Source organism: Pangasianodon hypophthalmus, chromosome 4 (assembly GCF_027358585.1).
Source record: "Pangasianodon hypophthalmus isolate fPanHyp1 chromosome 4, fPanHyp1.pri, whole genome shotgun sequence".
Taxonomy (NCBI): Eukaryota; Metazoa; Chordata; class Actinopteri; order Siluriformes; family Pangasiidae; genus Pangasianodon; species Pangasianodon hypophthalmus.
In genome coordinates this window covers 17783591-17924733 of record NC_069713.1, presented here as the reverse complement: position 1 = coordinate 17924733, position 141143 = coordinate 17783591, and the positions used below count along the sequence as shown (strand labels likewise).

The 141143-nt window shown below is 39.0% G+C and overlaps 3 protein-coding genes across 12 annotated transcripts in view; 1 reads left to right on the top strand and 2 right to left on the bottom strand.

The window, feature by feature from the left end:
- si:ch73-211e3.1 (mastermind-like domain-containing protein 1) overlaps positions 1-34091 on the bottom strand; it is a 67512-nt gene extending 33421 nt beyond the window's left edge. The window contains exon 1 of the mRNA XM_026936021.3: positions 33716-34091. Within this exon, the coding sequence (XP_026791822.1) occupies positions 33716-33763 (48 nt within the window). The 5' untranslated portion in view covers positions 33764-34091. The remainder of the gene's footprint in view (positions 1-33715) is intronic.
- Positions 34092-51964: 17873 nt separating this feature from the next.
- On the bottom strand, positions 51965-57931 carry LOC113539921 (E3 ubiquitin/ISG15 ligase TRIM25). Its single transcript, XM_026936043.3, has 6 exons — positions 57411-57931; positions 56558-57147; positions 54920-55015; positions 54587-54820; positions 54339-54486; positions 51965-54184 (listed from the first exon to the last, which is right to left on the bottom strand). The coding sequence occupies exons 2-6, from the start codon at positions 57143-57145 to the stop codon at positions 53814-53816; spliced, it is 1437 nt and encodes a 478-aa protein (XP_026791844.3). The 5' UTR covers positions 57146-57147; positions 57411-57931; the 3' UTR covers positions 51965-53813.
- A 5111-nt stretch (positions 57932-63042) lies between these two features.
- On the top strand, positions 63043-140674 carry dysf (dysferlin, limb girdle muscular dystrophy 2B (autosomal recessive)). Of its 10 annotated transcripts, none has more exons than XM_053233143.1 (58): positions 63043-63364; positions 69244-69299; positions 69515-69606; positions 74234-74339; positions 77119-77233; positions 77894-78111; positions 79424-79552; positions 79727-79789; positions 80743-80793; positions 80993-81023; positions 81224-81339; positions 81455-81578; positions 81676-81779; positions 82317-82385; positions 82479-82522; positions 82650-82732; positions 84764-84796; positions 85015-85130; positions 85405-85518; positions 85678-85855; positions 86745-86869; positions 87016-87122; positions 87707-87902; positions 88664-88810; positions 88902-89033; positions 91156-91322; positions 91569-91683; positions 91855-91960; positions 92181-92323; positions 93177-93350; positions 95940-96027; positions 96111-96188; positions 101595-101776; positions 102198-102338; positions 104287-104316; positions 105918-105953; positions 106108-106149; positions 107797-107898; positions 108014-108175; positions 109110-109275; positions 109365-109438; positions 116377-116440; positions 117897-117904; positions 123053-123151; positions 125157-125288; positions 125641-125796; positions 128969-129060; positions 129523-129693; positions 130247-130389; positions 131904-132043; positions 132439-132527; positions 132624-132719; positions 132957-133098; positions 135563-135662; positions 136356-136528; positions 137707-137816; positions 138003-138150; positions 138735-140674. In XM_053233143.1, exons 1-58 carry the CDS (start codon positions 63277-63279, stop codon positions 138792-138794), a joined length of 6366 nt encoding a protein of 2121 aa, XP_053089118.1. In that variant the 5' UTR covers positions 63043-63276; the 3' UTR covers positions 138795-140674. The 10 variants fall into 10 exon arrangements, 9 of the variants coding, with proteins under 9 accessions (XP_053089118.1, XP_053089116.1, XP_026792844.2 ...); XM_026937034.3 differs by lacking the exons at positions 63043-63364; positions 117897-117904 and adding exons at positions 65429-65794; positions 122926-122937 and having other exon boundaries at positions 116377-116436; XM_053233141.1 differs by lacking the exons at positions 116377-116440; positions 117897-117904 and having other exon boundaries at positions 131901-132043.
- Positions 140675-141143: the final 469 nt, after the last annotated feature.

Sequence of the window (141143 nt, the reverse complement as noted above, 5' to 3'; positions counted from 1 at the left end):
GGGATGTGTAGTGTTTAGATAAGTTCACTGCTCTTACTTTGACTCAGCTTTGTGTTTCTGTTCTCGTCAAGTACTCTCACGCGTGTGTTTGTGTGGGAGTGGATTTTGGGTTTTTTTCCGGTTTGATTTCAGGAACTGACATTTCCCAGGTAAGAGAAAGAGATCTAAACAGAGGGGATCTCCTGCACGAGTGTATATACACACACACACGCACGCACACACGCTATGTACACTCAATTCAGAAAGAATGAGTGTGCTTCATGTGCACATGTTAGTATAGTGCCTGAGAAAAACAGATAGAGAAACCCTTGCACACATAAAGACCACTACACACACACACACACACACTAACACATACAAACCCACCCACAACCACACACACACACAAACACAGTGCTTATGGGTGCAGAGTGCCGGAAGGTCTGAATCTCTAAGCACTGTGTTCAATGAATGTCAATGAATTTGCAAAGAAAGAGAGAGAGAGAGAGAGAGAGAGAACGGATGTGTGGCCTTTTCATAACAGTCAATAAATGTAGGACAAAGACAAAAGAAGAAATGAAATGGATGACAACATGGGCCTGTGTGGCTTTGTATGTCTGTGTGGGTTTGTGTGTAGGTATGTGTGTGTCTGCATAGATGGTAAAAGTCCATTCATGTTTTCACCCCTCATTTCCTGCACTGCTTTAACATTGCAATTAGTTGGTCTGTTTGTTAGTCAACTTGACTGGACACTGCAATCTCACTAGCTTTTTAACAGACACATTGACATTTTTATAAATAAGTCTGTTCTGTGTGTGTGTGTGTGTGTCTATATATAAGAACAGCTGCAGGCTAGATCTAATTTAGCAGCTCCGGTAGTCTCACTGGACAGTCCAGCTGCGTCAAAGAGCCAGTGAGTCAGTCACACACACACACACACACACACACAGATGAACTTTACTTTCATGCTCAGGCTGAGAATGATGAGACTGGAGATGAAGGTCAAAAGGAAAACTGTTGTCTCATCAGCAAAGTGAATGAGACACCAGCTGTACACTATAACATGCACTTTAACTGTTAACAGGCAGCATCACAGTGACATGTTTAATGCTATTATCACTGCTACATCATATTTTGGTTTGCTAACAGAGCAAGAGCAAAACACAAAATCTGTGGGAAAAAAACCTACAAAAATAAATGAAACATTCTGCACAAAAACACATTTTAGCAGCTTATTAAATACCCGTTATTATGATTTGAAGCTGATGCAATTTATTTGTTTACTGGAGGAAAATGCATTTGATTTAGTGTGCAGGGGGTCCATCATCTAAAAAGCAGTACCTTTTTTTCAGAATAAAAAAATGTAATTATTTTCACAGATATCTAAAAATGGCAAGTAGTATTTCCAAAGATGACTTTTCAGTTATTTTAATGTTAGAGTCAGACCATGTGTAAATATCATTATTGAATAGACTCGATTTTGGAGCACAGAAAAGAAATTGTGATGAATTCCATCTGCTCATTCGAGAGCTTAATCTGGGCCGGTTATAGAGTTTGCATGTCAGTATGACTGATATCTGAAATGCTCACACACCAAATTAGAAAACAATACACAAACCACATGTAAAAGTTTAACTGAAAGTCATGTGATTGTAAATTTAAATGTTCAACTCATACAAAAAAAATGCAGAATTCATTTTAAAAATAACGCACTGTGTCAGAACTGCATTTTTTCGGTGTGGTATTGTGTGTTTATGTACAAATAACTGTAGTGCAATTTTTTATTGTTCCTGATAGAGCCTATGTGCTTTGGCCTTAGAGCTGATAGAGATGTTACAGGTATCATCATTATGTTTATACCTTTTCCATGTAAAATAGTTTATATTTGTAGGCAGTGAATAACATCTTCACAGCATGGTTTGCCTGTACTTTGTTACCAAACCTATATATTGTGATACAGATTGTGTATTCTGAAAATTGTGTATAGTGAGATATAATATTTTTGGTTTTTTTGATTACTGATTTTTTTCCCTCTTTCACTAGTAGGTACTACAATCATAAATCTCTCATAATTAGATCCTCATTAAAGTCTGTGTATTTCCCGCCTGTTCAACGCTAAAAGAAGCTATGCACTTTTTCTGAACCTCTGACACGGTGACCTCTGACCTCATGATAAGCCCTGAGCTGTCTCTCCCTCACATTGTACATGTGCAAAGCAGAGGGGCAAACCCGAGAAAAGGCACTTAAAAGACACACACGATCTTCTAAACTGAGAGGGACAGAGCGCTGATGAGAGTGAGTGAGAGAGAGACGGAGAGAGAGAGAGAGAGAGAGATTGGAAACGGCTGAACTGAGCTATACAGACTGGCTGGATGTAAATGAAAAAAAAAACAGAGAGAGTGAAACAGAGAAGCCAGACACACACACAGACACACACACACACACACCCAGAACAGACACCGTATTCATTTCACACTTGTCAGCTGCAAGAATCAATATGAAGCACAGACTGAATGAGGAAAGACAGACAATAGAAAAAGCGAGAGAGACAGAGAGAGCGAGAGAGAGAGAGAGAGAGAGAGCGAGAGAGAGAGAGAGAGAGAGAGAGAGAGTGTAGACGAGAGACAGGGATGGTGAGAAAGAGAAAAAGGAAAGAGGTTTTTCTGTCTCAGGAGGAAAAAGACTCCAACTGTTTAAAATGAGCAACTTACAGAGCTTCTTTGAATAATACACATAAGCTTTGAGTTTAATTCTAGTGTTTTTCATTGTTAGACTGAAAAGTGAAATAGTTTCATTAAACAGAGCTTAAATGCCTGGTTTAAATACAACAGAAAACAAACAATATAACGTGTATATATAATGCTCAGGGAAAAAAAAAACACTTGTTTAATCAATATGTTTCCAATTATATTGACCTATTAGTGGACCGTTTAAGCTCACACTCAGCCTGGGCCTGGGCCACCTTCTATAACTACACACCTTTCCTGTTAGCTCATTCATTCATTCATCTTCACTTACTGCTTTATCTGGTCAGGGGTGTGGTGGTCCCGGAGCCTATCCCTGGAGAACACTGGGAGTGAAGTGGGAATGCGTCCTCTATTACAGGACACCATGCATACACACATTAACACCTCGGGGCCATTAGTGTAGCCATTTCACCTACCAGCGTGTTTTTGGACAGTAGGAGGAAAGCAGAGAACTGAGAAGAAACCCATGTGGACAGAATGGAGAAAAAATCCCACACAGACAGTAACCTGAGCTCAGGATCAAACCCTGGAGCTGTGAGTTGGCACTGCTAACTGCATGCCACACTTTCCTATTAGTGTCACTGAGTAAAGCAAAAATTCACAGTAGTTAATGCTTAATGAGTAATATGCTTTAAGATGAATAACAGAATACTAATGGATAACTAGCAACAACTGCATTATGATACATCAGTGACCGGTAACATTTTTTTTTTAGAATGCACAGATTTGGCAGACAGTTTTTTCATTCATAAAAGGTTTTGCTCTAATACACATTAACTACAATCTGTGAGTCAGTCCAGACACTTCCTGTCACATGTACTAACCAACAGTAGCTGCTGCAATGCCATCAATGAGTAATCAGCTTATACTGTTTTACTGTTCAGAGAGCATGTGGTGTATGTGTTCATGTGTGTCTCTTTACTGTAAGCCCTTCCCCAAAGGGTGGAGCCGTACATGTGCCTGTTCCCTCCTTCCATCTCTCTCTCTCTCTCTCTCGCTCTCTCTCCACGCTGTAATGGTTTAATGGCAGATTACTGTGCCACTGCAGGCTCGTTGGGAGAGTAATAAAATAAATAGGTTTGTGACCTCCTCCAACACAGCAATACTGTACTGTCTAAAAGTAACTAATCAGCGGCCATCAAACCAGTTCTCCCAACTTCTCTCCATGCCATACATCTAAAACAGGGGTTAGTGAACTTTTTACAGCCAGGGTAGCCTTTAGTATAGCAAAATACAGAACTATAATTGCAGCACGGAAAAACAAAATTACAAACATCCATTTAAATTAGAAGCACATTAGGTAAATATGGACCCTTATATTTATTTACTACTGAGCTTTTCACTCACAGAACCCATTTTGACTCACATTAGAAGCACGGTTCTTAGTTTTTCCACAGTCAAGTAGACATTATTTATCCTTGTTTGTAAGGATCAAATTCTTACAAGAAACACCTTTTTGCTGACATAATTTTAAACCCCTTCAATTCAAATGACCCTTCATTCAGCCTTATAAGTATAATACCCCCCGAGCCAAGGATTTAGAGTACACCTGAGCAACCCTTATGATATCTGTATGGATGAATGCACACCTGAGCTACAAGAGCTGTAAAACCAGAACAGGACAAAAGTAAATAAGACTTAGTGGCTGGAAAAGCAGCTTCATGCATGGTGGAGGAAAGCTCATGTTTGCCTTTACGCTCCCACACTTCTGCTGCTGCAACAATGGAAACTGGCTATAAAAGTAGAGAAATAAATCATCACGCAATAACTGCAAGCTGTCCTTATTACCAGAAACCCCCTTCAAGCCTGCACACACACGCACACACACAGGCGCACACGCGCACACACGCACACAAGCCAAAGAAAACAGTTGGTATTATTGTTCTTTTGTAGTTCCCATTTGAGGAAGTATGTGCTGCATCGTTGATGACACATTGATTATCTTGCTATGAGGACAATGAGAATATTGAACACTGAAGTGTCTCTGTGGAGGGATCTTTTCTTTTTGGATGGATGGGTGGGTGGGGTGGGGGGTATATTCCATAAGACTCGGGGCAGGGCAGGTCGTCTTGGACCTGAGGAAATTCCCCTTTATAAAGGTCTCATTCATGCCACAGTAACACTATATGCCTCAGGGTCTGTGTGTGTTTGCATGTGTATGTGTGTGTGTAAGATCTTCCATAGCCAACAGAAACAGTAACAGGTACACAAATACAAACACACACTCTAACACATACACACAGACCCTGCTCGTCCTTGCAAACATTTGCAGGCAGTGTAAATACGAATGTGCAAGTTCTTATACCTTTACCAAACTATGACTCATACCTGCTGTACATGGGAGTAGAAAGTTCTACACGGTACTCAGCTAAATGTCTACGTGTGACACACTATATTACATTTCTGTTCGGTAATGATGAGTGCATAACTTTTAACCTATGTAAATAGAGAGTCCTTCCTCTGACCCCTTAAATATGGATCTGTAGAAACTGGTATTTATTGGTCAGAAGGTGTCAAGTAATTTTCTATAACAACACAGCTTTGATAATAGCTTTGGCTGCAATGTTTTAACAATGTATTAATGTGCTGGTTATTGTTTCTAACCTAACAGCTCACACAGAGGCTTGTGTGGAAAACATTCCACACAAACAGATTAAAAAATGTGGAATTTATTTAGCATTACTGAAAGGAGTCTCCAGTATCAGAGCTTAACAGTCAGAGGTAAAGCTACTTTTTTGTGTTATTCAATTCATGAGAGAAAAAAACTGTTGCTGAGGGAACAGTTGTTTATAGCTCCTTTAACATAAGGGACAACATGAACTAGCTTGTTTTTTAGACATATAAAACCATTAAATTAATATAATAATAATAATAATAAGTACATATAAACAAAATGTATGACTTGCCATTTATTAATTAACAGAAAATTGTAATCACTGGCAAATTGCTGTTGCACAAAAAGGAATAAAACAGTTCAGGATGTGCTGTTACAGGAAAACAATTAAATCAAGCTAGTCGAGTTATTGAGGCATCTAACCGCATGTAAATCACGTTGCCTGTCGATGCAGATTGTTTTTAAAGGGGTCTGGATTTAGAGGAAACTCCAAACCCAGGGCCTTTTCCTGTTTGAATGCTGAATTTCAGCTATCTTTAAGCAAATTCCTGTAAAATCACAGACTATACCTTTAAAAGAATAATTAATTGACTTTGCTAATTAACCATATCGATTTCCAAATGAGGCATATTTGATGTGAAAAAGCACAATGAAAATACAGTCAGTGAAAGATTGAATCTTTTGGGCAGTATATACCTTGAACAAGTTACCGTTAGCTACCAGAATGACGACTCTCAATGTAAATACACTCACGTTCTCAGCGTAAAGAGAATCACAAGTCCAATGCTAGGTTTTCACTCATAATGATAAGGGGTTATTTGCTGTCCAAACAAGATAGCCCACTCATTCCCATTGTATAATGAATCCTTTTTCAGTACATGCCTTTATTTTTCTGCTTAGCCCCTAAATGCCTATGATTAGATAGATGAAAATAGCCCTCTGACAGTGACGCTATATATTATAACCTAGAATTTGAGGCTAAGTATGCATTGGCCTTGCTTCACTCATGATAGCGGTTGACATGAAAAGACAGAAAGAAAAAACTTGGCTTAAGCTGTATTATGAAAGTTCTGTTTTGCAGAGTGCAAGAGGAACAGCGCTGCTGCTCACCCACCGCCGTTACATAAACATGCTAACCTGATTTCATCTGAACTGTAGCCAAGATCATTAGTGTCAGCATGCCTATTGTATGTGTGTGTGTGTGTGTGTCTGTCTGTCTGTCTGCTGATCTGCCTTAATCTCACCATCACTGCACCAACAAGATCAGTAAACAGAGCTTTATAAGAGGTGAAGAAGCTTGCTACACCATTTCTCTCTCTCTCTCTCTGAGGGCACATCAGGTAAAGCTCAAACTCATTTGCTGCATGACTGAAAAGACACAGAGATATTGCCAACTATCTAAAAAAGCACACACACATACACAGAGAGAGTGTGAGAGAGAGAAAGAGAGAGAGACTGAGTCTCTATTGTTTGTCCCACCTGCAGCTCTGAGGCCATTGAGAGCTCGAGGCAGCTGCTCTCTCCTCTTCCTCCTCCACTCCTCCTATCAGTCTATCATCCCTCATTCCTTTCCTCAATTCGAACACACTCCTCACATTGTACACCATATCCCTTAACCCTCACCTTAACCCCCCCAATCTTCACAGCAAACAGCCCTGTGCTGAATTAACTCCTCAGATAAGTCCAGCTGAGCACAAATGGGTGCTGCTGGAGTTTATTTCACACTGTAGGTGTTAATTAAGTACTGTGTGTGTTTGTTCAACAGTGGAATTTTGCTGGGGTTTGTCTCTTTCATTCATAATATGATAATATAAATGAAAGTAAGGGAAGATGGGAAAGGCATGAGCCAATAATGAGAAATTTTAGGGCATCGTTTGTGCTTCTGAGATAAAGTCTGTCCATTTTGGAAAGAGAGAATATGAACAGCTTGTCACCTTAGGCTTATTATTTTGGTCATATTTGATGGAGGCATTGTATGGGTCCTATGGGTCAAAGTGTGAAAACATGTCAGAAAAAACTGTTGCTTCAACAGAAAAATGTTTTATAATGTAGTATTTCTAAAATGCAATACTATGCACATATTGTAAACAATTGCTACAGTATGAAAATGTAATATTAGCATGTGCCCACACTGGTTTAAACACTGCATTAACCACCACATGTTAAAAAGAAAATCATTCCAGCCAAGTGTGCATTTCTCTTCTAGTGGCTCAGATTCCGGGTCAAATAAGCAAAGGCCCAATTATTATTTCATTTCCCAAATCAATATACACAGATGAACGGGAACAAAAGAAAGACTGTAAACAGAAATGAAAAGCTATAATTAGCTATAATACTGGAGGTGACTTTTTTGTGGCAGGTGGGCTAGGCGGCCTGTCACGCCGCCCTCCTGAGGAACAGTGACGCAGGCGAACTTGCTGGTGCGTCAAGCGTACCGGGACACTTCACAAACGGACAAATCAGCAGTCTACCCTGACCTTTACATGAGCCTGAGGCCTGGGAGCTGCACGGCTTTGTGTTTTGTGTGTGTGTGCTTGTGAGGCAAGGTCTTCAAGAGACGTCACTGTGACAGAATTAAACGTCACGGAAATCGCAAAATTAATACCAAAACACACACACACACACACAACTTATCATTACTAGTTACCATTATGGAGATTTTCCACTGACCTACATATTACTATTGCTAAAATTCTTTGCCTAGTAACCTTTGGTTCAGTGACAAAATCATTTTTGCTTTTCCAGTCAAAGCAGCAAAAATCCTCATGGAGATATAATAAAACTCATGGAGATATAATAAAACTCATGGAGATATAATAAAACATCTCTACAAAGAGACCAAAACTGTACTCACCTGTATGACAATATTACATTATGATATATCACAATAATTACCTTTTATTACTGTTCATAATATTATCATGAGGTTGCATTAAGAAAGCTAATTACTATGCGTTTATCTGTAGTAAACTAACTGAATGTTTTTTTTTCATAACATGTATAAACATTCCTACAATGCTGAGGCAACAGATTTTAGTTTTAGTTAGATTTTAGGTTTCATCTGTAACAAATTTACATAATGTTGTGTTAGCAGCATACTCAAGACATGGTAAAGCAAACCGTTCACTGCAGGAATGTTAATTTTATAACATGATAATATAATGTTTCTTTTCAAAATAGTTTTTTTTTTTTTCAGAAAAAAAGTTTCCCAGTAGCCAGAGTGTTTTTGTGCTGATATGTATAACCCTAACCCTAACAACACTCCTACCTGCCCTAGCTAGTCACACTGAACTAACTAGCCGAGCTTGCTAGGTTTATTATTTTCAGTAATAAAGATTGCTTTAACTCTGTTAATTTGGAAGATCACATTGAGTACCAGTGCATGTCCCACAAATAGTTGTTATTTTCCATTGTATTGCAATAGTAGAATACTGGTGATGAAATATTTTCACTCATTAACACAAGATTAAAATTTCACAACCACTTTGTCCTTTGTTTTGTCCTGCTGATTTGGCAGAAGGTCAAAACAATACTCGGCGTCACTATGCTTTTCTGAAAACTTTTTGAAACTTTGGAAGTAATGTAGCCACTTTAAAGTAAAACATGCGCTGACATTTAAGAATAAACGCCCTAACCTTGTTAGCACCTGTGAACATTCTCTGCTAGCTGGGAAGGCTTGTGTTTTTTTATGTTTCTCCATATGGGTCTTTCATAAACAGAATAGCAGTATTGTCTTTACATTCGATGCTCTTTGAAATCTGTCCATAGGAAGAGATCTTAGAAGATTTCCAAATGTGATGGCCTTTATCAGTGGAGCTCCAAACCTCAGGCAGACCTCTCCTGAATGAAACCCGCAGTGGGAGGGACCACATTTATCAAAATCCATGATAATATTATTGAACATTATGATATATCATGTAACAAGTCATCGGCACAATAACACACACGCACACACACACACACACACACACACACACACACAGATGTACATTGCTTACTGAACATTATTCATTTGTCTTTAAACTGCACTAGACATTGATATTGAGGAGTATAGACACTCCATGTTCCCTTACAGTCTGGGGCCAACATGTGTCTTAAGATCCCATTACACTTGTGTGTGTGTGTGTGTGCATGTGTGTGTTTGTGTGTAAGACTCTACTTGTGCCAGGTTACTGACAATGAGGTTCTCGTGTTCTTTGTCCTTTGTCCCAGCTTTTTCCACTTCAGTGGGCAAATGCATGCAAACACACACACATACACACACACACACACACTTACCCTTATAGCACAGAAAGCTGAAACACTATGCAGAATACATGCAACCCTGAAATGGAATGCAAGTGTGTGTGTGTGTGTGTGTGTCACAGTCACAATCACAAAAATGAAAAACTGTAACTTTGTTAATACACACAAACCTACACACAGATACATACTCACTATACAAACATATATGCTACACACATATGTACAATTCACGCATAAGTACATCAGGAATTACGCATGAGTTTGCAGATGTATGTGTCAGTGAATGTATGTCTGATTTCCCATGACATGCAGACAAGTTGAGGGGTGTGTGTGTGTGTTTGTGATGGGGGTGGAGGAGAATGTGGAAATAGGTTAGCCCAGACCAGGTTTAGTGGCACAAACCCAGCACAGACAGAACAGAGCCTAGGGGCACCTGCACCCACACACACACACACACACACACACACACACATATGGACATAAAAAGACTCACACAGCAATAACACCCAGCAGCACAATAAGAAGTGAATCAATAAACAACATACAAACGGCAAGATTCCAGGTTTATCATCATACGCAACAAAACCTGTCATCGGTGTCGGTGTTTCATATACAGCAGATAAAGCACCTCAGGCCATAATCAAAAACCTACAATTAAATGAAAACTGATATTTACTTGCATCTTCACATCTTCTCATGTTTTAAAGATAATTAAAATAGATCTGAACTCTTTCTTTAAAGACCCAAGGAAAATGCAAATACAGTATATAATATTCTATTACACATGTATACAGTTAAACCGGATTCACCAGAACCGGTTTTACATTTAATGTTATTGAAACATTTCCAGTCTTAAGTATTTGAATAGAGTCGGTCTGAATTCAGGTTAGAAAAAATCAAGCAGAACAAAATTTATCAGGCACATTATAATCATGTGGTGATGAAAATTCAGGTTATATAAAAAAAATCAAGTTGTGGAATTTCAGGGAAGACTAGAGGGAAATCCTCAAATAACTCTATGTAAAGGTTTTATTTAATGTCACGGTTGTAAGAAAACCTCTAATTTCTTGAAAATGTAAAAATGAAACAGACCAAATTACAGTTATTTCTCGAGTTAGTTACATACAGCACTAGACTGGGATGGACTGGCCAAGAATAATCATGGTCCTACCCTCAACATGAAAGCAGATTCTGCAGTCCAATTGCCTCAGACAGCAGTGTGTAAATATGCTACTGGCAACAACACTAATTCATGATACTGACAGCAAAATGTTCAGCTGTGATCATGTTTCTGATCAGCGTCAGAAGCTATAAATATCTAACTATACAGATTGAGTCTGAGGAAAATGGATCCATAAGGACAATGTTAGCTGGAGGAGGCCAAAGAAATCTGTCAGTATTGTACATCTACAGTAAACTTGAATCAAAATGATCTATCATGAATGAAAAACAGTCCATTCAGATATTTCAATAGACAAACTGAGATGCAGGATGCAGATTTTATTCTCTTTCTGTGAATATAAACAATGTGAAAGATTCTGAGTTTTGACGTGTGAGTAGTGTCCTTATAGACAGCACGTTTGATAAACACATTTCATATCCAATGGACATGATCATTTCTATAATCATTTCTATTGCCGAAAATTCTACACAATGTTGCTGTGGCATTTCTGTTTTTGCCAAGATCAATTTTATTTACGAAAATGAGGCAACAGAACTACAACTGCACGCTCAGAAACATGTTTATAAGCACATGACCTCACAGATGTGGTGCGACTGGCCAGGAATGAGTTTGATTAATGTGGGTTCATTTTCCTTTCTGAGAAGCTCAAACATCTTCCATTTGTTTTCGTGGCCTGAACTTTTAGAACTACGTTAACATAAATCGGCAAATATTCGACGTTCAGATTTTTGTCACTTAAATCTGAACAGATTGTTCAGATTTAAACTTAAATTAGTATTTTTTTTATCATGACAATTTCTTGTAATTCAAACATCATGAATTTCGTTGATGTTCTGAGGAATGTGACTTAACTTCTACAACTATAGATGAAACTACTCACAGTCTGGACACACACACACACACACAAACACACACACAAGCACACACAGAAACATACACACACAAACATACACACACAACCTAATTAAAAACACAGTTTGTCTTCTCCTGGCAAAGAAAACAAGCTTTTGAGCTTCATATTAATGAGCACCACCTCATTATATTTTAAACACACACGCACACTGCTGTATTCCCATTGCACACACACACACACACACACACACACACAGACACACACCTTCATAAACACACTGTCATAAACACACACCAGTGTGCACATGCATTCACTGAAATTCTCTGCAAACATTTACCAAACTGGCACACGCAGACTCACACACACACACACACACACACACACACACAAACAGAAAACTATTGGAATGCATATATTTAGGGAGAGGCTTGCATGTGTGTCTTTTGGAGAGAGAGTGTGAGAGAAGAAGGGACATGGACAGGACAGGAGAGAAACAGATAGAAATATGATGGATGAAAGGAGGTGGTGAAGGATGGAGAGAAAAATGATGAAGGGCTGGTTTCTCTTGTACAGTACTGCCCTCAACCCATTACTGAGGGGATCTCCCTAAGGACACACACACACATATACTCTCAGTGAGAAAGAGTCAAACAAAGGACAAAATGGAGAGGTAGGAAGTGTAAAAACAGAGAGAGAACTACCAAAAGCTATGATCCAACCTGCAAATAACTATATTTCACTGGATTAAACACAGTTAAGAAAAATGTGCTGTAATCCCCTTTAATCAACACAAAGAGCAAAGAAGTCAGTCATGAAATATTAATTAAGGAAGTGGTCAAGGTGTGTGTCATGAACCTTTACACCACCTTCGCAGCCAAGACGAGACGGTGCAGGAGAGAAAGATAAAAATCGTGTGTTTGTTTTATGAAAGCTGAAAATGTGGAGAGAGGTTACAAAGCCAAGGTTTCTCAAAATCCTCAAAGCAACAAACAGTGAGAGAGCACGTTAATTACTCGAATGTGTACTGAGCAACACACACACACACACACACACACACACACACAGATGAATACGCACAGATACACGCTTGCTGGGCTCTGCGTCTTGTACTGGTTGTTAAAGCGGTATAAATATTCATGTGGAGGGCTGCTGCTGTCAGAGAGGCAGTTTTAAATGAATCACTCGACCTTGCTCCAGTCCACCAGCTCTCTCCTTCCTCAGGAACTGTACTTCAAGGCTGGCCTCCCTCTATTTATCGTTCTCTTTCTCTCTTTCCGTTACTTTCTCTTTTCTCACCCCACCTAAAATCCCCTCCTTACTGATTATAGAGACCCCCTAAGAGCCAGACTCTCTCTCTCTGTGTGTGTGTATGTGTGTATGTGTGTGTGTGTGTGTGTGTGAGACTTCACTCACAGACATGCAAAGATCCCCTTTGATAAAGACGACTTTTCGGAATGAGACGACAAGGGAATCTGCCTACCTTGAACCCCCTGGATCACCCCCCCAAACTGTCTCAGTCTTCGTCTCTAATTAGAGCTTTTGTTTATTATGTGGGTGAGAGAAGGATATGTGATATGCGATGCGAGGTGGGAAGAAAAATCACTTTTCCTCTCCGGCATGCTGCGTCTAAAAGCCCTCTTTTAGATAAGCATGGGTTCATAACTGCCTACGCTTTGTACCTTTGTTTAATCTCGTACACAACACTGAGCTCTCCTTCCTTCTCCCTTTTCCTTTTGACTCTCCCTCATACACATCGCACTTATCTTCATTCATACTCACTGTTTCTATCTCTGTTTAACACCATCCTTCATCTCTCTCTCTCTCTCTCTCTCTCTCTCTCTGCTAATAAATCTCAGCACTGCCACTTTCTCACCCAGTAGCGTTTTCCCCAACACGTCACAGCAATTAAAGCTCTCATAAAATGGCGCCATGTAGACCCAAAGTGTGCGTGTGTGTGTGTGCGTGTGTTTGTGTCTGTGTGTATTAACACGTCCTTGAGGGGGCAAAAGAGGAGCTAGTTATTGATTGCAGGTCCCTGTACAACACACACTGCAGGCTGTTGATTTCTCCAGCCCACTGCAATCTCCCCACTCTCTCTCTCCTCTCCACCTCCGCTGAACGCCTTTTCATTGAACCAATATCACTCTTCGCTTGTCCTCAAACTCGGGATAACCTGAAGCCATGTTTAAAGAACACTAGATTAGGGTATAAGTGGCGTTAAAGTGCACTTCAGTGAGAATGTATACAGTATACACCAGTGATATTTGCAGTTAATGAAATAACGAGAGCAGGACGCAGCACTCCATCTTAAGTGCAGAACATACCACTCAGGTCTGCTTGTACAGAGCAAAATACCCGAGGGGGTTCTCTCTTAAAGGGGCTTGTTAGAGTGTGTGTCAAGCACCAGGTGTATGCAGGCCCCGCTCTTACAGCAGTAAAACCTGGACTCACACAGATGTGTGTATAAAGGAGTGCAGGTTTACATGCATATTTATATTATTTACACAGCTGTCATTCACATGTGCCATTTACTATTGTGATTTATCCCACTGAGATTCACAAGCCTCAGCACTCGGTTCAGTGTAACATACCTGTGTACGTGAGTGTTGTCATTATGAAGATGTATGAAGCTTGAAGGTTACAGCTTTTAAACTGGAACAGGCATATAAAAGGCATTCAGCTCTTAAACTCTTAGTTCCTCTAAACATGGAGCTTTAAATATAATTAAAAATAACCTGTGAAGAATAATAAATTGTTTAATATGTTTTCAAAGCCCAGTCTCACAGAAACAAACTTTGCCTGCAACTTATTTGCAGCACTTTCTGTACATTGAATATCAATGTATCCTGGCACAAGCGTATCTTGCATAGCTTAACATATCAAACCTTCAATCGAATGCCCTGTAGGAGATATTCTGCACAAGTGTATTTTAATCAAGCCCACCTCTACCACTACGCTTTTTGAATTAGATCGATATGTAATAAATAATTTCACCGCTTTCACCACAGTTTGTGAAATGTTTGTGCTTTTCACAACATATGATTAGATGGGTAATTTTCAAAATGCAAAAAATTCTCTGTACTCTCAGTATCCTAAAGAATTTACAAGGTAAAAACTCCGCATTTTATAACTACCTGCATTGCCGTACTGCATTACCAGGTTAATTGCAAGTCTGAGTGTGTTTGCAGAGAAGGGGAGAATGGGCCCGGTAAGTCTAATCATATGTCTTTAAAAGCACAAACTTTACGCATGAAATGGGCAATGCTCAATATCTTAAAAAAGAGATAAAATTTTTTATTACATATTGATCGTATTTAAATAGCGTAGTGGTAGAGGTTATCTTGGTTAGAACACGTTGATTCAGAATGTGTCATACAGAGCGAAGTTTAATGCGTTTCTATGGAACGTATACTTGTGCCAACACGCTGATATTTAACATATAGAAGGTGCTGCAAATAAGTTGCATGTGTGTGTGTGTGTGTGTGTGTGTGTGTGTGCGCTTGCATTCTGTGAGACTGGTTGTTCAAAGCCCAAGAAACAACTAAAATTGAAGCATCTCTACAACTTTTTTTTTAGAACCGCTAGCTTCTAGCTAACTGTTTGAACTTGTCCCAGTTAGTCAAGAGTGAGGTTTCAGTTTCAGACATCAGCGATAATGATTTTGTTTAGCACTAACATTATGTAGCTATGTTTGCAAACTAGCTTCACAGGCACACTTTTGTGGTTAATAGTTTCCAGGTATCATGTTGTCCTCATAACAAATTTAAGCCACATCTTCTGAGCTCAAAAACTGAGCTCATAGGTAATATTTTCGGAATTCTTTTACAAAAGAACTGATAAGGAAAAAAAATAATTGTTTTAAATATATACATGTGAAATCAGAACCCACATTTAAGAGTTCAGGATTGCACTGATGAACATTATACAGTGAAAATATCTCACAAATTCATCCAGGCAGGCAGGCTGAAAAATCAGCTGCTCTCTTTTACATGTTAATAACATGGCCCACCCTCTCAGCCTCCACGTACACACATGTATGTACACATGACTGAACCTCCAAAATAATAATCTTCTTAGTTACAGAGGAGTCAAATAATCTGGATGAAGGGGGATTTGATGGTCTGAATTAATGCATGAAGACCCTGGGTACAGGCGTCACAGTATCTGCATAGCAATGCAGGCAGAAATGCATCTACGGCGCACTACGCTGCCAACGTGCCAAATGTTAATAATCTGCCAAGGGAGAATCGAGCCTTATGTTCATTAGTCATTAAAAAGGAATATTTTAACAGCAGACGCTGAAGTGCTTGAGTGTCATAACAATTTAAAAGAGAGCGAGAGACACTGAGAGAGAGCTAGAGGGAGTGAGAGAGTGAATGTGATACTTATTATCCATGTAGGCAGCCTGTCTTGAAAGGGAGTTGGCTAAGGAGATCAATGCTATATCACACACACACACACACACACACACAAAACCCAATCCACTGGATTTTGCTCTGTCTTGTCTTATGTCCTCTGCGCATTGAACAAAGCGTTAGAAGACTTAGCCATCAGCACTGCTGTGTGTATTTACGTAGCTCTTTTTGGGGACCCCCATGGCAGTTTTCCATGAAGAAGTTTTTTTCTGATTTTTGTACTTTTCCTCACAGTTCTCACACACTAGCTCACTCACCCCATTGCATGATAGTCACTGATATGATGAGGGCAATGGTTGCATTCCATTGTACTTTAAACTGTTGAAACTGTACAGTGGAATGGTCAGAATTCCCACTGGGATATTTGAGAAGGTGGTGTACATAATAACTGAAGGATACACAATATCTATTTGTATTTTAAATTGAGTGATTATGCACAACAACAATAGATGCTACATTGCTGATAATGATGGTGCTCTGTGATGTATTGGAGTCCCATCTAGAGTGTATTCCCGCCTTGCTCATAGTGTTCCCTGGCTAGGCTTTGGATTCACTGAACAGGATGAAGCGGCTGGTAAAGATGAAAAAATGCATAATCATACTCATGAACGCCCAATAAAAGGGTGAATGTTTAACTAGTTGCACCACACACAAGCCCAGGAATTGTTAACTGAGATTTGGAAAACAGAAAAAGAAGCAAATATGTTTTGAGGTTAAGGTTGTGTATCATTTATTTTCCAACTATAGTAATATATAAGTCAGTGGAAATACACAAAGAAGGCAAAAAAAGAAGGCAAAGAAAGACTACATGTGTGTGTGTGTGTGTGTGTGTGTGTGTGTGTGTGTGTGTGCGCATGGCCTACTCTCAACTAATCACTAAAGGACTTTTTGAAGATGTATATTCCTGCTTGTACACACACACACACACACACACACACACACACACACATACACATTGAGTGAAGTCATTTCAGCAGCTGCACAAACATGTGGAGAGAAATCATTGTGCTGTGTGTGTGTGCGCGCGTGTGTGTGTGCCATGTTTATTAGCTCCTAATGTGGTTGGAGGGAGAAGCACAGCTGGGCTGAGAGAGCAGGAGCGTGAGGATGAAAACGGACATGACTGCCATTCCTGTTTTTTTACCTCCCACACTCACCGGCTAGTTTTCTGCTCTCTCTCTCTCTCTCTCTCTCTCTCTCTCTCTCACTCACTCTCTCTCTCCATCATGTGAACATCACCTGGAAAAACACTGTCAGTTCTCTCTTTCTTTCTCTCTCTGCCGATACTCCCTTTTTTCAAACAGATGTTTAGTTAGGAATAGTGGATGTTTATGTGTAGCGTGTGCTTTATGCAGAGTTTATCAGCTTCTCTCATGTGCTCTGAAAGATCAGTGGAGTAAAGATTTCAATTTCTCAGATGTTTGGTTCTTTTCAGGAGTCGTGTGTGAGTGTGTGTAGTGTTTTGTGGGCCGACAACAACATGCACTGAACTATGCTCTTTTGGATGAACAGATACCAAACAAGAGCACATCTGTTCTAAGGGCCAACCGCTAACAAACATCTGTCTGAGTAGCAGGAGGCAGAGAGAGAGAGAGAGAGAGAGAGAGAGAGAGAAAGAGAGAGAGTAAAAAAGTAAAGAACTAGGCAAAAAGAAAAAAAGAGTCAGACAAATTGCTGTTGTTACTGTTTTATAATAATAATAATTAGTATTATTATTAGAATTCAGTTGTAATTACCTTAACCTTTAAAATAGTTGTGCAGACTAAGATCACTAACTAACCCTGACCTCAAAAACTGATTTTGAAATGGTTAACTCCTCTCAGCTTTCTGATTCCTTATAATGCATATGCCATGACATGCTGTCTTATGCTATGGGAAATATAGGCAAAATCATAGGCAAATATGTTAGCATGGAATCCAACTAACATTTTTCCATTTAAAACAGAGCTTTTTGTCAGAACGTCTGAAAAAAAAAAAGATTCACTGATGTATAATTTCATTAAATAATGTCTACATTATTAGATTTGATAATCAGAAACTTTTCTCCACAGAAACTGAGTGCTAAGCTAGTTGACTAGCTAGCTAGCTAACTCAGCCAGTGTTAGTGATTAACAAAATAGTTTTGATTCTTATTGAATATTAACAGTTTATCTACGGTTAAGTAACTAATTGAGAGAATGTTGATGCAAATTAAGACTCTTACACTGAAATTCTACTTGTTTTGATAAATGTGTGCTTTTCTACTAGCAGTTAGCTTGATTGCTAGGTATTAGAGATAACATGTTTTCAGTTAGCATGATATATATATATATATATATATATATATATATATATATATATATATATATATATATATATATATTCATCAAATGGGGGGAAAAAGGGGAAAGATGTTCCTCAGACATTAACTGACTACTCAACACAGATTATTTTAATGATCTAAAATGACATGTTCAGGGGAATTTAAACCTGAAACTAGAGAAAGAGAGGGAATTGGACAGAGTGAGACAGAGTAATGGTGAGGCAGACAGAGAGAGGGAGACAGATTCCTTGGCTGTGTGGATGCTGTGGAATTTTGGGTCTAGTGGAGAGGAGCTCAAGTCCTGGCCATGTTTGTTTTGGACGCTTGTGTAAGGGAGAAATATGTTCCTCCTCCCTTCCAGCCTTCGCTCTGTTGCAACAGCAAACAATCCAGTGAGGCGCTACAGCGGCACTATCACACACCATGAGCCAGCAGCTTCTCTCCCCCACCGCAGCCAACAGCTCATCTCAAAGCCAATTATTATCGGATTATCACCGCAGAGCACAGCAAAGTGAATCTTTATGATCCTGTGACAATGACTTTATTTTTTTCAGTCACAGAATTTCACCTGAGATAATCATCTCCAAGCTTACTACCTACAGTAATGCGAATTAGTCTACTTTGTAACAACGCTCTAACCCGGAGATGAGTGACTGTGGTTAATTTGACTTAGATTGACAAGATACTTGTCTCTCTGACACACAAGACACGAATCAGAATAAACAAGCTTGTGACAAATGTGTCAAATTGATAGCTGATAACGTGACTGTTGCCTCAGCATGTCAGCAAGGAATGAAAAAATGATTACTGTGCTTCAACGGCTCACAGTGACACTGACAGAGGATTCATTTTGAAGTAAGCTTTATCACAAATGCACAAAGGAAAATCCACTCTTTTGAAGCCCCCTATTTTTGTGGTCTTAAGCTATTTTAATTCATTTTAGAGCTCTCCAGGGTTTAGTGAATCTGGGCCAATTAAAACTGTTAGAGTACTAACACATACAAAAGCAGGTCTGATGCCTGGTACAAAAATGAGTGACTGACATGGAAGCAAGATTGTTAGAAAAAAAGCACTAATACAGGAAGTGCTGTTCTCCATCCACTACAGCATATGGCTACATCTTTACATGAGGGGATTATAAGATATGCTTAACCAAACATACTAACATGACTAACAATAGCCAGAATCTAGTAGCCACCAAATACTCAGATCTTACTTATCTAGTACTTATTCACCTTAAATCATATTATTCATTAATTCAGGACGACTAATAGCAAATAGTGATGAGAGTAAGAAAAGTGAGCCTGGGATTAAAGGGGTTAAAAAGCATGTAATTTGCTTATTGAGACTAATTCCACTGTTAGCACCATCAGCTTTATAAACAAACTGCTCTAATTGTGCAATAATGTTTAAGCTTTTATTTTCAACAATTTGTACACCTTTACCACATTAAATTACTCTGTTAAAGTGGCGGGGTGCACTATTATTTCGACTTCTCTCAACATAAAGTCGGAAACTGTGATGCCGTGTGGATATAATCCAGTGGAAATGTACACTAGGGCATTGGCAAGCTCGGCTTTACCTAATGACCCCTTTCTCAATTACATCATCAGCAGTTTGTAGGACTCCCGAGACTAAAGGTAAAGATACTTAGCCTGTAGCAAACTGCTTCTCTATTTGCCACCTGCGCACACACACACACACACACACACATGCATATTTTCCCTTTGAGTGAAATTTTACAGTTATTGTACCAGTCCAAGTATGAGCTACATAGTGATGAATGTTGGAGGTTTCATGGAGTGCCTCCGAAAACAAATGCTTCAATATTCCAGTAACAGCTTAAGAATGTAACAGAGAGGAGTGGAGATACAGATGTGTGTGACTGCCTTATAAATGATTAAACATTTTTTCTCTTTCTCTCTAAAGCAGACATCCTTTTCTTCGAGAAAAACACACAAAAACACATTGTGCCTGTCTCTTTGTTTCCAGTGCTCCATGAGGACTGTATCAGTGGCATGCACTTGAGCATATATCTCTGCCAAAATGAGCGTTCCCCACTCGCTATTCCCATGTTCTCTAAAAATAAAACAGTGCAGAAAAAAAACACAAGAGCTGCAATTATCCTAATGTGGAGATATCTGGTCAGCATAACTCATACGCTTTGTAAACTGTGGCTTAAGTCAGTAGCAGGGAGGACTTGTGAATGTTTTGTATTCACTAAATAGTCTCTGGTTTTTATATTAGCTCTAAATGGCTGATTTGTCCATTGTGTTATCAAAGCTGCTTGTCAAAAGTGAAGTGATGCCAGAGAACCGGCTTCATCCAGAGGTGGACAAATGACTACCCCAGGCACCTGGGAAAGCAGCTTATGTATCCAGGCTAGCAGTTATTCATTCACAGTTGCCCGACGGCTGTTGATATAATGGTAACTAGTGTTTTTTTTTGTCACTCATCACTCATCCATTGACTTTTGCAGAAGAAAACACTGGATTTGATATGTTTGTTTCAACATAACATGCTAATTGGTTCATGTATTTCTCAGTATTGCAAAGCACCTGGATGCTATGGTGCATGCTACTCTTTACCGATTCCCAATGCCTGCTGTATTACACACATTAACTAACTATATTCATCATCTAGAACACCTGTACACCTGGTCAATTACGCAGTGATCCAATCAGCACAATGCATAAAATCATGCAGATACAGGTCAAGAGCTTCAGTTAATATTCACATCAAACATCAGAATGGGGGAAAAAGTCTGATCTCTGTGACTTTGATCGTGGCACGGATGCTGGTACCCAAATAGCTGGTTTGAGTATTTCAGAAACTGCTGGTCTCCTGGGAATTTCACACACAACAATCTCTGGAGTTTACACAGAATGGTGCGAAAAAACAAAAAACATTAAGTGAGCGACAGCTCTGTGGGTGGAAGAGCCTTGGTGATAAGAAAGATCAGAGGAGAATGACCAGATTGGATCGAGCTGCCAGGAAGGATATAGTAACTCATATAATCACTCTTTACAACTGTGGTGAGCAGAAAAGCATCTCAGAACGTCCAAAACGTCGAACCTTGATGTGGATGGGCTACAACAGCAGAAGACCACATCAGGTTCCACTCCTGTCAGCCAAGAACAGAAATCTGAGACTATCATGGGCACAGACTCACTGAAACTGGACAGTTTAAGACTGGAAAAAGACCAGGTGATTTTTTTTCAAATCTTCAACTGTCCAGTTTTGATGAGCTATTAGATAACTGCATAAATGAGCAGGTGTACAGGTGTTACTGTTAAAGTGGAGTGAGTGTATGTTGTCTGGCTGTTGGTAGGAACTATTTTTACTATGCATATTAATTAGCTTAAAGAAATGCTAGACATTTTTTTTTTCAGATTTAGGAAAAGAGATGTGTAAACAGTGTCTAACTGAGCAAAATACAGTACAGTGTAGCACAAATATATAATGTATAACTCAAATGCTAGCAAAGCATGCAGTCACCTCACACTTTATTCAAAATTGAAACTTAAATATCATCTTTACATGTGATGAGAAAACAGCACAGCTCTTAGCCAAAATGTTAGGCAAAGACTTTCTGACTTTTGGTCAAAGGCACAAACATGATGTTTCATCAGCAGAGACATTATCAGGACTGGATACAAAAACATGGCTATATAAAGTCAGTCTCTCTCAGGAATTCTACACTCTACATTCTACACTAGAGTTTTGCCCAGTGGGAAAGCTGATGAATTTATTTATTTGACCATCAGTCGACCGCTTTAAAATCTTTTAAAACTCCTTAGATTCAAAATTCAAGATTCTTTTATTACCACACAACAGCAGTGGTATATGGGTTTGGACCAGCTCAAAAATCAATAACTCCTAATAAACTAAGCAACAAAGTGCACGACTCCACCACAGGTGCTAAACGCTATCTGCTATATGAGTGCTATTTTTCTAAACATAAAGCAAGAATTCTAAGTGAAACAGCAAAGAATGACTACAGTGAGTCAGAGAGTGCAAATTTGGCAGACTGTTGCAGGAAGGTGTGTGCAAATGTTGAAACAGTGCAGGAAAACTGAAACCAGTAGCAGCAGTAGTGACTGAAGGTGTGTAGGTGTGTAACAGTAATGACTGTACACTAATTCTATCGGTGTTAAGGAGTGCACACTGAACAGAGTGATGAAGTATAGTCAGTGTAAACATTACAGCAGTTCAAACTGAAAGAAGCAGGAGTATTCAGCAGCCTTGCCAGACTTCTAGTGGTCAAAATATGTTTTCTTGTTTCAGACAAAACCCTGTTCCATCTGCCTTTCTATTTATTTTCTGTGGTCAAAGCCATTTGTGAACCACTCTCAACTGAACACCTCCACAGTCAGACAGGAAACGGTGAATATTCCCACAATGTCTTATTTGGACTTCAGCATGTGAATTCCACATGTTTGTCTCAGCAACAGTCACATCACAGACATGTTTTTACCCAATTACAGCAATACCCAACGATGCAGTGCATCACGGCAACAGGATGAGTCAGTAATTATGGTTATTTATCTGAGAAGCTCCCGAGTCGATGCCTGAATGAAAATGCTATTAGGGCTGAACATCTATTAATCAGTTATAGCAATTACACCGTCTCCACCCTTCTAGTGACCCGGGGTCACGATGGGTCAGATGGTCAGTGCTCAACGAATGGTGTCGGATATGGGAAGGCTGTGCGTGTGCGATTGTAACCAGAGTCAGTCTCTAACCGTGGTGCACAGAGCACAACATTAGGGCCCTATCAGGTTACTCAGAGAACCCTGTGCCACAATCTGTTAGTGTGGATGTGCAAACAGACACCCTGTTCCGCTAAGCACGCTATTACCATAGCGATACTCTAGCTGACCTAGCACACAAACACACACAACCGCAAGAAAAAACAAATCGCAGCGCCAGAGCGAGAGCCAGTGTGAGTAAGTATGTGAATAAATAAGACAGTGTGAGAAAGAGAAAGAAATTATAGGGATCATATGCAAAAAAAGGAGGGTGGGTGGAAGTAAGGGAGGAAGGAAGGAAGGGAAAGAGGAGAGAAATGAGAAAGAAAGGAAAATGCGCACACATGTGTAGCTGATGAGTGACTGAGAAACAATGGAAAAGTTCAATGGAAAAACCTCCATAAAGTGCAGCCTGGTGTAACAGTAAGTCAGGTTTGGGGTAAAAAATGGCTACACAAGCAAAGCGCACAAAAAGTTCATGGACAAACAAGAACACTTCATGGACACCTTTAGGTACAAAACAACAGATAACTGTTGGCCTCTGATATTGCCATTTACGCTTCACACACACACACACACACACACACACACACACACACACACGGTTAATGGATGACACGAGGGAACTTGGGAGGTGGGGAGTGACCTAGAATACCACATTCAGCCAAGACAACAAGACAACAATGTAAAAGGCAGCTCTGTAATATTTCCTAATACAAGATCATTAGCAGACGGATCTTTATCACTCTTTCTCACACGCAAACACATTCTTGTAATTCTAGACTACATTCTGTATAGCTTTTCTTCTCGAACCAAATAAACTTATAGACAAAATGTCTGTCTTTGTGTATGAATAAATAAACACATTCCCCTACCATTTCTGCTAATTAATAATTTACATTCAATTCCATTTGTATCACTCAGATAGCAGAAGAGGGGAAAAAAGATCACAACTTGTGAAAAGCTGCCAAGGTTACTACGACAGCTGCTTCTGGGAATCAGTGCATTATGTCGGGCCAGGAATTCTGGGTAATGCTACTTTGGACCACAGATGAAAGCCGAGTTGTCTGTGCATGTGTGTGTGTGTGTGTGTGTGTGTGTGTGTGTGTGTGTGTGTGTGTGTGTGTGTAAATGTGAGTTTGAGTGCTTCAGTAGAATACACTGTCCTGCAAGTTCATCTAACACAAAGGTGTTTATCAGATTAAACTTATGTCTGACTTCAGAGCTTCTGAGGTTTGTACAGCAGAATAATAAGCAGAGATTGTTTTTAGTTACTGGATTAGTTTTGTACTTTCAGTTTTAGTAGTCAGGTTTACATTTATAGTAAATGATTTGATGGTCAGAGACTTATAACTACTAGAAGAGAAAGCTATAAACTAAGCTATTCAGCTAAAAATGGGCAAAAATGGGCATGCTCTTATGATACAACGAAGAATATTTAGTGTGTTTGGTTTCACAAATGTTACTTTATTAACAAAAATGGTTAAATATTGTACGTTATGCTATAAATAGTGGAAAAAAAACAAAATGATATCATTTCCCTTTCTCATGTAATATAAAAATTCTCAAATATCCTGTGTGAATGACCTTTGCATTTGTAACTTCCTCCAATCCTCTGAGCAGCTTTTGGATCCTCTCAGTTCTCATATTCACCCTTCTCATTTTTCCTCACATCTCTGGTCTCACTCTGAGAAACTGCTTGGCCATTATAATAAAAAAATAAAAATCTGAATAAAACTTCTTCCTCTTCCTTATGTTGTGGGTTGTCTTGTTGCAGGATACACCCATATGCTTGGAATTCTTTTTTGTTGTAGATAAATTATAAAGAATAGGTAGTGTTTCCTTGTTTGATACAGAAATTATCAGGGATGCAAACTTTGCTCTTAATGGTAAATATCTGAGAGAAATATATAGACATATATATATGTGTGTATGTGTGTGTATATATATATATATATATATATATATATATATATATATATATATATATATATATATATATATATATATATCTCACACACACACACGGGCACACACACACAGACCAAAGCCATTTCGTATCCCTTTCCCCTTGGTTACACTCAATTTCATCACAATATCTGTCTCCCTCTCACCCAGTGCAAAATTACACAAAGTTCTCTGCTACCTACAGCATTGCCACCTAATTCGCCTGTGTGTGTATGTGTGTGTGTGTGTGTGTGTGTGTGTGTGTATATGATGATGCAAGGTGGAAATCACAACAAAGGTCTGCAGTACATGTTGCATGACAATGATGCAACGCATCTTCATAGAGGGGAGAGAGAGAGAGAGAGAAGGATAGAAAGGGATGGGATGGGATGGGATGGGATGGGGGGAGGGGGGGGGATTCAGGCTCCGCATGTGACCCAAATCACAGCAGGGTTTATTTGATGACTGACGGTTTTACCACAGTACAGCACAAGACAAGAAGGATACGTGAATTCCAACAATCCGTAATCACTTAAAACCTGGGAATTCCATTGCATTTTCATGTTAACGAGCCTGTCATTTTATACAGCAACAGTGTGTTCATATCACATAAAGTCAGATTTTTCAGTAATGCTTTCTTGTTGCTAATACTTAACAACATTTTGCATTTCTTACACTACCTGAGATCTGTGTAAAAAAAAAAATCTAACATCTTCAACTCATTTTACACACTTAGGCTCAATATCAAACGGCATCCTTTTCGTTATACAGTATACACTACATAGAGCAAAACATAATGTCATTATACAATCTACCACGTAGAACTTGATTTGAGAATCTGGCGCAGAAAAACTGATTCAGATAAATGTCTGTTAGTAATTGTTAAGAACTTCTAGGACAGGTCATTCTTTTCATATCGGAAAATAAATATTAAAACATTTACGTTTGGATTATCTGTCTTTTAATATTTCAGTAATATAAAGATGTTCATTCTCAGCTGCTTCCAAATCCAAGCTTATGTGAATCAGCTCTTAAGGAGAGTGAGAATCATTCTGATAGAGAAAATGTAATTTAAGACTGACTTCCTGTGTGCAGTCTCAAAGACACACGCAAAGATCTAGACAGGAGATAACATACTTTATAAAAACTGAGACAAGATTCTATAATAATTTTTTTTTAATCACAAAAGTCACCAGACAAGATACAGGCTAGAGAAATGTAGATCACATTCTGACTGCCTAAAGATCCATTGGATTAAAGCCTCCACTGCAATTAAATGAATCTGTGAAATTAATATGTGGGTGATGTTTCAGACGTAGAATGTTCCTTTAGGCAATGAGGCACAGCAGATGTTCGGCTCATATGGCGCTTCGTACTCGATGGATGATTGGAGGCTAAAGATCAGCAACAAAGGAATAATTCCTGTTTTGATGCCTCTCCACACTAATCTAATCACATCTAATCCACATCTAATCACACCGTGCTTCTGTGATACCACTTTATATTGCGTTAAAAAAAAAAAAAAGGCTAGCATTCCTCACTGTGAGTTGATACAGGTGGATGCACAAAATAGATGAAGCCAGTGTTACTTCTCTCATTTTTTTCCCAGAAGGAAAGTACAAGGTTTCCTGAGTACGGATTGATGAAATAGACATGTGAAGCTGTTCGCTGTGCTATCTTTGTTTTCCCTTTCTCTCCTGCTTATCTAAAGCAAGCTTTAAAAGCTGATAAGCTGCCTCCTGAGCAGCTAGCAACAAGACTGAATGCACACTCAGTGTCAGTAGTAAGAGGTGCGTTTGTGTCAGAGTCAGCACTGAGGTTGGGTTCAGCTCAGAGTCAGTGAGGGTGGGTTTGGTTTAGACGCCGCTCTTTTTGGTCCCCGGTTTTCGGCAAAGTCATAGAGTCAGGAAAGGAAAACACACAATCTTATATTTGGTATGTGACTCCTGTTTGTTTTTCATCCCTAGGCAACACTGTTATTTCCTGGTGAGGGTTGCCTGATAGTCACACTGACGCACTCACACACTTTCACTCACTCTCGGTCTCTTTCTCTCTCTCTCTCTCTCTCTCTCTCTCTCTCATGCTCACACACTCTCTCCATCTCTCTCTCCCCCTCTTTCTCCCTCTCACTCACTTGCACACACGTTCCCTCTGATGGAAAGTTGGGTTGGCAATCCAGAATGATAGCAGGAAAACATGAGCATCTTACTCCGTAGGTTAACAGCCATTTTCTTTTTCCTTTTCGTCTTCCTCTACTGTTCATCTAAAGACTGAACTGTGTATTTCTGGTCTACTAGACTGCTCAGGTGCCGTTTTTTTCTGTGTTCATTCCAAAGAAACTGTGAATGCTAATTATCTCAAGTAATATAGTGTAACAAGTCAGACAGCACTCTTACACGCTTATCACACACCATCGTGTTTGCTTTTCTATGAATGATTACTAGGCTTTTATAAATATGAAAAATCCAGGAAGTAACTGCAGTCTACTTCAGTGTAATAGAATAAAAGGTTTCCAGAGAAACCGGACATTTTGGACAGAAGTGAAAGCAAAGTGCTTCTCGGGCTACTAGGGGTGAAACCAGTAGATGTTCAAAATGGCTGATGATGTAACAGCTGTTGTCAAAATGTGACTTTTATTCCATGGGGTTCAAGAGTTCTGACAGTGTAGGTGAGCTCCTTCTCTGCGTTTGCTCACTTCATGGCTCCCGTAAGAACGATTAGCAATGTAAACAGAGATGTCATTAACGATAAGGCCGTCGCTCTTTAAGTGTCTCGTCACTGGAAAGAAGAAATCCTTCATTCTAATGGTGCTTTGCAAAATGATCAGACAGAAGCTGAAGTCTGGAAGTGTAGCCTCTTGAGAGAGGTAAACATAATGGAGGTCAATCATCACTCTGATTGTGCAGACTTGGAACGCAAGTTTACTTTTTCCACATAGTAGACTACTAGACATTGTGCCACTACATTAGTTTCAATATTGAATTCCTCAACTGGAAATAGACCACGTGAAGTTTAAAAAACCCCTTAAATATAATTTCCTGGCTGTCTTGTGCAAGATGACCAATGGACGTTCCTTTCTTTCACCCAGCAGTTGGCCTTTGTAACATAATTATTCAAGGTCAAATCACTCGCTTTTTTTCTCTCTTCTCTCCTTCTCTTCATCATGTCCTTACCCCCTGCTATCCCTCCTTCTCCCTCTCCCAAGCATGCAGCATATGGTTCTCCGCTGCACATCAGCACAATCTCATTCTCTTCTTTTCCTGAAGCAAAAAAAAAAAAAAAAAAGGGAGGAGAGTGGGAAAGTGATCCAAAGTCGTCACTCAGACTGACAGCGTTAAACTGGAGGACGGAGGAGCGTGGACTGTTTTGTTCTGGATGCTCCAGGCTTTGAAGATTTTCGTGCTTTTGATTTGGGTTATGGCGGCGTCTTTGAAAGAAAGCGTCGCATTCCTAACCTCTCGCTGATCTCATGCTTTAAGACTGCCGGCGAGACCAAAGTTTGCACGCCGTTGTTGTTTTCAATTCCGATGCAACTTTGAGGTGGATCCAAGTGTATGCGCAAAGGCATTAGTACGGCCGCTCTCCCGTTACGGTGACGGCTGTGCTGCCGGTGTCAGAGAGCTCTGAAAGGGATCTAAGCACTGCACCGCCGAGAACTCCAGCGCATTTTTTCCCCCTTCAGCTGCGACTTCAAAGTGCTCTGAACTCATTTGGCCAGAGATCAGTTCAAGTCGACAAGAGCAGAAAGATCCGGTGGGGGGAAAACTTACCGTGGGTGTAGTGTAGGGTGTAGTTCAACAGAAAACAGACACTACATTGTATTTATATGAACTTTCAAACTGGCTTTGGAAAGCTTTAAATAACAATAATAATAATAATAATAATAATAATAATAATAATAATAATAATAATAATAATAATAATAAAAATCACTCACAGTAATCATCTTCAGTAATCACTTTATCCTGATCAGGGTGACGGTGGATCTACAACCTATCCTGAGAACACTGGGGCACACTCTCACACACTCATTCACACCTAGGAACGATTTAGTGCATGTTTTTGGACCTTAGGAGGAAACTGGAGAACCCAGAGGAAACCCACACAAACACCACAACAACATGTGAAACTCAACACAGACAGTAACCGAGCTCAGGATCAAACCAATGCCAACAATAATAATAATAACAATTATAATAATAATATAGTAATTATGTTGTGCCTCATTAGTATGTGGCTTGCAAGTGCAATCACCTTTTTAATGTTTACTTCTACAAGCCAGCTTTGCTTTCTAGTCTCTTCGATTATGAATCATTGCCTTCTTTAATTTGCTGGTTTTCAGCTGTTTGTAGGCTTTTATAGGTCTCGATGGATAAAAATGTCTGCCAAATAATTAAATGTAAATGCAAGGTAGAATCGTCAAACACCACCTTCAACTCCCCGAAGCCACAGCTAAGCTCAGATCAGCCCGAAAGGTTAATTAATTTACAACAATCCACTACACAGTGGTTTACCAGCACCACACACCCTTCAGCTATACAAGCCTTATTCAGACAACATTTTGTTAAAATGGAGCGCAGGTATAATTATTTCCTTTTCCCGTTCTGTGATTTTTATTTCTGTCTGAAGCTGTATTTCTCTCCATTCAAAAAATCCCAGCCCAAAATACCTGCTGTTTCTGACAAACTGACTCTGCTGTCTGATTAATTTAGCGCTTAATCTATGTGATTTTACAAGCAGATGTTGCCTCCTGTGTTGAAAAACATTTCTGACCACTGCTTTTTAAATTGGCTGCCTCCGGCAAACACAAAAACGATGCATGCTTAAGATGGTTGGATACCATAATGAGGGCTATAAATATACATCACAAAATCATACGACTTTGTGACAAACATTACACTGATCTTTCTTTTTTTTTTTTAACTGCGAGATAAACTGATGAAATCAGGTTTATTTGTTGGAAAGTTTACAATTTTACAGGAACTTACCAAGTAATGATTGCTCACAGTGGCAGTGAAAGTTACCAGTCATTTAAGATGATGTAAGTGATGTTAGCTATTCTATGAGTCTTCTTGAGTCTCCCCCCCTTACAATCCCACACCCTCTAACCCTCCAACCAAACCTCCATCCAAAGATGGTTTAGAAGCTTAATTCACTGTCAGCAAAGAAATGACTTATACTGGAACTTCCAGGCAAACGTCAGCCTTCTTTTCCATTGTTTCCATAAGATACATCAATAACTCTGCCATAATCATAGGTCTATCCCCTACTCCATCAAGCTAATACCTTACTTCCAGTTCATTTATAGCTTTGGTTAATACAACCAGATTGTGTTGAATTATTAGTAGCCTTTACAGATCCAAGATATCGGGATGTCAAATCATTTTAACCAAAATGTTCTTAAAAATTGCTTACAGAAGCTTTAAAGTCTCCAAAAACTACCTTAGACCACAGAGAGATATTATACAAAATAGCTATGAATACATTGACTGGAGACTGTTGGCAACTGGTGGTGATCGTGTTTAATTATTATTATTATTATTATTATTAGTTTTTATTTTCTTACAGATCCTAGGACAGTCAGAAAGCATCTCTTCTGGTGACAGCTTTTAGCTGAAGTGTTCTTACGAATTGCTTACAGGAAATTTAAACTAACTCAGAACAGAGGGATCACAGAGCATCTCTTTTAGTCCCAGCTTTAAGCCATGAGCCAAAGTGCTCTTTAAAATTGCTTCCATAGGCTTTAAAGTCTCTAGCACCTCTCAGAACAAATGGTTATTATACAGAATGGTTATGAATGTACTGACCTTAAAGACTGCCTTAAAGACTGTTGGTCATTGCTGGTGTTGTAACCAATTTTAACATTATTAACATTACAGCTTAAATCTCAGAAGACACCTTCAGTGCACCCTGGTAGTGTCATTAACCCTTTCATGCATAGTGCCCACACTTATGGACAGTCAATTTAAACCTCTGTTATATTTTAGGAAAATACGATGTAAATAACTTCCAAATCACTTGAGAGCATTACTGGAAATTAACGTAAACTTCAGTAGCTCTCTAGGCTACTTGTCATTCTCAAACTTTACTAGCTTTCCACAATAAATAAATAACAAAAAGTTAAGTTAAAAAAATGTGTCCGAATCCACTGAATGCCTTTTTGTTTGTTTGTTTGTTTGGGTTGTTGTATTTTTTTTACCTGCTTGTGTGATGCAACAATCCTCAACAGCCCTAAAATGTTCAGAAACACTACATACTGTCTTGAATGTTGTTGTTGTTGTTATTATTATATTATTATTATATTATTATATAGCCTTTTTTTTAATCATGGACAATCCATTTACTTTTAAGTGATATTTAGAATCAAAATTCATACATCATGCAATTTTAAGTAAAAATCTAAAGAATCTGGATATACATATACATAAGTTCTGCTTGAAAGGGTTAAAAAAAAACAACCCAAAATGCTGATTTGTGTGTTGTAGACACTGTAGCCCTGGGTTGCTATAACAAACACAGCACACTCTTTCTTAAAGAAAATCTGCATGACTGTTCACTTTCTGACAAAGCAATTATTCTTCCATTTTGAAAAACCAGTGGAATTCCCCTTCAATAACCGCTGCAAGCATTTTTATCACAGCAGCGGAGACATGCATACAGTCATCACCTTAAAAACTACTTCTGTCCCAGCGGGGCAATACACAGATATCATATAGTTACGGAAAAAGTACCGGATGTTGGTTTCACGTCTTTGTGGCAGACCAGAAAGTGATTGAACACAGCCTACATCATGCTCTCCACTTAGGTTAATGACCAGAGAGCTCTTCATCACTCATTACACACCATAAGCCAGGGTGGAGAAGGGTCAGAGAGCTTATGAATATTCATGAATATTAATAAAAGGCCAGTTTCAGAACACAGGCTTCAATAGAAAAATCATTAGGCTACCACTGAAAGATCATCAACAGCTCATGTCAACTTATAAAGGAAGTAGAACTGATGTTGTTTTAGAAAAAAAAGAAGAGGCTGTACACTACTCAAGATCCCACGCACTCAGCTACTGGTCAAGTGTTTGTGAAAGTCCAACTGCATTAATCATCTCCAATAATCACATCCTGTCCGGTCTGTTCCAGCACTGTGTGCTAAAATGATAAGCACTAGGAGTTTCTTCAGTTGCACTGAAAACAGCAAACAGATTCAAGAGATTAAAGAGGAAAGTCTGTAATCTACTGTCACTGTCCATAAAGCTTAAGTGATTTCAGAGATGTGTTAGTCAAAGTCACAATAACAAAGCAAAGGGGGCGTTTCCCACAGCACTGACGCTGAGCATTCCTCCTAGTTAATTGGCTGAGATTACTGAGTGACAGACGCAGTCCCCACCTCCACCTCATTCTCTCTCTCTCTCTCTCTCTCTCTCTCTCTCTCAAGATTCAAGGAGCTTTATTGGCATGGTAAAAGGCTTTACACTGCCAAAGCATTGGTAACATTCAATTACAGACATACACATTTACACACATTTACACACAATCTAAAACAAATAAATAAATAAATCATTAAAAAATAAAAAAGATGGAGTAATGATTTGTTTTATTACCCAAATGTTTCTGAAAATTTTCTGCATGATTAGAGTGTTACAGTGTTGATGTTATTGTGCTCTCTCTCTCTCTCTCTCTCTCTCTCACACACACACACACACGCGCGCGCACGCGCGCACACGCGTACATTTAACCCATTTAAGAGCAGCTGATTTTTTTTGTGCTTGAGATGCAGATGCTTGTTCTTATGCCGCGTGCTTTAATCCCATCAGGTCTTCTAGTAGGCTATAGCTTAGCCGGACACACTGACAGCCCTGTGCTATTTCAGCCTCTTTCTCTTATCCCTCAGCAATCCACATGAATGTGTTAAGCGTTTTGGCCACCGGTGCGACAGCGGCAGGCTCGCGCTGCTGCTCACACTGAGATGATTTTCGTGCTGACCCCAGTGCCCAGGCGCGCTTTTGTTACCGTGCGCGCCCCCGCTGCGCGCCCATTCCTCCTCCAATAAACCCCCCAACACACACACACACACACACACACACCACAGCGCTGCTTAACCAGTGCGTGGGGTTTCAGTCTCGCAATCAAACCCCGAGGTGATCCACAACACGGTGCTCCGACTCCAGGGCATTCTTTAAGCATCTACATGACACATCTCTCAGGATCAGGAAGCTGGGTCTCGGAAATAAGAGGCTTTGATTCCACGCTGATGTTAAATCGCCTAGCACGTCGCTGATCACTGCATTAGGGCTTAATAACGTGTGCGGAAGGTGCGTGAGACGGCGCGGGTTAATCTTTAATGCACCGTCCCAGCCTTATCTAGCACACACACACACACACACACACACCAACCCTGGTGATTTCTCACTTCAAGTTTTCAACCATCATGACAGCAATGCTGAATGATTGACTTCATGTCAAAGTTTAATTCCATAGCCAGTGTGTGAGAAGCACAGGATGGAAGGACAGAGGCAATCACAGCAGCAGCAGCAGCAGGGGAAGTTTTAATAGCTTTAAATGAGCCTTCTCGCTTGTCATGACTCTCCCTCACACCACACACACACACACACACACACACACACATCACATCACATCAGGAGAAAGCTGGTGCTCAACAACAGCAATGACAAACTCAGGCACTTACTAATGGGTCCATGCGAGGTGAATCTAGCCGCTGGGAGACCAGGAGCATCTTGGAGGGATGGGATACTCAGCCACGATTAAATCCACTTTTGTTTCAATGTGTCAAGCGTCACAATAGAAAAAAAACATATTCAAGATCAAGCTAAAAGAAAAGGAAACACTTAAAGGTCGGGAATTGAGACTAAAATCGCTTCCTTGCTGGCTGCGTGAAAACGGAACGACATTTAGTCCAAAAAGACAAGCTAATTTGACATTCCGTCCAGGTATCAGGCAAGTTGATGAGACTGAACGGCAGCGGCAGACGGGAACAGCTCGAGCGTGTGTGTAGTCTGTCTCCCTCTCACAGCGCTGCTCTCACCGGCTTCCTCAATCAGGGGCGGGGACACCAGGCACAGCCACGCCCACACAGTCACAGAGGCGGAGACGCAGAGTTCACACGCTCGCCGTTTCTTAAAGACACAGAACCCCTTTTCCTAGGGGACATGTCCAGCAGAGATACTAGAGATATGAGCTAGGAGAGACAGATCTGCTGGCCCTAGTGGTCAAATGGTATAAAATCCATTAAGCATGCTTACTCACAGGCTTAGTTTCAAAAGTAGGACTAGGCACTTATTTGTCCAAGTGACACATCAATGTCATTCATTCATTCCCTTTCAGTAACACTTTATCCTGGTCAGGGTTGCCAAGAACCTGGAGACTATACCAGGAGCGCTGAGTGAGAATCGAACATACGCTGTGGCTGGGATAACAGTCCATTGCCTGTACCACACACACACATTTGCAAGCACATTTACGCATAGGGGCTATTTTGAGTAGCCAATCCACCCACCAGTATTTTTTTAGAAGGAGGGAGAGAAACCAGAGAACCTGGAGGAAACCCTTGCAAACATGGGGAGAACATGCAAAACTCCACACAGACAGTAACCCAAACTCAGGATCGAACCAGGGACCCTGGAAGTGTGAGACAGCAACGCAACCTGCTGTGCCACTGTTCCACCAGTCAATGTGTTTTATTACAGTAATTATTTTTTCCAGTGATTGTTTACTGTACAGTTTCCCTCGGTGTGTAAACAGCAGTTAATCAGATTAACAGTGAATGCAAACCAGAGTCCTTGGCAAGCTGACGTGGCAATCTAGTGGGACAAAACCTAATAGTCTACAATTTTTGAGAAGTTTTTGGAGATCCTTTGTAAATAAATGGCAATATGTTACCAGAAATAAGGAAGTCAACCTAATAACTATTTATCTAATGCCATGTTGGCACTCATTGAAGTGGCTGGTTTAAAACATATCAGAGTGAGACGACAACAGAAAGAATGTTAACAAAGATTAACAGGTGAAATGTGTGGAAATTGGACCAATTCAGAAATAAGCAATACAGAAATCTCTTGTAACGCACACTAAAATCAATGGATTTGATGAGATTTTCACTTCAACCAGTTAGAATTGCATGTTTGTCTTCGCTCTGCATGATGCTTTATAAAGCACACTGTGTCACCTTTGTACCTTATTAGAATATAATCTAATATTATATATCACATATAAATCATATAGACACTGAGCAGCCAATCAGACACAATAAGTTTGCAGTTTATTGGGTATGCCTACATACACTCTTTAGTCATTTTAGCAGGTAAATCTACCATATAGGTGCACTTTTGATTACCATACAATTTAAGTCAAAGTTATTGTCTATTGCAGACACAGACGTACCACGTATAACAGGCATAAATAAATAGTAGTTCATTTGTCGTTTCTACTCATGGTTCTCAAACAGGGATCCATGAGTCAAGCCAGTGGGTCCTTGATTAAAAAAACGATTAAAGAGATCACAATCAGTCACTATCAAAGTTGATATAATTGTTGTAGTGTAATTAGCATTTATTTATTATAGTTATTATTATATGTTTAAATAATTCACTTTATCTGTAATTTTATGACTAGGAAAAGTCCTGGTTATATGATACAAAATGATTTGTATCTACTTTTTAATCTGTTGTATGCATGTAGGCTGCATGTTGGTAGGGACACATGAAAGGGAAGCTACAAACAAAAGAGTCTATATGGATAATTTAGAAAAACAAACATCCATCCGTTTAAAATGTGATTTAAATATGAAAAGGCTGTACATGTATGTTTGCTAATGGTCAGCCACCACGTACATATGCAAATTAGCGTGCAACAACACACACACACACACTACCACTGACACTCCATCCATCGCAGTCCCCTCCGAAAATGTTGGAACAACACGGCCAATTCTTTTGTTTTTGCTATACATTGAAGGCATTTGGATTTGAGATCAAAAATGAATATGAGGCAAAAGATCAGAATTTCAGCTTTCATTTCCTGATATTTATTTACATCTATGTGATGTGTTAAACAACTTAGAACATGGCACCTTTGGCGGCAGACCACCCAAGTTTTAGGTGAGCAAAAGTATTTGAACAGATAGTCTTAAAATAAATTAAAGTAAATAACATTGGTTGCATATCCCTTGCTTGCAATAACTGCATCAAGCCAGTGACCCACTGAAATCACCTAACTGTGATAAGATGGTACACCTGGGCAACAAGAAACAACTGTCAGTCACATGTTTGATTGATGATTTTTAATCACTTGAAAAATGGGTGGGTTCAAAAAAAGGTGCCATGGTCTAAGGTGTTTAACACATCTAGATGTAAAAATCAGGAAATGAAAGCTGAAATTCTGATCTATCATCTCATATTCATCTTTTGATCTCAAACCCAAATGACTTCAGTGTATAGCAAAATAATAAAAAAAGAATTCCCCTTGCCTTTCCAATACTTTCAGAGGGGACTGTATCTAAAAAAGTATCTACATAGACTCAATACTAATAGCTAGCTAGGCGATTCCCGCCTCCACCCTGCGTGCGTGGAGTTTGCATGCTCTCCCTGTGCTTCGGCGGTTTCCTCAAGGTACTGTACATGGTTTCCTCCTTCAGTCCAAAGACATGCGCTGTAGGCTGACTGGCATTTCCAAATTGTCCGTAGGGTGTGAATGTGTGTGATTGTGCACTGTGATGGGTTGGCACCCTGTCCAGGGTGTCCCCTGCCTTGTGCCCAGAGTCCCCTGGGATAGGCTCCAGGCTCCCCCATGACCCTGTGTAGGATAAGCAGTACAGAAAATGGAGGGATCATGTATCATGTAACAATGATGCTCAAACTAGAGGTGTATGCAAGACTAAATCCCACTTCTGCCTGCTCCTACAGAAAGTCTGACCAGTAATGCCTGCCCTGAAGTTCTTATTTTTGTCTGTACTTTCTCACAATAGTTTCAATATTTCCCAAAATATAAACAAATTAGTAATTTAAACCACCATGACTAAAGAAGCTATTGAAGATAAATGAATAAATGCCATAAACATGCTACACAGTGCCACAAATGTATCTAGTACGCTCCCACATTAACATGGCCATTCTTTGTCCAGTGAGTTTCATATATGATCACCCATTCCAGTGACTTTTTTGTTTGTTAAGCAGTTAAAACCAGATACTAACCTAGAAGAGCCGTTTGCTGAGTCTGGCTGAAGCATGTGATGACACCTAAGAGACTGAGGCAAATCTATTGACTGTTTTACTCCCCATTAAAAGCCCAAATGTTGGTAGGGACATTTCGGCTATCAGGAAAGTTGCCCACTCCAAAACAGAAATTAACAAGGTAACATGGTAAAACATCTTAAACATATAGAAGGCACATGTTTATAACTTCGTGTTTAGTTTTCTTTACATGCAGATTCACAGTATTTGCAGTGCATTGCTCAAGCCTGCTGTGCATCATGCACTTAGAATTAACATAAATCTTAGCCAAGATCAGTGGTGTGTAAAATAGCGCACAGTGATGTGAGAGTTAGAAGACAATCAACTGTTTACATGAATATGAATAGATTTTGGTAACACTTTACAGTAACAGTAAATTAATAATCATGCACTAATACCTGAATTAATACTTACTTAAATATGAACTAATGATGAGGCATGTACTAATCACGAACTTATGAATTCATAGAATTGACATAGATGCAGTAAAGCAGTCATAATAAACACAGCAACATCTAAGACTAAAACACCAGAAAATAATCTTATAGTACACTGGTTTTAAATGTGAATAGATAATAGCATCTGCTAAATGAATAAATGTTACTGTATTAATTTCACCCTTGTGGGCAAAGGAGCAGTGCCCCAGGCCCTAGCCATCCAGAGCACGTACTAGTACTACAGTGGGATTTGAAGAGAAATGGATGAAGAAGGATGCAAAACGAGTTGAGATGAAATTATCTGTGTTTATTATTAGTGTGTATTTCTATGTTTGATGAGGAGGATCAATGTAAATTATGGAAGTAATCCAGCGCCATCCAATGATGTTTGTGTACGCAGCTGCATATGGCAAATTAAATAAACAATTTGAAATTTGCACATTTAATTTGTATTCTTTCTTATAGAGCATGTTTGATTTAGTTTACCCCTATGTGTTAATACATTAACTAACAAACATGTACTAACATGTATTTAAGGTGGTCGTTATTCACGCATGAATTCATAAGACTCACGTTGTAGTTAAGGTTAGCTCTTCATTAGTTCATGATTAGCACATGCCTTAACTCATCATTAGTTCATATGTAAATAAGTGAGTATTAATTCAGGTATTAGTGCATGATTATTCATGTACTGTTATTATAAAGTGTTACGTTCCATATCACCACTCATCTGTTCACTTAGATTCAGAGACAGTCGGCTTGTTTACAGTGTGATGTGTAGAGTAGGCAATTCAAATGAAAAGAACTTCACTGCAAAATACATTATAACCAAAGCAAGCAGTCAATAAGCACTGATGATTAATATGTGGGCACATATAGCACCAACATAAACTCTATACACATACACATAGTCTATATCCATCCACTTACATAACCAAGACATGAAACAATACAGAGAAATAAAAACCACAATAGGAAGAGCTAATATTCAAGGTGAGTATGGGTAGGACATTTGGTCCATCAGCAGTCCTCAGGCTATGATATTCTACAACAACTCCGGATGCAGAGACTGCAGGGTGTCTCTCTCAAGAAGCCAGGTTTAGACTGAGCAAATATAGTCTTTTGGGATTAGTGCTTGTCACACTCTCTGTGATGATCTCATTAAAACCCTGGCTGAATTCTATAACAGAGTATGCAGTAATGTGTTCTTCATGTCAGGTTTTACGATGAAGATCCTCTAAAGATAGACCTACAATTAAAGAAAATGACTATGTTCTGCTTACAACATGAATCAGCACAATGATGCCGCATGGGTTTGTAGCTCTTCACCTGGGAAGTATGAAATAGCTTCATGTTGGTATAATGGTAATTGAATTTTAATGCAGTTTGCTTTCTAATTAACTAATTATTCAATTAGAACAGCATTCTAATTGTTTTATTCATCCCTTTTTGTCTTGTCATGACAGAATTGTGAGGAGACATTAAAGATCTTCATAGCAGCAGTCACAAACATTGATATTTCTGACTCTGCTAGAACTATGTTGTTGGCTGTCTTTGGTTGCATGTCACATGATGTGTTGTAAGACCATCAATCCCAACTCATGACCATAGAATTCTTTTATGATATTTGTCTGTGACAGGAAAATCAGGCCGAAGAACATGCATTGTAAAGCCAGGTTTGCTGTCGCAGACAGGCCTAATCATGTCTTAACTACACAGTGTGTAAGGTGGCTGATAAATGTGTTCCACAGAGCTGTCGGAGGTCATGTTGAACATTGTAGTAGCTCTGTACAATATTCACATGCTGAGGATGCACATGGCGAGTTTCCAGCTTGTTTCATAAATTTGGTCCACCGGCAAACTTGTTACTTAGAGGGAAAAAAGATTACAAAAGCAGTGTGGTGATGGAAGCGACACTAACTGAACAGTGGAAACAGGGTGCTATGTGTCTGTATTCTTTGGCCTCTCCTTTTCTGTTGAAATGTCAGTGCATTAAAGTGTGCAAAAACTGAGCGCTGCATGACTTTCAACATTTTCAGACGGGGGTGATGGATGACATTGTGACAGTTGCGCAGTCTGAATGCCTGCATCATGAGGTATCGTACACTGTGAGCACTCCTGTGATGTCAGTTTCAGAAATTGTGACGAGGGATAGAGTCAGCAGTCAAATGACTAACTTTCTCTCATTGTACATTGTACACAGTGTCTCATCTCTTGCCAGTCAAGATCTTCTGTGCCAGTCTCTGCTTTAAAGCCTATTTCTGTGAATAGATTGAAGAGAGTGAAGAGATGCACTGCCAATTCATTGTTTCTTTTAAGGGCACAATGGCTCAGTGGTTAAGACTGATCGGAAGGTTGTGAGTTCAAGTCCCAGCACTGTGTATGCTGCCATTGTTGGGTCCTTGAGCAAGGCCTTTAACCCTCAACTTCTCGGTTGTATCCTTCTTTGGATAAAAGTGTCAGACAAATGAACAAATGCAAGTGAGCTTTGGTGCTGGTGTCCCAATTTTTCAAATAGGCATTTGTCTGTCTTGTAATTTGGTTTACTTTGATTAGACTTTGGTGAGCCCTGATGGCCTGAGGCAGCTGTAGGTTAAAGGTTAATGGGTTAATGAGTCTCGGGACCAGAGGGGATTGGCTTTATGCCTGAGCGCTTGTGTTTTTAGTGCCTCATACTACATTGGGGTTTCATTCATTGATTTGTAGTGTTCTCAATTTTAGAACTTTTGTATAGGAGGTGGCATGGTGGTCTAGCAGGTAGCATTGCTACCTCACAGGGTTCGGAGTTGGACCTCAGCTATGTTTACTATCTGTTTGGAGTTTTCCATGTTCTCCCTGTCTGTGTTGCTTTCTTTAGGGTACTCTGTTATTCCGCGACTTCCCCAAAACATGAGGTGGCTTGCCCCTAGCTATAAGTGAGAGTGTGCATGTGTGTGTTGCCCTGTGCTATACTAATGTCTCGTCCTGGGTGTATTCTTGCCTTGCATGCAGGGTTCCTGGGACAGGCTCTGGATCAACCATGACCTGATCGCGATAAAGCAGTTCATGTCGATGAATAAAAGAACGAATGAATAATCAATTGGTATTAATTCAACAAAATGAATACTGCCCTGCATGCACTGAATAGTTTATTTCGGCAGAATACTAGATGCAGGATTTTGTATGTGGGATGCTTGTCCCACGTTGTTGCTCTTCTTCATCAACACAGACATACACACAATGTTTTTAGCTGGCACAAGAAGTGGATGGGAGTGAGTAAGAATGGTAGAGTGAAAGCCCAGTGGAGGGAGCGTGCTGCAGATCTGGCACGAACACAAAGACAGATAGAGAGAGAGAGCAATGATCCCCTACTGCACCTGGAGTCAGAAGAGTTTAGGTTACACAGCACAATGCTCTGGCTCTCTCTCTCTCTCTCTCTCTCTCACACACACACACACGCACACACACACACACACACACACACGCACCTTTTGGCTCAGTTACGCAGTTCTATACACATATGATTTATGCACACTTCTCTCTCTCCCTCTCTCTCTCTCTCTCTCACACACACACACACACACACACAAACACACACACACACACAGGGGAGAGCATAAACCAGTATAGGAGATGGACAGCAGATCAGTGTTTTTTTTTTTTTCACACTATTACTTATACCCTCAAACACAGCTATAATGTTACAATTGTGGGATTTATATGCCACAACATGTAGAACCACTTTTAGAAACAATAACCCTAAGTAAATGTTTACTGTAGGAGTTTATGAGTCTCTCATATTATTTTGACTTTTGGAATTGTCAATTTTTAGTTTAATTTCATAAAAGATAGAACCTTATAATTCCAAGGTCTAGATTTCTTAATGCTATGCTTTTGAATTCTGCATATAACTCAAATATAACTGCATATAACAACACAAAAACATTTGTGCTGGACTATCTAATGCACACACACAAACACACACACACACACACCGTAATTTCACACTGATAACAATCTCAAGCATTCAGACACTCCCTGCTACTCCTCCACACGCATCAGGTTACATATGCAAAACCATTTAGAGGTGGAGTTGCATAAGGGAGTCTCTCTCTCTCTCTTTTTATCATAGCATGATGGTTTGTGTTCATGAACTTACACAGAACAATGTTACAATTGTAAGACCAGGGTGCAAATAAGAAACAAAGAAGAAGAAACAGAAATAATGACAAACAGGAATGGGCAAGCAAAGACAGAGAAAGAGACTCTCGAGTATCTGCTTAGGAGGATGTTACAGCAATGTTGCCGCAGTATGAAACTTGACAAGTACTCCCCCTCCAGCGGAAAGACTGAGAGAGAGAGTGACAGAGAGAGAGAGAGAGAGAGAGAGAGAGAGAGAGAGAGACTCCAGAAAAATCAAAACACAGCACTTATTCCACTCACATCGTGTTTATACAGTGATGTCACTCATACCAGAGAGGTTACCATGCATTTACTGTCCACCTCTCTCAACTGGTTCATAGTTTGTCTCATTACACCTTATGTTAAGCTTCATTCCAGCGAAGAATTATATTTGAAAAGGTCACAAAAGTTTAGTCATGATACAGATACTAACACAGACATACTGTATACTGTATAATCACACACTGGTAACACACTTAAGAGACAAAATGCTCACATATTGATTCAATCAGTGTCTTGCTTATTTTATATAGCCTATATCTCTTGTGCTGGCAGTTTTGGCTGGTGCGCACACACACACTCACACACACACACACAGTTTGTTAACAATGAGGGAACATTACTCTATCAAATTCAATAAAAATATCTTTCCATACAATAACAGGCCTACTGTGTGAAGACAGATTTGATTTAGCTAGCAAGCGCAGAGATGACAGGTTCATCGAAGAAGGCCACATAGCTAATGTTATCTGTGCGACAGAACACTTTGGGATTACTTTAAATGTCATAGCATGAAAAAAATATACAACAGTAATAATCCAGGGAGCCAAGGCATCATTACATAATTTATGTAGTGAATTGAAGTATTATGAAACTTCCATTTCATAGAAAGAAAGTGATTAGATTTTACAAAGAAAAAATGTATATCTAATTAATTATCTTTATCTAATTAATTTAATCTAATAATCCATAATATGTAATAAAGGTGCCTGAGCTTGGTTCCTATGTGCTTCCTTCTGATTTACCCCTAACATTTGGTTTATGTATATACATACATACATACATATATATATATATATATATATATATATATATATATATATATATATATATATATATATATATATATATATATGTATATACACACACACACACACACAATCTGAAAGATATATTCAATTTAGCAAATGTCTGCTTATATACATTCACTCGAGACCATGTGTTTGGGTTTGCGTACGCATGTTTATATGTGTCAGGGGCTAAATAATTAATGCTTTGACTACAGTTTGGCTTTCCATTTCCCCTCTGGTTTTGGCAGTGAAATGGAGTGTTAAGCCCTCAAGCACCCACCATCACCACCAAAAGGATCCTCTTGTAGCATCAAGAGCAGAGTAAATAAGAAAGACAAAAGACAGACAGACAGACAGACAGAGAGAAAAGGAAAAAACGCATCATAAATTTCTTCCGAGTTAGTTTGGCAGCACTGCTCGGGAACATTGTGTTAATGATTAATATGAAGTCAGAAGAATTCCATGCCTGGCAGCTTCTCAGCAACCAACCCCCCCACCCCCTCCTTTTCCCCTACACCCCCCACCCAAAATCTCATGCAGACACACACCAAAACCCTGAGAGCCTCTCCCCCATCCTCCCTCTCCTTTCTCTCTCTCCCTATCTCTCCTTCTCCCTTAAGCCAAGAAAGAGTCAAAATCAGCATGGACAGTTGTCAAGGTAACCTCAGTTCAATCTATTTGCCCACCTCTCGTATCCCGAGGTCAGCACTCGCTTTCTTTTGGCAGCGTTTTGTTCGGGGAACAACGGGGTAGGAGACCCTTCAAAACCCAGAACCGAAAAGGACTGAAAAAAGAACAAGAACCCAACTTCTCCAAGCCACCAGCCCAACGCTGCATTCATGCTTCTACTAGACCTTTCCCCCCCCAACACACACACACACACACACACACGCACACACACACACACACACACACAAGAAGCCCCTCTCTTTAAGCATAGAGAGATTAGTGAACATAAAGACCCCCTGCTAGGAGGCAGCTCTCAAAGTGAAATAAATGCAGCGTGTGAAAAGAGAGCGAATATTAAACGGAACAAGAGGACAAAATGAATGAGGGCATTTTGCAAACCAAGTGCATGTCTGATTTGGCTTTGTCTTTTTCTTCATAAACCACTTAGTTATCTTGATTTATGATGTGTCCATGCAATGATGATCCTGTGCTATTACTCCATGTCTGTTTCTGGCGGCTCTTTCTAAAACAAGAGCTAAAAAAAGATTTAATGTGAACTAAAAAGTGTATAATGTGACAGAGTGACAGATGGATTACATAGTAATGTGAGTCGAAATTGGCAAAAAAATCATTTGCATGATTTCACTTTGAGTGATAATTAGTCAATTAGTTTTCAACTGAGTTGATATTAATGTTAAATCATCTGACTATACTGACAACTATTCAGAACAAAGTTAAACTTTCCCACTAGTTACACATGAGAGATCCCATACTGTGTATCTGGAGTGTAACTGTGTGTGCGTGTGTGTGTTTGCCAAATGATTTTACAGACAAAGCATTGTCATGATCTTACACTTCCAGCAATGATCCTCCATCAAAATATATTCAGTTTTAGGAACAGATTTAGTCTGGAAAAACAAAAATCCTTAAGCAAACAAAAACAAACAAACAAACAAACAAATAATGTTGACACATATTTTGGCTTCTTTTATTCAGTGTCTGTCCATGTATCAGATCTAAGGACTGCTGCCAATTAATAGACTAGTAAATAATAATAATAATCATAATAATAATAATAATAATAGATAATAGATAATAGTGACATAAAACAACATTCAGTATATGAAATTCACAGCGTGTTCGTTGTACAGGATGTAGTATTGGTTGACAGTTATTCCAATGTCATTCATGCATTCAAACTGTCAGCCAGCGTTTCACAGTTTATGTAGAATATTTGCTAGCTAGCAGGCATGCAAATCTTTAGGGACCTCACGATTTATGCATCTTGACTTTTAATTTCTACTGCCTACATTATGATTTGTGTTTCCAAGGTGACAACTTGCAGCTTTTAAAACATAATATTGCCATTTTCATCTATCACTGGGTTTATTGTAGTTCCATTTCCATTAGGGATGTCAGAAAAAAAGTCACTGTTCCCATACTATTAGTATGTATTTTCATAATATTTACATATAGGATGGTAAATAGGTGAGTCAAATTAATTTTTTTAAAAAAACTTTAATTTGCATTGTTTCTTGCTAATAGGTGTCACTAATGTGTTCCAGGTTTAAGGGAGCAGTAAAAGGGGCTATTGAGAACAATGAACCAGTAGTACATTTTCACTTTTCCAGCTACAAATATTATGTACTGTTTCTCTAATCACACTTTTAAGGTTTTCATTTGAGTCCCCCTTGTAAATCAATCAAAACATATCTCCTACACTTTTACCTGAGCCTTGTGTGACACAGATAAAGGCCTTTAAATTAATGGCACAACTTCATTCATTCATCTTCAGAAACCGCTTTCCTTTAGTCAGGGTCGTGGCAAATCCAGAGCTTATCACACTGAGTGTGAGGTGGGAATACACCCTAGATGGGATGCCATGCACACACACACACACACTGTAGGCTGTCCGCTTACCTGCATGTTTTTGGGAGGTGGGAGGAAACCAGAGAACTCAGAGAAAACCCATATGGACACAGGGAGAACATGTGAACCTCCACACAGACAGTAAGCAGGATTTACGTGGGGACCCAGGAGCTGTGAGGTGGCAACACTACCAACTGATGGCACAACTTATTTTCACTTTTTAAAAATAAAATCTCTGATAATCATTATTGCAGTCACTGTTTTCTGTGGCTGAATGTTCTGTTGACCATATATTGCACTAAGTTGGTTCTGTGCCATTGTGTTATGTAGTGAGCATATACAGTATAGTGAATAGGATGTCAGTTGAGACTGTGCGAAGAGGAGATTTTTTTAATATCTGCGACAAGAAAGCAATGGGTCGATAATTTAAAATTGATCTGTAACATTAAAGTTTATTTTAAAAATATGATATTGCCTCCATCTGATTTTAATTGCTTTATATATTGTATGCTATACAGCATGTAGAGAAAGGTTTCCCAAACCTTTTAGGCAAATGACCCCAAACGGACATTATACATTTTCTGTGACCCCAAGCCTTGACCACCCTACATTTTTTTTTTTAATTTCCAGATTTATAGTGTAGGACTACTGTTACAATTGAACATTTTATTATGTGAGTAACATATGCGTGTGTAACGTAAGTGACTAAAAAAAAAGGAATTAAAAAAATAAACAAAAGGAAAAAACAAAGGAATATTGCTTGCATTGATTTATCAGTCTAGTGGGAAGGCTTGTGTTGTTATAGGAAAGTAATTAACCCCAGGATGTTGTGATACAGTCCGATGTGAAGCAGAGGAACCTGGTTTATACTTGGTGCATGACTTTACATGCACGGGCAGAAGCAGCAGTAACACGAGCAGCATTGTTCACACACTTGCCTGCATATCTTATGTATCTCTGGAAGATTTAAAAGCAACATTCACTGGATGGCATGTCAGTACCAAAACTTCCCTGTCTGTCAGGTTTCCAAGTCTAACTGTAAAATGTTTAGCGATTTCATGCACAGTGACATTAAACATACTGACAAGTTCTGTCTCCCTTAAAACTTTCCGCTGTCATCATGATTGCTGTCATGACCAGCGGCTCAATCTAAAATTCTGACCTTACATTCAAAATTATTTATTAATCTACAGGTACACAAGCCTGGTACACAAAACAGACCTTTTGGTAGGTTTGAAAGCTACATGAGAGGATTTTAATTCACACTAACACTAAGTGCAATAGGGAAACTGGTTAGTATTACTACTCAACAATGGTCTAGAATAGTACATAAGTATGCGATTTGAAACACAACACAAGTTTGTTTAGTGGAGGTAGATGGATGGGGAAATTTGTCCATTTTGTTTGATGAACTATGCCAGTGCAGTGTGTCAGGATATAGTGAAAATGACTAAAATAGCATGTGCCATATGAATATAAATGTGGATTGTCTGAATGTGACTCTCAGTATCATTTCAATATAACTTTGATATTTCTAATATTAATTTATAAAACAATTTCATGTAACAAAAAACAGGAGCATGTGCTTCTCTTGTGACCCCATTTGTAAGTCAAGTTACCTCACCAGGGGTTGTGACCCCTAGTTTGGGAACCACTGTTGTAGTGTGTGTGTGTGTGTGTGTGTGTGTGTGTGGAGGGATTCCAGTAGGATGATGTTATGACGCTGTATTACTCTATATGATTACATTCTGTAATATTGTAATAATATAAAATTTAAGTGTTAGTGTTGAAGTAAGTGCAATTTTGTTAAATTTAGACTCAGTGGTGTCAGACGCTTGGTAATGGGGTTGAAGGGTGTGTCTTGTCTGTGTGTAAGTATGGGTTGAGCTCACAGGAGGAATCACCCAGAGTTAGCAATAGGTCAATAAAGCCCTTGTGCTCTGCTGGCAAAGCTGGCATGGCCACACTGCTCTGCACACAGTCACTAATAACTGCGTAATGGAGATGGCTGACATGGTGAAAAGGAGAAATACAATGTACAAGAAGTGAGTGTAAGTGAAAGAGAGAGAGAGAGAGAAAGAGAGAGAGAAAGAGAGAGAGGGAGAATTAGAAGATAAATGGAAAGACGAAGGAGGGGGAGATGAGGTATGCACCTAAATATGTCTCCCAACCTCACTTTGTTGGTGTTTATGTGTACCACAGTTGTCCTGAGTCACCCGGCAGGGTGTGTCCGAGAGTTAAGTATTACAACAGGCTCACACAAACACATATACACACCAACACACATCTCAGTGACCAGGGTTGTGTCTTGAGCTTTTAGTACTAGTGCAAGGAAAAAACCAGTAGAGGTAGAAGCACTATAAGGTGAAAGATAAAGGAGCAAAAGGGGGAAGTGAATATGTGAAGGAGATTGAAGAAAACAGCTGGCCCCTCTCTCTCTCTTTCTCCATCCTCCTTATATCAGCAGAAAAAGAAGAAGGGAAAAAAATGCTAGCTGCTGTTGACACAGCCCTGACCTTCCCCTCATTCCGCTCCCCCAAGTGTGAAATTGAACGTCGGCCAGAAAAGAGAGAGTGAAACAGAGGCAGAGAGAGAGAGAGAGAGAAAGACAGAGTGAGAAAGGTATAGAAATAATTACCCACTCTCCACACAAAACCAACAGAGAAAACCAATACCACATATATCAAACAGCAGTGATTGTTGCTGTGCTATTCCATTTAAGGAGATCTGATTTGGAGCACATTGATGGCTGAGGTGGTGGTATTGATCTGCTGTGAGGTCCAGCCTACATGATGATTTCTTCAATCAACACAGATAACGTCCAGAAGAGCTGTGCAACATGTACGGCTCCAGGTGTGCTATTCACCTCAGCACTCCAATATACATACATTAAAATAATCAGATTAAATTCAAATTAGTATTCGAGGCTACTGGAGCTTTATGATTTGGCACACGGTTTTTTATATTTGATCATCTTTTAAAATACATGAGCTGTGAGACTTAAGACGACAACCATTTCTACTCACACCATGCTTAAATCTCTTCTGAAAAAGTGAGGAAGGGCATGGAGGAGGAGTGTATGTATGTTAGAGTGTGAAAGAAGAGAATGTATAAGGTGATGTAATGGATGTGTGGGGCGTGTGCAGTGCATTGCTCATGGCCACCAGTCTCCTGCTGACTCCAGACATTTCTGGCATTCCTCAGTGAGCTTCCATTGTGCTGCAGGGGAGCCTCCATTCATCCAGCCCAGGAAAGGGGAAGGAAAGGAGAGGAATGGGGGAAATACATGAGTGGAGGAAGAGAGAAAGGAGAGGGTTATCGGGAAGATCTGACATCTTGTAAAAGTACGAGATGCTAGATGTTCAGGAATGCATGAACATATTCAGGGTTCTCTGTAGATTAAAGATGTCTTTAATAGGTAGTAGGGATAGGAAGGTAGGCAGCACATTAAATGCATATAAGGAAATATTTTAGCAAATCTGAGAAATGCTTATTGGGCCACTTAACCTCTTATATAACAATGCATCATTTGTGGTTATGTTATTTCCAGTCATAAGCTAATAATCTGCATTTCACAAATGATGATTTTTGATTTGCAGCCTAAACCCTGATTTAAAGATAAAGATAAAGACAAGCCTGTGTAATCAGAAAGATGGGACGAAATCTTCACAGAGTGCTATTGCTCCATCTAGTGGACACTGTGCTCATATTAAGTTTAGCTGCCAGCAGGGCTTGTTTTCTTATAAAAACAGGCCCAGAGTCCCTACATGACCTCAGCCATTACAGGCTGAAAAGGAAAGCTGATCACTTCCTGTTCTGACATATGAGGGTGATTTCAGACTCCAGTACTGAAGACTGACTTGTTCTTCCTGGTCTTACTAAATAATGGCTTACTATCAAGTATCCAGGAAAAACTGCTGTGTGACTTTCACATTCAGTTGAGTCTGTGAGGGGCTCACATTAGTCTAATCATGCATTACACCTAGGGATGAGAAATATGACAATCATATCTTATCTCAATCATACAAGATATGCATAATTTTATATATATACACACATTATATACTGTAATACACTATATGGCCAAAGGTTTGTGGACACCAGACCATCGTACCCATATGTGGGCGTTCCCTAAAGTTCTGCCACAAATTTGGAAGCACACAATCATGTAGAAAGTCTTTGTATACTGTGTCATTAAGACTTCCCTTAACTGGAACTACAGTAAGGGACCCAAACGTTCCAGCATGACAATGCCTCTGAGCACAAAGCGAGCTCCATGAAGATATGGTTAGTCAAGGTTGGAGTGGAAGAGCTCAAGTGTCCTGCACAGAGCCCTGACCTCAGCCCCACTGAACACCTTCGGGATGAACTGGAACCCTGTCTGAGCCCCAGGCCTCCTCACCCAACATCAGTGCCTGACCTCACTAATGCTCTTGTAGCAGAATGAGCACACGTCCCCACAGCCATGTTCCAAAATCTAGTGGAAAGCCTTCCCAGAAGAGTGGAGGTTATTATAGCAGCAAAAGGGAACTAAATCTGGAATGGGATGTTCAACAAGCACATAAGGGTGGTCAGGTGTCCACATACTTTTGGCCATATAGTGTAGGTTTGCTAACAATTTTTCCAGCAACACAGTAGTTAAAAAAAACCTGTTTGATGACATGTTACTTAATGTCTACTAAAAATATTCATTTTTTTTAATATTGAAAAAAATTTAATTTAGTAAATTTTGTAATTTGGTAAATGTAAAAACTTTACCACTGAAAATAATTTTACCATTTAACCATGTATTAATGGTTAAAATTCTACCATTAAAAATTTTTTCTCTCACATCAGCTGCTTCCAGTCAGTTTGTAACTATAATATTTTTTAAATATAATGGTATCTCAGAAAAGCATACGGAGACATAATTTATCCATATTACATCTTGATATCGCCCAGCCCTAATTACAGCTAATTTCACAAATGAGTTGCCTTATTTATAATAATAATAATAATAATAATAATAATGATAATAATAATAATAATAATAATAATAATAATGATAATAATAAAGCTGCAAGCAGCTCAGTGAGCCGCACATTCAAAGCCATGCTATAATTGTTGCCTAAGCAATCACAGGAAAGCAGAGCCATAACTTTAGGCAAAGGGATTAAAGAGTGATTTGTACTTTGACTCATGATGTGTATGTTTTGACCATGGACAGTGGTGGAATTGTCTGACTGTAGGAGGAAAGGTCTATATGAACAAATGGGCAGCAGGGTGGCATTGCTGCTGCAGCTGGCACTACTGCTGTGACCTGTGGTGTTGTCTGTTGCTACTTTGACCTGTAGTTGTGTTTGCTACTGCTCTGACCTAAATTTTTTTCTTCTTCTTGCAATTTAAAAACATCTAAGGTATTGATATTTTTTTCTCATCAGTCTGGGCCTTTTTTGGACAAAATTGATGATTGGATTGTAGGAGGAGTAGTGAAAAAACAAGTTTTACAAAAAGTCCAAGATGGCGGAAAATCTAATTTCTAAAATCTAAATCTCGACCCAGGGAATCCAGCGATGTCTGGCTTTTAAATTTTGAACACATGGTACACGATGACCACAAACGTACTTCCAAATTAGGCCAAAATTTGACCCAATGGTGGCGCTAAAGCATTGGCAGCACTTGGCCCAAATTTGGTCAGAATGTTCCTTAGACCCTCCCCAATCAGTGTGTGTTCAATTTCACAATTTTTTTTTACCAGACAGCTCTATGGGCTGCCATAGACACCCTAGCCAGAAGAAGAAGAAGAAGAAGAAGAAGAAGAAGAAGAAAAGGTAGAATAAAGGTAGAATGCCTACACACCTTTGCTCAGGCCCCCTGATAATAATAAAAAACGAATAAATGAATAAACAAATGAACAAACAAACAAATAAATAAATAACCTATACAGTGAAGTTCTTTTCTTCACATATCTCAGCTGACAAGGAGGTTGGGGTCAGGACCCAGGGTCAGCCATAAAACTGCCCCCCTGGAGAAGCGGGTTAAGATCCTTGCTCAGGGTTCTGATGGTGGCAGTTTGGTGGTGCTGGAGCTTGAGCCACCCCTGCATTAAAAATACTCAGCTTAGCTGAGGCTCAAACCCGAAGGGTGTTAGAGCAGTATGTTGGCCACCGGTGCTCTATAGGACACCTCGGTACTGAAATCCCTATCTAGCAGGATTGGGCAACATGCCATTAGACCTGATCCTTCTTGAACACTAGACCTGTAATTACTTAATGCTTAATTTTTTTGTGTGGTTTAGTGCTTTTGGGGGCCCTAAACAGAATCCTGTACTAACCCAGAGTTTTATTTTTCTCCTTTTTCTAGCACACTGAAAGTAATTGCTAGCATAGTGCTATGTGTTAACTTCAATTATATACATATAACAAAACAGAGTTGTAGGTACAATCATGAATCACATCCAAGAATAAAGGCTGCACCCTAAGAAGACCATCATCACATACTACCCTCATACATCATACACAACACAAGCAGCTCTGTCTGCAGTGGTCCATTTCATGATTACTGCACACTGGAATCTAATATTACCATGGATGTATTATTTTACCCTTGACTCATGATGACTGATGTCTAAGCAAGCTTTTTAATAAAAATAATGGCCTGTATAAATGAAGGAATAGCTCCTTTCTCAGTGTGTGATCAATAGTCTCCTACCTTCCATGTTAAATCCACTGACTTAGGGCAGTGTGTGTGTTCAGACTGATCAATAACAGCACAGTGTGAGAATTCTCAGTGTGCTGAAGTAGGCTGCAACCCAAAGCACATTACAAGTGATAGAAAAAAAAAAAAAAAGTTTTTTCCTTCAAAAGAATAGTCATGTAGCCAGTGTTGGTAGAGCAATCGTTACATCTGGAGCTCATGATAAAATCAACTACATCATTGCTGGTTATAATAGATAGTGAAATCTATAAAGAGAATCTATCTAATTCTGCTCATGTATATGAGCTTTGAACTCTTTATTACTGCTTGGCTTGAGATGGCATGGAGTGTTATTGCTTGTACTCATCTCTAGGTCATTCTTGTGGCAGTATCTCATATTTATTCTGAACACAGTGATACATACAATGCCTCCATATACAGTATGTCAAAACCTGTGTGATACACTGATGAAGTATACATACATACATGCATACTTATCCCTATCACATCCATATCATTTTAATAAAATACTACATTTTTGGAATGACTGCAAGTAAGAGAGCTCTAATGGTTGAAAAAAAAAAAAATCATTTGCTAATTCCCATCTAGCTCTCCGCATCACATGACAGCTGCTATCCAGGGAGGGTGTATCTAGCACACACTAACTGCCCTCTTCTGTAAACATATACGCCCAAATACACCCAAAATCATATAAGCTCAAATACACCCACGATTGTGTGAAATTATATCAAATTGTCACATTTTTTTCATTATATCAATTTTCTTTTGAGCAAAACTAATATTATAAACATGTTTCTATTCCTGTGTGCTTAATGATGCCAATGATATTTTCATCCATCCATTTTCTGTACTGCTTAGCCTACACAGGGTTGCAGGGAGCCTGGAGCCTATCCCAGGGGACTCTGGGCACAAGGGTGGGGGGGAACGACACCCTGGACAGAGTGCCAACCCATTGCAGGGCACAATCACACACATACTCACACACCCTGGACAATATAGAGATGCCAGTCAGCATACAATGCATGTCTTTGGACTGGGGAGGAAACCCAGAAGCACAGGGAGAACATGCATACTCCACACACACACACACACACACACACACACACACAGGGCGGAGGTGGGAATCGAACCCCCAACCCTGGAGGTTCGAGGCAAATGTGCTGACCAATAAACCATGCCCCCAATGATATTTTCAATTAATATGTAATAATAGAATATATCCAATATAGTGCAAAGAACATAAATGCTAAATAAAAAAAATTAAAGTATAACAAACAATCAACAGAATTTAGTTTCTTTTAACGATCATAATGCTCCACTCAGGTGTTTCCCTTCTGAGATTTTTGGCAGGGGGGTGGAACTGCATCTCATGGCCATGCCCCATCTTCATTTCTCTGTTCTATAAGCACAACCTGTCCTTGGAAGAGACCAGCACCCTGAATGCTGCTACCAGGGCAGTCCAGACACTCCAGTGTATTAGCGATATACTTACTCCACAACCTGGTCTTCTTCCCATCAGGAATATCAAAGATTTTGTGCATTTCCTCTTCAATACATGCTACTGTGTCTGCTTTGCTGAAGTCCCAATTTATACTTTGGTCCATATTGCTCAATTCACATACTATCAGTTCAGTGAGCTAGACCTCCACCTTAAAGTGCTTCACAAACATGCCTTGCTCAACCACTTTTCGTGCAATAGGCTTCTGGTTCTCAGTCAGTCCATACCAGCTTATCAGTTTACCCCATGCCTCTTTAGGCAGAAGGATGTAGTCCAGCTCACAAATTAGATACTCCTTGATAGAGAGTGAATCTTTTAAGAGTCCTGAGTTGTCCACTGGTCCAGGGTAAATTGTCTGGCCTCCCAAACTGGCTGTGTCCCAGCTATCAAATCCCACATATTTCTTCCATGTTTTGAACCAACTGCTGTCTACTAGGTACCACGTGTCACCTTTTCGTAATGGAGTTTTCAACAGCCTTTTTATCTCTTCTTTTTGGTAATCAAGGGTTCCTGTGGAATACAAACAAGTACTCAGACTGTAAAAATCACAACACTGCAAAATCTAAATTTAGCTACAAGCCATTAAGTAAAGTACAATGGAACAGATGAAATTACTCTTTCACAGCACAATAAAACACAAAAATACAACTGCATTGTTACTCACTTAACCCAGACATCCTCTTAGTTGTATTGTTGACAGATTGCTGAAGATGAAGCAAATCTCTCTTCACATCCTCCACACTCAAACTGCTGTTAATTTCAATTTTATCCCAGTTACTGGTGGACGTAGGGATGAATAATGTTAAGTAAACCTACAGTAAATCAGAAAAGAAATGAAGAGAAATTCTTCAGCATGGAGAGTGCTGTTCAGGTGATGTACTGCATGCTCTCTGAGCAGACAAGGGCGCTCACCTTGAGGAGGTGGAAGTGGTCTTCAGAGTGTAAGAGCTTCTCCAGCTCCAAGTCACTTCTTTTCAACTCAGCAATTTCCTGTTCTAGTATTTTAACAAACCCTTCAGCTTGCCTTTCTATGTCTTTCTGTTTCTCCTCCAACACCATAAGCAGATCAGCCTGCATTCTCTCGATGGAGCTCATGAGAGACCTGAAGATTTCAGCGCTGTCCTCTTTTTCCTTATCTATATTTTTCTAACATATATTTGCAAAATTATCATCACTTTCCCCTGCTACGTTATAAAAAGCAGGAAATGTGGTGTGTTCAGTAGTCGGTTTTTAGTTAAAACTCACTTTTTTGAGGGTTACAGAATGCTTTATTTCTTTAATCTTTTTTAGTCTGTCCTGGATCATCTTCTGAACATCTGCCTGGGTTTTCTGCATCTTAGTCTGTGGATGGAAGAAAACACTCATGTGACAAATAATTGATGAAAAATCCTCATGTTATCACATTTTTTGTCTTTTTATTTGTATTTTAATACACTTCAGTATTGGCAATGGAATTTTACACTTAATTGCAGCACACATTATTCTAAATCCTTGATTAATATCATCCTGATTTTAACCAACCACTTTAACTGTTCTATATACACTCACCATCCAGTTTATTAGGAACACCTGAATGTTCATGCAGTTATCTAATCATTCATTCATGTGGCAGTAGAACAATGCATACAATCATGCAGATACAGGTCAAGAGCTTCAGTTAATGTTCACATCAAACATCAGATTGGGGAAAAAGTGTGATCTCTGTGACCTTAACCATGGCATGGTTGTTGGTGTGTATTGAGTATTTCTATATCTGCTGATCTCCTGGGAATTTCACACACACGGTCTCTAGAGTTTACACAAAATAGTGCGAAAAACAAAAAACATCCCATGTGCAGAGGGTCTGTAGGGTGAAACACCTTGTTAATGAGAGAGATCAGAGCAGAATGACCAGACTGGTTTGAACTGACAGAAAGTTTATAGTAACTCAAATAAGCAACCTTTACAACCATGGTGAGCAGAAAAGCATCTCAGAAAGCACGACACATCAAACCATGATGGGGATGGGCTCCAACAGCAGAAGACCACATCAGGTTCCACTCCTGTCAGCCAAGAACAAGAATCTGAGGCTACCATGGGCACTGACTCACCCAAACTGGAAGCTGAAGACTGGAAAATGACCAGGTGATTTTTTTCTTCTTCAACTGTCCAACTTCTCTGAGCCTGTGCCCACTGTAGCCTCAGAATCCTGTTCTTGGCTGACAGGAGTGGAACCTGATGTGGTCTTCTGCTGCTGTAGGCCAGCCACCTCAAGGGTCAATGTTTTGTGCATGCTGAGATGCTTTTCTGCTCACCATGGTTGTAAAGAGTTTCTATATCCTTCCCATTTTCCCCTGACCTCCCTCATCAACCAGGCGTTTTCCACTCACTCAATGTTTTTTGTTTTTTGCACCATTCTGTGTAAACTCTAGAGACTGTTGTGTGTGAAATTCCCAGGAGATCAGCAGTTTCTAAAATCTCAAACCAGCCCATCTGGTACCAACATCCATGCCACGATCAAAGTCACAGACATCACACTTTTTCTTCATTCTGATGTTTGATGTGAATATTCACTGAAGCTCTTGACCTGTATTTGCATAATTTCTTTTTTTCGCAGTGTGCTGCTGCCACATGATTGGCTGATTAGATAACTGCAGGATTGTGCAGGTGAAGAGGTGTTCCTAATAAAGTGGGCATGGAGTGTATATATTGTATTTAAAATTCCTAATAAATCCTTTTGAAAAACGTACTATTTGTGGATGATGTACTGTATGTATATGTATGCATTATTATTAAGCTGTATACAATCAATGGCCACTTTAATAGGAACACCTGTACACCTGTTCATTCATGCAATTATTAGCCAGCCATGCTGACAAATGCTAGCTTACTGGTGTGTCTCACCTTCTTGTCTGCAGTCTCCTCCTCGATAGGAATGGTGTTGTGGCTCTTATGCTCTCCCTCAGTGCAGAACAGACACACACACTTCTGATCATTCCTACAGAACAACTCCAGAGGTCTCTGGTGCCTCTGGCATATATAGTCCTCCAGGTTCTTCACAGCATCGATTAATTTGTGTTGCTTAAGTTTCGCTGAGATTTTATGATGCTCCAGATGTGTATCACAGAACGACATACCACAGTCCAGACAGGACTTCAGGGCCTTCTGCGTAGGCTCAGGACAGACATCACATGGCACGTGTCCCTGTGCAGCACGAGGCTTCGCTGTGCGAGCGCTGGACTGCACCTTCACCGACTCTTTGAACTGAGCAGCCAGATCAGATATGAATGTATTAACACAAAGTTCTGGCCTTTTGGTGAATTCTTTCTTACAGAATGGACAATCGTACTTTTGACTGTTGTCCCAGTATTTGTTGAGACAAACCATGCAGTAATTGTGTCCACATGGAGTAGAGACAGGCTTGGTGAATAGTTCCAGACAGATTGAGCACTGCAACTGCTCTTCAGATACAAAAGTGCTGGAGGCAGCCATTGCTAATGAGGAGAAAACTTATCAGAGTTGTACAAAATAAAACTGGCTCATTTAGCCACTGTCACATTCACACTATGTAAAAACATTTGTGTTTTCATTTTGTATTAATCTTGGTTTCTTAAAATACTAAGTATTCCATATAACACTTAATACCTGCCTTTGTCTTATATTACAAGTGTCGTGGCTAAGATTAAACTATGGCAAAAAAAAACCAAACAAAAAGCAACTATACTAATGTTGTCTAAACTACTGTATCTCCACTTACCTGTTTTCCTGTTCAGTTGAAGCTTAGTCTTCTGTCTGAATTACAAGAATAATTGATATTATCGAGCTTCACAGGGTACTTCGTGTGTGTGGCAATTTTATTTCCATTTCTCAGCTAAGCTCCGCCCACTGCCCACCTGCTCAACAGCTCTCCTGATTTGAAAGTGTTGGGAAACGGTGGTGTAGTTTTCTTCTTCAGTCCGGCGGTAGAAACCTTTCAGCTAACCTGGACCCGCAGCGCCCTCTGGTGGCCCCGCCGCGGTAGTAACGCCGTAACCCGCCAGACACACAACATTTCCTTAACGTTAGCTTTGGTAGCCCTCTGGTTATTTTCAGGGAACCATTTCATAACGCTGAATTTCACATAATAATGTCGGCCCTGTTCCCGAAACGTTCTGGGGAAGTTTAAACCATTTTAAAACATAAACCGTTCCTCCTTTGGTTATATGAAAACTGGCAAGGCACATTAGCAAAAGGTCGCATTTTATTTGTTTGTAACTAACATTCCGGGAACGTCCCTGTAACGTTCTTTCACAGTCTCATAACAGGAAGTTCTCCTATCTAGCCTTATATAGATTACATAAATTAATGTTCCTGTAATCGCAGACATTGCTGCGATACGTCAACGCGTCCGCCATATTGGAGCGGGCAAGACTGCCTTGTAAACAAAAGCAAGTAAACGGGGAAGCTGATGTTTTTCTGGATAAAAAGCACAATCACGTTTACATTTCTCAACCGATTTCAGTGGTTTATGATCTGCGTGGAGTATAAAAATGTTCTGTCTCCAGTTACTTAGAATCTCAATAGTTAGACTTGGAAAATTATTCATTGTCATAAGGAATTGTGAAAACTCACGCTAGAGAAGCATAGATTTGGCTTATTTTTCTTGGTTAATAATTGTGGAGATGTCCCTAATGTAATATAATTAAATGTGCATGAAGTTTTTTCATTGTGGAAATGACTTTTTCTGTCTTCAACCCCATCATTTTAGCTTTTCTTGTGCTTCAGGTCAGAACACAACTCAAAATAGTGCATCTTTAAGTAGCAATAATTCACCATCACTGAGAAAATGGAACAAAATCAACAAATACAAATCAGATAGTGAGACACTGGCAGTCAGTCAGTTTTCTATATTATTACAGCAATAAAAGGATACAGATATATTCCAAAACAGAATCCTTTATAGATCCAGTAAAACATTTACAGTTACAGCAATAAAATTTTATGTGATAATAATTCTAATAATTCTAATAATAATAATAATAATAAATAGTGTATGAGTAGTACAATAATAAACTGCAGATGAGTCAGGCATCTTTTGTCCAGTCCAGTTATGAGATTTATGGCAAGTTGCCTGGTCCAGTATGTCCAATAACGTTGACGTACGATCCAGCGGCCAGTGCAGTGTCTATGTATTTATATGTCTATGCCTGTAACATTCTCTACTGGAAGCTTTATTTTGTGTGCAAACAAATATTCCAGGTTCAGATAGCCGATTTAGATTAACATTCACATACAGTAGATAGGCCACTGTTTAAAAAATGAACAATACTACAACAGATAAACCAATAGTAAATAATAATAATATAAAATAAAATGTATGCATTCATGCATGTGGATATGTGCAATTCGTGCAAATGAGGATATAATAATTACATTTACAGGTAGCAGTGTTCTAGATAGTTCGATATAGTTAGAATGTTAGTGGCAATAGTTGATCATATAGAAGTTAATAATAAATCAGAAGGTATTTTACAATATAAAGGAGTATGAGAGTTCTATGTTTTTATACATTAGTGTTTTGCTGCTGAGATCCTGATGCTCATAATGAACATCCTTTCAACACACTCAGTACTGATTGCTTTTTACTCTTCTACACATGTATACTGTAATGATTTATAACCATGCTCTATCCAGTGTCACACAGAAGAGGATGGGTTCTGATCTGAGTCTGGTTCCTCACAAGGTTTCTTCATCATATCGTCTTCAGGGACTTTTTCCTTGCTGTTTCCAGCTCTAGTTTGCTCAATAGGGATCTAAATCTATATCCATATTTGTGTAAAGCTGCTTTGCGACAATGTCTATTCTTAAATACAAATAAAATTGGATTGAAAATTCAATTAATTAGTTCATGTTGGCAGTCTTTAAATCAGTAATTGATTTATCCTGGTCCATCACCCGGTGGATCCAGAGCCTATTCAAGGACACTAGGCCCTTAAGACACCAGAAAACCCAGAGGAAAGCCATACAGAAATGGGGAGAACATGTGAAACTCCACACAGATAATAACCAGATCTCAGGACCAATCTTTATGCTATAAGATGGCAACATTTCCTGCTGTGCCACTGTGCCACACAATAACATTAATAACACCGAATCCACACCCAGATTTATTAGTGCTGTCAGGGAGCTAATTTTGTCAATGGTTTATTTATGCTGTCAGGTTTAGAGAATACTTTGTTCGCTTCTTGGAAGACATTAGAGTGGTATATGGTTGCAGCCTTTGTAGTCAAAGATCAGCTATCTAATAGTGTATCGCTAGAAAGACTTAAGTCATCCAAATATATAAAAAGTGTTGTAATTCCTACACTGCTCACCATATTTGAATGTAAATAGCCTCAGATTAAAGCTGAAAGTCAAAGTCATATGCATAATGTAATTTCAGCTCCAATATACTGTGGTACACAGCTAAATTAACAGTAACTTTGTTAATGTCCAAATATTTATGGACCTGACTGTAGAACATGCCTACTCGTAAACTGTAGTAATAAAAATGTTAGAACTCAGCATTAACATGTATATTACACTATCATTATACACTCACAACCATCACATCATCTGCAACTATAACTTAGCAACTTTGAGGAAGGCTTTAACTTATCAGGTAATGTATCCCTGAATATGTGTGTTCTTTTATGAACTTTATAAACCACAATTAAAACTGTGGAAATACCTGAAATCATAATTATTTTTAAACTTGTTTTTCCCTATTTTTTTCTTTGTTCAGAGTCAAAAATTTCAGTTGCTAGATGACCGGCATTCATGAAATTTTATGTGTGCTGTCCTATCCATATTTACAATTTGATTACAGAATTTCTCAGAATGTTGATTCTATAATAAATTTTATAATAGTGCATGGTATTTTCTTGATAAAATAATAAAGAAATGACATCCCAACTATCTTTTTTCTAAATGTCTTCACAGTGAAATGAACATTTTAATTGTAACACCATTCAAAGACTAGCTTTTTTGGATTTATGCATATTAAATTAGACGTTCCTATAAATCAGTGCAAACTTTTTGAAAAAGTTTCAATAAAAAATACTTGTAAGAAATATCTGCTTGTAAGGATATCTGCAATATTTTGTAAAAATACCATTATCTCTCTACATATTAAAGCTAGCTAGCTTGCTGACAAGACATCCAAAGACACAAAAGCAAGTTTTTGTGATGTAATGATTGGAGCTTGTTGTGCTTAATGATCTTTGCTACTTCTGAAACCTATATGTCTGTCTTGTCATGGGAAATATCTTTTTACTTGATGTGCAATTTTTAAATTCGGAAGTAAAATATTTCAGTATTTACATGGGCAACTACCGGCTATATTTATGTACTACTCACACTGCAATGTGCAAATTTTATTCGATGTTCAAATTAAATGCAGTGAACTAGTAAAGAAGTCCATCTTAATTCAATCTAGCAGCAGAATGATCAATGGCTTCCTGATAACGTACATGAGGCTTGGAATGTGAGGTATGTAATGACATCATTGGGTAACTGATAACAGACAATGACAGAGCTCAGAGAAAAAACAAACAAAAGATTAGGAGATTCTTTAAATGGAACTGCTGTTCAATACAGACACCATTGATTAATAATCAAGCCCATAAGTTACTTTCAGAAAACACATTTAAATTATGGGACTCCAAGGGTGTTCATTCATTTGCAAATTTGTTTACCAACAAGATTTTTTCTACATTCGACCAATTGAAACTTAAATTTAATATAGATAGTAAAGATTTTTTTTAAATATTTACAAATCCGTGACCTTGTGAGGACGATCTTTCCTTCCTTTCCCAGTCAACCACAAGAAAATGCTATGGATAAAATATTTCTTCAAGAGCCACTTAAAAAGGGGTTTATCTCCAAAATTTACCACAGCCTTTCACAGATTGACTGTACTTCCACTTTGGACCATTTGAGGGAAGCGTGGAATGATGACTTATCGACAAATATTACAGTAAATCGATGGGAAGATGCTCAAGGTTGGGCTCACTCCTCCTCAGTCTGTAGTAGACATGGCCTTATTCAGTTTAAAATTCTACATCGACTACATCTCTCGAAAGAAAAGTTATTCAAGATATACCCTGGAGTGGATCCCTCTTGTGAGTGTTGTGGACATGCCCCTGCATCTTTAGGTCATACATTTTGGAAATGCCCCAACATCACCCTTTATTGGACAGAGATATTTAAAACTCTGTCACTAGTACTTGGGATACAGCTTCCTATGGATCCTGTGTTGGCACTGTTTGGGGTACCTGATGATAGATTATGTCTAAACTTCAAACAAAGGAATGTTTTATGTTATGTTACATTATTGGCCAGGCGTTTAATTCTATTAAATTGGAAGAGTAAATATCCACCAACTCACATACAAGTTTTAAGGGACACAATGCAACATCTAAAACTAGAGAAAATCAAATTCTCATTGAGACAAAAAGAAGGTCTTTTTAATATCATTTGGCAGCCTTTTATTGAATATTTCAACACTAGAGTAAAAGGCAACATTTTAATTTGATATTGTATGTGCAGGTTTTTGTTTTGTTTTTGTTGCTGTTGTTCGTTTTTTTTTTTTTTTTTTTATGTATTCGTGTCTCATTTATTAACGCTTGTGAATTCTTGTATAACTAATGTTCACATATTGAGACAGTGTTGTATATTGGAAAATTCTAATAAAAAGAAATGAAAAAAAAACAAACAAACAAAATAGCAAAGAGACATCTAAGCACAAGGCACGAATTTCTGCAAAAAGAAATCGCTAGACTTACTTAGCACATCTTAATTTGGCAATTTTATTCCACTCTTCCTAGCTAAAATGCTCCAGATCTATTAAATCAGTGTCTTGTTTTTGCAGCAAACATATCTTTAAGAATTATGCCCCAAAAGCCACCCTTCCCCATAGCCAAGACACACGAAGAATACAAGAGATTGATTAATTCTGGCACAGTAACATTATAAAAGAGTTAAAATAAATTTAAAAAGTTTTTTCTTTTTCTTTTCTCCCCCAAAATGTTTCTATTTGTTAAATTTTGTTGGTTGCTATATCACATAAAAGGTGAATAAAGACATGACCTGATTTATCTTGGTTTCTTTCTTTTTTTTTTTCTTTTCAAAAACAGGGTCATGTAGACATTTTATATCCACTGCATATAACTATATTGTGATTTTATTCTTATACTCAATACTTCATTCTTTTTGTTCTATGTTACATTAAAACACTGTGTGAAAAGCTCTCTTTGCCTTTAAGGGGAATACCATCTATGATTGAAAGGTCAGTGTGTGTGTGTCGGTGTGTATGCATGAGTCAGGCTCTCTAACTCTGACTCTGTGTGTGTGTGTGTGTGTGTGTGTGTGTGTGTGTGTACTGGCAGCAGTAGGCTGGTATCCCAGACCTAGTCTGCCACAGACTCCTCTCTTCTCTCTCACTTTCTGTTCTTCTTTCCTCACTCCTCCTCTCTCCTCCTGCTGTCTGCTTAAGGAATCATCCAGCCTGCTCTGTATCTAGACGCATAGTGTCCTCGCCTCTGGGTTGTGTTTGACTAGTGTGGGGTGGTGGATGTGGACAGGGCTGGTGCTGCTGTCTCCTCATGCTGCGTGTGTTTATTCTTTGTGCCCAGAATGTGCTGACGCACGATGAGGACATCTCAGATGCCTACTGCTGTGTCACATATGAAGGTAGGGATGAGGGTCCAGGGAAAGGGGCTACAGTACTGATAAATAGCTGGCAGCAACAATTTCTAGCATTTTGCTTTATTCATTCTGTCCTCCAGTGGGTCTGTGACGTCCCCTGTCTCTGTATCTCTGTGTTCATGTGTTCACACTTCAGCAGCTGAGGTTATTATTGGAAAAACCAACTCTCCCTCTCTCTCTCTCTCTCTCTCTCTCTCTCTCTTTCTATCTGCATCTGGGGCATGCAGGGGAGTCTTGTTACACTCTAGCTGTGCGCATGTGTCTGTTTGGTTCAGCATGGTGCTGTGTTTATAAGGAGTGCTCTGTCATCAGAGTTTGGGGCCTGTGTTGGAGTCACTCCTCTCTGGGTGCTTTGTCAGTAGTGAGAATTTACTCCTGTGTGCTGGACCAGAGAAATGTCAGACAACAATGACTCTGTTTAACATCAAGCTTACTTTCACATTTTAAATTCTGCAGATGGTTATTTGCTAATGTTAAGGAATCTGAATGTAAAATATGTGTAGCCTAGTAGGTTTTATCAGTACAATGAGACAAAAGTACTATACCAAGTATTGCCCTCTATTTACCATACCTATAGTGTTCATTCATCAGATAGAAGACAAGAACAAGTATAATATAGCATTTATTTTCATCCCAGCCCATTAGCTGGTATGACACCCATATGCACACTCAAGCTGAAAAAAAAAAAAAACCCTCTAGCTGCATTTGCTAATGAAAACAGACATTGTTCTTGAGAGAGCATTGAAAAGATTTCTTCATTTTTAATTTGGTGCCTTTTCCTCCTCCCCTTTATCTTAGTACACAGTAACTGAATCTCTCTGTATTTGTGACTATTTTTGACTTTTTTGTTAATTTAATTAGTAGGGGACATGTAATAAATTGTATGCTGATGGAATCACGACTGCCTCTCAGTTGGCTAATGGTAGCAAGAATCAATAAATGAAGCATTGAGAAATGCTGATTCATGCCATTTAAAAGATAAGAATGGGGGAGGATTTTATTTGAGTATTGAAGTCAGTGTATGAAACAAGCGACAATGCCGTATTGCAACTCCTAATTCTATGTGCAGTTAGAACTAAAATTTTCAGTGTTTGAATTAATTTAAATTAATTAAATTAATAATTAAAAATTAATTAAACAATATATAATAAGTATTTTATTTAAAATTAGAAAACAACATTTAAAAAAATTATTAATTTCATTTATAGGATGGTTAATTCTATTCATGGTCAAACATTTACTTACACACTTAATCATACAGTGAAAACTTACAGAATCTAGACATACTGAGGTACCTGGAAATCATGTGACTTCTAGGTGATAATTAAAAAAAAAAAAAAATTCAGTTCTGAAAGTTTCACCTCATAGTTACATTTTAAATCCTCATATGGTTCCATGTGAACCGAAACATTCACTAGTGCTTACAGATTCTATATTATAATTACATAGACTGTGGCTTAAATCTAATTCTGAGGCAGTAAACAATCTGCCAAATGTCCTTATTAGGCAAAGATTTTCATAAAGAAAGACCCATGGCTACATGAACATGAAGCTCTAATAGAACCATTAGTCCTTAGGTGATAATAAACACTGTGTACAGTTTGAGTGCTTTTCTTTTGCAGCACCAGGTGGTGCTCCTAATCTGAACAACCCATTCTCCCATGAAGGACCTGGCACACGATAAACCAATACAGGATGTACAGTTATCATTTAATTCCTACAGCATTCTCAAACCATTCTCAAATGCTGACTGACATCATTTCAATCATCATCGTCATGATCAATTTTAATACATATTTTACTAATCAGTAGAGAAAGTCTTAGAGAATCTGAAATAATAATCTGTGAGTTAATTACTCATGCCATATTCATTTACTTTGTGAAGTTATTTTATTATTGCTATTATTAAGTGGTTCATGTGGGTCCTATATGCAACCTCTACCATCCAGAAAAAACAGGGAGAGGGGGAAAGAGAGAGACAGGACAAAGCTGCAGGAAATGTTAAGATTTCCTCTCAACACATGGGCTGGGTTACTGCAGTGGGGCGTCTGGTCCAAAGTGAGTTAGCTGTGTATGTCTGAACAAGTTCCCACTGACTTTTTCATCGTGTCAGAGGAGTTAGTACGAGGGCAACGGGAAGTATTCTCAATCTACTTCAAGTTGTGCATGTAGAGGATTTACATTCTGGACCTCCCCTGTGAGAAGAAGTGACTGTGCACATATCTGTACACTTGTTGCATGTGGATGTTTACTGTGATGTGTGGAGTATCTGCCGGTCTGTTGGAAAGTTGAGCTGTACAGTTAACAGTTATTGTGGCAGCATGTTGAGGTGTCTGCTCCAGAGAGCGACTCACCTGAAGAATGTGGAGAAAGGGGAGCGGCAAAGTGACCCGTTAGCCAGCATCACATTTAGAGGTAAGATGTGTAGAATAGACCTTGGAGGAAAAACATACTAATATGTTAATTTATGGGCAGCATGATGCACCATGTCCGAGGGTTTTCTCTGGGTTCTCCGGTTTCCTCCCATCTCCCGAAATTCATTCTGCTAGATGGAATAGCTACTCTGTATAGCCCCTAGGTGTGACTGAATGTGTTCATGGTGCACTGTAATGGACCGGTGTCCTATCCAGGGTGTATCCCTGCCTCATCCCCAGTGTTGCCAGGATAGGCTCCACCACTGCCCAGACTGAAATAAAGTGGTTACTGAAGATGAATGAATGAATAATCATTTATCTGAGGTTCAGGGAATAGACAGCAGTTCCAATGTATGTTGCAACTGCTTCATGTTACAGTCTAATAACTGATTTTGTAATATCAGTTATAACTGACATGAAACAGTTATGACTACAAACAATCCATGTCAATATGTTTTTGATGCTCAGTGGCAGCTCACTATAGACAAGCAGAATTGGGGTGTCAGGAATGCTACAGCTGTGTCACTGGTGATGAGTAGAACTGGCAACTTGCCTCTTCTTATGCCATACAAATCAACGAGATGTGTTGATATAACACAATACAGACAAACAGCAGAGTGTCTCTTGGCTCAATTCCAGTGGAATGAATGAGTAACATGGGCTCTAGTTAGCCACTTTTATTTTGCACTATAAGATGATTGGTAGTTCCTGTCATTGTGTTCTACTTCCTGTACTTACATGTGTGTCTGACAGTGTAGGACAGGGTGTTTTCATACTCTGAATTCAAATAGCAGCTCTCTTTTTGCAATGACCCGATGTTCTATATCCAGATTCACTTTTGCACTTGGTTCTTTGTCGATGCAGCCTGTACTGTGGGAGTAGGGGTTTATCGAGATGTGAAGGTTCTAGGGTACATAGAGCAGTTCTTGAGTTCACTGCCCCCCTCTGTTGACCCGTATCAGTGGACCTCTTGAATATCGATTGTGTAATTGTGTAATTTTGTTCATGCTATTTGGAAATCAGGCTCATAACATTAACTTTGACCCACAGATTAAAATAGATGACAGTTTGTTCTGGCATTTATGTTTTAGTAACAGTTTTTATTTATTATAATTACAGTACATGTACGTGTGGCATGCTGGGAAAACCTGCTGGATGTTGCTGTGGCTGAATTCTGAAAAAAATCAGTTTTTCTGCCAGTAATATAGTAATATACTTTGACATTTCTACTATGACATGGAAATATTGTCATTTAGGTTATTTAGCTCATGTTAATAAGGAGATGGTTAATCACTTTGTCTTAAGATGTAAACTAAGCTAGGTATGATTGCCTCACACAGTGAATGTCGGGCATTGATCGAGTTGCTGGATAGCTACATTCCATAGTGAAATGGACAGAATCAACTCATAATAATTCATAATCAGTTTGTAATCAGATACCAGCTATCAACTCTTTATTTAAAATCAAATGAAGAGACATTAACAAAAAGAAACCTAGCCAATAAATAAGAACTCAGCAATTATTAATCAGCAATTATTTCTGTCAATGCAGACAGAGATCATTTGAGTGAAGAGATGATGATTAGGCTTGTATTTCAATGCTGTGAGTGACTTTTACCTCAGGTCATGAGACAGACTGAAGTAGATGATGCTGGCAATCAATGATAACTCATAAACTTGGAAATATATCATTCTTTAAATTTAGTTATGTTGTTTTTCCATAAGAAGGCTGGGTTATAAATGTAAAGGTAGGTGGGGCCTCTTTCGAATTGTGATAGAAAATCTTTAAACCTTTAAGCCTTAAAATTTAACTTTACTTTTCTTTGGGCTATGTGTTAAAGGTATTTCAGTTCAAATATAACTATATACACTAGAACATGTGAAAGCTTTTCTCAGGTTGCCACATACATACGATGAAATATGATGTAATATATATACTGCATTGGGCATACTAGTTTCTGCAGTTGCTAAATCTCAGAACTACTGTAGTTAACTGTAAATTTAGATTAGCATTAGTCTTTTACAGGCTGAAAATAATTTTGTTAAAACTGAAAGCTGAAAAAAAAAAACAGTTAAAGTGATAACTTTAATTATTACAGTGAAGGTGATAGCTTCAACAAACTTCAAAAAAAGCTCCGAGTTGTTTTTGTGACTGTATCTTAGATGGATGGTGGAAACCTTGAAGTAGCCAAGCGTTTCCACCCTCATGATATTGAATGCCATCTCCATTTATAGACATCATGGGCGCAAATTATTCTGCACAGAGGAAGCTCTGAGTAAGCAACAAGCTATGAGAGAAAGACTGGGGGGTGGGGGTGAAGTGGATAGTTGCATGAAAAGGAGGCTGGGAGCAAATATAGAACTCGTTTTTAAACTATGTTGATGAGAAAAGTGAAGGGATCGTGTGCAGTGTAACTTTTTACTTCATTACCAAACTAAACTCAGCAGTGAGGGATATTTTATTCTATGGAAGTATATGCATACTTTTTCATTTGTCTCCATTGAGATTATCTTTCCAAATGACTGTGCTACAGAGTGATACACTTGTTTGCCACGAAACCTGTTTCAGACAAAGGACATAGTATTTCCATTTAATTTTCAGAAACAGAGACAATTTTTTGGGTTAGAATTTGTACCAGCCCAAATCACCGTATGACCTTTAGTGTCACCAGTGTTACTATTTTAGATACCCATTGGCGAGCGTAGCTTAGTTTCCAAAAATACCCGTTGATGCACGTCTGCCAGCTAAGTTATTTTAATGCCCATTATCCATGGCACAACAGGAAAGACCTTTCCTGAATCAATTTATAGTTATTTTGACAGATTTCTGGACTAGGTTTATGTAACTACCACTAACATTATAATCAGTCAGAATGAAGAATGAGCAGCTTTAATGTCAAATCCTCAACAGAAAACTTCTGGAAGTAAAATGTTTTGTTGTTGTTGTTTTTTAAATAGCTTGTCTGTTTTACTCTCACTGAACAAACATCTTGTCCATATCATGGTTCTAATTTAGTGCCAGCTGCCATGAACTGGCCTCTCTAATTGGGTTTGCCTCAACCTTATTTTTATTTACAATCTAATCTGATGTATATTTCTGTGATTTATAGAGATGTTTACTTTGATTAGATCTGTTTATAGTTAGCAGACACACCACTTCCTGTATACACTGGACGTCAGAACGCAGCCTTCCTTCTCCTCCCAGTTTAAGAAACCAGTTTCCTTCTATTATATATGAACAATCTGACCCTTCATCCTCATCCCATGGACTAATGATGGTGGCATAAACAGCCACAGGATCTCACACTGGATCTCACACCTATTTTTTGTGGTGTATTTTTAAAATCAAAATCTAGTAATATTCATAATAAGGTTGTATGTGAACATTTCTTTTCAACATCACAGTTACTGAGTGCTATCTACATGATTTGCTTTTCCCCCTTTATTCAGGGTCTAAGAAGAAGACCAAAGTTGTTAAAAACAATGTCAACCCTGTGTGGAATGAGGTTAGTTACCCACTTTGTATTACAGTAAAATATTCAAAAGATTTCATAAAATATAATAGAACAGACCTGACACCATTTAAACTGGTAATAAGTAAAATTATTATTTGGTAGGAAAATAAATAAAGCACTTTACCTTTTCTCATTTTTACATGCTAAGAATGATTTTCTTTTCATGTTCATCTCTCTAATTCTTTTCTGGTTCTTCATTATGTCAGGGTTTTGAATGGGACCTAAAAGGAGTGCCCTTAGACTCAGCAGCAGAGCTGCATGTGGTTGTGAAGGACCATGAAAAAATGGGAAGGAACAGGTATGTGTGTTTGTACACTCACCATCCACTTTAATAGGATCATATATACACCTGCTCATTTATGCAGTTATCCAATTAGCCAATCATGTGGCAGCAGCACAATGCACAAAATCATGCAGATACAGGTCAAGAGATTCAGTTATTGTTCATATCAAAGATCAGAATGGGGAAAAATGTGATCTCTGTGACTTGAACTGTGGCACAGTTGTTGGTACCAGATGGGCTGGTTTGAGTATTTAAGAAACTGTTGATCTCTTGAGATTTTCATACACAGAAGTTTACACAGAATGGAATGTGGATGTTGAAACCTTGTCCCAAATTGCACCCTAAACACTGGACTCCTCCTTAAAGCCTGCACTTTTATGTCACTGACACTTTCTTTTTCTGAATTTTGCCCTTCAACAACTCTCTCATCCACGACTGGTGCTGAGCAATATTTCAGGGGAGTTTTGGGTAAGATACTGCTGATGATGTTAGAGCAGCAGGGCCAAATCACAACAATCAACATTACTCTAGATGTTAATACAATCCAACCAACTCGTGTTCAGATGTCTTTAGATTTGAGCTGAACCAGGATACACAGGCAAACAGCTGTACAAGTACAAATCCAAAAGGAAAGTCATCTACATGTAGACAGTACCTTTGTGTTAGTAAAGACATAGTGACTGTGTTCACTTACACCACTAGGTTTGCTGTTTCCTAAAGCATGGCTGTTCACTTTAGCTACTGAATTAACAAGTGGCCAGTAGGAGTTATATTTTCTCCTTATGGTCAGCTCTTGATATTGAAGATAAAAAAACCTGTTTTGTCATTAGTTTAATTTTTAATTTGTTTTTTAAAAGCATTGGTCATATAAGTGCATTGATACTAATTCAAAAATTTAATTCTTCCATGGAGAAATCTAACTGACTAAAAATATATTTTTCAGTGGGATTTTGAGCTGTGTTTTCCTAAAACTTTGCTGTTTGTTGGTTGCTATGTCACAGTAAAGGTGGAAAAAGATCTGAAATGATTTATCTTTCTTTTCATTTTTACATCACAAAAAAACCTACAGTTTTAACAGGGGTGTGTAGACTTTTTTTATTCACTGTATATATGCCTGGTGCTACTTACACCCCTGGGATTTACACCATTCAGTCATTGGGTGTGGGGCCGAGAGTGTAGTTTCTCATGGTACACCATCATTGCGGACCTGACCTTAAGATATAGAAAATATGATGTGCCTGAAACAGCAACTTTTTCTTTTATATAGAAAAATTAGAATATGTTCATATACTTGTATATCATTAAACTTTATAATCTATGTTTATCCTCCAGGGTGGATACACAAAAAGTCGTTCACCAGACAATAGGAAATAGGCTGAAGTTGTGCCAAAGTGCTGTAGAGAGGTTAAATCCATCGTTTATTTTTTCAGAAGTTAGGCAATTATGTATTTATTGAAAGCCACTTTTCACTTGCATGTCAATTATCTTACTCTTGTTATGAAGATGAGATTGGAACGAACTGTACCACAAAATTATTCAAAATTGCGTGGCACAGATATTAGATCCATCAGATCTCCTCCCTTCACTACAGAACTTTAAGCATTATGTATGTAACTGAATATGAATATGCTATTCAGATTAAACAGATAGTACATTCTACTTTTGTGTTTTTTTTCTTAATAGAAAGCTTGCCAGAAAGCTTCCCACTAGGTGTGCACATTGGGATTCCCCAGGATGAAACAAGACAAGTCATGCAAGCGTGAAGTTTTTACTTTTCTATTGTGGAGCTGTGAAGGACAGCTCCCTGAAACTTGTGGTCAGAGTTGCCACGTTTTTAGCAAAATTTCCACCCCAACTACAGCTAAAAAGCCAGAAACAAGACTTGAAAGACTTCTTTTTCCCTGCCCTTTTGTGGGAAACAATTTAACACTGGTGTGCATTTCTGATCTGCAGGATATATTGGCAATACAATACATTATGCGGTAAAGCTAGCAACTCTGCTCGTGGAACCAAGTTCATTAACATGGATATTAATAAGACATGCATTATTTGTTTTTTTTTCCTCAGTGGTTTCACCAGTAGCTTGACACTGTCTTACTGAGCTCCAAAATATAACAATATTTCTACTTCTCTACAAATAAAAGAAATATGCTTATACAGACTGCACACATTGCACATGGCAACATATTTTTACTGGGTTTCAAAAATAATAGTTTAATTAATTATAAAAAAAATACTTGTACGCTCTTTGCAAGTTTTTGTTGTTCTTAAATGATTGTTCTCCATGGTTATTAAAAGAAAATCTTCACGGAAATTCTGAGAGCATCTTCTCTCCACATCTTTTCTCACCTTTCTGTAATGTAACAAACCCCAAAACTGAAGAAAATCTGGTAAAATATTATTAGATGGCTGTTGTCAACTGTAAATAACAGTTTCTTGATTTGGGAAAGATATCTTTGCTTTGAAACTTACTGAGTTCCATTAGATAGAAGATAGAAAGCCTGCCAGTAAGTTCCACAGGATGTCTGGTTCAGGAGGTGAATAAAGTTATGTTCTGCAAATTGCTATTTGCCATTATAATTTGTAATGAAAAATGACTTCTTTTTCCAGCAGTGTGGTTGTTTTCAGTGTTTTCCAGTGTTTCCAGGCAATAGTGATAGAATTCACAATAGGCAAACAAACAAACAAACAAACAAACAAACAAACTACCAGTATAAACCACACCCACTTCCATTTTCAAACCAAATACAAAAACAGATACAAATACTTTTTAAATACAGAAAATGGCATTGCATTACAACCTTACTACAGATAATAAAGCCTGTAGTAATAAAGTCCTGGAGCTTAGACATTCATATCTCCAGGTTTAATGATACACATTGTTCTCATTCTTTCTTTTGCATCCAAACATCCAAACTTCCTGATCATGCCCAAAGGTAATTTTCAAACTTTGTGCTGTACTTGTACAGTGAGCCAGTATCTCAGGGAGACCAGAGGTGACAGGATGTAAATTCAATTCAATTCAATTTTATTTGTATAGCGCTTTTAACAATGGTCATTGTCACAAAGCAGCTTTACAGAAATAAATGGATTCACAAAAAATATATTGTAAATATGTGAATTTATCTCTAATGAGCAAGCCAGAGGCGACAGTGGCAAAGGAAAAAACTCCCTGAGACAATATGAGGAAGAAACCTTGAGAGGAACCAGGCTCAAAAGGGAACCCATCCTTATCTGGGTGCAACGGATAGTGCGATTATAAATAAATCCCTTCTATTATTGTGTACTATATGGACAAATAGTGCAATTGTGCAACCAGTAAATTCATCACAGTTTTCGCAAGAAGTCTGGTTGGTTAAAATCTATCCACTGTCCACTGATGGAGTCCTGAGTATGAAGGTGCTCGTGGCAACTGCAGCCCCAAAGCCACAACAGCAATCGCAGTCCCAAGCCATTACAGTACAACTCTCCATATGTGATCCCCAAGCCATTTTTTCATTTTTAAAATATTAAAAAAAAAAACTGTAATTCATTTGCTTTATGCATACAGAGAATAGACTGTACACATAGCCTACTGACATGTAGGGTATTGCTTATGTACTGTAAGTCTATAACATTTGCAAATCATGGTTGTGATTTAATCACTGACAATTTTAAATGACTTGAATATATTAAGCAAATGCAGTATGTAGCAAATGTAGTATTCTTAATGTTTTCATTCCAATCAAGCTCCCTACCAAGTTGTCACCCTAAGAAAGGGCCTGTGCTGAGTGAGAGACTATCCATAATAATGAACTTTTCCAGCAGGCATTGTTTTATTTCATTTGTTTGCTACAATCATAGCTACGTTTTTAAATTTGTCGCATAGTTTTCTACCTGAAGTGTTTTTGTTCATTTTCCAACAACTATTACATTGTTTAGATGAAGAATAAAAGCCTTTCTCTGTGAAGGCTCATATACTAATGACTGACTAATAATGAAAGCTGACATGCTAGCTGATGGTGGTCTTTGGTTTGCAGCCCTTTAATTACTGAAGTACTTATACATTCAGAATAATCATGAAAGCCACTGGAGTAGGGAGTGGTCATTCTGTGGCATGTGTAGGGTCATTCAGGATGTCCACTGGTGTGTTTTAAGTCGGGAGTCATGCAAGAGGAAGGATGAGTGGCATAAATGGAAGGGAATGCCCACAGGATGTGACTTGCTGCAGTGTGCCATGTCTTATCATCACAACCAGGAATATAATCCTGCTTAAAATAGGTTTCAAATTTGGTTGTGTTTTTAATACATGTTCGAGTATCTTCTTGACAACAGCCAAAGGAAGAAAGAACAACAGACAGACAGAAAAAAAGAAAAGAAAATGACTCAAGCTCATCTCTTGCATGACTTTCTATAACCACATAAACCTGAACAGCATTTATCAGAGTGACACATATTTACAGAGAAAGAGCGAGAAGGAAAATGACAGAAACCAGTGTTGTTTGGTGGTGTTTCTATGGTGACATGTAGTAGTAATACAAGACTGTTAAGACAGACCTCACCTGACCTCACCTGACCTCACCTGTCTGCCACAAAGTGTCTGATTGTGTGTTATATATTACAAACAATACATATAAGGTATTTGCATGTGTGTATTCTGCAGGTTTCTGGGGGAATGTCGGGTTTCTTTAAGAGATGTACTCAACTCCCCAAACCTAGCAGCTACCTTCACTGTATCCTTAGTGGACACCAAGAGGAACAACACTGGGGTAAGTCACTCCAATTTTCTTTCTTATTCTCTATCTTGCTCCAGCCTCTTTTTGACTCCTAGCACTGGGTTAAATAAACACTTCTTGTGAAGGGTCTTCTCTGTCATACAAAGATATGGAGTCTCTTCTAACAGCCTCTAATGCCTTCTTGCCATCACTAAGATCCAGAAATAGCAATATTCCAAACCCAAGTGGGAGTGTGTGGCATTTTGGTGACTTCATGCATGAAAAACACCAAATAATAAGTTAACATTAAAATCAATGCATCAGAAACACTAAATTATTACAAAAAAAAGCTAATTTTAACATTTTACATCAAGGTTATCACAAATACACAGCATTAGTTAATATTAATGAACCAATTTCAATGAACACCTTAACCAATGATTATTCCACCCTTTCAATGAATCGCATAATCAACATGTTTGCAGTGATTAATTCATACCATTCATAAATGAGACAGAATTTACACCATGTTTACTGAATTTTCCAACATTTCCACTCAAAGACATGGGATTAGTTCAGGAACTTTCTGTAACTGTAGTTACTGCATGTGTATTTCATTAACATTTAAACAACTAATGCTTGTGTTGACAAATTTTTTTTTTTACTTTGTTCACATTAATGCATGACTTTATGATTTGTTAATGCTAATGTTAATTAACGAAAGCTTAATGTAAAGCATTATCAAGGTGACACTGTTAAACGTAGGTCACTTTCAAAGGTTCTCAAATAATATTTTTGCAAGGGCTTGTGGTCAGGTCTACAGGATAAGAGCCATCATTAAATCAAACACAAAAGATAAAACTGAATTCATATTAAATCTGACAGTGAACTATAAAATTGTTTAATAATGTAAAATTATTAAAATTTTAAAATGTAGTCCTAAAACAGGGGAAGTGCAGGAGAATATTGACCTTGTTGATGGTGACACACCCATTAGAAGGGATGTCATGTGTACTCTAACATGCAATCTGTGACAGATTATGCTTAATTTCCTCTAAGTGAATCAAAAAATAGCAGCCTGTGTTTTTTTCCCCCTAAGCATTACTTTTGTCAGTGGCAAGTAACACCCAGCTCTAATAGCAACAGCTATTATATACAGTATTGTGAAATTTGCTCATTTTCTCTCAGCCCCACCTTCAGGTCAAAGTGGACTAGTGGGGACATACACACACACATTTGTTCACACATGCCAGCCTGCACATTTATGTCTTATAACTCTAAACAGCTTTTTCCTGAAGGCTGGTAGGGAGCTATAAGTTTTGTTTGGACCTCTCACCTTCCTTACTGATCTTGGTCGCCTTTAGACGTCACTAGTGGCCTCTTAAAGAGGCAGTGTTTTCCATCTCCACCCCTACAACCTGATGACATTAAACACTCGCCTTCTACCTCTCTCACACCATGTCCAAATGTGGGACTGTGCTCCTGGCATCTAAGCCCTACTTCCTGGCATTGTGTGTATGTGTGTGTGTGTGTGTGTGTGTCTTACCCCTGGATGGAAATGGATGGACAGGAGAAGGTGGAGTTGTGCTTCTAAGCTGTTTTGTATCCGTGTTCTCTGGAATAGCAGAGTTATAGGAAATAACTTCAGGAAGGTTTGGCCAGGTATTTGTGTTTAAAAACAGTTTTATCACAGTACATTTTAACCTTTCCCCCAATAAAGACAGAAACCTTACATGTAACAGTTTAATAATTTCCCTGCTTTGTGGAAAGTGCAAGTGTATTTCTTTCACCCATTATAAGCCTGGGTGGCAAAATCTGGTTACCAAAAAATACTGATTTAATCATATGGATACTACTGGGCACCAGAATATGTTCAGTACTAGGCATAAGATTTACATATCTTCATTATAATTTTGTCATTGTAATTAATTCTTTGTTATGTTATGTATTCTTACTAGAAATAAAGCCAGCAAAACTCTGTCTCAATAAACCTCTGGATATTTTAATATAATATTTGATTGGCTAGCTGATTGCAGAGTAAAGAGAATCAAGTGTGGTGGAATAAAAAAACCAAAGATTAACTGAAAACCTAGCTAGAATGAAATTCTGGACTCTAAAGTTGTAGTTCTATTAAAAGTGCATCTTAGTTCCAGTGAAGGGAAACTGTAATGCTACAAAGACATCCTATAAAATTATGTATTTCCAACTTCGTGGTAACAGTTTGGGGAAGAACCACATATATGCCTAATCCACAAACTTTTGGCCATAGAGTGTATATGTGAAATGACGTTGGGTGTATGAAGTACTTAATTATAAAATTCTCTACTTTATATTACTGTTATACAGTACATTTTATAAATCCAATGTTTGAAACCGGGACTCGACAATCCCACTTTTTTCATTTTTGATATCAGTCACCTTTTTCAATAATGACATCAGATCGACAGCTGATACTGATCCAGTACTGACCTCCCTAAGCCATCTTTCTCTGGCAGCCTCTGTTGCAAAGTAATGCATAACACCAGAGTTGCAGTGTTCTTTAGGTTGTTTCCTGGGTTCATGTACTAAATATGTGGCGGTTAGTGCAAGATCTGTGGATCAGATAGGAAAATAGGCCGATTCCACGTTTCAAGCTGGGTTTAACTCTGATATAGAAACACGGTATCACGGTATCAATTGGGCAAGGTATACATGCTCGAGACATATTGTGGGCGTGTTCACTGTAGCTGCAATACTGCATTCACTAAGACTTATAACTGAAAGTTTTAACTGTACATAGAAGCTTAGCAGCAGAATCTAATTATAGCCTGTTATACTGACTGTATCCTTCCAGGCCACAGTGACTCTGCAGGTTTCCTACATCCCTCCCCCAGGCATGGCTCCCATCTTTCAGCCCCCACCACAGCCAGAGACGCCGCACAATACTGCAGAGCTGGACACTGTCACAGGTAAAGACTGCGCGCGCACGCACACACGCACACACACGCACACACACACGCACACACACACACACACACACACACCCCAACACTGTGCAGTATGGACTTAAATGTTCAAGCACCATGATCTGATTACCACCACATGCTAGACATGGGAACCAGTTATTTTGTGTGTGTAAAGCAATTATTTCCTTAACTATTATTCCTTTAACTATTATTCCCTTAACTAACACTATTCGATGCATTATTTAAGTAACAAAGTAACAATATTAGCATATATATTGATTGATTTTTGGTTAAATGTCAGCAAAACATGTTATCAAAAAAAAAGTTGGTTAGTCAGGGCTTAATTTTACACAGTGATATTATGAACATTAGTTAAAGCAAGTGTTGATTATTTGGTTTATTTGTTTTATTATATTTATTAAACAGTATCAATTAATACAAATGATAGTTAATTTAGTAACGTTACTTATTGTGTATTATGCTGAAGCACATACTGTAGTTTATTTAAGTTAACTAATGTATTAATGTCTGTTAAGAGAACCTTAATGTAAAGTTCTACATTGTACTGTGTGATACATTAAGGCAAAACCTTATGCACCTTGTGTGTGAGTGCAGCACACAGACCTTTTTTAGTGTAGTGAATAATGCTTCTTATGTATGCAGTGTTCTCATTGGACACTATGGGAGATGAGGACACAGAGAGTATGCTCATGGTGGAGGTGGCAGAGGAGCCTGAACCTGTTCCAGGACCACAAGGCCAGGAGATCGGGGCTCCTCATACACCACCAAAAAAAGTTCCTCCAGCATTTACACATGGCATTAAGAAGAAGAAACAGCAAAGCAACAAAGCCCCACTTTCCAACAAACCCCAGGACCTCCAGGTGGGTGTATGTGTTGGTATGGATCCAAAAATTCACAGTGTATGGATCATGGGTATTTAAACACAAACTCTATTAACATAATGCCTAAAGAAAATTATTTTGGTTTCATAATTAAACATATACGCTCTGTTAAGTCTCATTTTCACTATGATGGCTAATTTTAGCTCTAGTGCACAGATTAGCCTCAACACGATTGTGTTTGGAATTACATTAGGTGTGTGTTAATCTTAAATATACATTCACCATCCACTTTATTAGGAACACCTGTACACCTGCACATTCATGCAGTTATCTAATCAGCCAATCACGTGGCAGCAGCGCAATGCATAAAATACAGATGCAGGTCAAGAGCTTCAGTTAATCATACATCAAACAAAGAATGGGGAAAAAAGTGATCCCAGTGACTTTAACCATGACATGGTTGTTGTTGCCAGATGGGCTGGTTTGAGTATTTCATAAACTGCTGATCTCCTGAGAATTTCACACATACAGTCTCTAGACTTTACATAGAATGGTGCGAAAAACAAAAAAACATTGAGTGAGCAACAGTTCTGTGGGTGGAAACGCCTTGTTGATAGGAAAGGTCAGAAGAAAATAGATAGAATGTTTTGAGCTGCCAGGAAGGATATAGCAACTCAAATAATCACTCTTTACAACTGTGGTGAGCAGAAAAGCATCTCAGAAAGCACAACACATCAAACAGCAGAAGACCACATCAGGTTCCACTACTGTCAGCCAAGAACAAGAATGTGAAGCTATCATGGGCACAGACTCACCCAAACTGGACAGTTGAAGACTGAAGAAGATAAGGTGATTTTTTTTGCCACATGATTGGCTGATTAGATATATACATGAATGTGCAAGTGTACCGATGTTCCTAAGAAAGTGGATGGTGAGTGTATTTTGTTGGTGTTCAGCACTGGTCAGAAACAGCACCCTCATGTGGCAATATCAGTCATAAATTTCCTCAATGAATTAAGGGCCTTGCTCAAGGGCCCAGCAGTGACAGCTTGGCAGTGCTGGGATTTGAGCTCACAACCTTCCAGTCAGTAGCCCAACAGCTTAAGCACTGAGCTATCACTGCCCTATGAATACAATGAATGCACAAAACTTTATTAACTTGCTGGCCAAGCTGGTTTCTCTAAATAAATGAAATGTGACACAGGATAAAGTATATGTTATGCCTTTTAGGAGGGTCCATTAATAAATGTGTGCATTTCATATTGATAATGTTGAAAAAAATTAGCAGCACCAACAAGTAACTGCATGAATTAAAGATTTTAAGCCATGACACAAATGACTAAATGTTCAGGTACGGGTGCGAATCATCGAGGGAAGGCAACTGCCTGGCATCAATATTAAACCTGTTGTCAAAGTAACTGTGGGAGGCCAGACAAAGAGAACACGCATCAAGAAAGGCAACAATCCATTCTTTGATGAGGTAATGAATTATGAATAATGAAAAAAACTTTTTTGCTCCACTTAATGTTAGCTTATTGAAGGTCTCACTACACTGTTATAACCTTAGTTTCTGCTCTGCTTATATTATCACTGCATTGAAAGTAGAATTTATTACTGAACTATCAGTCACTAATACCATACTTTCTTCCCCCAGACTTTCTTCCTGAACTTCTTCGAGACACCAACAGATCTCTTTGATGAGCCTATATTTATAACAGTAAGCAGACCAGTCTTTATATTAATCTATTAGCTAAACTAAACTGGGATTTCTTCATGTGGAATTTGAATGTGAGGAAGGAGAGGGCCTAGCTGCTATTTTTTGGTAGCACTTTTGATGGTAAAGACATTTGAGGACTCTTTTGGAAATTATTTACTGCCTACTTAACATTACCAAACCATAACTTCAGCATAAATAAGCCATAAGTAACAAAGGAACAAAGTAAATGAACATGTGCTAATTGAATATTTCAATGTTGAGTAAATACACCAGCATAAAATAATGTTTATTCCATCTAGGACTAAAAATGTCCAATTAAATTAGCATAATTTAAATGACAGCATGTTATAAAATGTTCATAATCAGCTCAGTGGGGCTAAATACTGGCACACACCATTCAGCACTAATGAATTTTCCCAATTAATAACTACTAACTACAGATTAATTAGGACATAATTTCATATTGGTTGATGGGGACATTGTTACTGATTGATGTAATGAAATCTTGTTTGGTTTCATTTCAAATTTTATTTGAAATTTGACTTTAATTTGGTCTGAAGCTGGTAAAAGTCCTGAGAAAACTGTACCCAGGGAATGGTGAACTAATCCTTCTGTTCCTTGACCAGTAGATATCAGGCCACAAGGGGGCCCCAAACTGGTTGAGCCTACAGTATGTATGTTGTGCATACTTACAGGATATAACTACTCCAGGTGTATTGGTTATTGGATGCTAGGATTGGATCTACCATCTGATCTTCACTTGGATTGAGTTGAAATACAAAAAGAGCTCACACAAAAACCTCTAGAAATGCAAAGTAAATCAGAGCCTCAATTGGGCAAGGTATACATGCTCGAGACATATTGTGGGTGTGTTCACTGTAGCTGCAATACTGAAATGTAGCAGCAGCAGTATTTCATACTATAGTAATATTTACCCCTGTGTTCTATCCAAGGTATTTGACTCCAAGTCTCTTCGTACAGACTCTGTCATTGGAGAATTTAAGGTAGTATTCTCTTAGCTTCTACTTTTGCATTCGTTACGTTCTTCCGTCAGTTTCAACTGCTGTGACACTGTTTTCTGGTGTCTCTTCCCATGACATCTGTGCTTCCTTTTTATCTTTTGTTTGTGGGACACACAGATCTGTTCTCTCATGCACAGCTGATAATAGTTATGACTCTTTTTTTTGTTTTCTTCTCTCTCAGCTGGATGTTGGCATGGTGTATAACGAACACAGTGAGTACTGCAGACCCCTGTGACACTTGGCTGCGTGCTTGTGCTTAAGGGAGCACATTCCAAAATTTCACACTTTATTCCCATTCGAAATTTATTTTGATTCAACAGTGCATTCGTTTCAGTAGTATTACGCTAATCGAATGAGAGATTTACTTTAGTAAGAAGCTGATTAGTATTGCTTATTTCTATTCTTGTGCCAGGACATGCTATTCTCAGGAAGTGGCTGTTGCTGGCTGATCCCGATGATTTTTGTGCTGGGGCAAGAGGGTATCTGAAGGTCAGCCTTATAGTCCTGGCTGCAGGTGATGAGCCACCGGTGAGGAAGAGTAATAATTACATCAGGTTTTGATTGTGTTTTCAAATTTTATTGTTCCTATAGAAGAATTTATGCTTTTCCAATGAAACCTATATCTATGAAATCTATGTCTTAGACTGAAAAAGAGGGTGTTCAGGAAAGAGAGGACATTGAGGCGAACCTGCTGAGACCAGCAGGGCTCACACTCAGAGGAGCCACCTTCACTCTTAAAGTCTACAGAGCAGAGGATTTGCCTCAGAGTGGGTAGTATTGTTTGCGTGCTTATCAGCATTATTGTGAGAGACTTTTTTTTTAATACATATGTGACCTTTTCTCCCCTTGCTTTCCCCTTGCTAGTGGATGATGCATTTATGGATGGCATGAAGCAATTTCTGGGTTTTGAGTCAAACCGAAAAAACCTGGTGGATCCATTTGTGGAAGTCAACTTTGCTGGCAAAACGGTACAAACTTCACATACGATGCAAAAACATCTTTGATCTGCATTAGCCATGTTCAGGCAGTCCACACCACAGCCCACTAGATTCATCTGGGTTTTTTATGACGTTCTATTGATCCACAGCTGGGATTTTTTTGCAATATATTTGCCTCCACTTTATTTTTAAGACGCTCCAACCCATGACAAGAAATTATAACTGGCTGACCGAAATGTTCCAACCAGGTTTTAGCCACATTTGACCAGGTCCTAATGAAAATGCTCCAAGTCATGAGTCATAAGTCATGAGTCTAGCCAGCGATGATGTAGCATAGAAGCAGGCTAATATACAACCAACGACACCTCAGCATTTCAGAGTTCTTGTAAAAGCTTCCCAAAATATTATAGCCATAGTAAGATGGTAATAATTATTTTGAGTAAAGATGATTGAAAAATTAAAAACAGGTAAATCACTCCATGTCATATTAATCATAAGGACGGTCCTGTGTGAGCTCTTTTTCTCGACGATATTTGATTTTGAGGGCCAATACATGTGTATTCGCAGATGTGCAGTAAGATATTGGAGAAGAACGCCAACCCACAGTGGAACCAAAGTCTTGTGCTCCCTATCAGAGTAAGATGAGCTACATAACTGCACATATCAGAGGTTACTGGTCAGATTTCTCCATGCTCCGTAGTCAATGCCAAATACTGTTTCTCTCTGCAGTTTCCGTCTATGTGTGAGAAGATGAGGATACGCATTTTAGATTGGTTAGTCCATCTTGAAAAAATGACATTGCACATGACTTCTCTTCATCTGATCAAATAACTGTGTGCTGTATACTTACATTTAGAACATCTTTAACTTCTCGCGTTATCATTATTTCATTTCTGCTAGGGATCGAGCAAGCCACAATGATGTCATTGGCACCACACACCTGAGTATATCAAAGATATCTGCTCCAGGCGGGGAAATAGAAGGTAAGCAATGAATTTCATATGAAGCGCAGCAAAATGTCTCATTGCTTTTGAAGTGTAAGTAACCTTCCAGTTTCATTTCTTCATCTTCATCGCATCTTTTATCTGTAAAGATACATGAAAGGCCAATGACCTGTGGCTTTGGTTATGGGTTCATTAGGATCCCTACCATAGTAGCATGCACTCCATCTCTCTGAATTTTGCAGTAGCACTAATGAGTTACAGTCAGAGTGCAGGAAAAGAATAAACAGCATCAGAATAAACAGCTATACTGTACATTCAAACACTGAGTGGAAAGAACTGTTATAACTGTAATGAAATTCTACAGAATGTAATAGCAACAAAAACACTACATTTGCTATTAGTATGTGACAAACAATATATTTGTAGAACAGTCTCTGAAGAGCAAAAGCAATGCCATGAATACATTGTGATACATGCATGACTACTAACCTCCAAGCATATTCTGAGACATCAGTGGCATGGCAATGATTTAAACTTTAATGCAGAGTGTGGTGTGCTCGTAATATGTCATAGGTGAATATTGCACTGGTTAAATAAGGAATGAAACACTTACTCTTATAGGAAAATTATCAATGATGGGATGTTGTGATACTCCAAAGTTGATTATTTTCCGATAACAGCACAATTTTTATTTCTCTTATATCACAGCAATTTGCCAACAATTCCATTTTTTTATTAATTAAAGAACATATACTTTAAATTAGTTTACAGTTACGTTTAATGTTGTTGAACATCTGCAAGACAAGTTAGCTCCTGTTATCACACAATATATAATAATAATAATAATAATAATAATAATAATAATAATAATACATAACACTTGTATAGTGCTTTTCAAGATACTCAAAGATGCTTTACATGAAGAGACAAACGAGGGCAACAAAAGAATTAAGACAGTTAATGAAAGGTGGTTTTAAAGAGATGGGTTTTCAGGGCTTTTTTAAACATAGGGAGTGTGGATGAGTCTCTGATGTGTTTGGGCAAGGAGTTCCAAAGGGTGGGGGCAGCAGCGGAGAAGGCCCTGTCCCCCCAGGTCTTGTGTTTAGTCCTGGTGGGGGGAGACAGGAGGTTGGCGTCAGCTGACCTGAGGGCACGGTAGTTCCATATAAAGTCATTCCCTCATTAGCCTCTGTTTTTTTCTCTCCATTGAAGTAATCAGTACAAAAAATACAGTTTGCCATGTTGTTGCAGAGATACCACAAAATCATACATGCATAAGTTACAGCTTTACCTCTGTTACAAAGCGCTGACACTGGAGACTCCTTCCATGTAATGTATGTTAAATAGGCATCTCCTTTACCATAGCGTCACCATATCAACAATTACACACATCTGTAAATGTGGAGCATCTGCCATTCAAGTCCCTGTGTAAGTTGTTAACATATGAGAACAAGTGCATTAATATAAACCTTGCAGCTGGAGCTACTGTCTGACCTGTGCTGTTATAGGAAATTAATCCACACCCTCTGACCGATGCATTTAACTTGCTCTGGTATAAAGTCTTATAATTGACTCTAGACTTTATTCAGTGAGGACTGTGATTGTACTGGAGCGTCAGTGCTTAATTTTGTGGATAGTATTTTCAGTTATGTCCAAAGAACAGGACAGGTGTCATATCAGAGTCTGTGATATGTGCGCATGCAGGTAAAAGGGCCGTAGTTACAACATACTGGTCTGGGGCATGAACAATAACTAACTTTCTAAACTTTTATCTGTTTATATTTTTAATCCTCATCCACTTATCTAAATTCCCACTTTGCTCATAGTGGCCCAGTGGATGTAAGAGAATTCCAGCACTTTAATCTGTAGATGTTGTATGTCTATTGTATTGCACTATTGCTTGTATTGGCCTTATTCTTGGTTGACTAATTGATCAGTGAAACTCCTTCATGTAAACACGTTTTTGGAGATCTAACTACTTTGTGAAGGCATGAATTAGTAGCAAGAGTGAGCGTGCAGCTGTAGTTTTCAGTTGTCTTTAAAGTATCCTTTATTTCTCTACGCATTCAGATGACTTGCCCCCCAGGACCCTCCAAAGTGCCAGTATGTCTTTCTTTCCTACTGTATCTGTGTGATACAATCTACTTTACATACACCCACTTCTAGGTACTTTATTTTCTTCTGAAAACCACAATATAACAATCTGGGTGCAGTACTTGTAGCTTGTGAAATCCATGGCGGGATTTTCTTACTGCAATCTTAGCATGTTTAGCATACTCATTTACTACTCTCACAATTTAACCTCAACATTTCTGTCTTAGTTGATGACAGCCTGGGCTTCCTGCCAACCTTTGGCCCCTGTTATGTGAATATGTATGGAAGTCTTAGAGAGTTCACTGCCTTCTCTGACCCCCACGAGGCTCTTAACCTTGGCAAGGTAAAGTAGATCATATTCCACTTGAACTGCATTACAGTTAAGCATTGCTGTGTGAGATACTGAGATTCTAAAAGCCTCTATAATGACACAGTCTTGCTTGACATTAAGTCCATTAACAAAATAGATCTTAACCTAGAGTGAATCAAGAGTGGAATGGATCTAACCTACGTTGACATCCATTACAATTAAGCAAAGTTAGCTGTAATGGATGTCTCTATTTGTGTGTAGAAGAGTGATTTAAAACTTTAGTGGTGGTGCGTGTTGTGTGGTTTAGGGTGAAGGTGTAGCGTATCGTGGCCGTGTGCTCTTGGAGCTCACCACTAAGCTGTGTGAACGAGCGGAACAAAAAATGGAAGACATTTACCCTGACGACCTTCTGGTGGTAGAGGTAAGAGGTTCCACCGTGTAAAAGAAACATTCGTGTTTCTGAAGAACCCCTGAACATGCTTCCATGTGGAAAGATTTGATAGTTCTTTATATGCATTTACTGTTGCTTCACACAGGCACACAGTATGAAAATGCTTCTTCTGTTTGGCTTTCCATGCAGAAATTCATGCGGAAGAGAAAGTACTCTCTGTTTGCTGCTTTTTACTCGGCCACCCTTCTTCAGGACGTGGATGACGCCATCCAGTTTGAGGTCAGCATCGGCAACTATGGCAACAAGTTTGACTACACCTGCCTGCCTCTGGCCTCCACAACGCAATACAGCCGAGCTGTGTTTGATGGTGAGAAATAATCTTTAACCATAGTCTCAAAAACAAGACCAGTCACCACTGAACCATTGATTGTTAAAGGAAAAGTGTACCCTGGAGCACATTATACATGTTTATATTGAAATTATTGTAATTATATTGATGTTTATATTTATATTGAGCGATTCTGATGCTAATTTGTGGGTGCTGTATTTTCGTTAGCGGTTGTCCGCCACTCTGACATCACAGGGGAACATTGTTAATGCAGTTACAGTGGTAGTTAATGAGAAAAAAAATTAGCAATCTCATATGTAGGGGATGATAATTTTGTTGTTACCTCCTAAAATGAAGGAGCAAGAGCTTCTTTTTTTCATTTCACCAGTTTCCAGTGAAGTTCAATGTCCTACATGAGAAATCCAACCTATAGATAGTGGAGATGGCAAATGCTGGAGTCAAAGTTCCAGAAGGCAGTGCAGCTATATGATACAGAGACTCAACTCGACTAGTTGGCATCTTTAAGATATCAAGAATAATGGCTTTGAATGTGGGAATGAAAGATCTGTTTGAGCAGAGTGTAGAGTTGAGGAGGAGAGAGAGCTAGACTAAAGGACTTTAGACTAAAGGACTAATGCACTGCTGCATTTGTCTCTTAAGGTAGAGATAAAGCAAGCACTACTATCAGCAGGTAGTTGAACAGCATTGTGGGTAATGTAGGAACCCGGTAAGCAGTGAAAATAGACCAACATCTTGAGAAAATAAATTTACACTATAAAAGTCAACTCAGAATTTCATTACAAAATAATGAAGATCACATGGTCATGTGGTCATGTTAATTATGAAGATTAATATGCAAGTTGTTCAGGGTGCAGTTTTTCTTTACCTGTTGTCAAAAATAATGTTCTGACTTTCTGTGTGACTGTAGGCTGTCACTACTACTACCTGCCCTGGGGGAATGTGAAGCCTGTGGTGGTGCTGTCGTCAGAGTGGGAGGACATCAAGCCCCGTATAGAGGCCCTTAACATGCTGCTGATCATCACAGAGCGTCTGGTGAGGCCCAAGCCAAAGTGCATTAGGATGAGAATACGCTTTCAAAAGTTATACCAAAGTTATAGGTATATGTAAAAAGTGATATAAAAATGAAAGCTTGTTTTTTGAGGGATGGTCATTTATAAATTTGACTGTATTTGTGTTAGGAATCAAACCTGAATCTTGTGCAGTTGGAGCTTCAAGCAGGCGGTGACCAGGACAGACTGGAGGAGAGGGTGGTTAAACTACTGGATGAGCTCATCTCTGACTGCAGGTAAAGCTCCTCACAGGTACAAGAGGAGGGTTAAAAAGATCACTACCACAAAATGTTTTTATCATGTTTTGAAAATTAATTGAAAGCAATTTGAAAAGGCCTCCCATGATGACTAAAATGAATATACTATTAGCTACTATTATATTAGTATGTTAGCATGTACTATAGTTTTATAGGGTGGAATGGTAGTGCAGTGTGTAATATTAATGCCTCACAGCTCCAGAATCCCCAGTTCAATCTTGAGCTTGGGATACTGTCTATGTGGGGTTTTACATGTTCTTCCTGTGTCTCTGTGGATCTCCTCTGGGTTTCCTCCCACAGTCCAAAAACGGGCATTTAGGTGGACTGGCTGTGCTATATTCCTCAAAGGTGTGGATGTGTGTGTACATGCGATGGACTGCCGCTCTATTATTCTGATCTGTTTAAGTCACCAAATATTACTGTGTGTAATCTTTAACACAGTATTTCAGTAAATGAGACTTGAATGAACTTTTGACTTATATCAGTGAGGTTTTTAGGACATTTCTTTACCGGGTTGCTGTGTGAGTATTTTTGAGAGTAATAGCCACGTTGGTGTGGTTTAGTGAGGAGCTGCCTGAGCTGGACGGATGGCCATGCGTGACCCCTCTGGATAAAGCTCTGCGGCGTTTGCGTAAGGTGAACCTGCAGCAGATTGAGCAGGCCGCTCTGGCGCTAAAACACGGCCAGGAGACGGAGCTGAGCACAGTGCTGGAGCAGGCTGAGGACTGGGCCATGAGACTGCGCTCACTCACTGAGGAGGTGAGAATCCACAGATGGGACCTGAGCATGAGTCCAAAAATCTAAAACAATACTGAGTGTTTTAGATTTACTCCTTTTAAGTGTTATTTCCTTCTCTTTTTCTCTTTCTTTATGTTTTGTTCTATGTTTCTGTCTCTTTTGTTATTCTGGCATTCTTTGTTTGCAGAAAGTCAGATTCCAGAGAGAGCAGGGTACACAGTGTATCTGTTTCAGCAGAGTTTAACATTTGAAGATTTCTTTTCTTGTCTTCTATCTCACTGCCTTTTTCTTATTTGTTCCTTGGCTCTCTCTCTTCTGTCATACAGTATTTATATTTTATTCAGTTCTGTCTCTTACTCAGCCAGAACAGAATTAAAACAGAATGATTTCAATGTTGCTAGCCCAGTCAAAAAATATTTGGCTTTACCGTTAAGTAGTAAACCATTTTATTTGATTTCTTTATCAGTTGAAAATTTGTGGCATGCTGTCTAACATTATAACAGCTAATGCTGCTGAGAGTTGAGACAATCACCAATGTTATACAATCACTATATGCAACTGAGAATCTTGATCATAGTTAAAACCAGTAAGCAATTTGAGCATTTTGATTTTTAAAAAGCTAATTATCTTTAAATATTCCAGTTATTTGAAATGTAATATTTTCATGTGAACAGTAGGGGGTGCCATAAATTACCTAGGCCTGGCAAAATATCTGTTTCATTGATTAGTTATGGCCTTTAAGTTTCTTTCTTTCTTTCTTTACCATTTTGCGCTTTTTTCAGCCCCAGAACAGTCTGCCAGACATAGTGATCTGGATGCTTCAGGGGGACAAAAGAGTGGCGTACCACAGAATCCCAGCCCACGAGGTGCTCTTCTCTCAGGGTTACTGCGGCAAACACTGTGGTCAGCTGCAAACTGTCTTCATGAAGGTGTGGAAACGATATGAAATGCACACTTCAAATCTGTATGTTTGTCATTAAGAATAAACTATTGAAGTCTACTTATCGGTGTATGTTTTAGTACCCTCAGGGTGGTAGCGAGGACTGTAAGATCCCAGCACAGGTCAGAGTGAAGGTGTGGTTTGGTTTGGCTGCTGACGTCAAGCACTTCAACCAGTTTTCAGAGGGGAAACTGTCTGTGTTTGCAGAGACAGTAAGCAATTGTTTGTTTTTTTTTAAATTTAAGTTATATATCCTCACATATTGCTGTATAAATTGAGTATAACTATGTTGTCTCAAAAAGGCCTATTTGAACTGATTACTCAAAGTAGAACAGTGCTAAAATATCTGTTTATTACTGTAAATTATAATTAAAAATAAGATGAAAAAAAAACTGCTGTTAATATAGCTGTCAAGTCACCTTCACGTCTTTCACTCACACATGTGCACACACATGCCTTCAGGAGGAGTTTCAAACATGTGAAATGATTTGTGTGTTCATAAATATTGCTGATGATGTTGTTAATTGAGGCAAAGGTATATACAACTGTATTGCTCTAAAGTAAAAAGAGATAAGGAGTCCTGGCTAAGTGGAGTAGTGATGGGAAGTTCGGATCATTTTACCGACTCGGACCTTTGAGTCTCGTTCAGCAAAATGAACGAATCTTTTTTCGAGTCATTTCGTTCATTTTAGCAAAATATAATTAAAATTTTACGTGTTACTTCCCTAACACATCTACTACTTACGCAAACGTTGATCACACTACAAACAAGACAAAACTATAATGCTGTAAGAAACAGAAAACGTTAATTCGTTGTTTACCTGGAGCTTTAGTCTGTGATTAGCTCACCTCACCTCTTACCTGACAAGTCTTCGGGTCTGAGGCTTTCGTTCGTCACGTGACAGCCCCATAAGCTTAACCAATGCAGTCTGAGCCGGAAAGAGAATTGATTAGTTCATCTCTCGAGTCTCTCGAGGCGTTCGTTAGTACCACCAACTAACCATTTACTCTTACACTTACGTGGTAAGAGTAAAGAGTCTTTATTACCTTTACCACATTCAGTGTTATGGAAAAGAACCAGAAGCGCAGCACGTAACTGTAAGAGAGAATAATAATAATAATAATAATAATAATAATAATAATAATAATAATTACTATGCACCTGTTTGTAAGGAAGTTTGTAAATTAACTAATTTCTCTATCCAATGCTGTCATGTCACGTGCCAAAAGAACGAACTACTCAAAAGACTCGAGAGATGAACTAATCAATTCTCTTTCCGGCTCAGACTGCGTTGGTTAAGCTTATGGGGCTGTCACGTGACGAACGAACGACTCAGACTCGAAGACTCGAAACAGGTGAACTAATTCCAGGACAGAACCTATAGGATGTTGCGCATGCGCGACTGAATGAATCACTCCCCGAGACGACTCGTTCTTCTCGAGTCACATTAAAGATTCGTTCAAAATGAACGAATCGTTCAACGACCCATCACTAAAGAGGAACAGCCACTGATGCGTAGTGAACTGGACAAAAGGATTAACAGGTTTAGGAGTTTTAGAACTCTACTTCTTTCATGGTGCCAACAATATGGGAAAATTACTGTATCATGTCTGTTAAAATAAGAAGTTTTTTTAAACATTATGATGAAAATGTCATTAAATCAAGTTTTCAGGCTTTAGGCATGTCAGTATTCTTTGTCAATATTGGCATGCTACTGAAGAACAGTATCTCATGACAGTATCTCCTCACATCTAGCAAAACAAGTGCTGTATCTTCCTACTTCTCTTGAAAATAATCAGTTTCTCTTGAAAACAATCAGTTTATTTAACTCTGTTGAACTGATAGTCTGCATGTTTAATTTACTCTGTTAGCTAGGTGTGTAGCTAGGTGGCATGTGTGCCTTTTGAGTTCATCTGCTTGTTGGACAAATAGCAGCCATAAATACACAAATTGCATATCAAATTTGATAAAATTCTATTTACATGAAGTAGGCTTTCTGTATTAAAACCTTTGCTAGCAAGCTCTGTGGTTACTGTTTCATCTGGCTATGCAAAGCAAGCAGATAAGTAGGAAGAACACAACAGACATACATTTAAAGGTCAAGTATCATAGCAAACTGAAATCCTATTTAACAGCAGGAAAAATTCAAAAAGTACTTACATGTATTTGAATAGAGGAAACATGGCTTTAAACATGCAGCACCTAAATCAGAGACATGAATAATCATGGAGCATTAGAGAGGGTGCCTTCACTGTTTGTGACTTGTAAGTCTACTAGACTGCTACTGGTTTTGTTGTGGTTTTCATGTTTTCTTCTTACTGTGTTTCCTGCAGTATGAGAACCAGACTAAATTAGCTCTGGTGGGAAACTGGGGCACAACAGGGCTCACTTACCCCAAATTCAGTGACATCACCGGGAAGGTGAAGCTGCCCAAGGAGAGTTTTAAACCCTCGCCAGGCTGGGCATGGGCTGGAGATTGGTACATCAGCCCAGAGAAAACGTAAGTTCAACACTAAACTCTACTGGCTTACTCTCATCCATGTTCTCTTTGACAAAAAAAACGATGACTTTGCATTTGGATCCAGCATACTTGAGATGTTGGCCAGTCTGTGTAGCTCTAAGCTTTTGTATTGAGTGTACTTATATAAGATGATACTGAGCATGTTCTTAATTGCATAATCCAGTGAATTCTAATTAAGCTTTATTGACCAGATGTTGTTTTTCCCCATATTTTTATGTTGCCCAGCTTGCTATATGATGTGGACGCAGGACACATGACTTTTATGGAGGAAGTGTTTGAGAATCAGATGCGGCTGCCGGGAGGACAATGGATTGGCATGCCAGAAGGTTACACAGATGTGGTGAGCATATAAAACTTTATATAGTTGAACAGGATTTGTCTCCATATAAAGTATATTGATGTCCACTATTTGGTTTTCCAAACTGAAATTAAAGAAGTAATCTTGTCCTAAAGTAGCCCTGCAAACAGTAAAGACTGAAGTGTTGTTTTGCATTTGTCCACTGTGGAACAGAATGGAGAGAAAGCGGTGCCTAAAGACGATATTGAGTGTCCTCCAGGCTGGATGTGGGAAGACGAGGAATGGAGTAAAGATCTAAAACGGGCTGTAGATGATCAGGGTATAGAAACTATAATGTTGTTTCACCAATGTCTATGATAAACCTGTATTATTTATGAGTAGATTGGACTTCTGCTATTGAAATTGCATTAAAGAATGGATATTAACACATTGTTAATTGTTGACATTGGACATTGTTGCTAATTTACTTATTTGTTTTAAAGAATATTTTATTATATGAAAGACAAGCAAAAGCCGTTTTTTATTACCATTATCCTCAGGGTGGGAGTATGGCATTACCATCCCTCCTGACCGTCGGCCTAAGTCTTGGGTTCCAGCTGAGAAAATGTACCACACCAATCGCCGGCGTCGCTGGATCCGCCTTCGCCGCCGAGACCTGCAGAAAATGGAAGCACTGAGAAAGGTACCACACTGCTATCTCACCATTATTGGTTAAATCCTAGTCATATGGTTTTCATCAGTGTAATAAAATTCAAACTTTTCCTTACCCTTGTATTGGGAACTAGATAAAAAAAATATCCACTTCAACACTGCTCTTTACTCTCAGTCTGATGCTCCATACCCGCTGTCTGAGTTCAGGGGGATTCTGGGAAATGTCAGTGTGGTGGGATGGTGAGTGGAGTTCTGTAGAGTATTTGGCAGATGAAAGTGGGGTTCTGCTGGGTTGTAGATGGAGGTTGAGAGGACACCTAATCAATCACACCATCTGACACTAATCTGAAATCGATCCCATGTCTCTAATCTATGAGTCTTATTCTGCCTTGGCAAGAAATCCGCAGCTCATCCAAATTTAGCGTCTTACCACAAATATGCCTAATGTTAATCATCTGTGGAAGAGTGTGTGTGTATGTGTATGCGTGTGCATGTGAAGGACAGAGAAAGAGATTCTGTTTTTGAAAATCCGTGTGTTTATCCTGAAAACCCCATAGATGTAATAGCTAAAGCACCCACGTATTATTAACAATGATGTATTGTTGAGATTATCTCACTGTTTTCGATGATAGATGAGACAAAGAAACCGAGGGATAAAGAGGTACACTGGAAACCACTTCAGGATGAGTCAGGCTGAGTGAGAGAGAAAGAGTGAGTGAGAGAGAGAGAGAACTGAAGAACATAGCCTTCTTTCCTTACATTTCCTATGCTCTCCTCATGGTGGTGCTCTGAGAGCGCAGATCTGAAGAATCTCTTTAATTCCAGAGATTTAACACTCCTCAATGTGTGTGTGTGTGTGTTTGTGTGTGTGTGATCTCCAACAGCAGCGTCCAGATGAGTCGGAGCGGGAGGGTTGGGAATATGCCTCTCTCTTTGGCTGGAAGTTCCACCTTAAGCAAAGGAAGACGGATTCGTTCCGCCGTCGCCGCTGGCGTTGCCGCATGGAGCCTCTGGAGAAGACTGGTCCGGCAGCCATCTTTGCCCTGGAGTGCTCACTGGTAATGAGAGTGAACAATTTGCAGTTTACAAAGCTGGAAATTGGACAAAGCCAGACTGCCCAGGGGCAATTGAAAGACCAAAAAGAGAACAAGAACGTGAGAGTTGACACTGAATTGATACTTGTAAGGTGTCAGATTTTGACATGGTCTGGCAATAGCTGGAATGGAATGAAAGTGTGTGTGTGTGTGTGTGTGTGTGTGTGTGTGTGTGTGTGTGTGTGTGTGTGTGGAGAAAAAAAAAACACTGATCTGAGACATCAACAGCAAGAAATCTGCATCAACATGCTCAGTCATGAAGTAGGATCGTTAAGGGTGAAGCTTGATTTGGAGAAGTAGAGAACAAAATGGGCATAAATGACTTTGGGCTTGGATGGGCCTGAGGTGCTGAGAGTGACTGGGCAACCAGTGAAGAATCAGCCTGGTGAAATAAGTGCACCATGGGAGACTAATTACTACAAAATAAAGACAGATCTGTGTGTGTGTGCAACGGAAAATGTGTGTGTACAGTACAGTATGTTCACTCGTTTCTCAGGCTCCCAGTCTACTGGGTCTGTTGTGTCACATCCATTCCAGGCTGCTCTGGCGTGGGCTGTGATGTGGGCTTGGCTGGATCCGAGCTTTACATCTCTCTGGATGGAGTCGGGTCGGTTATTGAAAGGCCCTGTTAGTGCTACCAGCTGTGGGTCGGGGGATCCCCTGGCAACTTCTGAACTCCCAATCTCTCTGTACAGTGGGCACTAATAATTACATTTAGAGTCTGGTTTCAGGGTCAATGCCCACCCAAGAGATGATCATAGTCATTTATGTTTTTTGGGTTCAAATTATCTTTTCAAAATTCCAACTAAAATTGGAAAAATATTTTTCCAATTGAAACATTCCAAGATGGAACAATACTTGAAAATTCATGTACTTGGATGACTTTCTTTAATCATGAAAAATCATTTAGAAATGACGTTCTGGCTCTGAGAGTAACAAGGTGAAATGAAAGTGGGAGGAAAAAAGGTTGTATTTGTAATATGAAATAGAAAAAGTTAATTTAGTCCATGCTACATTTCCTCCATCTCTTTGCACTCACAATTGTGCACACAAACATGAAATCAGGAGAACCCTGAACATGAAAAAGGTATGTACTGTATGTTTCCAAGAATATTGTTTGAAATAATTGAAATAAGATTCACTGAGTTGCCAGCTTATTCTACTTATTGGTCATTTTATTTGGTATATCTATAGGTGTACTTTGATGGACAGAGTAGAGGAAAGCAGACAAATTTCAGCAAATGGATTAAAGTTGTTAACTGTACACCTACAAAGTGACCTATATGGTGGGTTTACCTGATAAAATGACCAAGGAGTATGAATACAGGGAATGGGTCCCTACAAACTCAGTGTATTTTGGGTATTGTAAAAGAAATGTTGAGGGTCAGAAACAAAACAAAAAACTTTATACACAGTTCCAATATCCATTAACTCTTTAATCTTTTTGCTTGTTATTCAACAGACTCGTAAGAGAGATATGTATTTATGAGAGTAAGGAATGAATCTCTGGACTGAACTGTTCTGAAAGTTTAAAAGGTTAAAGGATTCTGTGATGGAGTTTTCAGTAGCAGTTTAGGCTGGAAATTTCTAGATTATGATTAACATGGCAGAACTCTTAAGTTTCAGTACTCTACTGGTTTCTGATGTCTCTACGCTGTACTCTCTGAAGCCAACAAGCAAACTCTGTTGGATTGGCATGAGCTGATGCTGGGCACACGCTAGTGGTTAAGCAGTGGTTTAGAGCTGGGTGAGCTGGTTCCTCACTGTGGCACTGCCTTGTTTCCGTTATTTTATAGTTGCATTTCACCCAGTTTAGTCATCTCTCCCTGTATATAGCAGTACCACTCCTAGTGTGCCAAAGGCTGAATATAAATTCTTCTATAGTATAGGGATATTAAGCATATGAGATCTGTTACTATTCTATGGTCTCAAAGCCACGGATGGCACATGACACTGGACTGTTTCTGTGACCACTGGAATGATGCTATGATATACAAGCCAATTCCGCAGATGAATTTGGCAGATTCCAGCACTGAACTGGTTTTGATGCAATTTGGTTTGCTGTATTTTGTGTATTTTATTTGTCATATCCTATTTTAGCCGTGACTGGTTTAAACTCTGAGCCTTGTTTTAAGGAACAACATATTTTTTCCACAAATAAGGCAATAAGTCACGCAAGTCGGTAGAACCTCAGATGACACAGCACTTTCCCTTTAAACAAGACACACAATTAGATGTGTCTTTTTTTAATGATTTTTTTTTGGCTACTTCGTTTGAGATTCCAGCACCACGAGGTGGTGACGTACAGTAGTTTAGTGCCAGTGGTTTGTGGTGCAGATGGAGTTGCCCTCTTACTAACTGGCGGTATGCAGATCATTAACACATTCTCCATTACACTCTTGGTTGGAATTGTTAGATATCTGATCCAGCATAATAATTCTTTGTCCTGCTCAACAGCCAAAATATGCAAGTCTTGTTTACATTCAGGGAACATATTACTGCTTAATTGGCTCAGCGTTTCATTCTAATGTTTCTTTTTCTGTCCATCAACAGGGCAATGTGACTGATGACAAAAATGATGACAAGTCTGTCACAACAACCTTTGGTGTCAATCGTCCCACCATCTCATGCTTCTTTGATAGTAAGTAATCAGAATTTTTAAACAATACTTAAGTATTAGAACACAACATATAGTGAAGCACTGACTCATGCATTGTGTTTCAGGTGGAACACGCTACCATCTGCGCTGCTATCTGTATCAGGCTAGAGACCTGCTGGCTATGGATAAAGACAGTTTCTCAGGTGGGCCAGAACCATACGTCATGTCAGTTATGCACGAAGATCAACTTTAAAACTTGGTATTCTCTAACATTGATCTTTAGTGTTAAGAAAGTGCTTTTATTTTTTGAAGCAGATGTGCTTTGCGGGAGCCAAGTGCAGATGTGTTTTGCAGGAGCTGTTCTTGTGCAAGTCTGCCATTCATTATAAGCATCTGTATTTGTTTGTCAAAATGCCACGTGTGTAAGCTGTGCCACGCCCTGGCTCTGACCTTTTAACCCTGGAGCCCTTAGTTATTTCTGCAGTCTCCAGGGTGGCCTAATAGTACTTTCATAATGTCAGCCACTGTTGCACTGTTGGTGTGACTCTGAGGCACACACCAGACATCCAGACATCAGCAAAATCTGACCTTAGGCTCTTGCTGCTGTACCACATGAGCTTTGTGATTTTGATGCCAGGTAAATGCACGCTAAGGTCTATATTTCCCTACCAAGCATGCTCGTACTGCATCATAGATTGGGGTATACTGGTAAGCCTAATATGATGCACATTGGAAGAGGTATGTAATAGAGGCAGAATAACTTTTTTATGTATCCGCTGTGTAAAAAAAGGTCAGCATTGCTCAGTATAATAGAAGGGTTTTCTAAATAACGAAATCATAAAAGTGAAGTCTTGTGAGACTTAATGTTAGTATACCCAGTTTACGTCAGAGAGGGTAAAATATGGTGCTTGGCAAAGACTAGGATAAAGCAGTTTTGGTAGAGCTTAGCCCTGAGTGTGGAGAAACACAGCAGATTTACTGCTGTGGACACAACAGAAGGCATTGTAATAGTGAAACAAATGTTACTCTTGAATAGACTTTTTGTTTTCTATCTAGCTACATTTGGAAGACGATGCATTTGAACTGTATTGCTTAATAGGACACATATTCTTCTACTTCAGTTTGAGAACAAAAATTGAATCAGTGCAAATATTAGGCTCATTAATGGCCTATAACCATTAATATAAAACCAAAGAGTGACAGCAAGTTAACTTAATAAAGTTAAAAGGACCTATAAGGAAATATTTAAAATTTGTTGTTCATTAGGTACATGAGCTTCTATGAGGTCATGGAGTTATGGTTTAATGAAGATAGCTAACGGCAGTGCAAACGTCTCACTGGAGCGGTGTTGTGGTTTGGCTTGTCATACCTTGTATCCTTGGAAACGAAAACCAAAGCAAGTGCAACTAAAGTGTGTGTGTCTTGACTTGTGTGCAAGTACATGTACACAGACATCAGGATTACCCTCATACTATGACGTATATTTGTGCTTTGGTGAAGGGGGATTTGGCATTATGATTGTGGTTAGCTCACTAGATACGGACATTGATACAAACACTCTAACCACGCTTATCAGGTGGAAATTTCTAGCCTGCGGTGCAGGAATGGGGCTCCAGATGTTGTGGGAAAGCATTCAGGGCTACTGTTTCACTGTAATCATTTAGTCTGTCTAATGAACAGTGGCTTCTTAGCTACTAAAGGCACTGTCGTATGTTTTTTTTCTTTTACTATGGGTTCTATGAGAGCAGTGACATCGGAAAAAACAGTTCGTCTGATTTACCATTAAAGAACAGTAGAATGGCTAATAGATTGATAAATTAGGTTAAGGAATGAATAGGTTTTAAAGGAGTCCCAATCAGAGCAAATAGTGCACCATTTCTAATAGGTTTGTTGTTTTAGCACACTGTCAGGAAAAATAAACCAATTTGACCTACTACTGTTACTAGTTGGCTTTTATAAGGCTGATCCTGTTGTTATATGGTAGTCTGATAATGACTCTAATAAAATAATTTTTAGGTAATACACATGCAGATGTCTGTGCCCCGATCATAGTCATAAGTGAAAACAAGGCTACAGCAGAACCACATAAAGTACACTGATGTGATTAACCCTTAAAGTATTTGTTGGGCAGACATTTGCCACAGAAAGACCCATAAGGCACCGGGTATGCTGTGCCATTAAAGCACTGTCATCACTCTTCATGGTCCGTGGTTATCACCCACTACAGATGTCCAGCATAAATCTCCTATGCCTGGAAAAACACACTGTTGCTAAAAACAGAGAAAACTGGGTGCAAAGGGGAGGTGTGGCTATTGAATGTATGATTTTTCCCTTAGTTTTTGATGAGATAATGGAAACTGAGTTAGACAGGTCCTGTGCTTGGGGCATAATTTCAAGTCCACAGATCCCGATGAAAAAAGAAGAAAAAAAAAGGCATATCTTTTAAAAAATATGAAGCAAGTATAAATCACCAGACCTGGCATTCTGACTACTAATCTTCAGGAAATTTTAGGGTCAGCTACCAGACTTTGGCGGACCCACAGTTCTTTTTCAGAAGTCTGGGTAAAAGGTATAAATCAGGGCAGGACTGGAATCACTTGTCCTGGGTGACTGAGATGGAGCTGAATAAAATAAAATGATGTGCAAAAAGATTTAGAAAGGAGCAAAAAATGTGACGTCCATCCACAGCTCCATTCTCTGTAACAGTGACCACACTGCAGAAAGACTCAAGCCACTGGGTGGACATACCGTGTCCCAAACAACACTCACTCACTTTCAGTAACCACTTTATCCTGGGTATGGGGGTCACGGTGGATCCGCAGCCTTTCCCAGGAACACCAAGCATGAAGCAGAAATACACCCTGGATGGGATGCCAGTCCATCACAGAGCACCGTGCACACACATTCATTCAGGGTCAATTTATCAGTCCAGTCCACCTACTGTCATGTTTTGGGAGATGGGAGGCAACAGGAGAACCCAGAGGAAAGCCTTGCAGACAGAGAATCTCTGCACAGACAGTAACTTGAGCTCAGGATTGAACCAGGGATCCTGGAGTTGCAAGGCAGCAATGATACCTGCTGTGCAACCATGCCGCACCGCCAAACAACACTGCACGGAAAATTCACCAGAACATTAAATTTAGCCAAGATGACTTTAGTCATATTCTGCTGCAAGATTGATTCAAAATAGGAATGGGTGATATGAAAGGCATAAAACACGACAGGGTGTGCTGTTGTTAGAAAATACTCCGTGACAGGTAGGTGTTACCATCCCAAAGTGGATTTTTATTCCGGAGAGTTTTATTCCTCTTATACCACAGCAGTTTGCCAACAGTTAAAAATATTTAATTTATTAATGAACAAAACTTCATGCTTTATAACTGTTTCTAGTTAGTTCCTGTTATCACTTGTTATAGCAGCTATGAACAGTCCTTCTGTTACTGGTCTCTCTTTTTTTCTATTTTTTCTTTCAGTTGAATTTAATAAGACAAAATATGCAGCCTGTCATGTTACAGAGAAACTAGAAAGCGCAAAGTCTTCTGTCCTGAACACTCCCCGTAACAGAAAACCTGACCGTTACAAAGCACTGACGCCCAGGACTCATTCCATCTTAGTTAAATAAATGTCTATTTTCAGTAAGCTTCAACATATAAACACTTATAAAATTTTCTTTGTGAAATAACATTTTTTAATCTGTTTAGTCTCTTTTTTAGTCTTAGTTTATGTAGATTGTCCACCATACAAAGCTCTGTGACCTGTTACTACGGAAACGGTAACGTATAAATGCAAATGCGTTCAATTAAAGTTGACACTATTGTTAACGTCTGCTATTAAAAAAAATTAATCAACACCTTCTGACCAATCAAATTTGAGAATTCAGTGCTGTGGTATAAGGGAAATATATCATTGCGACACTTGAAGACAATATGCATCATGATAATTAGTTTGGCTGAGTTTTGTTAAGACACTCAACAAAATTTACAAGTTCATTTACAAAATGCTTTCTTTTCAGAGGGGTTTATATTGAACTTTTTCTGAAAGGGAAACCCACAGTTTAGGATTCCCTATGAAACCTTTAAGGCTCCCCAACCAAAGAACCTTTTAGTTCACTAAATTAGTGTGATTTTCTACGAGTGTATGGATTTGCTTGTAGTGACCACATCTGCCAGTGTTTGGACCCCTGCTGTACAATGAAAATTATAAATGGAATTGAAATTGGAAAATAAATAAATTCATATAACCATATAATTATAACCCACTGCCTCTGACTCTCAAATACAATACTGAAGAACAATATCTGCTTTTAAATATTTGGTAAAGTCTCGATAATGCCATAAAAATGTGCCAACTATGTGTGATTCCACCCAATATTCAACATGCTGTCTTGTGGTCGGCTACAAAATGCATTTATTTATGACCTGCCTGTGGCTACAGTTTTTTCCCAGGCACCCTGATACATTTTTAAGAATATAAAAATGATGCACTGCACTTGAACAAGCCAACACTGTACTGTTGACAGATTAGAAACAATGCATCCTGGCAGTGCCTCCTCTGTCATCTGACTGTATGGCAGTACTCTTCAGAGTCTCACATGGATGAATCATGCACGTGGGCGGCCATTGCTGTGCCTTTGTCCAGTCCCACAATCCCCTCAGGAGGAGTATTTATTTACTCTATGCAACCCGATTAGCCCTCGCCTGTATTTATTTCCCATTGACTCCTGGGTGATGGTGCACACTTGGCTTACTTATGCCTCTGTTTATTTGAGCCAGAATGTTTTGTGGGAAGGGGTATAAGTTTGTGTGTATGTGTTAATCGGAGCTGGGAAAAAAGCAGGTCCATTTTCCCCTCCCTTGTGAAACTATCCCATTGAGGATGGTTTACGTGGACTGTAATAATAAACTGAGACTGTCTCTTCAATTTCAAGCATTCCTAAGCAGTTTATGTCATTCATTTTCATTTTGGCTCACTTCAGAATATATAAGTTTAACTCTTTGGTGCATACATACAAACACACACACACACACACAAACACACACACACTTGAATAGACATCACATTTGGATGACCAAAGTTCAAACAGTTTCTCTGCAGCATATGGCTATTTTCACTGGTTCAGTTGGCACTGTATTCTTGACTTCATTGCCCTTATTATATTATCAAAGACAGAAACACCACAGTTTATTACGCTCAGTGATGCATTGGAGGCCTTGAAAGAAGGACTTTCATTAAGTACTAAATCACTGCCTCGGTTTTAATGACAACCAGACCTCTGCTAGTTTTTGCGGTTGCACATCCTAACACTGGCAACTGTTTCTTTCCATTTTATTTGTCTATCACTGTGGCACATAACAAAATCACCATTATTAAATTACAAAGGAATCCATTGGATGTTATTACAATGTAATGGAATTTACTGCCGAAATGTTCTTATGCTATAATTTGACAGTTTAATCTGATTTGCAATGCTCTGTTTTAGAGATCATAAGTTTTAATGTGTACTTCTCCAGGATCTGAGGACATATTTCACTACATGTCACTATACAGCACGATTTCTTTGACTACATGATCTGTTCTGTTTGATGCTGATTTTTGACATTTCTTTGCAGATCCCTATGCCATTGTGTCATTCCTGCACCAGAGCCAGATGACAGTGACCATAAGGAACACGCTTAACCCCACCTGGGATCAGACTCTTATCTTCTATGAGGTGGAGATATTCGGAGATCCCAAAGTGACAGAGAAGAACCCGCCAAACATTGTAGTGGAGGTCTACGATCAAGACACTTATGTGAGTTTACATTCTGTGCGGAGAGGAGTGTATGTTAGCATTTACATGTGCATATGCTTATATGTCTGTAAATGTGTTCATGCATGTTAATGCAAATGGATGCTTCAGAAATCAAAGCAAACAAAGGGTTAGGTGGTAATTTCACAGTTCTGGCTAGAGTTTCAAATGTTAATGATATTTTTTAATCAATCACTACTGATACCTGATGGATTAACAGGTGCTATGCTGTGCTACACGATGTAGTTCTACCAGTATCAGGTGATTGGTGGTGTGAGAATAGTGTTGACACTGATTTTAGTTACTGGCTGAAGACTAAACTTGTTCAGATATATTACATATCCCACCAAATAATATGGCAGATGATAAAATGCTGTTCTTATTTTTCATTATAATGGCATTTGTCCTTTGACCTCTTCTATAGGGAGCAGATGAGTTTATGGGACGCAGTATATGCCAGCCCTCTGTGGTCTCCTCTCCTCGTCTGGCGTGGTATCCTATCCTGAAAGGTGGCAAAGCTGCTGGTGAACTACTTGCCGCATTTGAACTGATCCGCAGAGATAAGGTAAAGGCTGCCATGATTATCAGTTGTTTATGTCTCAACTTGTTGTGTCTAAGGCCAAAATGTGGCATCAAAAAATTATTACAAGCTTAGCTCCCAAGTGGCACAACAGAAAAATGTTAGAAATTACTTATTAGGGGTATGAATGGACTTGTAAGAAGCTAAGTTTCTTTGACTAAAGGTCTTTGAAATGTGGAGACCCAGTGGAGCACTCCAACATCTCAGTTATCAAACATACAATGCCCCTATCTGTAGTTGTATGTGTATCTGTTTAGTGCTCCAAATATTCGTGGCTGTATCTGTATTCAGATTGAATCCCATAGCGTGGGTGTGTCCGAAACCGGAAGATGTGCTATGCTCAGGACTGTTTTTAACCCTGCTTGTGTAGTTATTACATTTTTGTACCATTATGTAATGCTTTCTAATGAATTCAGTTTTCAGATACTAAAGACGACAGCACATTCATGTTAATTAACGTGGTCTTTAATTGAACTTCGCCTTGATCACGCGTTTGTGAAACCTCCCACACACAACTTTTTTTTGTTGCATCCCGTAGGATGATGCAACTGATGCCTCTAGCCTCAACCAGAAGCAGACTGTGAACCTTTCTGGCATTTTTAAACCCTTTATCAGACAAACAGTGTGTCTATTCGTATCTGTATTAGCATTTGTTTAGAACACATTATCTCTTCAGTCCAAATAATATACAATGTTCTAAAGTGAGCTTGTCATAAATAACTCATGAATTCTTTCTACTTTACTAGCTTGGCCTGTATTTTGGCAGCTGAATTTATCTAATTCATTAATGAACATTACATTACAAACTTTACAGCCTCAGTTTGTTAACTGTGTTATCTAGCATCTTTGTTTTCGCTCGACATTGCATTTAAAACTGGTGACGTGTACTAGTTAGTACAGTTGTAATGGCCCTTCTTGAAATAAGTGTTTAAATAAATTCTATGCTAAGGGATTTTCACACAGGAGTATGCAATCTCTGTGTGGGCAGTCACAGTGACACGGGCGGAATAGCAAGCGGGCTCAACCCAGAGAAACCATCGCCAGTGTGCATGACCGCCCGCTCGCAAGTTGAAAAGTTCAAAATTTTTGAGGACATATGTGAATATTGCATCAGATTTGGCCAACATTTCTAGCCTTTAGCTAACAAATGTGGTTGCTCCAGAAGCAAAAAATAAGCTAGGATGTGCTCTTTTTCAACTGCTGTATGAAACGCTGATGGGGAAAGCTGATTTTTGACTTTTCATTCGTAAAGTGGAGAGAGACAGCCCGAGAAGAAAGTCGTCTGCCATGTGAAAAGATTTTTAATAAATATAAGCATTTGTTTATTCAAATAAATAATATTAAGTCAGAGCTGTAGGCTGCATGGGTTAAACTCTGGTGTTGCTCATGTGCTCATAAGTCAAAAGTCAAATTCTACTCGCATTTAAAAAAAAAAAAAAAAAAAAAAAAAAAAAAAAGGAGCAAATGTGGGCAAGACACTTGCACTATAAATTCTGAACAAGCACGTGTCCAGATGTGTACTGTTTAGTGTTTTAATATTGCTCTGGACAATAACCTTTAATTCATTTACGGGAGGTCTTGCTTTTTTTTTTTTTTTTTTTACATTGTGGTTTTGCTCTGAATAGACTCCATTGTGTCCATGTTAGAGAATTGTGTGTATATCTGTGTGTGTGTGTGTGTGTGTGTGTGTGTGTGTGTGTGTGTGTGTGTGTGTAAGGAGGGCGCCTGGGTCCCAGGAGAACATTGTGTGCTGTTTGATGAGTGCTTGTTCACATGTGAACAGACTTCATTCCCAGTGGCCACAGGCTAATTTAATAATGTCCCATGATGTCACCGCTTTCATTTGAGACTTATTAAACGTGTGGTCTGCCACTAATGCTTTCTATCTAAGTATCTCCATCTATCTATCTGTCTTTCTATCTATCTATCACAGCCTGCAATTCATCACATCCCTGGTCAAGAGGTTAGTGGTGTTTCAGTTTTTTTTCAGTTTCAGTGTACACATGACACACAACACACACATACACACGCACACACACACACAGACACACACACATTATTTTGTCTCTATTCTCCAACACAGGCCCTTACTGTTCTCCAAGGCACGCATTACAGAGTAATTGGATAGGGCTGCTCCTAAGTGGTAAGAACACCACTGTACCTGGACCCATTTATCTGGCCTTGTATCAATCCTGGACGTGTTTAACAGACTGTCATAGATTTGTGGCTTTTTTCCCCCTTTGCTCTTGGATCAGCCAAAGGACCCTGTCTGTGTAATGCAGAATGCCATGAGAATGACTATAGATACCATTGTGTGGTTAAGTGTGCCAGAGGCTCCACCCAACATGCCCACCTGGCACCAGTTACAACGGCATAATCAGAAGGAAATTGAATTACTATGCATGCTTAAAGGCCAGGCCACCCAAGCAAGCATGTTCTCACACACACACACACACACACACACACACACACACACACACACACGTTTGTCTTACAATATTTGTGAGAACCTACCATTGACATACTTTTTAAATATTAAATATTAATGCAGCCAATTAATGCTGTGTCTGTACTTAAATCTAACTCTAATCTTAACCTCAGTAACCAAAAGAAAACCATTTGGCTCTTTCAGGTTTTTTTTTTTTTTTAAATAAGAGATTTTTGTTTAAAAAATAAAAAATAATAAAAAACAGTGTTCTTTGTAATGTCCCCACAAGGTCAAAACTGTCAGACATTCTTCTCCATGAGGGACATTTGGTTCCCACCAAGATATAAATACATGGATGTTTCGGAACCTTTGGGCACCCTAAGTGACAATTTACTCAGGCATCCCCCCACCCACAAAAGTCATAATTTATATGCAAGAATGAACAGAATTATCTTGGAGGAGGGAAAAAACATTAATTAATAATAAAACGAAAAACAGCCGAACAAGAACTATATAAGGAATTAAATCTCTAAACAAGTACATTATATGAATAAAATAAATGAATAAATTGTGGAGTTGGTGAGTAACTAGCAACTTAACTTGTGTTAGCTTAACGTTTCTTACTATTTCTAGCTAGCTAGTTAGGAACTAACTTTTCCATTTCCATTATCAACAAGTGGAAACAGGAAAATGTCCAAACCGACTAAATCCAATTATAGCATAAATAAAGAATAAATTTCCCATGTTTTGGGTTCGTTTCTCCCCTTCTGCTATTTTCTTTTAGATGTGATCACTGCTTCTTCTTCTGATGATGTTCTGATATTAGTTATGTTAGTTACATAGTTTAGTTATGTAAATTGCAGTTTCTATTCTTTTCACACCACAAGGGGGGCCCAGAGACTGCCTGATACCTAAAGCTTTTTGCGAAATGATTGTAAAGTGTGTATTTTTTTGTAGCTCTATTTTAAAAATCATGGGCCCCCTGGTGGTCTGGGGGCCTACTCAATCACTTAGTATACCACTTATAGCAAGAAACAGCCCTGTATAAAACATGCACACACACAGGCAACGGACTCTCTCACCACTGTTTTGTTTTGAAATTTTTAATTATATTCAAATTTTTTCTTTATTCCCAGGGTGACCTTGTCTCCCATTCTCATATTATGGATGAGGTAAGTAATGCTGATCACAATTATAAAAATTGACCAATAGTTGGCTTGCTACTTCACATTTAATATTGTTTTTAATTTTTAAATGGATCTCGTGACTTCCTTTCATTTATTTTCATCTTCTGATATTTCTTTCTTGTTTTACTTTGTCTTCAAGCTTGTATTTCCAGCGGCCTTCTCTGAGAGTTTGCAGCAATGGGTAAAGTATTTACACCCATTCACACACACAGCCTTGTTGGTGAACTGAAGCCTTAGCACCACCACAAACTTTAAGCACAATGGAATTTACTACATAGATCATGCAGCCAATGGCTTTAATCCCAATTATATATCTTCCTGAATCTTGTTCTCAAGCTCATTCCCTCAAACCACAATGATGAAGCGCTCCAGCAATAAGGGAATGATGCTCAGTTTGAAGTGCAAAAGTTCTAAAGGGTTTTTCATCTTGTCCTCCTGGGGAAACCTTTAAGGTGTCTATGTAGAACTGTAACAACCGAGGGTTTAGCTTACACATCCAAATAACCCGTGAGGAACCCTTGGGTGTATGCTTAGCTCTCAATTATGTCTGCACTCAAACAGTCAGTATTTTCACAGATCTATAGCATGATGTGGATCGGGTCTGTCTACTTACCTGTGAAATATATTTCAGTGCTTTACTGTAAAGTGCCCACTATAAGACAAAATCAGAAGGGCTAGTTAAATAAGGGATCATATAGACGTTGAACTTAGAAAAAGCAGAGTGTTCTTTGCTCATCTTTGGGTTTACATTTATGTTTACATTAATGGCATTTGTTAGACTCCCTTATTCAGAGCGACTTACAAAAGTGCTTTGAAGCCTCCATCAATAAGTACTTCTTCATACTGGATAGAGTACTCCAGGTCTAAAACCCTGTTGGGGAGGTTAGTATGGCATGAAAAAACACACAAGCCATTGATAGATTTTTTTATTTCTTCTGCAATATGTTCACATCATATTCACAGATATGTAGATTTACATTAGACCAATATTCCCAGAGGGCAAGAAAACAGTGCCATTGAAATGTGCTGGATCATTTTCTCACAATAATCTGTGAAGCTTCCACTTTTTGTCTTTTCATTTTACTAATAGCTTTACTTTGTCTTTATTACCCTTGGCTTAACACTGAAACAAGCCATTGTGTTGTTGGCAATCTAGATTAATTTTGGGACAATAATGTAATTTCCCACAATTTTGAGTTGGTGCATCATCTAATACAACACTTGCTCACAACATACTTGTAACTAAAGCCTATATTCTGTTTTTGGAAGGAATTTGGTATCAGTGTTGGGAAGCATTTTTTTTTTTATTAACAGGGTGTGGAAATTTAAGGGCAGATTTTTGTACCTCAAAATAATGACACTCAAACATTACATGGTGTACTATTAAAGATGTGAGAAATATAGCAGTGTTTTAAAACAATATCCCATTGTATTTAACAGTGACATTGGATTTAACATTGCTCCCAAAGGCTGCAATGCAATTCTGCTAACAATCAGGGTTTCATTTTTTGGCATGTCGGCTAACCACAACTAATATTTAACATAACAGTGTTTGACCGATTTCCCCTGCAATCTGGAACTAAAACATGTGTGCCTTTTGACACCCATCTCCAAATGTGGATGCATGGTATGGTTTCAGGCACTGTCAGTGAGTCACACAGCTACGATGTTCCACATATGATCACATATGAACAAGGTGCAATATTAAGGTGCACAGAGAAAATTTGGCAATTCAGTGCATGACTTCAATGTAGTGCCTACAGCTGTGCTACATATTGTACATGGGTCCATCCAGTGTTAAACCCTGTTTTTGTGTTCTGATTGTTAGCCAGAAGACTCAGATTTACCGTACCCGCCTCCACAGAGACAGCCAAATGTCTTCATGGTGCCACACGGCATCAAACCTGTTCTAGAGCGCACTGCTATTGAGGTTAGTCCAATACAGGCATGGAGAGGTGACCAGCATCGTTACCAGTAAGGAATTGAACTGCAGATTACCCAGCATCCATCACAAATAATATGACTTTCAGTATATGACATTTTAGATCCTGGCATGGGGGGTGCGTAACCTGAAGAGCTTCCAGCTGGCCAGTGTGACATCCCCCAGCTTGCAGGTCGGATGTGGAGGTTGTATGGTGCAGTCCTGTGTCATCCGCAACACTAAGAAGAATCCCAACTTTGACGTCAACACACTCTTCATTGATGTGGTACATTTTACACTTAATCTTATTCATCACAACCCACTTTAAAGAAATCATTCTATCACATACAGTAGTTATATTAATCTATTTTATTTGTAACCAACTCTCTTAAGGACATTTTAGTGGTGTTGTTGTGAGACCATCTTCGTTTTGGATAAAGGTTTTTATTTATTAATTTCTTTCTCAATTTTAAGTATTAACTTTCACTAAACAATATTATAGTCCTTATAGCTAAATAAAAACAACAAAAAGCACCTTAATTTCTTGTCATTACTTTGGCAAAAACTGGATATTCTGCTTGTCTATTTCTTAAAACTTGCAGTTTTGGCAGTATAGATCAGCAATATCATTAGCCTTGACATGGGTTTCAGTCTGCTGGCATTGTTTTTTGGACCTCACTGCTGCAGTGACTGCCACAGCAACAATCCACTGTATCAAGCAAATCCAACCTGTAATTACCTAACTCTAAACGGTCTGGAGCGTGCATAGAGTCTCATCTTACGGTGAAAGGCTTTGTATGGAACGAATGCTGGCTGGAAATGTTGACAGCTCACTGTCAGTTAGAGACAGCTATATGCCAAGCATGAGACAGACGCTCACCATGTCATCATTCCTTTGGTTAGTTGCACCGAGTGTTGTGGCCGTGAGATGAGCCTCTCTCTAATCATATGTGAAATGGAGAAAACAACAATACTGTACTCAAAAGACATGCACTGCACCGCAGTCACGACCGGCAGAGGCATTTATCTTTTTCTTCATCCCATGTCAAAAGCTGAGTGACCTTTTTCCCACCCCTTATTCCACATATCAATCTGTCTATAAAGGTTTTCACAACTAATGAATCCATTTTCATAAGTGGCAAAAAGATTAAGATTACAAAGGATCTACTACTAGACATTTGTCTTGTCATGTTACATTCTGTGACCTTCTGCATACACAGCGGCTGCCCAGGGAGGAACTCTACATGCCTCCACTGGTGATCAAGGTGATTGACAACCGGCAGTTTGGCAGGAAGCCAGTGGTGGGCCAATGCACCATCCGCTCTCTGGAGGAGTACCGCTGCCACCCTGAGAACCAGGACGAAGAGCCCACAGAAGAGGAGCTGGGTGAGAACAGAAAGAAAATTGAAATTCTAATGGATAAAAAAGCAAATGTAATGTAATGAAAAATGACCTTACTCATTTCTCTTTTACAGAAACAATTCCTCACACACCAAGAGATGACGTACTGATTGACATTGATGACAAGGAACCTCTCATTCCTGGACAGGTAGAGGGTTTTTTTTAATCTTTTTTTTTTATCTCTGTCTATTAGTAGTAGCATCTTCAATAACAGGTCTCACTAAAACCCATATGAGTCCAGAATGTCTAAACAAAACAAAAATGGGAAGGTTCATTGCTTGAGACCCTTGGGTGTATGGCTGAAAATGTCATCACTGCTAATTCAGTCTAACGTTGTTCTAAAAGAAGCATTAACCTTAAGGCTTACTTAAGTGTGACACACTCATATATGATTTGTTTGATTACGTAAGTCTTTTTTATGAGTGTAATTCTTTTGGCTGCTGTTTGGTGGTTCTGGGGTCACGTAGCTTGGGTTTCTCTAGGTTCCCTTTGGACACTTACATTAAGTGAGGTATGATCTTATGAGATGTTATATACAGAACACACCCTTAAACACAGAGTCTAGGGGTAATTTCTTAACAACGGAACCTATGCCTCATTGCTAACATTGGCCGCGCCCTGCCTAAAAAATGTGTTTTGGGCACTGGCCAGTCCTTTGCCCTGGCATGACAGAGAACTAGAAAGTATTCAGAGTTGGGAAATTAAATCGGCGACTTAAGTTTAAAAGTTACGTCAAGATTTACGTGAGCATACTGCATGTTCAGTTGCATTATACAAGTGCTTAAGATGATTTTCTGGGTGGCACATTTGCATTATTTAAATGACCTGGCTGTCATTTATACCTTCAAGGCTGCGGGAACCCCCCCCCCCCAGCAAAATAGAAGAAGCGGATTGTTGTTTTTTTTTTTCAATTGTAATAACAAACAAAAGAATGAATATTATGATGATATATAAATGATAAGATGGCAAGTATTCAAGGAAACATCTCACAGGTGTCTAGTATATTGACAGAATATTACTGCATGAATTCATTCCTAGCAATTATTACATTAATTGCTGAATATTTACAGCACATTCTATTTTTTCACAGTAAAGTAGAAGTACGGCGGTTGAAATTGTGAAACACAGACATCATCTAAAAATGCCATATGTACTTTTTTTATAGATATATTTTATATGCAATAATAGTTAATTGTGCACACAATTTAATGTGGCCATAAGAGAATAAATCAAGGACTCATACAGACTCAAATTCAAATGATCTGCATTTAGCCGATCCAGGAGCTTGTCAAAATGAAGAACTGGACAGGCATCACATTTGTAACCTGTATTCGCCGTGAAGTCCACGCAGAAACTCACTACCCCATACACATTGGGCACAAGCACATTGTACTTATTCCAGTCACTGTATGACTTCTCTATTACTCCCAACTATAGCATTTACCCCAGTTTGTCCTGAACCACTTTTCTTCAGGCAAGCAATAAGGCCCAGGCAGGGGAGAAAACACATCAGAAAATTTTGCTTGCAGCTTGGCAACCTCTGCTCTTTGGGATGGTGAGAAATGGACTCCAAGAGGGATTGTATTGGGATTTGTGTTTTAGAACACCGCTGCCCAAACTCAACTCTCTCTGCAACTCATCTCTCTCTGTTGCCAGAGCAACAGGAGTTACCTTTCTCCACAGTTTAAGAAAACTGCTGAGTAGCAGCAGTGTAAGTCTGCTGCTAACTGAACCAAATCTGTTCCCAAAATTACTGAGTGGAAAACTAACTGCCACCTCTGTTGTATGTTTTTGGCCTCTGTATTCAATGCATTCAGTGTTCCCAAAGGATGTGTGTGCAGATCACAGTGAATACATGTCAAGTTCACCTCCCAGCCCCTTTCCATTGTCTTGTCTTGAATCTGTCTTTGGTCCATCAGGCCTGGTGTATACCCCTTTAGAACTCTACTTGCAGATAGGGTGAGCACTGTAGGACCCAGAGCAATGCAGGGGTAGGAGCAGTTCTGGGGTGGGGAGGGTGGCCAGCAAAAATGCACATGTGGTTGTCAGCCAGCTGGATGGCTTCAAGTAGAGTTTTGAGTTTGTGGCACTTTCCCCACTCAGAGGTATCCTCTGGAAGTCAAACGACAACCTGCTCCAACACCAACCATTTGTCTACCTTCTCTGGCTGCTGTGAGTCAGGTCTCAGCAAGCGCTTGCAGGAGCTGAGAAACATCTGGTTGAATGTGAAGTTCCATTTGAGGGATTTGGGGGATGATCTCTTGATGCTGCAGTTGCAGGCCAAGGAAAGCCTGATGTTGCTACACTGTCACCACTCCTGCACAGTTGGACCACTTGGTTGAGGAGACTCTTGGTCTCAGTCTGTGAGGAGCTCCTGGGTTTTGGCACCAGTCTAACAATCTCAACGGCACTCAGAGAATAAAGCAGACCAAGGGTAAGAGCACATGTGAGCTTTTCTTAATTTGGGTTCGTGCCTTGGCACCGTAGTCAGACGGTAACATAAAACTTTGCTTTGCTCACGGCCACACACAAACATGCTCAGATCACTTCTCAGAGGGAGAGAGAGAGAGGAGAAATTACATAACTATACATGGGACAGCAGGGCTCAGGTGTGCCCCATTTTTCATTACCTCTATTGCTGAATTGCGGTGCCCTTATTAATGGTTGTTGAGGAGGATTGTTTTGGTATAGTCAACAAGTGAAGTAATTGTTAAGGAATTGCTGGAAGCACATGATGAAATGACAGATACCCATATAATTAATAAATTCTTTTTAGAACCCGTATCCACAGCTTTTTAATGAAGCCTCCTATAGTGTTCATCAAAAAGAGACTAGCTTTTAATAAAGCCTCCTATAGCGTTTATCAATTGCCTGCCAGAGTGAAAACACTACCCCCACACCAAAAACATAATAACATCATAAAAAATGATCAAGAGCTTATGAAATTGGAAAATTGTTTCCATTTCTCAGTTTTGACCTTTCAACCTTATGTTTGTTTAGTCACTGGAATAAATAAATGAGAACAAAATGAATTTTAGATTGAATGGATGACTTGTTCTGCCTGGTAATTTTTGCAGTTATAGACTGCAGTTTATTTACATTATTGACCTTCTAGTCTGGCTTTACATTCTGGTATAGTATCACAATCATTTGATACACCAGTTGCTTATTGTAATCTAGTCCTTTGAATGAAAGATGACCGTACTTTTGACTAAGTAAGCATTTTGCTAAATACGGAGTAAATACCTCTTCTATATTCCCCTATGAATTCAGCTGTCTTGCAATGACAGCACAATGGGTTATTTAGATCTCTGCATTTGTATGGGGGAACATTTTTCTCTCATTTGTTTTCTGGCTTGCCTTGTCAAAGGACCGCCATCAAATGGCTTGTTCGGGTCAGAATAAATAAAACGGGAACCACAACCACAGCTATCCATGTGAAAATCCCCATGATTCTCATCTCTGTCCATCAGAAAAGTTCTGGGAGCAGTAAAGAGACAGATGCTGGGGTTGGGGATGTATGTTCTCTAGGATGCATGTTTTGCAGATTTAGCTAGATGGTACATACTATATCTTAACACATTACTTGGTGTGTTTCATAGGTCCGCTCATGGTCTTTCTCATTTTATTATTATTATTATTATTATTATTATTATTGATACAGGTGCATGCTTGCTAGCTTATATGTTGCTAGATGCATGGCTACTTGTTAATCCAGAGTCTCTGACTATGTGTGTTTTCACATAGCAGCTGGCCCTTTCCCTTTCAACAGGTCAGTCAAATAAATGACCCTAAGCAAACTGAGCTGAATCCTAGGATTTTCTTTCACATCACAGGCCTGAATGTAAGTCCCACACAAAACCTGGGGAAGTTAGAAAAGCCACAAAGAAAAATCTGATCTTGTGCCACTCTGCAGCTGTTTGAAGCTTCCTCTGTTTTGAAAGGTTTAAAACTCTGCCTTGCAATGGGAGCTATACGGTAAAGATTCTGCACTTAGGCCAACCCTGTATCCAAATATCATCTAATAGCCTATACTATGATGTATATTTTTTAGATGAGTAGTACTTGCTTGCTAGCTTTTTTTTTTTTTTTTGTTTTGGATTGACATTTTATAACAAGGCTGGTCCCTCAAGCCTGTCACATCACATAAAAGAGTGGACTATTTTGTCAAGCTTGATGATGAGTGGGTCATGTCCAACTCCGTGTATATAACCAATTTAGATGTACAAAGTTATACCAGGCATACACCATTACAGTGGGCCAAAAACTCTCAGTGCTCTGAATTATTTCCACATCTGTGAATTCCTTGTGTTTTATGCTGTGGGGGCAGAAAGCTGGGCTACACTCCCCAGTGCATTAAGTGAAACTTGAGCCCCCATCATTTCCCCAAAGACTCCACTTTGGCTCCAGATAGTACCCTGAACTAGGATCTTGTATTCCTTGAAAAATACTCTCTGGTAAAAAGGAGCATGTTTGTCACTCAGTGCAGGTTTTGATGAAGGCCAAAGGCAACATCTTTTTGGGAAAGTTAAGACACCCTTAGTGACTTTATAGATGCTCTTTGGCTCTTTACTCTTTGGTTAAAGGACAAAGTGGGTACCTATGCAGAGAGGCTTTGAGGAGGTTTTTGAAATGGGACTTGCTGGAGACCTACAGGACATTCTAGTAGTATCAGCTTTGCTATACCTTGGTGGATTTGCTAGGAGAGTTACAGCTAGGGAGGATGCATGTGCTATGATATGTGGAGAGGTGATCCAGCCCATTCAGTTCAGTCCATTGATACTTTCCAAGTGTACTTTTGTAATGTGCTGTAATGCAACTGCCCCACATTAGAGGACAACAGCAAACGAATGGCCCTGTTCCTAATTAGCTGTTCCTTTGAGTGCCTTGTAAAGCTGCCTCTGTTATTGTATACATAATGTCCTGGCACTAGGCTGCAGAAGGCGCTGCTAGGGTTCAGGCCTGCCTCTGATGTGGTGAGTCGTTGTCGTGGGCAACTGTGTTCCCCCGCTCCTGCCTGCTCACCACAGGCGCCACAGGAACCGTCCCTCCCCGCCCCTCCTCCCTCCTCCTCTGTCCTCCTCCCAAAGCCTCCTGCTTAGGGTCGATTCTAGGGAAAAGAGAGCACTTGCTGACAGACCTCTGTAACCAGGTCCTTCTCTGAAGCACCACACCAGAACAAGGCTGAAGCCTTGGCGAAGGATGACCTTGGCTCTCTTTGACTGTCTGATTTGCTTGTTGTAGATTTGGAATCTTTACGCAGTGTCAAGAGCTGGATTGTCTCAGTGTGACCTAAGAGGGCTTTGCTTGTTTAAATTTTGCTTGTTTAAATGTGGGTTATAACTTATGTGTAATATCAGTCCCCTTAGGCAATTCTTGATGTCACTGCGCAAACCTCATGTTTAACATTTGTGATATAAGAGTAGCTTAATTTGACAAATATTATGTGTTGAACATTCTGTGTTGGCACATGGAATGGACACGTCTTTGGGCAAAACTTCACTGTTGTAATGCTGTTCTTCTATAATGTTTTTCCCCACACCCCTATGGTTTTAAGTCTGAAGTGGTTATGATGATGGTTTTGGATGAGAGTATAAGCAAATTTTTCTGTCAACCCGATTAGCTTCCAGGACATACCATGCAGTCTAATTGATTTGGCAGTGATTGTGTTTGGTTGGTGTTTGTTGGCAACCTGGCATGTATACATCTCTGAGGATGATTCAGAGCTATCTCACTCACATGACCTAACTGAAAAATTAAATAAACCTTCACCCCAGTCCCAACCTTTGACATTTAAGTGCAAATACACCTACATTTATTACATTCCTTTATGATATTTGTAACTTCTGCACAATGTGAGTTAATGCAGATTAAATGACTTGGAATTGAATGATGTTCTTTTAAATCTTGTTATGCACATATTTTATATCCTACAGTGCAACCCTACTGTTGTCATTTCCACTGGAAGGTGTATTTTTTTTCTACAGATTTCCATTATCTCTCCTTTTCAGAGCCTCATTATTCACCCACTGTTTATTTCAGAAGATGAATTTCTGCTACTTTATCATGAGCTTAGCACTTTTACATGAATATACTCCCAAGGACAACAATAGCTTCATTAAGTGCTAAAGGGTACAATGATGTGATATCTTCATATGTCATGTTTGTGCATTAGATTTTCACACTTTTTGTTCCTGGTCACAATCTGCTGGAGTTATTACTGGGAAAGCCACATTCTTAAGCTTCATCATGGAAAAATGACTGCATCTTTCTTCATCAATAAATTGCAATTCAAAGCTCCAGCATTCATAATGACTTTTACATATGCTGAAAACCCAATGTTGCCTGAAATATAGAAATCTAAGGAGTTATTCTCCTGTCAGAAATAAGCATACATTCAATTAAGGCAGAAATAGTGATATTATGAACCGCAAATCCAAGGTCAATTTCATTTCTGCAGCCTCACAGCTTCACGAGCTCTGGTTCAATCCTGAGCTTGGTTTACGGTCTGTTTGGAGTTTTGCATGTTCTCTCTGTGTCTGTGGGTTTCCTCTGGGTTCTCCGGTTTTCTGCCACCTCCTACTGTATAAAACATGCCAGTAGGTGGACTGGCTACACTAAATTGCCCATAGGTGTTAATGAGTGTGTGAATGTGTGTGCATGGTGTTCTGCAATGGACTAGCATCTGGGGTGAATTCTGCCACCTTCCATTACAATCTGATCATTGCATTTACGTATAATTACATTCGACAGGAAAATAGCTCCTTACATATGTGAATGCTTGTGAAAGGCACTTGCATCTCTGCCTCATTCCCTCATTGTACTCAGTCTTATTCTGTGAGCATCCTCCTTTCATCTTTAAAACATATTATCATATTACCCTTAAACAGTATATCTAATAGCACTGATGCATCTTCATCTTATCATATCTATCATTTTATTATACTACAATGACATACAGTATGTGTTTTTTGAACTATTTTATTTCTTTTTTCTATTTTTTGATGCATGGAACTGTGGTTTTCCTGAAAATTTCCACAGTGTACAATATTTTAACCTGCTAACTACCATGCCTCTGGTTTATAGCTGGCAGATGGCACCAGTTCTGCTATTATTAACATTTCGCCTTCTCGCTCCAGCCTCCATGTACGTATGTATTATCTAAATGTTGTGGCCACACCTATCAATGTCTTGTGTAAATGTGTATTACTTCCCCTGTATGACCCTGCATGTACGTGCATGTTCAATGATATATGCATGCCTGTACTTTACTCTTAGATTATGTTATTATGTCCTCTGTCCAGGGACCAATACTTTTAAAAATCAGCTGTTTACAATATAGGCCATTATTTAATGAGATACAGTAATGCCTACCACGTTGGCTAGATTTGATCATATAATCAAGAACAAGACAAGCAAAACAGAAAAAACAGATATAATGGAATTATTAAAAAATGTGAAAAAGAAAGAATCCCTGCTCTTAGGCTCTGTGATTTTCATGTGGGACATTTATGAAATACTTTGGTTTCAGCTGATTATTTGTTTGGGGAGAAGAGTATGAAAAACAGAAACATTTTCCCAATTATGATACCACTTCAGGGTAGTTGTGGCCATAAAGTCATAAATATAGTAAAATAAATATGTCTAAAAAAATGGTGCTCCAAAGTACTGCTGTTTCCACCAGTCATAAATTGTACTAATTAGGTAAAGAAGGTTTTTTACAGTAACTGGAAGGATAGCAGTCCAAAGTCTAAAGTTTAAAGGTTCTTCTAAAGTATATCCTGTAAGATGTATTTATGCGTTTTCATGTGGGCGTTGTGCATGTAACTGGCCTGGCCTGTAAAAAAGAGAATCAGGTTGTTATAAAGGTCACATGTTATCATTTCTTTCATCATACAAAAACTGCATAGGTTGAAAATTCAACTTCATTGAACCCGTCAATCAACCCAAATTATGCAATAACGGCGCTGAGCCATAAACAGCAACGGCTTCAAGTGCCGAGTATAAACATGTATCACTCTGTTTAGCTGCTAATTATGGGCCATGAAGGTAATGCCACTACTCTAACACTTTTCTTACCCACATTTTGTCCCTTATTTATATAGCTGTAGTGTAAATTATTGTTCAGTACATTGTCCATTTTGGATTGAGTACTTTTAGTGTTTATGCTATCAGAGTGATAGGAAGCTAGTTAATGCTAGTCATCAAGTTATAAGAAATTTATGTCTATTTGAAGCTCTGTTTAAATTAAGTAAGTATTTGTAATAACCTTTATTTTTTTTATCAGATTAGTTTAGGGGGTGGCATGGTGGCACAGCAGACAGCATTGCCACCTCACAGGCCCACAGGCCCACAGGCCCTAAGCTTATTTTGCTGTCTGGGGGAGTATTCATGCATGTTCTCCTTGTGGCATGCCAGTAGGTAGAATGGTTTAAATCTGAATACAGATAGTAGTGTTGCATTATACTCCTTGTAGCTAAACTGGTGGCAGAGTGTTATTACATTTTGTTGATAAAACAAGGTGATAGGCATTTGTCCATTTTGAGGCAGAGGAAGCCAAATAGATTTAAACACTGGGCTCAATTTCTCTCTATATTGTCTGCAAGAGTTATGGGTTATGTGCATTTGAGTCAATGTATCTGTGTGTGACCAATCTGTGTGTGACTGTGTGTGAGTGAAAGATGGTTTGATGGCATGGTAAAACTCATTGGTGTTATATGACCCAGTTTCCATAGCATTAGAGGTTTGGTTAGTCTTCATAACTGTTCGTGAGTCAGGCAGTCCTACACTACGCAGGCCCCTTCGATACAAATGCATGTTTATATCACACACCAAATGTAGCACTCACTGACTCTCCAAGCCAAGACTTGGAGGTTTCTCTTTCTGCAAAGATATTTATTTTATTAGAAAATATTCAAACCAGATGATCAAAAAGCTGAATTTTCTCTCTTGGTAGAGCCAAAGTAAATAGAGCTGTTAAAAGATTCCCAATGTATATCCCCCAAAGCCAAAGCCAGGAGCAGATGAAGGGGCAGGGGTGCTTTTCAGTCACTTTTCCACTAATGAAATTTGCATGTAGACTTTACATGAGCCCAAGGACGCCACTCTTACTGTGCCTTGTTGGTCTAAGGGCAGTGGACCTTGCAGCTCATGATACAGCAGTTGTGCTGTGCCTTAGCATTGTGTTAATATATGTATGAACAAACCTCACATTAACAATGTTAAACCCTAGTTTAGGATTGAACCTGAGCCTTGAGGCTGATGATAAATTACAAACAGCTATACTTCTTATGCCAAATTCACAAAAAAAAAAAAACCTTAAGGCTGAAAGTAGCTGCTAAGTGCTTGATTTAGGAGTAACTCTTGGTTTGCTAGAGTGTCCTAATTTTAAGCCTCCTATTTTTTTTTCTAAGCATTTCGCAAAGAGGTTTAAAGCTAAAACAGCTCCTAAATCTGCAACAATTTAGTGGTAGTCCAGAGTACTTCTATGTCACTAAAGATGAATCACAAATGATTAAAAAGAATGACACCAGCAATCCAGCTACTGTGTTTATGTGTTTGAAATATTTAATGATAAAAAACCTGTCCTGATTGTGAAGGTATTAATATGTTTGTTAATTTTGTCAGGGATTCAGTCAGCTCTTACTACAAAGCCATGCTCATTCGGGCGTATAGTAATTAAGAAGGCTGTTTAAACTGATACTCATTTTAAATGGAAAATCCATAAACTATTATCCTTTTAGTAATTCCCAATGTTCCATGTATACACGCTGACAATTAGCTGTTCGTATATCTGACGAAATAAGCATTTACATTTTGTTTTTCTATATAGAAATAATCAACGTTTTAATTTTCATTAAATATTTGTGACGCTACTACACATATCTTCCATATTTGTGGAATACTGACCTTAACTGACTAAGCAGTGTGGTAACATTCACAAAATAAGCCTATTCTTTATATCTGACTGGCTAATTGAACTTCCTTACTTCCAATGTCAACAGACATCACAATCACTTGTTACTTTTTATGATGACTGTCAAACAGAGGCCTGTTTCACCAAGATGCAGTCATTGCGAAACATGGAACGCTGCTGACCCATTACATGCCAAGCCTCCAGACATTCCAAAGTGTAAAAAGCATTTCAATGATTTTTCCATTTTTCGTCTTTTATAGTTGACATCCAAAACAACTTCAGAAGTTTAAGGGAGGGGGGGAGCCAAAATTGTGGTCACTCATAAAACAGAATGTTGGTTCATTGCTGAATTTTCTTTAGTGTGTCCAAATATGCTAAAGGTTATTTAAAGGGTCCCCTTGATTCTGATGAAAAGTGCTTCTAGTGTTGAGTTGTAACCTAGGTTAGACTGAATATTTTATCCATTTCTTCACTTTTTGATTTTTTTTATACTTGCCATCCATTTGGCTAATCTTGGTCCTGAAAATATAAAGTTTTAACAATTCCTGTACTGTCTCCTACACACTTACATAAAAGCTAGCAGGTTGAATTTAAAAGAGGCTGTGAGATAAAGTTTCATGTCTGGAATTCAGCTGCACCGGAGCGCTAACTAATTTTTCACCCACCGCTGTTGCAAATTCCTGAGGCCATTTTGGACATAGTTTTTTAGTCAAAACGTCTAACCTTTCAGGCCAAACATCTGGAATTCCAGTACAGTATATTCAAAACATTCTACACATTAAAATCTGTGGATTTACCTTAAATCCATTTACTGCTAATCTACATGCAGCTTCTCTCTCTCTTTTTTTAAACTAGCTATAACCTTTAAGTCTGAAATGAAGAATAGTACAGTACCAGGCACTTTTTACAAGTTTTACATGAATTAATACTTGGAAGCGTGACAGAGTGCCCTGTTTTCACTCTGACTGTTTCGACCACCTTGTATCAACATTAGGCAGCATGCCCACTTATGAAGCGACCTTGGCAATGTGCAGCTGGCACACAAAGCCTGGCTCTGCTGTCCTGTCTAGTATTATTCCTCTACAAGTTCTGGCAAGCTGGAGCAAATGATTATGGCATTTAGCCATAACTACAGTGAAGCCCTCGACGGAAGTGTATGTTGATAGGTTTTATAAAGTGCACACACATACACACACGTCTTGTCCTCTATGGTGCAATAACATTCATAATAAAAGTACTAAGCCCCAGACACATGGCCCCTCATTATACACATCTACACCCATAAAATCATAAAAGTACTTAAAGTACACACACACCATCAATGATGGAAGCTTGACTGCCTGTGCCCACTAATATTCCACTGGTAAATGTAGGTAAATGTAAAGAAAGAGGCTCATACACACACATACACACATACCCACACTATGAAAGGCACTATTCAGAGCCTAGAGAGCCTGCTCTATAGCCAAACTGGCTCAGATGGCAATTGTGCACCACACAGCCAATCTTATTCTCCCGCCTTATTCATGTTGCCTCTGTGTAGATGTGCTGCATGACAGGGGAATCCCCAAAAACATCTCACCCGAAAAGCCCCCATTTCTGTGCTCTGTTTTTTTGTGGCTTTTCGCCAGTGATTGCTGAAGCTTCATCGGTCTCTCTCTGGCATTCATTTAATCACTTTTGTGTTTGTTTTTCTTTTTCTTCCCTTTATTTGCATTGTTTTTCCCCATGATTGTGAAGAGCGGCTCCACATTTCTGCCCAGAATCTGGCCACATGGTTCTCACATGCTGCAGCAGTGGTACCACAGTAGCATTTGGGAGCAGTGATAAAAGCCTGCTTAGCTCTCTCTCTCTCTCTCTCTCCCCCCCCCCACACATACTACAACTTCACTACAACTGCGACCAGACAAATGTCCTCATAATGTCCCCCATCACCCAATACACATGCACACACACACACAGATGTCCAGTGTGCTTTGTGAAATCTGCCACCACTGGCATCAGGAACTTTCACTTTCTAACAATTTATTACCCTTGACATGAGTCGTAGCCTTTCAGTCACTTAAAATAAACATGTAGACATGTGCTAGATCAATTCAATTCAATTTTATTTATATAGCACTTTTAACAATGGCCATCACAAAGCAGGTTTACAGAAAAATATAAATTCAGGATATAAATTTTATGTCTGGGTGACAAAGATTAGTACAACTATAAACAATTCCCTTCTATAACAGTGTACTACATGGTCAAAAGTGCAATGGTCTAACCAGGAAAGTCCAAGGCCATCTTCATGGTTTCTACGTGGTACCATCCATAGTAATTTTACCATCCATCTCATGTACTTTAGGCTATCTGTATGGGGCTATCCTCAGCAGCAGCGAGTGGATTCCATGAAATGGAAATTCCAACCAGAAGTAGGGCATAAGGCTGGATCAGGCAGGTCCAGAGAGCAGAAGGTGTCAGGATCACTGGTATCTCAGGAACACACTCGGATCACACTTGTACAGACACATACATGCCTATACACACACTTAAAACAGAGTGTGTTTACAATCCAACATTCTAGGCCTCAATTCACGCGCCCGGCCACACGTGCACACACAAACACACACTCGCTGGCACCACTTCAACACGTTGTGCCTGGCCACCATGACACATGCTGTGCTGACATGCGCCACGACCGCACTGAGAGAAAAAAGGAGCAAATTCTATCATTCCTCTCCCACTACTGCTTTTTCCTCCCTTGACGCAGTTGAAAAATAGCAGGGAAAAGAATGCTGGATTCAGTGTCCCTCTGCAGTACATGCCAGAGTCATGCTTCTGGAACAGAGAGAGACAGTGTGTGTGTGTGTGTGTGTGTGTGTGTGTGTGTGTGTGTGTGTGTGTGTGTGTGTGTGTGTGTGGGTGGACAGAGCGTGTGAGAGCTGGGCAAGAGCTGAGATCTCACATACACTGAATCTTTCTCTAAAATGGACATGTGCGTACACACAGAGACATATATCTTGTACTGCTGGCTTGTCATTCTTTTGTTCACACATACACACACGCAGTGCATTCATTTTAGCACTGTCTCTGTTGAAGGTCAACAACAATTGGATAAAGTCCTGTGTTAACTAGAGCCCTTAGCTCTGGACGATGTCTCCCCTGGCTCACTTTGAAGTTGAAATATACTTTTTGATTCTTGTTTAGTGGCAGCTACACTGGCAGAGGGCGTAGTCTTATGTTAAAAGCACTGCTTTGTCCTTCGTTTGGTGGGAAATGTGGTGCTGGCCCGAACGAAATGCGTCTGTTACTTGCCACCTTTTGAAAGTTTCCCACCAAACACTTTCCACATCCCTCACATCACAGAAATGAGGCCTAGAGGTGTCCACTTTTATCATTGGGAATGAACACATTTAACATTGGCGCAAATCAGTGAGTTAAATCCTACCACAGTTTGTACAGGCCAAGAGCTTGTTACTAAACGATTTGAGATTACATACTAAAAGTCTAGCCTCATCACCTGTGATGGTTTGTCATTTGGTTTAGTTTACTGTGGAAAGAATGGAAAGTTTGGAAAAAAGTTCTTTCCATTCATTACTCCTCCACCCCTTAGGCCTTTTGTGGACATTGCCACAGTCACTCTTGCATGTGCATGAACACTCTAGTTGTATAAGGCACAGTCTTTTAATCACTCTTTATTGCCATACTGTTTTAACTTAACTTACCGGACATAGATGATCCACTGGGTAAGTGAGGTTTATTACAGAGAAAGCTACATTCGAATATGCTTAAAACTTTATCCTGAAAAATGCTGTTACTTTTAGTACATCATTTTGTTTTGTTGTTCTTTTCTTGTTCTAGGAGGATGAGTTTATGGATTGGTGGAGTAAGTTCTATGCCTCGACAGGAGAGAGGAAAAAATGTGGGAGCTATCTGGAGAAAGGCTTAGACACTCTACAGGTAAAGCAAAAAAAACATGTGCACAGCGATACACCTATCACTAACTAATAGTAGGTGATAGTACTTTCAGATTTTAATCTTAACCAATTTCCACCCACTAGCTGAGTCTCCCCTATGGTATGACTGCAATCAACCTGGGATGGTGAACGCTAACATGTGGTTCTTCCAAAACTCTTGAAGCCATGCAATGTCACAGATCTCTTGAACCTCAGCATTAATGAGCAAACAGATGTGTGTGTAGCATCACTGTGATTGACAGGTGATAGAAGACCATTCCTACAACCTAGAATGCAGTGGCAAGTGCACTGCATTACAAATGGCACACTTCACGTTCTGCTGTGTGACTATCATGTTCACACCGGTAAATTCATTGAGATGTTTGCGATATCTGGATTATGGGTATCAAATATTTTCTGTTTGATTTGAGATGTTATGACCCTTCAAAAATCAGGCACTCCATACTCAAGTACACAGTGTATAGTATAAGGTGTAGTATATAGTGCATAGTATGCCATTTGAGAGTACTTTGGACCACTGGTGTTGGGATTTTAACTCAAAACCTCACGACAATAAGGAGAACGCTTGGTGGTACCGCTCAGGAGCCAAAGCTTAATTTCAGCGCAGTTGTATAGGCAAACCTGAGAAATAAAATAAACATTGAATGACTTATTATATTAAATCTCTATAATAGATTACTCAACTGAAATCACATCAGTTTCATGCACTGCCAAGCAAAACCAAACAAAACACACAAAAAGTGCAATGGGAACATTGTCTAATGGTGCAGAAACATTAGCTCTGCAGCATGACTTCAAAAGTTTGCTGAGCCATTGGGGACAGCTTGTGCTGTCTTTCAAGTGTACACTTCCCTCTAGTCCACTCCAGCCCACTTCCCACGAGCCTGTCTGTTTAGAAAGCAGCCCTCAGCTGACAACTTTTCCGATGAATTCATGTCGGGGATGCCGCAGGGGGATAACTGAGAGCAGACAGGGGCTCAGCTACTGACATCATCAATTCATTCCCACTTGTTCCACACCACTTTTCCCCTACCACCACAATCTCTCTCTCCTAGCCAGGCTTTCCATCCTTTCTAGTCCCAGGAGCATAGTCTGACAGCCTTCCAGCCATCCTTTGTTTCTCAGGGCTTACCTTGCTCTTGTGTGGAAAGTTTGGGGGAAAAAAAGCGAGGCTGGGCTTTAAGGCTGGGAGGAGTCTCACTAACACTGACTCTCACTCAGAACTGCTGTGATCAGCTGTTATTTTGAACGAATGGTGCCTCAGGGAGAGAGAGAGAGAGGGAGAGAGGGAGAAGGAGAGAGATTTTGTGTGATGCGTGCCGGGTCGCACATTGGTGGTGGGGATGAGGCCAGGACACAGAGTGAATCATTTGGAACAACACAGACTATTTATGGATGTTCACTCTTGCTCTCATCAGTAAATTGTCTCCTGGGTGGCCTTTTCAATGCCTTTTTAGGTAGCTGAAATATGTTGTGCATTGTTTTTACAGCAGTGCATATTTTCCCTTCAGTGCATCAGTCACTTATAATATTTTTAAATGTCCTTGTAAAAAGAAAATTCTTTAATACCTTTACACTTATAATTATAACCACATTTAAGGTTGTTTTATGCAGTTGAAATTTTAGACCCACAATTAAGGTCCATGACCTAAAAGACATCTTGGCAATAGATACAATAACGTGTGGTATATTCATTCAACGAACCATAACCATTATGTAAGTATGTTTACAATGCTTTCCATGACTGATATCTCCGTTTATAACCACCCCTCTCTATGTTTGTGAAAGTCTGTATTCATCTAGGTCATTTCGAATGCCTGAGACTATTAAGTCAGGCCAAGTGGACTTGTGGTAAAATTATGAAGATGTTTTTCATTTTCTTTACAGTTCAGACCATCTTCAAGACCTTCAACACAAGTCAAAAATCATCTCTCTACTAGGCATCTCGCTCTCTCTCATTCACTCACTCAATATTATTCCCTCTGCAGGTGTACGACACTGAACTGGAAAAAGTTGACGGCTTTGAGCAGCTGGCAGATTTCTGTCAGACGTTCAAGCTTTACCGTGGACGCACTCAGGAGAGTGAGAGTGATGATCCCTCCATTGTTGGAGAGTTCAAGGTGAAATCTCTTATATCCCATATACGACATTGAAGCTTGTCACGCAACAGCATGCTACTCACTCAAATGCTATAACTGGTTTTGCTTGTATCCTTGCCTGCATTTAGGGTTAAAAAAAAAACACCTACATGCAGAGCCAGATGTGTAACATGAGGGATGTTCAGGCTTTCTAACAGACCTCATAGAATGACTTAGGCTTTCTTTTTTTCAATTGGCTGCATATTCATCTCTTCAAAATAGAACATTCAATCTGGAAAGTGATTGCTACATTGCAAATCATACAGTATGTGTAATGATTGTGTTTTCATATGTAGAATTTGCTTTGGTCTGACCTCTTTATCTTGTCATGCAGGGCATGTTTAAGATCTACCCATTACCAGAAGACTCATCAGCTCCTTCACCCCCGCGGCAGTTCTGTCTCCTTCCTCCTAATGGCATAGAGGAGTGTTTAGTTCGGGTGTATATTATTCAGGCTTATGGCTTGCAGCCCAAAGACACCAATGGCAAGGTGGGTGCTACACTGTCACTGGCATGAGACCTTAATCTATCATCATAATGCATGTACCCATTATGATTACAGCATTTTATATGAAAGGTGCCTACTTTAGGCAATCATGACACATTCCTAAGCATTGCATAAATCTTTTATAAAATGGGGCTGGAAAGTTTAAATTTGTGAGGTGACCAAGGTTTCGTGTAGTACTATTTTGTCTCAGTTAACATTATTAACATACTGTTCAAGACTGTTATAAATTTTTTCCTGTGTGTTGTTCTTAGTTTACTGTTACTCCCATTCAGTAAGCTGACATATAGGTTTCATAAATAAGGGATGAGGTATATGTAGTGCGTCATAACAGTATTATAAGGAATAAAATATGCGCTTATATCATATTAATAAAATCAGTGAAGGCCCCACATGAAGTGGAGGACCATTACCATTTTGAAGATGATTATTTTTCTATAACAGTACATCCCAATATATTCTATTCCTCATATGCCCAAGCAATTTGCCAGCAATTATAATTATTATTTATTAAAGAACGATGTCATACTTTTTACCCATTTATTATATGTTACATATAATGTTTTAGAACATCTGCAAAACATGTTAGTTCATGTTATTAATTAAGTTATTATTTAAGTATTTGGCCACTTGAGGATATCAATCATGTTTTTGTCCAATCTAAAATAATATGCATTTAGAAACATTAGAAATATTCAGAATGGGCTATCTCTGCAAATGATCAATTTTTTAAAACCCATCTTGAGGACCCATCAACCGAGCAACAAAACACAGATGATCTGTAATCACCCTTACAGTTATAAATACTATGTTCCCTTTTTTCATTTTTCTTTACAGTTCAGTTCATTTTACAGTTCAGAAAATCTTCAAGATTATACAGAAGTCAAAACAGAGACACATGTTTCTCTGTCTATGTTTGACTTCTGTATAATCTTGTCTCTCTCTCTCTCTCTCTCTCTCTCTCTCTCTCTCTCTCTCTCAAAGTCAATAAAACAGAAAAACTGCAACTTGTCATGTTATTAACACAAGCACAAAGTGCAAAATCCTCTCTCATGAAGACTTTTATTAGACGGAGTATGAACCTGTGATTTGAATTACAGCTGGGACTATTGTCAGAGCTGCTGCTATAGAAATTAATCAATCAGATTTCAGAGTCTACAGCTCTGCGGGATTAATGCAAAATTAATAATGACTTTTGTATTATAAGAATCCATTGCTCTGACCTCTGGCCTTCTTAAATAAGTGAAATTGTATTGGAACTGTCCAATATGATGTAGTAAAATACACTTCTCAGAATGTAAGGTGAACACTTAATACAAGATGTCTTAAAGCCTCATGAATGTGCTGTGAGTAAATACAGGCTAATTAATTTACAAGATGAAAAAAATTACAGACAACAGTCTTAAAAGTCAGAAACTACAAAAAAATCTTTCATCTCAATCTCATATATTGATATAAACTTTCATAAATCCTCCAGCATTGTTAACTAAAATATGTGACAAAACTCACACAGTTCTTAGAGCATTTTACTCTTTATTTTAATGTAAGCGATCAAAAGTTAAACAAAGATGTATTGAAACATTCTGAGCACAGTTCCTGTGGGAATGTGTGGAAGTACAAATACTGAAGATGTGAAGATGAACAGTGACGTGAAACAGTTCAGTAGTGTCCGCTTCTCCCAATCCTGCCTATAGTGCCAGATTGATGTCCACACACCTGACAAGAAAACTTCCTTACAACTCAAACAGACTTGATTATTGTGGCACAAATAATGTCAGTAAGTCAGTTGTCAGTAGGTAAGTACTTAAAATAATCATCAGGGCCCTGTAAAGTAATTTGGTGCATCTGCAATTTCAGAGACAAACAAGTCAACCTAAACACAACTGAAGAGTCTCTGGTTGAAATTATATAGAAAACACTCAAAAAACATGTAACAGTAAACTAATATCTAAAACCTCCCTGTATGTGTCCTCATATCAATACAGTTAAAAGCAGTTTGAGAAAAACAACAACAGATTTAACAGCCCATTAAGTTACAACAAGGCACATGTTTTTGACCTCTAGCAGAATTTCTGATCCAATAAATATTTTGTAAATGTTCTGTTTGAAACAACAGTTACCATTGCTCTATGCTAGCTGGGTATGCCAGATTTTAGATTTTAGACATTAGATCATTATAATTCCTAAAATATCCAACATGCTTCCACACATTCAATTAGATGTAGATGTAGAAGTTCTTGGCACTGTCTGATAAAATGTAATCTGGATATGTAGTTGCTGAATGTTTTATACATGTACATCTATTTCAATATACCTCAATATAATGCAAAACAGCTGGAAACACCAGTGATAAGCTTTTCAGTAACTGATTAATTGAAGAAAACTGCAACTTGCCAAATAATAAAACTACTACTTGCTAAATGATCCATGTCCTGTGCAATTTTGGTCAGATGGCTTTTTTTCTTTCTATTATGCATTTGGATAATAAATACTGCAAACTATTGTTATTAAAGACACCTTGGATGGTTAATTAACAGGAAAGTGCTGTATTTGTAGGAAACATGATGGTTCTGTTAGAAAACCATCAATTGTTACAGTTGTTATTGTTGCAATACAAAAGTTTTGTAATTAGAAACAACAGGTTAATACTGTTGAAATTCTACTTTAAATACACAGCAAAGTTTTACAGTGTATAAGGATTTTCACAGTGAATCACAAGATTACTCACAAAATCACCAGATTACTAGAGAGGTTACTGTATAAATCTAAAAAAACCCACTCTTCCTTACCAACTACAGGCATGACCAATGTACTCTCTTCACTGACCTGGCCACAGATGGTCTCTCCTTTGAGTCATTAGCTATGAACACACTCTGATGATGTTTTGTCATTACTTACTCAGGTCAAGAGTTATGATATGGAACATTTCACACACGCACTAGCCTCCACTGAACCCTACAATTATCGTCTAGGTTGGATGATTTTTCCACTCTACTAGTGAGAGAGGGGTTGGTCTGAATCAAGAGAGGTTTTGCTGCTGTATGTGCTGGACATTGATGGATATGCTGCGGTGTGTTTGAATGTGTGTGTGTGTGTGTGTGTTACTGCATACACTTTAATGGATCTCTTTTCTCTCTCTCACTCTCTCTACACACAGTGCGACCCATACATCAAGATCACATTAGGGAAGAAATCAGTAAACGATCATGACAACTATATACCCTGCACCTTGGACCCAGTTTTTGGAAAGTAAGTGACTCTCTCTCTCTCTCGCTGTCTCTCTCTGACACTCACAAACACACAAACACACACACACACTTTCTCCTTTTTTCCAATTCTCTTTTTCCCTCTCATCATGCACATGCAGGCAAATTATTTGACTCTGCTGATGTGATATATCAGCTGGGAATTTAATAGTGCACCAGCAGGGGTTGCTATACTCTTAGCAATGGTCACATCACTATTTCTGTAATACTTGAGTCATTACACTTTGACCTGATAAAGCTCATAGTGATGCAGACCAGATAATAGCATGATGTGGTGACATTCTTAATAAGAAAATTCAATATAATTTGCTTAAAGCATGAATGGAGAAATTATTATGCCCTCATTTTTATGGAGAACTGTGAGTCAGACAGCACAGTGTGTCATGAGTCAGAGAGTCAGGAATCGTGGTGTAGGAGGAACAACATTTACCTTTTTTTCTCTCAGGATGTATGAACTGACATGCTCCCTGCCCCTGGAGAAAGACCTAAGGATCATGCTGTATGACTATGACATGCTGTCTAAAGATGAAAAGATTGGTGAGACCGTCATTGACCTGGAGAACCGCTTCCTGTCACGTTACAGTGCCCGCTGTGGCCTTCCCCAGTCCTACTGTGTGTAAGGAGTACACTCACACACACACACACACACACACACACACACACACACACACACACACACTCTCACACACACACACACGGGTTTATATTGTTATCTTTATGAGGAACTTCCACTGAAATGATTATTTATGCAGCTGATTAATACTATGCTTCACCTAAACCCTAATCTTAAACTCAGTAACCAGAAGGAAACCTTTTGGCTCTTTTGGTTTTTTTTAAATAAAAGTGACAGATTTTGTTTCTTGTGGGGACCAGCCAAATGTCCCCACACAAAACTGTCAGATATTTTTTATTCTTGTTGGAACATCCCCACCACCTCACATACCTCTGAGCAAAAAAAAAAAAATTAAGTATATCAAATTTTTACTCTTTACCACGAACCTGCCTTACTTCTGCTAGTAATAGTGTAACAGTGTTCATAATTTACAGTGTTAATGAAACCATTTAAATCTTTGCCAGTCCAAAAACATTGTATTTGTGTACCTTTTGGTACATGGATATCTACAAATTTAACATCTGGTTAATGTGCCTGTCCCTCTTCACTTACACAGGTCTGGAGTGAACCAGTGGCGAGATCAGCTGAAACCCACGCAGCTGCTCCATCGTCTCTGTCAGAGGAGAAACTACAAACTGCCTGTCTATAAGCACGACAGAGTGATTTTTAGAGGCCATGAGCACACCACTGCAGACCTTGGTCAGTCATGCATGTACACACATACACACTCATGCGGACTTTACCAGTCTGAATTTATAATTTGTAATACGCTCGGCTCATACTACAGTGTGCCTGTACAGTGTGTGTGTGTATAAAGTAGATGTTATTTATCGTAGGCATAGACAGGAGACTAAGAAATGAAGGTGGAATCTTTTCTTTGGAGCTGCTGAGTGCATTAGTCACACATCTTCCATCAATAAATAAAGGTGTGATCAGCTGCAGTTGTGTGAAAATACTGACAAAAGAGAATGCGTGCATACGTCATGGCCTGTGCCATGCATCATATTGCAGATCGCAGGGGAGATAGGGAGGCACTTTCCTACTTGGGTGCAGAAAAAAATGCCTTGTTCCTTGGTGAAGAAAAACACTGAATGATATATACGAAACCTGTGTAAATATACATCAGTGGCACGGACATTTTTCAACAGAATATATATCATTTCTCTCATAGTGATCCCACATCCCTCATTGCTGAAACGCACCTGAGAGAAGTGTGCAATTAGTGTTCCATTAATTTCCCTACTATGTCCCAACTTTTCTCATTTCCTCTGTCCAAAACTCCAAACACAATAACCAACAAAAAAAGCCAACCCAAGGTTTTCTCCCTTTCCTTTGCTATTGAGGTGAGGCACACAGTGAGGGAGACTAAGGGCTCCAGCAGCCATCTTTCCAAGGTCAGCTCCAGATTTACAGTGCGCTAGTGCGCTAGTCCGACGCAGCCAAGGTCAACACTGCGGTGGGCTTCTCCAGCTCTCTCCATCCTCCAGCTCCCGTCTCACCACCAAGGAATACTACCTTGCTTTGTTTCCCCCCACGTAACCATAGTGACCCATGCTAAAGCGATTGTCAGGTGGCCTTTTTTGGCTTCCAGCTTCTTCATGGTCGACTGTGGGCCTCCAATCCTCTCGTGTTTCTATCCTCTTCACACCCTGACCATGTTTCCCTCAGGGATGTGACACAGGGCATGAGCCCATAAACTCAACAGAGGAGAATGCTTTTTTTCTCGCTCTCTCTCTTAGTCTCTCTGTCTTGGAATAGGAAAAATCTTCTCTTAGATCAACACAGAAATCATTGGGTCATCCAGAGAACTGAAAAGGATAAACTCTTCAGACCAAAGAAATGGAATGCTTCATGAATTTACTTTACAGTCGCACTTTTTTCCCTTTTCCCAATGTCTCATTGATGACTTTATAAAGACGTGTTTCAATTGCCCACTTCAGCTCAAATGTGAGGGTCAAGTCCTGATATTTTTTACGCAAAAACAATATTGCGGTGAATATTGTGCTTACTGCACATCACTTTTACAGTATTAGGTTAAAACAAAAAAAAAAAAAAGAAAAAGACATTTGGCTGAAGCTGTTTCCTGGTATGCTGAACAAATACACATACTGAACATTCCGGAAATCACTTACATGCATGCATTCATTACACATATACACCATAATATTGATGCAATGATGATGGATCTGTCTGTCACTCCATTTCTTCAGTAGATGAGGCAAAGCCAGAAAACCCTCACCTCGGGCCACTGGAGGAGCGGCTGGCTCTGCTGGTGCTGAGGAGACAAGGCCTTGTGGCTGAACACGTGGAAACCAGGCCTCTATACAGCCCCCTGCAGCCAGACATAGAACAGGTAACACTCATTTTGTTTTCTTTGTAAAACATTCAAAGAACTACAAATGCAGTAGTAATCTGAGTGCAGCAGTATAAAATCTTGAAATTATAAGGGTCCATGTGATTTTTTTTTTGGCAAAAATGACTGAATAAATGTGAGAAGTATTACAAGTTTGCTTAAAAGTATCAAAAATACAAATATGGAAAGTTCTTTCTGATTTTACCTTATTGTGGATCAAAAATCTATGGCTGAATATATTAAAATTATAGAATTTGTCAGAGACAGACCCCTAATTCCAAGATCCCAAATAGCATACTGCATTACAGTACCAAATTCTATATGTACCTCTCATATTGGAATGTTGTATATTTGTATACTATCCTCTGACTGGCATTTTTAATACTTTTATTTAGGGACGGTTACAGCTTTGGGTGGATCTTTTCCCTAAATCTCTGGGCCCCCCAGGACCGCCTTTCAACATTACTCCACGCAAAGCGAAGAAGTAGGATTAAATAATGAAACTTTGAAATTTTACAGTACAAAATCTATTTTTGTCAAGTTCCAGGAGTCCAATTTTTTGCGATGTTCTCTTGTACAGGTTCTTTCTACGCTGCATCATATGGAACACGAGTGATGTGATACTCGATGATGTCAGTGTTACAGGCGAGAGGATGAGTGACATTTATGTGAAAGGGTAAGTCCATCTTGATGTTTAATGAGGTTGTTAAGCCTGTGTGAGTTTGCTTGGTATTGTTTTCTGTGTCACACATTTTCTTGTTTGTCTGTTGCCAATGTGACTAATAGTAGCAGTAAGATGCTAAAGAGAGTGAAGTGTCGGAAACAAACACAGTTGCAGGGCAACAAGAGCTATCTGTCAAAACTAATGACATTGTCTTAGTGAAAATTTGAGGATTTTGTTTTTCGCTTGTAGATGGATGCATGGACATGAAGGGAACAAGCAGAAGACGGACGTGCATTATCGCTCGCTGGGTGGCGAGGGTAACTTTAACTGGAGGTTCCTCTTTCCCTTCCATTATTTACCTGCTGAACAGCTCTGTACTGTTGACAAAAAGGTGAGGTTCAAAGACACCCCATCTGTCTGGAGGTGAAAATATACTGTAGTTCAAGCACAAAGCAAGCCCAAATCAAGACATTATTATTTCTTGCAGTACCTTTGGTTGAAGATTGTCAATTGGCCAACATTATACAGGCAAAATAATATTTTACGTCAGCTGCCCCAACTGGTGTCAGCTGTCTGATTGAATGTAGAACTGAAAGCTAATCTCCAGGCCTGATCAAGTCATTCGGCTTCAGTAAGGCTCTCTGGGCAAATCCACAAGCCCTAAGTGATCTTTAAAGCTGCCACAGAAAGCCTTTACGTGATGGAAATCCTCGGAGCAGACAAGTACAAGAGAACAAATCGTCTCAGACTCCAGAAATTGGCTGGCTGCTCCCTTCATACTGTAACAAGGTACAAGAAATCTCGTCAAAGCATGTCTACCCCTCATCCCAGCCAAACCTGGTTCAGGGAAAACAGCTGTGATGGACAGGGCACTTAGAGTGAGGTTTTGGCAAGCTACAGATCAGTTATGGTAAGATTTAAGATAGCGGTTGCACCCATTACACCCAGAGTGGGTAATTATGTCAGCTGTCAGTAGATAGATCCACTTTTGGCTCAGAGTTTTCTAGAGTACGCTCCAATTGAAGCGATACATTATGAAAGTCATTTGTGTGCATTAAAAAGAGAGTGATAGATTAGGTGTGAGAGTTTGTTTTGATTGGCCGTTGCATGGTTGTCAGGCGGACAGACAGGGCTTGTTTACGGGTGCAGGGCGTGACTTCATTATCCCTACAGTGCTGCTGCTCACATCAGCCACTGCTACTGTACGGCGTCTGTGCTGTCACGCTGATGGCATCCTGTCTGGCGGCTGGGTGTAGAAGTGGGGTTGTAGTGACACTCTCTCCAAGCAACCTTCCATGCTACTCTCACCTGCTCTCACTCTAGTTCTGTCTCTCACTCACAGTCTAATTCTGTCCCTCTCACGTTCTTTCCCTCAGAGGTTATATATTTTAGGACAAAATAAAGAGGACAAAGTAATTTTATTTCTGACACAAAACATTTAGTAACTTAGTAGAGTTACTAAGGTTTGAAATAAAGTGTACCAATTTGTTTACACAGTTGTGTATGATTTAAAAAGACTAATTGTGTGAATGATATCATATGCAAAGTAGGGGGAGGAGCCAGTATGTAAATGAGGCTTTTGCATATGCTCAGTGTTCATGATAGCTGATAGTTTCAAAGATTGCCCAGAAAAGTGAACTAAAACTTCCATTATGCATGCATAATTGCAAACTATTAAAAATAGTGCAGGCATGAGTGTGCATTATGTTAATAAGATATATAAGAATACCATTTTATAGGCTCTCTGAATACTGTTGGCATCAAAGGGCGAGGTGTGAGTGTGAGGTGAATCTTGAATGTAAAACCAATGATACCATGGGAACATGAAGTCAGCATTTAAAGAAACTTTTAGATTATTTTCAGATTCTAAGGCATAAGTTAAAAATTGTCTTCAATAGGCAGGAACAAGTTTCCATAAATTTCATACTTGTTCTTTGGTCGTATTTATTTGCACATGCAATAGCTGATCGCTAAGTCACTTTTAGGCTCAGTGGAACACTGTACGAGTGTTTATTAATCGATTAACATAGACATTGATTGTATTATGCACTTTTTGGTAGAAAGGTGGCTCAAAGTTATTGGCTTATATTTATTAAGGCAAACATGCTATTTTGCTCATGTAAAAGATGCAATCATTCATAGACCCTGTAGTTGATTAAGCTTGCACATTAGTAGATCTGGAGTTTAGTCTGTTTGGTTTCACAAATATGCCTTTATTATCACACGTGACAATATGACCATGAGTTCATGTTGCGATAATAGCAAAATTATCAATGTAATATCTGATCAAAAGTGCTTCTGCTTTGCTGAATGTGATATAAATGATCTCTAATGACTTTGCCCACCCTTTGTCTTTATAACTACCTCCAAACTCTTTCATATCCTCTAAGCAGCTTTTAGATCCTCTCAGGTGTAATATTTCTCTTTATATACTCATTAATTTTTTTTTTTTTTACATATCTGTTGTAAGTAAAGCAAATGTACTACACATGCGTAGCTTCTTCAGAGCAGGTCTGGATACGGAGTGGGTCATTTTCTGTTGGTTTTTCCTTATGTTTTGAATTGTTTTAATGAAATGAAAATGAAATGGTGTAACATTTTTTTTAATCAGTGCACCACTGCTCGGTCAATAACATAGGTTATTTAATTAAACTAATACCTTTTACTATGTGCAGTGTTGCTACTAAACGAAGTCTGATTTTTGAGTGACTCGTGTAGATTCATTTTTAGATTTCAATTTTTTGACTATGTAAGTGCATGTAAACGCATTGAAAAATTACTGTGAAAAATTATGATTATTTTAAGCATCATTCATACATATTTTGTACATGCAGAAATACTCTCTGTGTCTGCAGGAGCACTTCTGGAGTTTAGATAAGGCTGAAACGAAGGTTCCTCCTAAACTCACCGTTCAGATTTGGGACAATGACAAGTTCTCCTTTGACGATTACCTTGGTATGAACACACAAAGAGCAAAAAATCTTAGAGTCTCAGTCAGACCTCCAACTCAGCGACTTCAGTGGTGTTAACCTTCCCAAAACCACAGAACTGTTCAACTGCACCATTTCTCAACCTTGACATGACAGCAGAACAAGAAGCAAAACACTGCGTGAAATAGGACCAAGCTGATAGAATCCTTATGTTTAAGCTTACTGTATGTGCAAGTGTGTGTTGCTTTGCATATGTGTCTGTGTATGTGTGTATATTTCATAATTAGTTTGTTGCATATGTCTGGGCCTCAGTTTGAACTTATGTAACTTGTAGCCTTTAGTCCCTGAGGCTACACCACACACAGTGGACCCCTACACAAATACATCATTCATCTTCACGACCACTGTTATTATTGCATTTATTAAACTTATTTCCAGCATATCAGCACATTCAGGGAAAATAAGAGTTATGGCCTTAGGAACATGGCTCCCTAAAGAATGCTGTACACTGAATTATGTAGTATGTATATGTTTAAACAATATATCATACAGCCACAGTGTTAAATTTACATCTTCACAGACTGTGACAAATTGTCCACTTTATGGTGGCAAAGTATTAAACTGCCAAAAAAACCTTAATCAAAAGGGAATTATTAGAGAAAAAAAAGAAATAAGCACAAAAACAGCATCTTTTTCTCTTTGTCTCTGTCTCTCTCAGGTTGTTTAGAAATGGATCTGAACCACATGCTGAAGCCAGCGAAGTCTCCTGAGAAATGTGGTCTGGAGCTGCTCTCTCAGCCCCAGGACAAGCTGGTGTCTCTGTTTGAACAAAAGACAGTCAAAGGCTGGTGGCCTTGTGTGTGTGACAGACAGGGAGAGAAGATCTTAGCCGTGAGTGACATCTAAAACACACAAACATCTTGTAGCAATACACAAAATATGCACATGTACAGCATTTACTGTGTATGACAAATTACCATGAACAAGACTTTGAACAACAGAAAACCTGTTTACTCAAAACTCACTAATAATGGAAGCCAGTAAACATTTATCTTCATTCATTCACTCATCTTTAGTAACTACTTGTGAATTCCAAGCCACAAAAATTCTGAGCTCAGATAGCAACCTTAGCTCAGAATTGAACCAGCTCTACCATCTGCTCCACCATGCCTGAAATATATTTATCTGAAATATATTTTTGTAGCTTTCATGAATTCTTGAGTTAATTTGTCAATTTTGTTTATATTTATAGTATTGTTTGTTTTTTCTGAATAGGTACTATTTTGAGTACCTATTCTATCAGTTACCAAAGTAGTCATTTTCTTCCTGAGTGGACATATAATCCACAAACGCTTTAAGAAAGTGTAACTGGAACTACTTTTTGCTGTATTGTTCTAGTGTTTAAAAGTTGGAAAAAACTACATTAGAACAGCTTTGATAAGCCTTTCTTTAATTTACATTTTAATCCCTTGTAATGTGGTGAGTGAGTAGAGACAGGAGGCATGTGTGTAAACTCGGTATGAGCTTCATTTGGCAAATCCAAGGAATGTAATCCATGTCAATAGCAGGGGGTTAAACACAGGCAGGCAAACTTAAACAGTGATTATCCATAATCAGAAACAAGGGAAAGCTGCAAGGGTCAAAACCAGGAAGTACAATGAGACAGTACGTGGAAAGCAAGGCTCAGAAATGAAATTACTAATAGCACAAAGAAACTTCACAACACTACAAAGAAACAGGAGCGTATAAATAGACAAACAAATCAAGAAGTAACACAGAACAGGTGGACACAATCAGGTAACAAACCAATAACAGGATGGGTGGCAGAGACAGGACCAAAACAGAAACCAAAACATAAACACATGGTGTTTGTCACCATGGGAACTGTCACACGAATGGGGAATATGTGACAACTTATGACCCTTATTTTTAATGTCATTTTTTTTTTATTTATTTATTTATTTATTTATTTATATGTAATTTATTTAGTTTTGAGTAAAAGTGTTTTTTGTTGTTGTTTTTTTTCCTCAGTGCAGGAAATGTGTAAATCTGTGAAATTTGTCCCTCAGGGTAAGGTTGAGATGACACTGGAGATTGTGTCGGAGCAGGAACAGGAAGAGAGGCCTGCAGGTCTGGGGAGAGAAGAGCCCAACATGAACCCTCGTCTGGAGGAGCCACAGTGAGTCAATTCTTTTAACCTTTCCTCTTAGTTCCCAAAACACAATATAATTCTCCAAGATCATTTAGACTGGATTACCACAGGTTATTGTTTTTCTGCACTCTTTAGGTTCAGTTGAGTCAAATCTGAAGGTAAATGAATCCAGGTTAATAAACTGATATGTGGCTTCTCATTATCTCTGTGCAGGCGTCCTGAAACCTCCTTCCTGTGGTTCTCCTCTCCTTATAAAACCCTAAAGTTCATAGTGTGGAGAAGATTTAAATGGTTCATTCTGGGACTGATCATTCTCTTCTTCATCCTGCTCTTCCTGGGAGTCTTTCTCTACTCCTTCCCTGTAAGCTGTGTGTATGAATGTGTGTGAATGTGTGTGTGGGGTGGGTATCGTTTCTGGGTGGTAATTTTATAGATCAAAGGATAGATGTAGAGTGTGAAAAGCTTGTATCTCTCTGATCATATTTCAAGAATGTGGGGACCATTATTTAATATTGCACCTGGGTCAAATATTTCTCTTGCTCACACACACACACACACACACACACACAAACTCAATGATGATAAGTGCACTATAGTCACACATTGTTTCAGTTAGAAAGCCCTGATTTTACTTATTCCTTAGGCAGTTCTGGAAAATGTTTCAATTACTGATTTTACCGTTAGAATTAGGTTATGTCTCTTTCGTGTGAATCACCCAAATGGTCTGATGCCTGGAAATTCGTAACTATTCACATGACTCAGTTTGTATGAAAGTTACGAATGTTGGGGTTAAGATCATGGACAGGGCAAGCGCTCATACCCTTCTTTACAGTTTCATTCGAACGACATTAAAGGAAATCCAACCACATAACCTCGCACATTCAAATTTGCATAACTTTTTTAAAGCTCCGATTTGAATGACCTGTAATTTTTGCATTCTTGCAGAACTATGCTGCTATGAAGATGGTGGGCCCCTTCAGTGGAATAGGAAATGGCAAACAATAAGCAGGGGAATTTGAGAAGACTCTGAAAGAAGGATGGGGCTCAACACCCATCCTAGTATCTTCTACTGTTATGCCAAATACATCTCAGTATTCAAACTGCTCCATCTCTGTTACTGGGTTCCTGTGGGATAATCAAGTCATATCACCTGGGCCATTGTGTATGTGCACACAGAAATCCATGCTGCTCCTACTGATATCTGCCTTTAACTTGAATAGAGAACAAGCTTCATGAGGATTTAAGTGTAAACTGATGTTACACAGAGATAAGCGTGTAAAATGATGTGTGTATGTGCCTCTGATCAAGCCATCTATGCATGTAGAAATGCCCTGTGACTTGCATGTGAAGTCTGAGCTTTTTGGCCCTGTTTGTGACCTAATACTGACCTCTTTTCTTCCTCTGAATTCTGTTTGACTCCCCATGTATACTTTTATCTCTCTCCCTGATTTAAACACTTCTTCATGCTGTCTGTAAAACTCTGGCCTTTTCACAGCTAGCCATGGCTTTCTTCTGCCTTAACATAGAGAAAAAGAGACAGAATTGCCTTTCACCTCCTCCTGTGCCTTCATCCCTCACCACCCGCCCCTTTTGCTTTCAGCATGCACTGATGCTTTAGGTTAAAGCCTGGATTTGTCCTGTGAACTTGTAAGGTCTGAGGCAACCTGCTTGTTAGCCGAGCTCCAGCTGTCAGCAGCCCTATGTTTGTCTGATAACTATCAAAGCCTCCACAGAAATCCCTCACCAAATGGACCTGGTGTCAGATATGAGCTAGTTATATGTGTGTTTGTCTATATATGTGTATGGAGACTGGCTGTGTGAAATACAGAGAGAGTGAGAGTTTGAGAGCGTGTGTAATGTGGCTTTAACTGTTAAATAGCAAAATAATGTGGTGGCTGTGATTGACTGTGTATATGAATGAGTTTAGAATCACATGTGTGCATCTGGTAAGGTCAGGACAACTTTAAAGGACTCATAAAAAGGCAATCAGCATGATAAAACATACTGACAGAAGTAGGTTATGTGCTATGTTCCCTACTGTGTTGAGTGAAACACAAGCTCAGGGGTCAAAGCATGGCCACCAGAAGGGTCAATCAGATCATAGTGCAGGGCTCTGCAGTGCTGCACCTATTACATAAGACTGACTTCTGTGTGCTTATAGGGCTTAGCAGTGTGTTTATCCTACAGCTAGAGCTACACACTGTCATTCTGAACAGGAAGGTTCAAGAGAACCTGGCTAATCCCAGTGATTTTTCACTGATTTCCTGGAGCGTGCACATGTTGGCCCAAAAAGAGGGCCCAAAAAGGTAGAAAAAGCCCTTGGTCTTTAATTTGGTCTAAGACTGCTTTAAAAATTATGACGTAAGAAAAGGGACTTGAGGAAGAATATCAACAAGTAAAAAATTATAATGGTTTTTTTGTTTGGTTTCTCCTCTGTGCACTGTAGTCAAACTGAGTAAATCTATTATATATTTGTACTAAAGCTGTACAATCTGAGTCCCAAAATACTTGAAATGGCTCATTTTGCAGGACAATTGTTGATATACATAGTCCTGGGCCTATTCAGCCAAAGTAATTGAGGGTTACAATTCACCCAAAGAATGCCTAGCTATTATGTCAATGTTATGCCTTGTTAAAGTTATACAACATGACAATCCTGCCTGTTATTTTTTTCTGTGAATACAACACTGCTGTTACTCTGAATACAACATGCTGTACTATCTCTAGTGCAGATAAATTCACTGTGCCTAAAATTGTATGTGCATCCATTTTCAGACAATGTATGGTTACAACATAGTGATATTCCAGTAACAAAATATATGCCCTCAATTAAAGTATTGTCTTTTGTTGCATCAAGACCTACATTAAATCTTCTTTAAAAATGGTGTATGCATGAAGCACTTCCACATATTCAGGGTTTTCTAAATGAAGCTGCTTTGAGGTACCATGCATGTGGATTTGAGCTGAAGTGATCAACCTTTAGTGCTGAGTGTTTCAGGAGCTCAAGAAATCCGAAATTTTACGCTAATCTACGTAAAAATGTAAAAAATTTAATTAAACAATAACAACAACAAAACCCAACTCAAATATCTCATTGGTGGTCACATTTGTATTATTGTCTTATGTGTTCAAAGTTGTAAGGAATCAGCATGAACAACATGATTCCACAGTTCCTGCATACCTTAGGATTAAATTCTCACAAAGATACAGGCAAGAGACAGTGTAGTTGTTTGCCCAGCTAGAAACTGAGCCACATCGTCGTTAGCTAGTCGTGGAATCTCGCTGAGTAGTGTAGTCCTGGAGTGTGTAGATGGTGTTAGCCTTATAAAAACACATTAACCAGCAGGAACTCAG

What these genes read in the sequence shown, in the direction of transcription:
- dysf (XM_026937034.3), top strand. Translation starts at nt 65,701, where the DNA reads ATGTTGAGGTGTCTGCTCCAGAGAGCGACTCACCTGAAGAATGTGGAG. An exon ending in TGCGCTCACTCACTGAGGAG is followed by an intron (nt 87,903 to 88,663) that starts GTGAGAATCCAC and finishes CGCTTTTTTCAG; the next exon opens with CCCCAGAACAGTCTGCCAGA. An exon ending in TCTACGATCAAGACACTTAT is followed by an intron (nt 101,777 to 102,197) that starts GTGAGTTTACAT and finishes CCTCTTCTATAG; the next exon opens with GGAGCAGATGAGTTTATGGG.
- LOC113539921 (XM_026936043.3), bottom strand. Translation starts at nt 57,145, where the DNA reads ATGGCTGCCTCCAGCACTTTTGTATCTGAAGAGCAGTTGCAGTGCTCA. An exon ending in AGGAGACTGCAGACAAGAAG is followed by an intron (nt 55,016 to 56,557) that starts GTGAGACACACC and finishes TTCCATCCACAG; the next exon opens with ACTAAGATGCAGAAAACCCA. An exon ending in ATTCTGTAACCCTCAAAAAA is followed by an intron (nt 54,821 to 54,919) that starts GTGAGTTTTAAC and finishes AATATATGTTAG; the next exon opens with AAAAATATAGATAAGGAAAA.